At 34.9% G+C, this 144,179-nt stretch overlaps 1 protein-coding gene across 4 annotated transcripts; it reads right to left on the minus strand.

Moving 5' to 3' along the window:
- Positions 1 to 11,174: 11,174 nt before the first annotated feature.
- Positions 11,175 to 107,633, minus strand: LRRIQ1 (leucine rich repeats and IQ motif containing 1). 4 transcript variants are annotated; one of them, XM_014072234.2, is made up of 28 exons: positions 107,579 to 107,633; positions 107,297 to 107,483; positions 106,583 to 106,722; positions 103,748 to 103,826; positions 102,479 to 102,573; positions 100,262 to 100,379; positions 99,598 to 99,827; positions 96,700 to 96,774; positions 93,857 to 95,263; positions 93,149 to 93,301; positions 91,068 to 91,218; positions 85,989 to 86,182; positions 84,808 to 84,935; positions 75,473 to 75,546; positions 74,025 to 74,118; positions 70,055 to 70,225; positions 65,941 to 66,393; positions 60,185 to 60,383; positions 58,777 to 58,896; positions 55,819 to 55,908; positions 53,803 to 53,918; positions 53,139 to 53,234; positions 51,514 to 51,599; positions 38,591 to 38,692; positions 22,183 to 22,312; positions 19,915 to 19,975; positions 16,266 to 16,386; positions 11,175 to 12,040 (listed from the first exon to the last, which is right to left on the minus strand). In XM_014072234.2, the coding sequence occupies exons 3-28, from the start codon at positions 106,715 to 106,717 to the stop codon at positions 11,907 to 11,909; spliced, it is 4,812 nt and encodes a 1,603-aa protein (XP_013927709.2). In that variant the 5' UTR covers positions 106,718 to 106,722; positions 107,297 to 107,483; positions 107,579 to 107,633; the 3' UTR covers positions 11,175 to 11,906. The 4 variants fall into 4 exon arrangements, with proteins under 4 accessions (XP_013927709.2, XP_087579514.1, XP_013927702.2 ...); XM_087723388.1 differs by having other exon boundaries at positions 103,748 to 103,859; XM_014072227.2 differs by lacking the exon at positions 107,297 to 107,483 and having other exon boundaries at positions 103,748 to 103,859; positions 107,579 to 107,619.
- Between the last annotated feature and the right edge of the window lie 36,546 nt (positions 107,634 to 144,179).

Here is a 144,179-nt window from a genome sequence, read left to right on the forward strand (position 1 = left end):
TAATTTCAAAAGTGACACGGTTCCAAAAAAGTTTTTGTGCAAAGAATTAGACTTGTGCAATGAATGAGTTCTTGCACATGAGTTTTGAGGATCAGATGAAACTAGTTTTTCAAGAGGAAGATCTGTAATTAGTTTTAAGTAGAAATATGATTTTAAAAAATACTTAGCAAACTATAGTTCTCTGTTCATGCAAAATTCTTAAAATGTATCATTTTAAGACAAGACTTGTAAAGCAAGTCTTGGACTCCCTACCCCTCTGGCTTTCCTGGTTTTTTGTTTTACATTACTATATTCATTGCTAGCAGTATGCTGTCTGTGATGTACAGGAGGTAATTACATTTTGCACAACACTTTTGCTTCTATATCTGAATTCTATCTTCACAATATTTAATCCCATTATTTATTTTAAAATTGAGATCCAGCTTGTTCTAGACTTTAAAATCCCACTATTACCAATAGAAGAAAAAGGAAAAAAAAAAAAACACCACAGCCTCACTTTCTAGATGAACCAATCCAATACCTGTGAAGGGATAAATCCCAAGACCAATAATATGAAGATTAAATGCAAATATTTTCCTTTCTTATATAGACCAAGGAATATGTTCTTGTTTAAAGTCTCAGATTTTTTTTCCGTTGTTGTTCCTGGAAAGGAAAGGAAAAATTGATTGCTGTGCAATCTTAATTCCACAAATGTATTAAAATGTTACATAATAACCTGTGGGCTAGCCAAAAGTAATTGGGATTCAGATTAGTTGATATTAAGTGTTTAGCTGCAGAATATATGAGGTTGTTCATATCCTACCAAGAAGAATGTACAATATGCATCTCGGCTGCTTTTTCGATCCATTTACTACTCAAAGGGGGACACGGATCAGTGAAGTCGACTTACAGGCAGGAGAGCAAGAATTTGACTTTTTCTAGGGGCAGCGCTGGCTAAATGATACGATTTGTAATTGACAATCCGCTCCATAAGAGCTCCGCTGTCCAAGGCTAGAAATGAATGGCATGGATGCAGCCAACATGACCCGGAGGCGACACGCAGTTAATCCTGAGTAAACTTCCCTGAATTCAGCAAAGGCCGCTTGAATGGCGCCATTTCTGCTGCTAAATAAAACTAAATCCTTTAAAATAAAATTAAAAAAAAAAGGCCGGAGCGATTGCATCCTGTGGGTTTAAGGCAGAAATCTGCTTCTGAGCCGGAGGCGTTTAACCTTTAAGAAATAGAATCAGCACCTACTAGACGCCCCGGTTCAAGGTCGAGCAATATAATTGGATTGCTCAGCGGATCGCTCAGATGGTTTTTAACCATTTGCGAGGTCCCCCCCCCCCCCCGCTTTTCAGTGTCATATTCCGGAGGGCAAAGGGAACCGGCAAAGGGAATCCGGACTCGCGTTCTGCCCTGCCGTCCGGCTGTCCAGCTTTTTTTATATAAGCCTTACAGGCCTCGGGCGAATCACCTCGAGAGAATCGGGTGGCTAAAAGGCCTCGGCGAATGCTCCACAATCAGCCCAAAGCCTTTTCGCCTCTAGGCGAAGAAGAGAAGCGGCCGTCCTATCCTGGTTGGATCTAAGGCCTCCAGGTTTCAAAGCCCAGGTTCCCGAGCAGTTTGGAAACAAAGTGATCTGAGAACTCGACCCTTTCTGGACAGAAACAGAAACGAGGGCCCTCGGCAAACAACACAGGTAGTCCTCGACTTACAACAGTTTGTTTAGTGACCGTTCAAAGTTACAAGGGCACTCAAAAAGGTGGCTTATGGAACGTTTTCCCACACTTATGACCTTGGCAGCATCCCCCATAGTCATGCAATCAACATTCAGATGCTTGGTAAGGGGTTCTGTAGCTGTGTCCCAAGTCACCCTCTTTGGTGACCTTCTGACAAGCCAAGTCAAGGTTATTAACTTATCAACTGCAGTGATTCATTTAACAACTGTGGCAAGAAAGGTGGTAAAACTGGAGCAAAATCTACTTAACAAATGTTTGGTTTAGCAACAGGAATGTAGGGCTCAATTGTGTTCATAGGTTGAGGGCTACCGGTACAGTGTTCCTTGGCAGGTACCTTGAAGCCTGGGTCTGCAGACCCTTCGGCTTCAGGGGTGTGGCGGGTGGGCATCTGGGTTCGAGCGAAGCCCTGATTACAGAGGGTGCCAGACTGAGAGCAGGGGCATTCTTGTTTGGAACGGGTAAGAAAGCTGGGTCTAGGAGTCGGGTTCAGCCCATTCCAAAGCTGCGCAGGGAAAAGGGCTCCAGATCGTCTCTTCCTACTTCTGAGCATTTTAGCTCCTCCGTTCAAGCAGAGAAAGGACTCGAGAAATCTTGGTCGTCTGAAGGGGTATGGTAGCTGGCGACCTCGGGGCCCGCCGGCATTCTGAATTTTAAAACGTCGAGCATTAAAAGTCATATCGAATCAACGTATCTTCTAGGAAGCAGAGCTCAGCGCCCACCAGCTATTTGCGGTACCCAGAGCCTTTACCTTTGGGTCTGCCGGCTGCGGCTGGTGGGATCTGGCAGGCATCCCGTTTCCTGTCTGTGATTTTAGAATCCAGAGGCAAAGCGAGCTTCGGCATCATCCTCACCCACACGCCAGTATCAAGAGTTGCGAGAGTTCACCTCGGGGGACACAGTTGTTTGTCTGAAAGAGAGAGCTTTCCTTTTTCTGGGTTCAAACTTTTAAGGAGTTTATAATAATGCAGTTTGCTAGCTCGGTTCTAGGGCTTCGTGTAGTGTAAGGCAGGGAGAGGTCGCCTCTGCACCCCAAACGGGATGCCTGTATGAGGAGGGAGCAGCTAGCCGGGTTGCCTTCTGCGAATTATACCGTAATTCGGATCCGACTTGCCCAGAAACTCGAGCGAGTGCACCTTTCCCGCGTTGGCTTCCTTTGACTTTTCCACCCGGAACCCGGTGTCGCAGAACTGGGGGGAGGAGCGCGCGCGGAGGGGAAACTGGGTTCTACTTCCCAACAAGCAGAGCAAGGATGATCTGAATTCACAGTGGGCCCTGGGAGTGTCAGATAAATTCGGCGGGGAAATTGCAGCCGCTCGCTCCAGTAGAACCGTCGAGGGGCAGTGGGCGCTTGGTTTGGCAGCTCCCCCACCTGGCCGAGAAGCAGTCGGACAGGGCGGACTTGATTCGCCCTCCTGAACCTCAGACAAAGGTCTGAGTATTTTTCCGGGAAGGGGAGAATCTCTTCAGAAATAGGTCTGCATTTGTCCTTAAAGAAAAATGTCCCGGATCAGAATGTTAATAAAATGAAAGGAAATCAGCTCGAACTCGGAGTTTGCGACAAGAATATGGTGTTAATGAGAAAGAAATAAGAGCTCCTACACATTTCTTTCCAGAGATTGAGACAGGCATACAAATTGTGCACAACATAATAATCATTTCTCATAAAGCATTTCTTTCGCTAAATTATCTTTTCCTCAAATTGTATCTTTTCTTTTGATTCAGCTTTATGAGCTGATGTTTTATCAGGATGACACATTGTAGGTTTGTAATAAGCTTTATAAACGTTAATTATAACAAACCCTTTTGATTTTATTTTCTAGGTAATACTTTCCAGCTGGGTATCTGAGTATTTTACCAGCAACAAGCAAACGACCAGCACAAAAATGATGGCTCAGAATTAATTCAATCATCTTGGTGTATGTATGTAAACACACACACACACACAATTATTCTAAAAATACGAGTTCCAGGTGTTGTTATAAAAGGAAAAACCAGTCATTGCTACCCCAGAACTTAAAATATATTGCCCACTTAGCTTTCGTTAGCCTCTGCTAACATCATCAGTGTAAAAACTACCATTAAAGAGATATCTGCTTTTATACATCATTAATCAATTTGGCCACTGCTCATGTGATAGGCTCATCACACATACATATATGTATGTATATATGTATATACATACTGTATATAAATATATATGTATGAATATTATATATATGCACACACACATACATACACACAAACCAAGATAAATTTCCACATGTGTATTCTAATCTTTAATTTGCCACAAAATGCTGAGGCTGGTGTGTTCACCTCCAGTAAGCATTCTAAAATAGCAGCAATACAGCCCATCCTGTGTAGCTTGCTCATGGGTTAATGAGCGTAATATTGTAATTTTAGACTTGCAGATGTCACTACTCTTTCTCCAGAGAGTTTTGGTTTGGAATTAAATCTCTTTGTGGAATAATACTTTCCCTGACACTTTCAAATATGCATTGCATAGGAAGCAGTACGTCTGATAGCATCAAGATTTATGACCGAATCCAGCTATAAATAACTAAATGTGGTGAGGCTGGTGTTTCAGAAATTAGCTGCTGTTTCTTCCTCCTCCTCCTCTTTGTTTTTATTCTGTTAGAATAACAAATGATTTATATACTGAGTAGAATTAAAATAAGCAAGAGATGCTCGTTGGACATACTTCCGAACAAACAGGCAAAGGATTGGATTGTGCAGCTCTGGCAAATCTTTTCCAGTTGTTACTGACCTGAAAACTAAACATAAAGAAAGGGATGAAGCCAAGTTTTCTTTGTCAGACACGACTATCTTCCTTTCAGTTGTGTAATGCTACCTATGCAAAAGATGAAGGTGAGTGGGGGCAGTCTTCTTGCCTGCACTCTTATCCATGACTGGTCAAAAACCAAGTTCTTTCATTCTGTGCAGGAATCCACAAATTCAAATTGGAATCTTCTTCCTTGGAATCCAGTTTTCTTGAAGCTCATGTTCATGTGTAAATTGTCCAAGAACAGAAAACTGATGGATTGTATCCCCATCCTGGTTTCGGAGCTCTCCTCAGGGTACAGTTATCTTGGCTTGTTCATGTTCAGGCACAAGTCCAAGGCTCCGTAACCCGTTGGAAAGATTCTGGATTAAGAGCATCTTTTTCTTTCCCACCCCACTTGCTCTGGGGCTGGACCTCTACTATTGCTCCCTCTATTGTATGTCTGGAGCTTCTGAAGGACATCTTGTTTAGCCACTCTGCCAATACTATACCTCAGCTAACCTTATGCCTAAGGCTTTGCTGGTTTAGCCTCCTGGGGTTTTGTGGTAGTAATTTTCCTACTTCCAGAGTTGTGACCTTCCTTTTCTGTCTTTTTCCACGTGGCAGCCCAAGCCTGGAGGTTTCTAAGTGCAAAACAGAAAGGAGGGGAGGAAAAGCCATTTTAGGACAGCTAAAAATGGTAATTCTGGAAATTAAGCTAGATAACCTCTCTCTGGCCCCACAAATAAGCCCTCATCTTTGGCCAAGACCTTTAAACAGTGAAGCATGAATTATTTTATTGGTCCAGGTCAGGATTGAAACAAGGGTCCAAGTTTTATTGTAACCCGCCCAGAGCCGTTGAGATAATTTCTAAGAAAGAAAGAAAGAGAGAGAGAGAGAGAGAGAGAGAGAGAGAGAGAGAGAGAGAGAGAGAGAGAGAGAGAGAGAGAGAGAGAGAGAGAGAGAGAGAGAGAGAGAGAGAGAGGGAAGGAGGGAGGGAGGGAGGGAGGGAAGACAGACAGACAGACAGACAGACAGACAGACAGACATACAGACATACAGACATACAGACAGACAGACAGTTATTTAAATTTCTGTAGGGGAGAAAATGACACCGTTTTGCCCCGAAGGTCCAGGAGATACCCTCCTATTCATCCGCATTCATCCGATAGCCGACCATGACCACATTGGCTTTTCTGAAGAATAAAGATATTCGGGATTGTACTGCGTGGATGAACTCCTGGGATGAACAAAGTCGGTCGGATGTCAACTTCGTCCCCGACTGGCATTTTAGGAAAATGACTTCCGACTACCGGACTACTCGTCCACCCGTTCTATCGGCCCCCACTTCCCATCATTCCCGGGGTCGGTTGATTAAGAATGATTGAGAATCTCTGCAGACATTCTCTCATGGTTGGGGCCAATAGAAGTTGCTCCTTCAAGAAGCAGCTCCTGGGATAGACAAGTGTTGGAACTAGGTCCCTGAACCCCATCTCCCCTTAAAGATGTCTTAAAACCCTTGCTCGAACTGGGGCGAGTGGGAACCAGAACGAGGTTTCTGTGGGCAAACCGGCCTGGCTTCTTCGAATCTACAGGACCCACTTCTTTCGAGACATCTTGAAGAAAGAAGTAACGACTACCGGAGATCTCGCTTTTCCATGCCCATTTGGGTTTGGCCAGCAGAGATTTAATTTGGCCGATTCTGGGAAGGCTGGACGTGGCCCTGCGTGGTGTTTTGGTGCCGGGAAGATTGGACCCTGCGGTTGTGACCAGCCTTGGTCTGAGCCCAAAAAGTGCGGTGGGGGGGGGGCATTTCTTGAAAGAAAACCGAGACATTGGAGTGGATGTTGAGAGCTTTTCTGAAGGACTCGTATTCTTCGTGATTTTCTCTGAAAATTATGAGGAACAAAAACAGAAGTCGAGATTGTAACAACTTCTAGGGTGCCTCATGGGGACCAAAAGAAGAATCGCCTTCTCTCGTGTTTGTTTCGCTGGATCGACGAAGAGTTCCGTCCCAACCCGTGGACGAAGATTTCGTCGCTTTCCACGATGGGATTTTCTCCTTAGCTTCAGATTGAAAGACCAGCGTGGCTCGTTTAGCCTCTGCTGATCTCAGCACTTTGGATCGTTCTGATTTTGTTTCATTGGGATTCCTCATAGAGAAACCTAGATTGGTTCAAGGTTCCAATTGATGTCATTCATGTTGCTATATGACGTTTTAACGCACACACACACACACACAGAGAGAGAGAGAGAGAGAGAGAGAGAGAGAGAGAGAGAGAGAGGGAGGGAGGGAGAGAGGGAGGGAGGGAGGGAGGGAGGGAGGGAGAATATAGTTTGTTTATATTCTATTTTTATTATTTTTACGAATAATTGGGCAAAACAAATCGACATACAATCCTCTTATTTTCCCCACAACAACCCTGTGAAGTGGGTTGGGCTGAGTAAAAAATGTTTGGCTCAAAGTAACCCAATTAGTAACCAAGAACAATTCCTCCCCCCCCCCCCGTTTTTTGGGCTTCATTCACTTAATTCCTCACCCCAGCCATATTGGTTTGCTCCTCTAGCAACTTAGATTAAAGTCCTATAGAATTGTCAAATCTTTTTCCATGGATGGGACAGTTTTGGTTTGATAGGAAAGTTACACTCACAAACACAGAGTGAAAATAGAACTGCTGAGACTTTTTGGTTAACCAATCACCTTCCTTTTAACTTGCTTACATAAAGGCTTGTAGAAAATTGGCATAATATCAAAATCTTATGACTAAATGGTTTCTTTTCCTGGAGACTTTTTTCTTTCTTTCTCAGAGATATGAAGTGACACAGCTGAATTAGCCAGCTACTGCCTACTGTTCCTATTTAAAACCCAATTTTAATATTTGTTCTTTCATGCTCTCTTAGATAAGAATAAAAACCTCCTCCCGACATGAAGGGAAGTCTCTGAAATTCACTCTAACAAAATAAAATGTGTTCCAGTGGAATTAAATGGGCCTCCATACAACAATCAAAGAACACTCGCAATGCACTGATCAGACAGATTGCCTGCAGATTAGTGAGAAAGAAACTCTGCTTTGGCACATATGATCAAACCTACGTACAGTTTAGCTGCTTTTGAGTTTGAGTACCTAAATGTGATTTCTTTAGGAGCAGCTACTAGAGATACAAGAAACAATGTCCCTGGATTACCTAATTTTCATGGGGACCACGTGTGCAGACTTGGTGTCTGCAGAAGAAATGTGACGCCAGGCATTTCATGACATCATGGTGCAAATAATGCAGACCACATGATTCTTGACATTTGCCAGATGACAGCATGGCACATGTGACATCACCTTCACTTCTACTAAAGAGCTATGGCAGCTCACAGCTGGTGGAGAAAATGCGTTAGCTTTGCTGTTCCAGGGTTTGATTCAAGCCACCCAATTTGGACTTTCAACCTGAATTAAGCCAGATTCCCCCCAGGCTAAGAAACTAATAGGGGATATATTTAGAAAAGAATCTCCATTCTTTGCTTTAAACCAGCTTAGCATCCTGTTTTTGTTATTTCATTATAAATCACCAAGAAATCTAGATAATCCACGATATATGAAGTCTAATTCCTATCCAAAATAATAGAAAATACTGAAGAGTTCTAATCCGACAGGTACTTTGCAACAAATAGGATTCTTGTACTTCTATTGGCTAAAGATAAATCTGAAAGAATCACAGAGTTTTAGGAATCCCACATTCTGCAATGTGGGATATGAGGAAGGTACTCTAGAAGTGCTAATATTTCATCAGTGATTTTCCTGTTAGTGACATAGAATCACCCAATAGTTGAACCCAGCTTTACATTGCATCTGTTATAACTGGGGGAAGCTAGAAGCTGGAGCGATTCAATAGGGGGGAAATACGTTAAGTTAATGTTACAGACTTGGGCTTGGTAGGATGTGAAAGAAAGTAAAAGTTCTTTAGGTCTGTTTTGGAGTGGAAGGATGGAAAAATAGTATTTCAGTGAGTTTGCAGGAGATGCTGACTTGTCCTGCAATAGGAACTTTTCCATTCCTCAGCAACTACTCCTGACTTCATTGAGATACAAATTTTGATGAAACTAATAGGAACTTCCTCTCATTAATACTAAAGTAGATATTTGACAATGTTTAGCCTTAATGCTCCAGCCCTTTTTAATAGTATACACATTGGGATATTTTTAAAACTCAAGCAGGTAGCTTGAGTTGTATGTAGCAAATCTGTAGCAAATCCTACTAATTTATTTGTGGATTTTATATTCTAAGAAATTAATTAAAAAAAGAGTGAAAAGAATAAAAAAAAAATCTAGAAGAGTGAGAGTTGCCATGCCAGATATCTTTATGCTACAATAAAGGTTCAAAAAGATAAGAAAAAAATGCTATGACTGTACATGTAATTCTGTAGCTCAGCTGTCACTTTTAATTAACTGTGTTTTTTGGAGTTGCAGAGGAAACTGGAATAATACCAGGCATACATACATGTTCATATTCACATTCCATAATTACTATAATTAAATTTCAAACAATTATATTCATAACTGTATTTTTGTTTCTTGAGTATACTTCATTTAATTTAAATTAATATCACAAAAAGCTGCATTAGTAAACAGTAGAAACAGGTGATCAAACAATGACAAAAAAAATAGAGAAAGGGAAGATAACCAATTTTGTCTATTTCAAATATCATTGTGGCATTCAGTTTTCAAACTACAAATCAAACATAGATATGAATCATATTATCTGATCTTGTATGAGAGTTGACAGGCTTAATTGAATTATACTTAAAATCTGATATTTACAAATCTTTTTAAGAGTGATCTCAAATAATTTTTTGTACTACCATTGATGTATAATATATTCAGAGCCTTCATACAGGTTCTAAAGTGTACAAATATAATTTATGTTTAATTTGTATTAAAGCATTAATTTACTTGCAAGAAACTGTTCTACCATTAATATTTATTGTCTAGCCAAGAAGAAACTACCAGTGGATATATCCAAAACATACATACTAATGTTCCCTCAAAATTGTTCCATCTGTAATAAAAAGATAACAAACATTCTTTTTCAAACATCTATTATAATGTCAAAATATATCACCATCACATCATGTTTTTAAACAAGAAATATACTTATGTTGTTAAACCCTAAATTATAATTGCAATAACAGATACTATATAGTATAAATTTTAAATCCATCTTTATAGCATTTTGTAGTTTTTGTAATAATGAATTCTAGGTTTAGCTCCTATAAAAACTTTCACCAACAGAGGTAAGACACCTGGACTTTTAGAGGCTGGTAAGAAGGTCATAGCCAAACATAATAGGTATTTTAACTGAATACATTGCCATTTGGCTGTTTTTAAAAAGTGATATTCTTTTTGTAGCTTTTCAAATGTTTTAAAAATACCTTTATGTATTAATTAATTTACAATAATTATATCATTTTAAATTGATTATTTCCAACCATTCTCCCTTGTCTTAACATTCTAAAAATAAAAATAATCCCAAAGCATCTGAAATTTCAATTTTTTTAGATCTAAAACCACTTTTAGTTTCCAACAAGACCCAGATATGTAAAACAATAATGTATTTGCAAGATACATTTATTGGTATCAATGATATTATAATTCTCAAATTAGATTGCAATTTTCAAGTTAGTGAGCTTAGGGTGACAACTTTGAGTTGAGACCACAACATGATAATCGTGTTCTCATTCCCATATTCACAGTATTCATTAAGTAAAATTGACTCATATTGATGACAAAAGACAATTGGTTCTTAACCCACCATAATGCTAAGAAGCAGTACCTCCCTTTTTTATGATTTCATTCAGATTGTATTCTGGGACACAAGTACATATTTTTATTATAATGCACTACAAATGAAGCTGAAACTTCATAGTTAAACTTTAATACTATTACATTAAGTCAAAAGTGAAAAATGAAAATTAATCTAGAATTGTATTCCATAAATCAAGAACAGGAAATATCTAAATTTGAACTTGAAACCAACCATTTTACACTCCACTTTTTGCACAACTAGCTTTCAATTGACTTGCATTCACAATTCTGAAATTGAAGAAGTTAAAAAGTAAATTGAGGAAGCTAAAATTATTTAGGCTGCAGTCCCATTAAAAAAATATACAGTGATATGATAAATTAAAATATAGAACTTAATTTTGTAAATGCTAAGTTGTTGGGAAGTGATTGTGTATTTTTAATAGCTTACCCATAACATCTCTGATACCCTTTATTACCTCTATTGTTGTGGTTTTCTTCTAAAAATATATTCAATTCATATTAATTTGAAGATACTAATATAAACAGAAAATATGGGAGTTTTAGTATGTCAAGGAAGATACAATAGGTTTTACATACAGCCATACTATTGTGTATGGATATCATACTTATTTTATTGATTAGAATCTTTGTTCATCCTTATTTTTCCATTTTGATAGTAATTTTGAATGTGGAATGCAATTATATATAAGCAAATATAGATGATGATGATGATGATGATTCATTGTAATTACCCCCACCTCAGTTTTTATCACTAATATCTGCTGCATTAACCAACATATTTAGTTAGAGTGATATCATTTCATGGAAATGGGAAAAGTTATTATGACATTGAAAAACAAGATTTTAACAATTACAAATAACCATTAAGGTAGACCAAAATAATTGTGTAGTTTTTGATAACAGTTTATTTCTGGAGAATAAAAAGACTGCCAGAACACCATAGAATGAACATAATTTAGCAATATGAAATAAAACTTAACATTGCTGAATTTAAATGGACTGTAAGTATGCACTTTTTCAATCTTATCTAGATATGTTATACTATGAATACTTTCTGAAAAGGTCTGTACACAAAATGTATTTATAGTATTCATATGTATGGAGAGATATGACACTTAATATTTTATTCTTTATAAATACATATTCCTAACAGTTATATATTCCAATTTACACATTAGCCAAGCAAAATATCTAGACTTGGGGACCATTTTAAACTATTTTTTAAATATATAATCTGAACAAATCTGTCTTAATACACATATTTTATGCAAGCCATTTCAACTGTACACTACAATAAAATCATATACCCATTATTGTATATTTTCTTCCAAATTTATTCTTCCATTTATGTATTACTTGTTTATAATTGCAGATGGTTTTGAAGTTTAAATTGCATTGCAAAAATAAATTTCAGTAACATTTATTTATTTATTTAACATTTACAAAACTTCTTTGCCAAAAAATGAGAAGTTGGAAAATCATAGAGAGTAAAATTAAATACAGCACATACAATATTTAAGTTTTTTTTTGCATCTAGGACATTAAAACATGATGATAATTTGTATGCCAACTGAGAAGAAATTGCATTTAGATTTAAATGCTGTAGGTCAATTACTATTTCAATAATTTGGTTTTCTTTTTGCCACTTCCCCATCCAGTGCTGAGTTGAACTGGATGGTCTCGAAATGATATCCGTTCTTTTTGGGCAGGGCTCAGTTGTGATTTCTCAGGTGAAGGTGTATCCTTTTCTAGAGAAACAGAAAATGTTATTCAAATGATAATATTTGTATCCAGTCATCTTCTATTAAGCTTACTGGGAAAACAACAACTTTCCATAATTCTTTCAGTAAGGTTTCATTGGGACACTGCATCCAAACTACATTTAAATCATTTATTGATTATAAAACTTTGATCACAAATGTTGATTTGTAAATATTCAGTACAGTTGCAACACAATGCATCTATTCAGCATACTGAAACAGGAAAAAAATGTTGGAAACAATAATGTACTTAATACTGAACAATCTTTCATGTAAGAGCATAAATATATTTACTTTAAACAAGTATTTAATTATATATAAATTGTCTTGATATTTTTAATCCTTTACCTGCTACTTCCTAAAACCTAATGATTTTTTGATAGTTTTAGTGGAACCTGAAATGTTCAGAATTAGCTGAATATAAAGAAGCTGAAAAATTAAGCAAATATATACTTTGTGATCTTTAAAAATATTTTATCCATTTATTTTTTTGTAATTTCCTTACAATTATTTCTTGCACATCAGTTTCACAGATTTGGACATTTTTTAACTCATCAAGAAAAATCAAGGTAATATAAGTAAGAAATAGTGCATAAAACAGAGTAGATAGATATCAAATTGAGATTTTCTACATTTGGGGTCACAGCTTTAAAGTAAATGATGCTTTTCTCTTCAATGGAAAACACCCCAAGTGTCAATAGAGATGTGGCTCAAGAGACTGGTGAAGAAAGCATTATTGTGGTCTGTTGCTGCTGTAAGCATTATCCCACTGATATAATATTGCTTTGCAGTTAAAGCTATGGAATTTGGGCTTCTATATGCATCTATGTATCTAGATATCATTGAATGCACTCCAAGTTTACTAAAGCTTTGTTTCTGGTAAGGTTGGCATATTCCAATTCTATGGCACACATTCAATATGATTTATTGATGATAGATTATGAACAGGAATTCAGCTTAAAAACCATGATCAATTAATATACATTAGACTTCAAGTAAAATACTGTATTTCCAGATGGTATTCCAAAGCTCCAGTTTAAAAGGTAAAGATCTTAATGTGCAAGCAACAATAACATTAGCAAAAGTATTTCCTTTCTTATGATACTAAATAATTTCCTCTTAACAAACAATTGTTTATTGTAATTTCCCTTCCTCAGACCAACAAGCTAGCCAGGCAACCAGCCAGCCTACACTTACCCTTTCAGGCAGAATATCCATTAAATATGGGTAATTATAGAAAGCTGCAGCAGAGGATATTGGGAAAAATTGGAAAATAAACTAAGAAGTCATCCTATGTAGTTTGATGAGTATTGTATTTTTTAGGCCATTCTAACTGAAGTATTCTATAGTCAGGTCTCCAAAACTGGCATAGACATCTGTTTGTCTGTCTTTCAGTATCTACTGATCTCCCCATAGTAATTACTGCTTCTTCTTCTCCATGCTTTTCAGTATGTCTGTTTGAGAAAACTGTTTGCTGGAAGAGAACAATTTGCAGAATAGAGAGACAACAGGCAGTGGTAGAATGGACAGACTTAGTGAATCATCCAGAAGCATTATTATAAACAAAGATAGAGTTAGAGATTGCAGCATGTCACCTTCTGATTCAATTTATTTTAATTGAAAAAACTACTATCAGATGGGAAATGAACTTGCCATGTGAAGAGGCAGCTTTCCAGAGATACCATGTGCTGTATTTGGTTTCTAAACTACATCCCTATGAATATCATCTTCCCATGTTGAATTTAAAAGAAACTTGATATGCAATAGCTGCAAGCAACAACACTCAATACCTGGTTTTCATCTCTATAAGTAGCTGAATTACATGTTTGTAAATGCCGTAAGTCTACTTATGGAATAAATTTTCCAAGCAACTAAGCCCCAAACAGATTCTATTTTCCAGAATTTTTAACATTGCTGCTATTTCTTGGTGGGTTTTAGCCATTGTCTGTTGGTCAATTACAGATCTACTAATACAAAGAAGCATTCATATTACTTCTAAAGCACTGAAAATGTTTATAATGCACTAGAATATCATTAGGAACAACTCTGGATATGCAGTGAACTCTTCACTGAAATTATAAGAACCACACAGGAAACTATATATAAAGAGCTGATCAGTAATGTAAAATGTTGATATTGAGTAATGTTTTTGATAAGGTTTCTAATTTTGCCAAGTGAGAAAATATAATTGAGTTAAATTCTATATCTTAAGGCATAATTTTAAATTTGGCAAAATTTCAAATATGTTGAAAAAAAGGGAGGAATTTCATTGGAGATTTTGAAAATGATATTTTCTTATGAAAGAGTTTATTCTTAAAACCCCTTCAAGGCTATTGTTTCTGCATAAGATGTGAATTCCGTATTTATCACTACATGTTGCTAACAAATATTATATAGTTATAAATTGTTTCTTTGTCCATCTCTTATGCTAATTACTTCCTATCCTCTGGAGAAAGTTAGAACTGTTTTCATTCACAAAAGAAAAGAAAAAACAAACACTAACATCTGGTTTCAAGAGCTATAAGATAACCATGTAAATCTAAAACCACAAGATGTAGCTCATGAAGACATCTTTTAAAAAGATACTGAAATGAAAGATAATTGTGGAAGAGCACAGCTATGTTCCCAACAGTTCCTATTTAGTCTAGTATTACATTGAAAGGAGAAAATCCTGTTGGATTTCATTCAAAAATTTATATATAAGTATGGGTATGGATTCTGATTAGACAACAAGATAAAAAATAGCTTTCTTTGGGTTGAAAGCATGAAATGTTTAGTTCTTCTATTCAATTCCATTATATCTATATATTTAAAGCACCCACTATCTACAATTTCAATTTTATATTATGCATCTACTCTATTTTCTCTACTTCCAAAATACAGTACCAGTTTAAATTACAACAGGGAAGTAAAAGATTTTACTCTTTACATAAGTTACTCAGGTATTGGAATTGCTTTTAATGCTTCATAAGAAAACAGAAGATATTGACAGGTGATTGTTTCTTCTGCAAATAAGCATACCTTTGATGATACTAGATTTATTTTTAAAAAAGAGAAGAATTTGAACACCCCAAACTTCAGTATGTCTCATTTAATATAATGCATATGATTTTCTATTGATCCAAGTAAAATGAATACTATCTGTATTGATAATAATTGTAATTATCTAACAGTGGCAGGAGCAAAACAAAATACTATAGTTTTATATTATTATGAAAATATTATTATGTAAGTATTTTGGAAAGTACTATTCCATATAGTGTAATCCTTGCCATAATTTCTCAGAAGTAAATCCATTCTGGTTCTCAAGACTTACCAGCAATGTACTTAGGATGCAGTATTAAACATTTGAGATAGCTCCAAATAAAGGAGCTAAAATTGTATCCATTAGCAATTATCTCCACAAGATTTTTTTTAAAGTAACAGGCTAATTATTTATTGTGTGTGTATGCATGTATATGCATGTGTGCAAGCATACACACATGTATTAAATTTGAAACAAAATCACAAGGATTATGCATGCTCTCCAGTGCTCCTAATATAATTGTTTGGGCGGGCCCTTACTTGCAATTCAACATTATAAGAAGTTTAGAAAAAAGAATATAAATTTGTTGCAGCTGCCACTTCATTACATTCTGTAGAAATTAAAATTATAAAAAGTAGTCTTCTCATTTATTCATAAATAATGATTATTTAAATCATTGAAAGCAAAGCACATTAGCCATTTATTTAAGTGAAAGCTGCCAAAAAGCAAATGGTTTTAGGACTGTGGCTTAAAAATGAGATAAGTACCTGCCTTAGGAAATTAAATATTAAGGGTTTGGTAAGGCCTACAGGAATAAGTAATTAAATTACAGTTTTCAAGTTAAACAAAACCATTGACAACTCTAATTTTTCACATAATTGAATTTATAAGGCAATATATATGCACCTATAAACTTAAATATACAAAGATTTCCCTTTTTTTCTAGATACATTTAATTAGTTAACACACACAGAAATAAAACTTTTTCAAGTCCATACATTTTAAATGTGCCCATATATAGTTTTATATACCCTATATATACATAACAGAAACAGAATAACATTTCAAAGGACAGAATCCAAAGCAAAAACTTGACCACGCTACTAAAAACATTTGTAATGTGGAAACGAATCAGGTGATCTGAATTTTATCTACTATTATTAAAAAGAAAAAAAAAAACCAGCTTACTTGAAGATTCTGCAGAGTGTCTGTGTGGCTGATTATTTTTTTCTCTGTTCTGAGTCAAAGTACTTCCACTGGTCAGGGAAACAAGCTCTAAATCCGTATCTTCTCTCCTTACAGGGCTTGTCTGGAATCAGTGAGAGAGAATGTACACAATCAAGAAACAAAATATGACATTTTCTGAATGCAGCTCACATTACTCTCAAATAAACAAGCCAGCTCTGTCAAACAATCTTCTTCAGAATGATCCCACAATCCTTTATTGCTGCCCATTCTGAACAAATGCACTATGTCAAAGCATTTTGGTAAATGGGAGGCGATCTTAAAATTGTGGTTTGTGATCAGAATCAGCGCAGCAACAAAAGACAACATTTTAGTACTGTAATTTTGAAGAAAATAAAACTTGCAGACAACTGATGAAACCTTAAACAGCTTAAGATCATTTACTGGGCAGTCTGTAATTTAAAGTTGGAACTGAATGCCAGAAATGTTATATCTGATTCTTGTTGTCATATGTCCACTTAATCCTATGCAAGTATCTGTTTTATCAATTCTACAGTGGTTTAAGTTATTTCACCTTCATTATATAACTAAATTATAAACGACTGATATAGATGTATGTAGATATAGATGATATATAGATATTTAGATCATAGAATTATTGGTATAAATATATAAGCAAATTTCTAAGTAAAAGAAGAATTACTTTCACATAAGGATCATATTTTCTGAAGCTAAAATCTTTATTAATTTGGTTTCTACGAAGAGCCCTATATAACTTATAAATGTAATACAGGTAGTCCTCAATTTATGACCACAATTGAGCCCAATACTACGGTTGCTAAGTGAAACATTTGTTAAGTGAGTTTGCCCCATTTTATGATCTTTCTTGCCACAGTTGTTAAGTGAATCACTGTAGTTGTTAAATTAGCCAAACTGTTGTTAAGTGAATCTTGCTTCTCCATTGACTTTGCTTGGTGGAAGGTCCCAAAAGATGATGACATGACCCCGGGACACTGCAACTGTCATAAATATGAGTTAGTTGCTAAGCATCCTAATTATGAACATGTGACCACAGGGATGCTGCAATGGTCGTAGGTGTAAAAATTGATCATAAGTCACTTTTTTCAGTACCACTGCACTTTGAACGGTCACTAAATGAATTGTTGTAAATCGAGGACTATCTGTATTTATGAAATCTCTATGTGTGTATATACATATATAAATATCAGTTTGTGTATAGATTAATATTTATGGCAAAATCAGTGCTACCATAAAATGTACATGTGGGTGGTATTAATATATTCCTAAAATGAGCTCAGGCTATCAATATGTTTGCAGACAACATTTCTGATGGCCACCAACTTTCCTACCTAATTTGATATGTATATTTTTTTTAGAAATATAAAGTAAAAGAAGTGGGAAGCTGACATACTTTAAAACAAAGACCCACCTTACCTTGACTCCAGGATCAAAGTGAGCAAGTAAATAAAATATTTCTGCACTTTTCCCTTCAAATAAAAACAAAAAACAAAAAAACCCCAACCTTTCATCTACAATTTGTGTAACAAAATGGAGGATGTTGTGTCTTTGCACACTTTACCTATCCTTCTGACTCCCTGTAGAACCTAGTAAGGACTTAAAGGCAGACAGCTAAAGCTTGCAAAGACCCAGAGTCTTCCGTTTTGTTGCACAACTTTTAAGAGATGATTTTTTTTCTTTAGGGGAAAAAACTGCAGAAAGATTTTATTTCCTTCCTTGCTTTGTTCCTCTACTCTTCAGCCTGGAGTCAAGGTAAGGTTTTAAAAAAGGGATACATATCAGAGACCAAAGAGAGAGAGTTTAGTTTTAGTACCTAATTTTGGGCGGCAGGAGGGGGGGACATGGGGGGGGAAAGATTGTTTTTGTTTTTTCATTGAAGAAATATAGCTGAAGGAAGGGGTGGGAAGGGGTGGGATGGGGGAATTAAGGAAGGGGGAGGTTTTGGAAAGGTTTTCCTGAAGCTGCATTTTATGCAAGGGCTGGCTTCTCAAAGCCAGAGAAGGGGCAGGAGAATTTTGCAGCCTCCCACTGCCTAGCCGAAACTCTGAAAGCGATAGCCATTTCTGCAAGCCCCTGAAAATGGAGGCATGGGGAACCAGCCCAAGCATTGCAGGTGGGATGGGGGGGGGGAGAGAGGCAGGGGTTGGCATCACAGCTGTCGTAACTTTGAAATAAGGTTGCATATAGTTTTGAGGTGTTGGTCATAAATTTGACTCATCATTAAGTGGCCTATTGTTTCTGGAGAACTACCTGTATAGCATTAACACAACAAAAAAGTATTATGTTGCCATGAAAAAGATACAAGTGCCCAGGAAGTCAAGAAGTCAAGACTCCCTCTTTGAATCTAAAGCAGGGCTATCAAACTCCCAGCCTGTGGATCGGAAGTGTCACCCACTGGCCAAGCCCAGTTTAGCAAAGGGGAAAAAAAAATCCCAATATGTCACGTGATGCTGCCGTGATGATGAAAGTTTGACAGATCTGATCTAAAGTGTTTGTGCAAACATGAATATGAATATACACACATATACAAATTTCCAATTCAGTGTAGGTACTTAGACTAATTTTATTGTCACTTTAAATGTACACTAATTGGCATACTTTAAAATGAAATTTGGTTGCATACAGCTCAAAGGGTCACTACCTCCAATATGCACTACATAAACAATAAACAAACAAATAAATATGCATATATCCATATACCCACATATATTATATGAGACAGAGAAACAACATAGTCTAGTTCGGATACATGCATGTACATGGCAAGAAAAACAAATCTTGCGAGTTTACCAGACAGATGGCGTAGGGAACAAAATTCTTCCTTAATGACCAGTTGCTTAAAGACCATTCAACATGATGATGAACCCCATCTAAAGATACTTATGATCTGGTTTCTAAGTTCTAATAGCTGCACCCCCCTTGCAATGACATGAATGAATTTTGCATGCCTGGCAACTGGCTTACATTTACACCATTTGCAGCATCCTACACTCACTTTATCACCATTTTTGACATTTTTTGCTGGTTTTCAATGTTTACTTACAATTTCCAGCAAAAAATCTTTCCTTTCCCCTGCTCATTTTCATGTTCTTATTTTGTACTTCTTGAGGATTGTTACAATGTTCTATCCTAGGACTCCATAGATAATAAATAAAACATGAAACTCAAATTATGCAAATAGCTCCCAAATGTATGTATTTTTTTTATTAAGTGTCTCCTTTCAGAAGCCAGTAAATTGCATTTTTTTTGAAAGAGCTTTAAAGAGTATAAGCATAAATGGATAAACAAACTGAAAAAAAATATACTAGGTTACTGCTTATCCATTTCTGACAGCTATGATAGGAATGTTAATGCATGTCTCCCTGAAATAAGAAACTAAACTTTATATAAATTTAAAATTTAACAAATGGTGACAAAGTGGTTAGAGCCTTAAACATTGTAAAGAGTTATAAAATTACAGAAATTAGAACCTAAGCATTTAATACATATTTTGGAACTATTACAATATACATCTTTATTTAGAAGTAATTATTGTTACTAGTGCTGATAAGCATGCACAGGATTACAGCCTCCATCATTTATTGCAAACTTTTATCATGGAAAAGTATCTTACCACAAGCTGAACTCTTCCTCCCTTGAGAACTTCTGGATCTATCTCAGGTAAGAAATGCTTACTATAATAGTGATTAGAAAATATGTACAAAATCAGTGACAGTCCAACATGCATCCAAGTTAATTAAAGTGGGATATACTTTTCTCCCTAGTAAAACAACTTCAGAGACTTAGGAATGTGTGCCTATGATTTTTAGCGACCACCTATAACTTATTCTACATTATATTTATATTTCAAAAGTAGGTAGCTTTATATAAAGACTGTATGATAAATCTAAATTCTACTTGATCACACACAAAAATAATTGTACAAGTGTTGGTTCCTGACTTAAGAGTGCATTTGTTTACTTATTAGTAAGTTTAACAATAATCAGTAGAATTTACACCGAGGGAAAGACATTTAGAAGTAGACTGTAAAACTCCTTATATTGGTTGTTAAAATGTTATCATTTTAATCTGCTATCATTAACATATTTGGCTCCCGTTTTAAACATATATTTTTAACAATTTTTAACATATATTTTTAACAATTTAACAATTTAACCAGAATAAGTACAGGTAGTTCATTTAGTGACCATTCAAAGTTACAACAGCACAGAAAAAAGTGACTTATGACCATTTTTCACACTTACAACCATTGCAGCATTCCCATGGTCACATGATTAAAATCCAGATGTTTGGCAAGTGGTTCATATTTATGACAGTTGTAGTATCCTGGGGTCAAGTGAGTTACTTTTGCAACCTTATGTTAAGCAAAGTCACCTAACAACCAGGTTACTAGCTTAACAATTGTGGCAGGAAAAGTTGTAAAATGAGACCAACTCACTTAACAAATGTTTCACTTAGCAACATAAATTTTGGACTCGGTTGTGGTTGTAACTCGAGGACTACCTGTAATTTGGTACTTCTAGTAAGCAGTAAGAAAAATCTTAAAACGTAAGTTATTGAGTAAATACAAATTTATCAAATTTACTAGTGAATTGAAAGTGTACCTCTGGTGCAATAATCTTGGATTTTGTCAGATGTTTAACAGCTGTTGAACACGTGTTTCTATAAAGTGCTTTACCATAATATTCAGAGTAATAGAATCAATTATAACATTTATATTATCTTAATACATAACCTATAGTTATTTGTGTGCCATATAGGTGTACAGAAATAACTCATTACAATTTAGAAACCATTCAAATTGCATAAGGGAATAACATTTTTTAAAATAATATTTTTCTAGATTTTTAAAAAAAAGATTAACAAGTATTAAAATGCAATTATATGCAAAGATAATTTAATTTAAATTTAATTATTGGAAAATTAATTCTCTTTCAATAATTAAATGCTAAGATGAAAAAAGTATGAAGTTTTAATTTAGTATTTTTTCATCTAAAATATACATTCAGGCAAGAAAACACAAGAAATCAGAATATTTGATTTAAAAAATAGTATATAACCATAACAATCATTTTTCAAAGTTAATGCTTCATTAATTGATGTTTTTAATTGTAATTATTTAAAATACAGTTGAAAAGATTATAAACTGATTTTCTATATTTTTACGGAACACAGCAGAAATATCTATATCTCATTTTAAGGCATACATACCATGCAAGATATGATACTTGAAGCCAAGAAGCCATATTTTGCTTCAAGTATTTTTTTTTCCAATTTAAAACAAGAGTTAAAAAAGAGCAATGGAAATCAAAAGAAAAAAAATGTTTTCTCAGCTATTGAAAATGAATACTTATATATGTGATTTTTAAAGAATAAAAATATTTCTATTTTTGACCTAATTACATTTCTTCATCTTTCCCTCAAATTTAGTCCTTCACTTTGCTGCTGACTCTCCTGCTTAGTCCATGTTTAGTTCAAAAATTTCACCTGCCACATTTTAGCATATTACAGCATCCTTTATTGTAGCTGGTTGGCTGTTAAGTTATATTATTTAAATTCATTCCACAATTTAAAAACTATCCAAAAATATTTTTATTCTGTTCATAAAAAATATTCTACTTTCTAACAAAAAATATGTTCATGGTTATATTAAAGAGATACTCCATGCTGGTGTGTCATAACAATAGCTTAAAAACTGGCAGAATGAAATGAAATTGTTATTAAATTAATTCTTAACAGGAGCACGTTTCAAACTTAGTAATAGCACCCTTGTGGAGGTGGGGGGGAGAACTGTATTTCCTTTAGAATAATTAAGATGGGTTTTGTATTACATGCAATATTAGAAAAATCCAAACATTTAACTTAAAAGCAATGATCTCACCATTTTTCAGTTATGGGACTAGCTTCTTCATAATCCCAAACTTGTGTATAAAGCCATTGGCATGTACGTTCTTTACTTCTTTGTATCCTCTCTGTTGCAAAATCTAAGTTAGAAAATTCTTCTCCTTTACCTGCGGAGGGGAGATATATTGAATACTGATCTTCTGTATAAACTATTTGTGGAAGACACCAAATAAGGTGGGCATTCTGGATAATAGTTATGGTATAGTAAGCCATCTTGAATTAATGCATAATTAATATTACATTTAAAAATATTAAATCAATGGACAACCCAGACTAAAATGTTTGAATAACAAAATCCACAAAATAAAACAGGGTCCATTAAATAAATAATAAATATTAATCCCAGGCCTCAGACCAATAGCAATAGCTTTTAGCCTTATATACCACTACACAGTGCTTTACAGCTCTCTCTAAGCAGTTTACAGGGTCAGCATATTACCCCCAACAATTTGGATCCTTGTTTTACCAACCTTGGAAGGATGGGAGGTTGAGTCAACCTTGAGCCTGATGAGATTTGAACTGCTAAATTGCAGGCAACCAGCAGTCAGCAGAAGTAGCCTGCAGTACTACACTCTAACCACTGTACCACCAAAACCAGATTTTCAAAGCTTTTGAGAACCCTAGAAAAGAGAGCACTGTCCTTATCTCTGGTGAACAGGGTTACTATTCCAGAGCATGAGGGCCATAACCGAGAAAGTATAGTTTCTCAGTCCCACAAGATGGCAACTTTTAATGGAGGGAACCAGGAGCACACCCATCCTGCTGGAATGACTGATTAAGTAGAAACAATTGGAGACAAGTGGTCTCTCATGTATACAGGCCCTATGCCATACAAAGCTTGATACGTAAGAACCAACACCTTGAATTGCATTGGAAAGCCAAGTAGCATCCAATGCAGCATGGCATACTGAGTGGCATTCATTACTAGTTGTGCCACTACATTTCAAACAAGTTGTAGCTTCATGAACAACCTCAAGTAGAGCGCATTGCAATGGCTCATGTAAATTCTTTGTTATCTGCAATGTCCATTTACAGAATGATCCTCCATACAGAAACATCTATATCTGTATCTGTGCATGTATTAAGTTATATAAGAACTCTTATTATTTCTTATTCTTTCATTTAAGAAATAATAAAAGACAAAAATAATAGAAAACCTAAAAGAAATCCATAAGTAAGTCAGCTTCCATACATTACTTCTATAATTCCATATATATTACAGATGCACAGAGATTTTTCCTCAGATCATAAAAGAATGCAGCTCCCCCCTAATAGTTGTATTAACCAGCTGAGATTTAACTTCTGCTCCAAGGCGAAAGACCTATGAAAATATTAATGGTGCCATTTATTCTTCTTCTACACTCTCTTCTATTCTCACTGAGCCCCAAAATATTCGTCTATCTTCCTGTTTTCTCCTCAATTTGCCTAGAATCATATCACTTCTACCTTATTCATAGCCAAATCAAAATAAAGAAAGAATATGTGGTGGGCAAGAATGTAGGAGATAAGTAATGGGCTGCAGTAACAGTACAACTTTAAAAGCTATACTTTTCTTTACAGACATACAAAATAAGGAGGGAGAAAACTAGGTATAACACATATCAGAACCTAGCCAAATTTGATACTTCTATCCAACAGATGAATCTGTAAAACAGAAGGATGGGAGAAAAGAAACCATCATACCTAAACATGTGTGAACCAAATACAGTACCAGACAGAAGTGAGGTAATCTCCTGTGCAGCCTTTGCTTCACAAATGTAGGAGATATTGAAAAGTTACTTACCACCAGCTGGTAAAATTCCATTTATGAATGAAGATATTCACATCAGAATATGTGGTATTATATCCTACATATGTATATATGGAGCTGTCTTTTATTTCTTGTTTTGTCAGTACAGGAAGCTTGAATCCTCTGGCTGATTGTATAATGTGTAAAAGCACGTAGTGAAAGGTGTTGGAATGAACATCCTAATTAATTCCTGATTTTTTTATAGTGTGAACTTGGATCACTGATCAAAATCAAGTGACATGCCTAGCACTTGTTTCCTGAAACCGATTCAGGGCAGTCTGTGGAATATTTAATCTCTTCACATGATTATACGCTAGTTTAGCATCCTTTATTAAAAGTTGAAGTCTCAAGAGAAATAAAGACATTTTATATTTTAGCTATTTTTAATTGCTTTTTTCCTTGTCATCAGCAACAGTTATTTTATGCAAAGTTTATATGTGAAGTTGTTGGGTTTCTTTTTTTTTACAATTAAGGAAACATAGTATTATTTTTGAGAAAGTCTGGAAAATTGATAAAGACACAAATAATTGGAGGGGAATAAATCCTATCTATTTTGTCACCTTGAAAAAGGGGACAAAAGAAGACCCAGTGAACTGTAAATCACCCCCCCCCAACAACAATTCTGGAAAGATCTAGACCAGGGGTGTCAAACTTGATTTCATGTAGGGTTGCATTAGGGTTGTATTTGACGTTGGGGAGGGAGAGATGGGAGTGGGTGGGGTGGCCAACTTGATGCCACCTGTGTTGGAGGCACCTCTGGTGGTTTCTCTACCAGAGAAAATGGGCACCTGAGCTCCATTTTCGACTGTGACGGCCTCCTGCAACCCTCTGCCAATGAAAAGTTCGGGAGGGCCATATGCTGCTCTCCTGAGCTCTGTTTTCACTGGCAAATGCACCATGGGCCAGTCCTTTGCTGTTTCCAGAGCAACCCTGCGGGCCAAATCTAAGCACCCCACAGACCGGATCTGGCCCCTGGGCCTTGAGTTTCACACCCCTGATCTAGACAAATAATGAAGAAACATTATGAAAGTACACTTAGCATATAATTACCATGGGTATGCAAAGCATTCTGAAATAATTATTTACAGTTTGAAACTGGCTGTACTGATTTGACAATTTCACAATGCTATGAACTTGAAATGAGGCCATATTGAATTTGGAACAGATTATTAAGAGCAGCCCATTTCAAACTTGGGGGGGGGGAGTTGCTCTTTTAAACAGGTATTTTGAACTCAAATTATTTCAAATTCAGGAATTCAGCTTATTCCTAGTGATAGTTTGCCAAAAGCAAGTTTTATTGGAATATCTTATTTTTCGGAGCATAAGACGCACCTTTTTCCCTCAAAAAAGAAGGTGAAAATCTGGGTGTGTCTTATACACTGAATACAGCATATTTTTGCCTCCCTAAACCTCCCCCTTCACCAAAATGGCCATGCATAGCCTTTAGGAAGCTTTCAGAGTGTTCCTGGGGGCTGGGGAGGGCAGAAATTAGTGAAACATGGGCCGCTTTTTGATCATTTTTGCCCTCCCAGCTCCCAGGAGCACTCTACAAGCCTCCTAATTCATGCCCTTTTTTGACAAAAAATGGGCCCTTTTTCTCAAAAAAACGGGCCATTTTTAGGAGGCCTGCAGAGTGCAAAAACTTTTTTTTTGCCTCTTCAAAATTTTGGTGCATCTTATACTCCGGTGTGTCTCATACTCTGAAAAATACAGTACTCTTATTCCATTCTTAATGTGTTACTCGCTTTAGTTGACTATGGAATAGCAATAAGGGTAGTATATCTATTTAAAAAGAAGATTTGACTAAATACTCTATAGCAAATTTTTATTGTGACTATGGTGCATTAACCAAAATATACCGAAACTGATTACAGGGAATCCTGTATATGGCATGGGTATAGCTGAGGCTGGAGTGTAATTTTTGTGAATTAAAAAAGAACCTTCTGTGAAAGCTTCAATAGACCAAAGCCATGATGTGTCTCAGGGATCAATATCTATGGTACCCATCTGGAAGAACCAGAGGAAAATTAGGGGAAACTGTAACAGTCTGAATTAATGCAATTCAGAGAGGGTTGGAAATGTTTTGATAGGTGATATGATGCATGATAATGGGATTGAATGAGTAGAATAAAAGTGATGGGCCTTATGGAAATTTAAGAATGAATGAGAATGGTGATTGATGAGTTTCTTCTGACTTTTTGAAGTCAATAGATACCGGTACTTTAACAGGTCTTTTTATGCTTTGGAAGGCAAGTGAGAAGCAGATAACTCCCCTGTTTCCCCAAAAATAAGACCTCCCCAGATAATAAGCCCAATTGGACTTTTGAGCGCATGCGCTAAAATAAGCCTTCCCCTGAAAATAAACCCTCCCTGAAAATATTGTAACACAGCAGCAGCCATGAGGTGACCATGCTCGCTGCCTTCTGCACCTCAAAAATAATAAGACCTCCCTGAAAATAAGGCCAAGTGCTTATTTCAGGGGTCAAAAGAAAATAAGACCCTGTCTTATTTTTAGGGAAACATGGTAGGAACTGCCACTGAATTCAGGCAAGAAACCACCACACTGTGGGTTCTGATCAATAATCAAAATCTCAGGGAATGGTAGATGCATACTGCAAGCTACCTACCTCTGGCTTAGATAAATTAAAAAAAAAGTTTAGATACTTACATTTTCAGTTGTAATAAGATCCCACATAAAATCCTACATCTTGGAAATTTCAAAAGAAATAACCAAAATTAGGATCCAACAATAGATTAAAGCTATGAGTCCTCCTACTATAATACTTTTTTTGTTCTTTCAGGCATAGCAATTATTTCTCAAAGTGCAAAAACATGTACTGGTGCAAATTTATTTGCCCGAATCATTTGATAACACTCTGTAGCTCTACCTCTATACTATATTTTAAGTATAATTCTTCCATACTTGCAATTCCATTTACTGTACTTTTTGGAGTATAAATTTTTTTTATGGTTGGATAGAGCAGAATGTTTGTAAAGAGTTATTTAAAAGAAGCAGTGCAGAAAGATTACAGTAACCTACTCTGGGAATTTGGTCTATAGACATAAAATATTTCTTTATACTCTGTGCTGGTTTTCTTTTGGCCAGCTGCTCAGGATGCCAATCCACATTTACAAACATTCTGCTCCATCCAACCATAAAAAAATCTTTTCTAACACACTCAATATAGGTGCATTACAAATTAGAAACGTGATTAAATAAACAAAATACCAGAGTTACTCATATGGATTGATTTGGGAATAATTCCCAATGAATTCAACTCTGAGTAAATATTTATAGGAATGTACCACCAATCTGCAGTTCTAGATTTCTGATAATAATATCAACAGAATCAGAATTCAAACTTTTCTTTTTATAAATACATTAATTTTAACTCAATATATATTATAAGTATAATCTTTATTGTCATTGTACTTAAATATAACAAAATTGGTTAGATAGGATCTGTATCAAACAAGGTAATGAATATTTTCCAATATTGATTAACACAACTATCTAAGATGAATGTTTCAGTATAACAATCTTCCTGAAACTAAACTAGTCAAAAAACCAAAATAGATCTTTGTACAAAGGAGGGGCAGAGGGAAAGGCTGAATAAAAATGTGCATATATGGTAACCATATACATGATAACATTTAAAGAGCTATTTAAATTTTCTGATTTTTAGGAATAATTTACAGCCCACACAAACATCAATGCTACTGCTGCCAGGATAAGATTAATAAAGAAAGTAGTTATTTAATTTCTACATCCTGGATGAATTTCATAGCTTTGTACTACTGTGCCAACATCTAGATCTATATTTAATTTAACAGCAGCAGCAACAACAAAAAAATCAGCTTGCTTGAGGTTGCATTAAAAAAGAAGATAGGTATCAAAAGAATCTTATTTGTGGTCTGAAAGCAAAGCATAGTAATTGAGATTTTTTACTTATAAAAGTGGTTTATACTTTGTTCATAGTGACTGCAGATTTTGAAAACAAAGTTTACATTAAGGAAAGTGTTCATATATCTAAAAATTAAATAAGAAAATAACATCTATCCAATATCCTTTTTATTGTACCATTACATTATAAAACAATGATTTAAAGTCAATGCTGTAAACTGGGAAATGAGTACACTTAGAATAAAGCTATCTACACATCTATGTCTAACATATACACAATATAAACAGGATATGTGTATTGCAGATATCAAATGATTCAGGCAAATAAATTTGCACCAGTACATGTTTTTGCACTTTGAGAAATAATTGCTATGCCTGAAAGAACAAAAAAAGTATTATAGTAGGAGGACTCATAGCTTTAATCTATTGTTGAATCCTAATTTTGGTTATTTCTTTTGAAATTTCCAAGATGTGGGATCTTATTACAACTGAAAATGGCATTTTGCCTACAGTATTGTCAACAATGTAGTATAATCTATCCCAAGGGATCAGAAAAGCTTTGACATCTGTAAGAAACTGAATAGAAAGGTAAGTCTGATTACAACTGAATGGCTTTATTAAACAGCATAAGTGTCAGAGTGATATGGCCCAGTTCAACTGCATATTCCTGGCCTTACTATGTTTTAGCAAATTGGGAATGAATAACACAGCTATGAATTCACATTTTGCTGCTTCTCTTCACTGATTCTTGATGATGTAAGGGTAGATACTCCCTAATCTGATTTATAGGTATGTATTTATTTAGATATCTGTTTATCTAGATTTTAAAACCATGCATTGAGATCCTACTAAAAACAAATAATTGAACTATACTTCTTCATTTCTAATATATCTAATATAATCAGTAATCCAGAATAGGCATGAAGCCTTTTTTTTTTTAAAGTAAGAAGACTCAGTCAAGAAAGGCATAGAAGCACTGCCTTGGTCACAAAGGCAGTTGGGTGACCTTGGGCAATCACTTTCTCTCAGCCCCAGGAAGGAGGCAATGGAAAACCACTTCTGAAAATTTTTACTAAAAAACCTACAAGGACTTGTCCAATCTCTGTGAATTGGACAAAAATGAACCGAAGGGGAAAAAATCATTGCTTAGCTTTCAAACTTTAGATTTTACTCTTGAATTTGAATCTTTTGCTAATAACTGGATTAAAGAAGTTATCTATTTGATCTGTCTGTTGTTAAGTGTTGGACTATGGGGTGAAGAGTTTTATATTTGGTATTTAAAAGGAGATGAAGAGATGATGGAAATTTGTTTATTTCCTGCCTTTATTATTTTTGACAAATAATTCAAGGTGGTGAACAAATCTAATATGTCTTCCTCCTCCTCCCCCCCCCCCAACAACAACCATGTGAGGTGGATCGGTCTAAGAGGGAATGACTGGCTCATATTCACCCATCTGGTTTTCATGGCTAACGCAGGATTTTAACTCACAATCTCCTGGTTTTTAGCCTTGTGCCTTAACCACTAGACCAGAGTGGCTCTATATTATTACTATACTATATTGCTATATTATCTATATTACTTTATTATCTATATTATATCTGCCATATTGAGGGTGGGAAGTTGTTTTCTAAGGGAGGGAAGTGGGAGTGTGTGTGTGTGTGTGTGTGTGTGTGTAATTTTCTCTTCTCCCCTCTCTCTTTTATCTCTTCTAGTTTGTATTACTTTATTGTTCTATTCAAAATATTTAATAAAATTATTTTTTCAAAAATGAAGAGTTGAATTATCTGCTAAGTTGCTGTTATATTTTTGCAATGTATAGGGTTTCAGACAGTATAGGAATGTTAAAAAAATAACTCACAACCAAAACATAAATTCAAACTAAACCAAGAGAAGCAAACTATCTGTTTACATGTGAAGAGCTGGGTTATTAAAGGTTTCCCTATCTGAAATTAAGAGGGGAGATATTTTTTCATCAAAATGATTCTATCCTTTCGGAATTTCTTAGCTCTAAACATTCATGTGGTGCCCTCTCTTTATCATTTAGGAAGGTGAAGCCCTTTCATTTATAGACTGTTACTAATAATATGCACAAAGGGGTTTTGAGGAGGTTTTATTTACTTTTCTTTATAAATTGGTTTTATTGTTTGAATAAAATGATGAAAAATTGTAAATAGCTAGGAGTTTAAGCATTCTCAGCTTATAGCTGTGGTAAAATAAATCTCTATTATGTCTGTTTTTCATACCCACGCACACACTAAGAAAGTGATTTATATAGTACATAACTGTATGATATTATCCTTTTACAAAACACATGTCTTTAAAACAATAACAACAGCCCCCCCCCAAAAAAAAATTCAAAGAGTGCACTAAATGCACAGAGCACTTTGACAACTCAAGTAAATTTCAACATAGTTTGTCTTACTAGAAAACTCTGACAAAAATCTACCAAGGCGGACCTGGCTAAGAGTCAGGAGTCATGCTTATTATACAGAAGTCCCAGGAGTTCCTTTCAATCAGAGGTCACAATCGAGGCAACAGAAGCAGTGTCACAATATCAGAGAAAGGGCCAATTCAGGCCTGCTCCCTAACAGTCAGTAGGTCAGGGCTTGCGGCAAATCATTGTATTACAAGGGAATATTCCGTGTACACTTTTAGAGCTGTCATCTGAACAAACAGTACCAGGTCATCTATAGGTTAAATCAGATTTTTTTTTGCTAACATTCACTTTATTCCTTATTTAATTATACAGTTTTGTTTCCTCCAAGATCCATTTTTATTAACATTCTTTGCTTTAGTTTTGACCTAAGAGTGGTACAGAATAATTTTTAATAAAATTAATTTTATTCATTTCAGTAAAACCTCTGAATTATAATGGCATTTATCATCTCGTACTACTCTAATGCATTATATAAATAAAAATGAATAGTTACAGGTCCCTGCATTATAAAAAGAAACTATTTTTTTGATATCTTTTTTTATTAGATGAGAATTTTATTAACAGTTTACTGTATTCACTAAGTTCTGCTCACACGTAAAAGAAAAAGTCTACACCAAAATTACATTTCTGGAAATAGGTACCCCAACAATACTGTCCAAAAGCTATTGGATGGATTAATTCTCCTTATGCAAAATGAATCACATTGATTCAAAGCAACACATGGTTATTTCATTATATGCTAGCAATATGCACTAGCTCTTGGAGAATGAAAACATTCAGTACTGGCCTTCCTTCTCTTCTCCTGCCTTTGAACAACCTGTCAGAGGCTGACCTTAATAGGTGATTTTGTGGAGCTAAGTTAAAACCCAAAATACATCTTCCTGGGGGGAAAAAAGAAAGCACAGATTCAGCTATAGAGTTTCAAACTGAGCATCTCTTTGTTCAAAATCTCATTGTCTTTGTATTTACCTCATAATTACTTCTTACTGATCTTACGGACTTCACTAGGCACATCAATTGAAACTTATTTGCTGTTTCCATATATATATTTATGGAATAAAATATCACAGTATTAATGACTCTTTGCCTCTATGGTTATCAGTAAACCAACATATGTTCTGATATAATGAATCCAGGCCTCCAGTTCAAATGTACCCCTAAATATTGTGCTGGAATAGTCCCCTGTTTTGGGGTCATATATATACAGAATGCAATTAAGTATAAATGGTTGACAAAAATTGCTGATATACCATTTGACTTATTTCTTTGGCATAAAAGTGATTACTTTGTATTGCTTAAGAATGTGACTGAAGAATGGCAAAAAATTGTAAAGCTTTTTTGCAAGGTGATACATAAATTGATATATAATATTTCCTTTTAAAAATGATTTTTAAATGGCAACTGATTTCATTTCTAGACTTAAAATAACATAAAATAGATAAACAACAGAAAATAACCATGCTGGGAATAAAAACGGAGACAATTAATGAACTGATAAAAATAAAGTATAGCATTTTATGTGTTGTTTAGAAGATGTTTTATAATGTATAAATATTATTGTAATATTTCTTCAAACATTCTTACTTGTTTACCTGTCCCTTTCCTTCTCCTGTTAGTTAAATCTATTTGAATTTTAAGTTGTTACTAAAATTATCTGTCTTTTGCACTCTAAGACCTGGGTCACAACCTTACTTAGAGGGAGGAAATAGTCATCAGGTCACTGGCTGGTCAGATGAAAAGAATTTGAAATGCTTCAGCACTCAGGATTTATTCTTCCAAATATCTGCCTTATGCTATAAAATATGTCAAGATTCATCTTTCTCTTCTATTTATTTATGCGGGCTACAGAAAATTTAGCAAAGTTTCAGGTGATGGAGGCACAACATTAAAACCTTAAATAACTGATGTACCACATTTATGTGATTTGATAAGGACTACCTTTTTTATAGGCAAAAAAATAATAATTTAATATTAATTAAATAGGTATTTATTCTTTAAAAATGTCTAATAGTGAATCCAAAAAGTAAGTGATCTGAATTTCTACCTCAGTTCTTGTAGAGCCCCATTGGATTAAATGTAAATATGTTCAGGTTTATGAAAATATGCTAGATAATAGACAAAGATAATTGTTTAGGCTAAAATTTAGAGGAATCTATAAATACGAGTACAGAATAGTCAGTTGTCCAAACTTAAATCAATCTTTTCTGAATATACATACTTCAATTTTGTAATCAGCTAAAAAAAACTATTAGCAATAAAGAATAATAAAAGAAAAAGACACATTCTTCTCAGCTGTCATTGGCTGGTCAGTTTAAGGTATAGGAGTGAGGGAGAGTCATTTAGGCTCATGTTTATGTATTGAGAACTATACTGATTTACTCTTTCATTAAAAGACACAATTGAAAATCATAGTCAACTATGAAGATTGAGTTTCATTGCTGAGTCAAGTGTACCTACGCAGGCAGTCTTCCTCTCATTCTCTACAGTTAATAATACAGTGTGCTTTTAATTGCTTAGTTAAGTACTTAAGACTGGTTAAATATATAGCAGAGTGATGGAGGCAAAGATATTTTCTTACCTGACATTGCTAGTTTACATCTCCCACTTTTCTGCCGAAAGGTTCCCCACATTCCATTTTCTTGTTTATTTGAAGATAATTTACTTGCTGGGAACATGCATTTAGTGTGCACAAATGGAGGCTGACTCACAATTAGCAACTTCTGTCACAACCACCCACTAATAATCCAACCTGAAATCCATAGCTAATGTAGAAGTTGCTGGATCTAGTTACTGCCTTGTTTGGGTGAAATGAGATGCATGGGTCTGAAGCCACATGGTGCTGAAATGTAAGTGACCCCAGAAATCTTATCAGTTGGACATAAGAAAAAGCATTCTGCCTGCCAGATAAATAATTATATTGTAGTTTTTAAATTCTTAATGATGTGGAAATTAAAGATTAATGGACTTAAACCTAATGTTATGTGAAATGTATATTGTTTGTGTGTGTGTTTTTTGGAGAAAATGTCAAATGTAAATGCTTGTACTATCTGTCATAGATAATTCCATTAAAAGATTGAGCTATGAATTTGTCAAATACCAAAATTATATTGATGAATTTATTGAGCTTTGTAAGTAGTTTCTTTTTTAAAAACTGGGTTGGGCCCCGATAACAACTGGGAATCAGAAAGTTGGTTCTGTATGAGAAATAATGAAGGGTTTTAAGGATGCTTCAGTAACTGTTCATGCAGCCACATACTAGGCCAGTTGAATTTCTTGTCATTCAAGAGCATTCCCACCTCAGATCATTACAGTAGTCCAGTTCAGAAAGTTATCTAACTTTCAGAGCTGGACTACTCTCTTCCCCCAAGTAGACTGCGTTATCAACTGAAACTGACTGCTTTGGCACTATATCTAAAAAGATCTGGATAATGTGTATCTGCTTCTTAAGTGAGAATGGAACCCATTCCAAAGCTTATGTATCTGAACCTTGAAGTTCAACTCCTGGTATAAATACAAACTTTATCTTGCCTGAATTTAGATTTAGCTTACTCTTCCATTCCAGTCCCATACAACCTGAAGACAAGAGGAGGGGGGCATTTGAAGGTATCATCTCTTAGCTTGAAGAAAGGAAAGTAATAGCAGAATTTTGATGACACTACAAAAGTAATAGCAGAATTTTGATGACACTACAAATGTTCCTTTGTATTAATCCTTCTGCTGCAATGGCAGCATTACAATCCTTCCACCCTTCAATACTTTATGTAGAAAAATGACTATTGTTCCAAGTCAAGAGATTCTGCAAATATATACATATTGGAAAGTTAATTAAAATAGCTTTTACTATGCAGTCTTATTTTATCACTTCTAATGTTTCATATTAAGTTGAGTTTTTTTTCTGTAATAAAGGTTGACTGTTGATTGACTGAATATTTCATGCTTGATTAATTGTTATTTTAATCTGATACTGTGGTTTTACACTATTTCATTCCTCACCGGTATTTCTCTTTCTCTTTCAGTTTTTACTGTATTTGTTATTCATAGGAACATTAGAAATAGAGATACAGGATTTACCTTAACAACAGCCGCCCCTCCCTTTTTAAACAATGAGAAAGCAGACAATTTCAACGATGTAACTGAAACTTCAACAAATGCATGTAAGGCCCTGCTGTCTTGCAACTTTTCAGAGTAGTTCTATTGTGAACTAGGTTTGCACTTTGCCAGCAAAGCAGCTCTGACCCATGGAGAGCACTCCTTCAGATCAACACTGCCTCAGGCTTTGCTGAGTTCTCCAAGAAGTCTTACATTTCAGGCATCAAGTTGAATTTCTTCTGGAGATGATTAGCCCAAACCCATGACAGATTTTTTCCAAGATATCTAACTCTTTATGTTTATTTTATCCTGGCTCTTTTTGGATGTACTGGACACAAGTAACCTACTCATTTTACATGTTAAAGGACTGGTGGAGAGCCATTAATTCCTTAAAATATTTCAATGCACAATTCTGTGAGCTCACATTAGATAATAAGAAACAAGCTATAGGATTATGATACTTGAGTGAAAGATTCCTTTCTGTCTTGAAATCTTTTTAAAAACATTCTTAATAATCAGGAGACAGTGATCTTAGGCTTTATAGAAACCCATAAGCTGTAATAATAATTGTTGAGCTATTACACCAGCCAGTTAAATAATCCAGCATCTAAGTTTGGGATCAATCAAAAAATATATTGTGGTTTCCAAAAGCTAATATTATCCCCTAATGTTGGTGAATCATCCTTAAATAAAATTAATTTTGAAGAGTCATAAGCAGGTTCTAGTTTTAGAGGAATTATGAATGTGACAAAAGTCTATTGCTTTTTGCTATAAAAGAAATATCAGACTATGACATAATCTTTGTTTCAGATAACCTGAAAATTAGTTAGAGCTACCCTGTATATTCTCCAGACCTTTATATTTCTCTCTCTTCCCTTATTTCTCTCTTATACTCTGTCTAGGAGAAGATGCAGATCTTGAGGGCTAAGTCAATAGAATAGAGTCCTTACATTCTCACAAGCAATCCATCTCTCTCCCTCTCTCCCTCTCTCTCTCTGTCTCTCTCCCTCCCTCCCCCCTCTCTCTCCACCCCCCCTTTTAAAAACAGGTTTATTTTGTCCTTCTTCCAACAAATGTGGATACAAAGAATATATAATCTTTACTTTGGTTTCATCTTTCTAAAAATGCATAATTGGTTCAGTTAGAAGGTAATCCTAAAGAATGCTCTGGCAGTACACATATATGAGCACATACAAGCTTCATGGGCTCCTGCATGTTTTTCTTATGACATGACTGTATAGGGACTAGAAGCATGCACATCTGTTTTTAAATTAATTAGATTTCCCTGTAACAACCAAATTTAAACAATACAAGTTGGTTGTACTTATGATTTTATGAACAAGTGAAAATAACGTTTGATCCAGACCTTTTTAAATAATAGTTCAAATTAGCCAAACTTCATCCAATTAGTTTAAAACTCAAGTCTAAGACCAAAACTATCAAAGCCAAAATATTGTGATAACCATGCATCCATACAAATCAAGCACTGATGTACAGAGATAACATAAAAAACAGAGCTTGCTGACAAAATGTAGAAGAGAAATTTCAGATAGAATAGCAAGAGCACTGGTAAGAGGGTGAAACATGAGGTTTCGTTATATGAGATCATTATGTTTCTTCTATTGTATGAATGCCTGGCAAAAATATGGGATTCCTATAATTCATATGATGTGCACATTTTGCACCACACCCCATGTGGTAGTTTTACTATCTTAGTATATACACTGTAACAGTGTCAGATAAACACTCCAGAAGTATGACTTGGCATTTATCTCTAGTTATTACTGAGCCACGGGGGCATTATTTCAAGAACTCTGTGTGTGTTTGTTTGCTAAAGTAGAAGGTTTTGTCAGAGATGTGTGTGTGTGTGTGTGTGTGTGTGTGTGTGTGTGTGTAAGAGAAAGACAGAGATAGAATAGATAGTACTTCTTCTTTCTAACAAATGAAAAAAGCTGCATAATATGGTATATTATACAAATGTTCATATTCATTGACACTCATACTATCATATGTACATTATACACACATATATATTTATTTAACATTTAGGATTATGTACCAAATAATTTCTGATCCTTCCCACTCAATAAAAAAATTCCCTAAAAGGGCTATACATATATTGTAAATATAAATATATTGTATTTCCAATATGTCTTTTTATAATAATCTTTTTTCTGTATTCTTTCAATTCATTAAACTTGAACTTTTAAAAAATATGTAGTTTATCTATCGATTTGTTTTAAGAGGTACATGAAGAGCTGCCAAAGTAACTTACAGACAATATAAAACAATACAACATAAAGATACATGCACAATAATTAGATCCATAAGAGAAAAAGCCATGCTTACAGACACCCCTTTTCCAAGATTAATGGCAAAGTCAAAGTTAACAATGAGCACTTATTTAATTGGAGTTATTATAAATCTAACTCTGGATCCAACGAATTAAAAACTAAGCAGATCAGCTATAGTTAAGTAACACTAGTACTACATAATTAAGAGTTTTAAGGATTTGTAATGCCTCAAGCAATACCATGTTTTCCTGAAAATAAGACCAGGTCATATTATTTTTTGCTGCAGAAGATGCATTAGGGCTTATTTTCTGGTTAGGTCTTATTTTGGGAGAATATGGTACTAATTGCATCCATCTGGCTGAGGATATTAACTGGGGATTACTTTTGGGGTAGGGCTTATATTAAGAGCATCCTGAAAAACCATGGTAGGGTTTATTTTCTAGTTGGATCTTATTTTCGGGGAAACAGGGTAGAAGGCACTAACCAATCACAATGTGCTACAAATGGAAACTCCTCGCCTTATTTGCCACTATCTACCTCCTAACTGCTGAAAGCAAAAGAAAATGCAAAAAATATAAAAGAATAAAAAAGCTGCTTAATGTTCTTTAAAATGTTTACATAAATATATATATAGCAACTATGGACAAAGGGTTAAATTTCTACTCTAGGTAAAACTAAAAATAAGAAAAAATGAGAAAAGACAAATTAACTTTTGGAAAGAAAATAATAAAATTAGGATGTTCTAGTTATGATAACTAGGTGAGTGATGTGGGACAAACATATATCTATTTTTCCTATTCATTAAAGATGCAAGTGTAGGTACTATTTTTGGTGTAAAATATTTTCTTTATCTACTGATATAAGACATTTTACATCTTGCATTGTTCTTAGAATCTGTTCATCTTCCTGCATATATTGCATGCATCCATGTGATTGATATTTCATTTGGAGTAAACAAGGTTCTAACAATTTCCCTTGTTAAATATTTTTTGTTACCATAACATTGAGATCAGTTATATTCATATACAAATACATGGGAAAAGGTGAACCAGTGTACAGTAGTTCATTTACAGTTCAAGGATCAGGGGAACTGAAATAACTTTCCACAACAAAACAGGGATTTATTTGTTAAAATGAGAGAATATTAGTTGTTCAGTGATATTTTAATAGTATATGAATAATTTTATTTTTTCCTATGATATACATTATCAGATGCAGAATATTTAAATCCAGAAAATATGCAATATAAAAAAATGTTTTTTTTTAAAAAAAAAATTAGTCATATATTCTTACCACAGCATCAAAATCACTTTTACATATGATTGGCAATTAGAAGTCCCTTTTTCTCTTCTAGATTATGCTATGATCAGTTTTAATACTGATAAACGTTGTATCAGTTAGAGACTAAAAGAATTTCTCAGGAAACACCATATATTCAGATGTCTTATGATTTTTCATGATGGTGATATATTCCAGTTTAACAAACCTTTAAAAAAATCTAATTGTTTCACTTCCTAGGGCATACCCTTCCTAAACTAGCAATCCTTTTAACAACTAACATATGTGTACTTGCTCATTGTGTTAAATTCCACTCTGTATTTCTAACTTTCAAGAAATAAAGGAAATATATTTTGAATGAAGCTATCTCTTCAGTGGGTCTCCTGAGGCATTACAATTTAAAATTTTCACCTGAACATTTTACGTACACGTATACCTGCATCATTAGCAGATTTCAATTGCATGCATTAAAGCTTTTCTTCCTGTTAACCAAAGTAAAGTATTTTAAGAAAATTGATCAAAATATTGGTACAAGTTTTATAATTTTGGAAGATTTGACCAAAATATAAATAGAATGAAATTTCTTTGCCTACCTTCAAAGTAACCAGTTTTTGTAATCTGTGGCTTCTTTGGTGGTTTGATGGGGGGATGTTTATTTTCATTGTTTTTGAACAACGCCAGTCGCACAGCTGGGTCTAGACGACAAGAACAAGTTAAAATCAAAAGGTCAGATCTTGCTCATTCGTTCCTTGAAAGAAGTATTCGCCTTTTAGCCATTTATTAAGAGAAACAGAATATCCTTGTAGGTTTTACATTAGGAAGGAAAATATACCATTTCTAACATTAAAGAGTTAAAGTTAAAGCACCTCAATTTCAATCATATAACTTAAAACAACTATTGTTTTAATTTGGCTACTATATACAAAATTGCTGTCATAACTACAATAAAAAGTATACTTCAGTTAATAGTTGAATGTTCTGATTTGAACATGTATTTTCTACTAAGTTAAAAAAAATGCAAAATATATCTTTAGCTATAGTGCATATGTTCTTACCTTCATTTACTAATAAAATAAAACAAAATAAATGAGTTCAATGGAAGTTTTTCTCATGTAAGTAAGAACAGTATTATAACCTAAGGGAATTCAGTAACTAAGGTTTCTACTAAATTGAATCAAGAATCTAATTTGAGATTTAAAAATTTAAATATCTTATGATCTGATGCTAAAGATAAAAGAAACAATCTAACGCGAGAGGCTGCTTTGCACTGTCTCTCTATTTGTCTTCATGCATATGTTAGTTGGGGTTATCCAGCTAGCTGAGTTTCTGAAAATAGGAGAATTACATGAGGAGTAGCCAATAATCTATGGTAATCTATACATCCAAGATCCCTCTCACAGTTACTACTATTGACCATATATTTTGTACCTGTGCATTTTGTTTTTCTTGCCTAAATGTAGAACCTTACTTTTTTCACCATTGAATTTTATTTTGTTACATAGCGCCCTATGTTGAAGTATGTCAAGATTCTTCTTAAGCCTATCGTCCTGAAGTGTTGGCTATTCCTTCCAGCTTGGTGTCATCTGCAAATTTGATGACTTCTCCATCTATCCCCTCGTTCAAGTCATTCATGAAGATGTTGAAGAGTGTTGGACCTAAAACAGAGCCTTGGGGTACTCCACTGCATACTTCCCTCCATGTTGAGTGCAGTTGGTCATCCAGTTATGAATCCATCTGGTGATGATGCTGTCTAACTCACATTTTTCTATTTTATCAAGTAGTAGATTATGGTCTACTTTATCAAATGCCTAACTGAAGTCTAAGTAAATTATAGACAGTATTCCTCTGGTCCACTAATGTTGTCACTTTGTCAAAGAATGCAATAAGATTCGTCTGGCATGATCTGTTTTTGATAACACATGCTGGCTTTTGGTTATTACTTTGTTTGCTTCTAGGTGTTTGCTATTTCGTTGCTTGATTATCTTTTCCAGAATCTTCCCTGGTCAGGCTGATAGGTCCATAGTTTCCTGGATCTATTTTTCCCCTTTTTTGAAGATGGGAGCTATATAAGTTCTGTTCCAGTCCCCTGACAGTTCCCCAGTGCTCCAGAATCTTTGAAATATATAGTTCAGTGGTTCCGAGATCTCGTCTGTCAGTTCCTGGTGATTTCAACTGATCTAGGGTAAACAAGTGTTCACTTACCATTTTCTTCCCTGTTTTAGGTTATGTTCCTAATCTGGTTTTTGTGGTGAGGTTTTTGATAGGTTGGACTGTTTTTTTCCCCTTTGGTTAAAGACAGATGCAAAAAATGAGTTAAGTAGTTCTGCTTTCTCCCTGTTGCTTGTCACCTTCTTGCCACTTTCTCCCAGCAATGGACCAATTGTTTCCTTGACTTTTTTTCTTGTTTTTAACATGTTGGAAGAAGCTTTTTTTTGTTATTTTTTACTTTTGTTGCAAGCCTTTGTTCATTGTGCGCCTTAGCTTTCCTCACTTCATCTTTACAGGCTTGACCTATTTAATATTCTGCCTTAGTTATTTTCCCCTCTTTCCATTTTTTATACTTGCCCTTTTTCTCTTTCAATTTGTGATATGTTTGCTATCTTTTTTTCAGGAAACCCCCACCCCAGGATTTGGAGGTCTTCTAGTCTAACCCCCTGCAAAAATGGGAGACAATGTAACATTTCAGACAAGTGGTTGTCCAATCTTTTCTTAAAAATCTCCAGTGAGGGAACACCCATAACTTCTGAAAGCTGTTCCACTGATTAACTGTTCTAACTGTTAGGAAAGTTCTCCTCATTTCTAACTTATATCTAAGCCAAAACCTGTTCAGACCTGAACCTGATACATATGATTAAGATTTCATTTTGAGCCATTTATACAAAAATATAATAATAAAGACTACATTACCACTCTTTTTTGTTGGTTTTTTTTTAAAAAACAAAACAAATCAAGCTTATTTATTCACAGTTTTTTACAAGTACTTAAAGTACCTTATGTATTACTCAGTAATCACTTTAACATGCTTTCCATGACAGTGACGTGCGGTGAGGTTTATGGCTGGTGGGGCAATCCTCTTCCCCGACACCCCACTGACTAAAGCACTTTCTTTCGCTTGGCTGTGCTAGTGGCAGAGCTCAGGTGGGCTGCTGCGAGCTGAGGCGGGTGAAAGAAAGTGCTTTAGTCAGTGGGGTGTCGCGGGAGAGAAGAGAATGCCTGAGTATTGCATTTATTAAAGAAAAAAGAAAAAAAGGAAATTTGAAGGAAAAGAGGGAGCGTGGGGTGGGGGTGGGGGGCATCAGAAACGGAGAAAGAGAGGAGGAAGAGTGAGCACGACGCTGCAGCTTTAAACAGAATGACAGAGTTGAAGCCTCTAAAAATGCGCCCTCTACTATGAGGCAGGAGAACTGCGTGCCTCAACTACCTCGGGATTTTTTAGGCTTTTAACCCTCGCTTAACTCTGCTCAAGTGCCTAAAAAGTCAGACTAGATGAGGCATGCAGTTCTCCTGCCTCATAGTAGAGGGCACTTTTTTAGAGGCTTTTTTAAACAGGCAGTCATTCAAGGTGTGGCAGCAGCTAGCTAGCCTAACCTCAGCACTTGCCTTTTCCCGTTTACATTTTTTTTCCTTTTCATGATTGACAGTGGTGAGGCTGTGCCTCCCCTGTCTCCCCTGACTGCACATCACTGTTGCATGATTAGTTCTGTATTATGGGTGAGACTACCACTCAGTAAATAGTTATTTGATATCCATTTAAACATTAACCCATAATTTCTAGACAACTTGTGTCTGATGCTCTTTCACTGTTCTGCTACAGCTGGTCTCTATTTTTCTATTAATTACATTCTCATCTACTTGTGAATTCGTTTTAGTAAGCAAACAATAAGAAAAGTATTTTCAGTATTGTTAATATTAAGCCCCTTAATATTAGAAGCCCCAGAAGCGCCCTCCTAGATGACAAAAATAAAATAGCTGTCTTTGATATTCTTTAAGAAAAAAATATTTATGGCTGGATTAGTCACTTGTTACATAAAACAGATCACATGTGGAGAAAAGATGATACATTCCAATGATATGTGGGCCACCAAGTTGAACATATGTGGAAGATTCAACTGGACTCCTTCTTTCTCTTCTTTTCTAAATAGTGTGATAGAACAAGGCAGAAGGCCATGAGAATCGCTATTTTTTAATGCAGCTTTTTGGTGCCAGATAATTTTCTTTTGTCACATGGTCAAGATTTAAATAACATTTCTGAAAGGCATAAAACCTGACCAGTAGTAATGAATTAAGTATTTAATACCAAAGAGTTAAATGAGTATCTTCAGCTTTGATGCATGGTATGTCAGTTACAAAAGGTATAAAAATTGTCATTCTGGCATTGTTTGAATCCAGGTAAATTCATTCTCAACATAGACAGATTTATTTCAGTCTACTCTAAGTAATCATGTAGAAAGCCTACTCTAGATTATTACTATTATGGAGAAAACCTATCCATGTCATTGCTATGGAGTTAAGAGTTAAGAACGACTTGATGTCAATAATCCATCAATCAATCACTCTAAATAAACATTCATAGAGCATAACTATTTGATACAAGGCCTCATTAAATGACTTTGAAGCCAGTGGGAGTGAGAGCTCCTAATGTGTTACACTAAGTTTGGAAAGGAAGCAATGAAGCTAAGCTATAACCTATAACAGGGGCATGGGTAGTCAAGACAAGTCTCTATAGCAGTTAATAGAAAGTAATCCTCCCAGAGAAAGTCCTTCAAAATCAAACTTGGAAGATGGATAAGCCAATCAGTTCTTCACAATTGCCAAGGAAACTATGTCTATGACTATAACATTCAGGGGAGTTTGGGTTTCAGATGGAAAGATCTCCAGTTGGGAAGACATTTCTTTGGTTATTGGGAAGAGTAAACAATATAGCCAGATAAAAGCAGAAAGGAAATCTAGTCACCAATGGGATCACCAATGAAACATGAATTCTTTCATTTATGAGGATACAAACAACTGGACTATAGAATATGAAAGGCATTAAACAAGAATGACTTGAAAATATCAAAATGGAAATGAAGTGGATGTTTTAGGAACATATGTTCAAGTGAACTGGAATGGGCAATTTTAAATATTACATGATTAAAAAAAGTGGTAGTGATATTTTGCTATAATCCAATAAATGACAAGATTAGTAGATATCCAAGGGATATTAATATTGATAATTAATATTGACAATATTGACAACAAATGGTGAAGGACCCTGATGATTCTATAGTAAAGTGTATGAGAAGAGTATTACAAAAACTGGAAAAAATGTACAACTAAAAATTAGCTAAATAGAAGAACCTGGAATTATGAATAGATTTGGATTAGAAAAAAATAATAATGCTGGAAATAATTTTACTAAGCGTTTTGTGGTTGTTCATCCGATTCAGGTAACATAAATGAATGTTCTAAACTTGTTCATCATTGGATGAACAACACTGGAATCAAATTAAGTAACTATATAAGATGTGCAATTCAATCAGCCAAGACATTTCTGGGTACAATTTGTGGAGCTGAACATGATTTAGTAGTGTTAAATACACAGTTTAATTAGAAAATTAAAGTGAGTGGGTATTATCAGAATACCTAAATGAATGGTGTGGAAGAAATTTGGTTAGAATATAAAATTAGTGAATGAAAAGTTTTGGTAAAGTTATTTATACAAAGGAGATCTTGAGAAATTATGGGAAGACAAGCAATACTAGACAACAACGCTGTCTAAAAAATCCAAATGGTTTTCAGGACACATCTGGAATATGATTATAAATCACTCCCTGTGATTTATAAATCATTCCCTGATTTCTATCCAGACAACTGATGTACCACACACCCCAAAAACCTCAAGAGCTTTTTATGGTCTAGAAGAAGAAAGAAACAAAACAATTTGCAGAAACATATAACTGTCAGAAAATACCAAGCAGAGGTCAAGATGATGAGTTTTTATCTGTATAGTCACTTGGGGGTGGGCCAGTCTAATGAGCCCAAGATTTTAAACACTTGAAATTAGAATGTTAGAGTTCTAAAATTTTCTAAAATACCAATATTTTCCAATTATGGTATAAATAAATAATATAGTATAAAAAGCAGAATTATTTAAAGAAATGCTTTTATAGGCACTTACTTTATAGGAACAAAAATTAGAACACATTTTTATTTTAATGCATATGGTCAGGAGATTGATATGAAAATTATTAATATGAAACACTTCCCTAAGCCTAGTAAAGCAATAACAGATAACACATAAAGAAATTTGATTATCTGGCATAAGAATTGTTTATTTTTTAAAAAGTATTCATTATGGAAAGGTTACTATTGTATTTCTTTCTTTCTTTCATCCATTCATTCAATTAATAAGACTATTTGATCTCCTTATGACTTTGGAGATGTACAATAGTAAAACAATTTACAAATGTAAACAAAATAATGACAGGTTTCCAGAACAAAACAACAACAAAACAAAAAGAGCCACAAAAATCTCTAACAACAGCCACATAGTACACAACAGGTTTATTATCCACTATAGCCCAAGTCATGGATGAAAGCCAGGTTTTAAGGGCTCTTTTAAAGAAGGACACACTGGGAGGCCAAATGAATTTCTAGGAATATTGTTAACGATGATAAGTTCAGTTGTCCAAAAATCATACATACATGCATACATAGATACATATAAACACACACACACACTGAAACAGAAAAGATAAGCTTTCTTAAATTGAAAGACAAAAAAGATAAGTATAAAAAGTGGAAGGGGGGGGGGGACATAAATAAGGCAGAATATCAGCAAATAGCCCGAGCATGTAAAGATGAAGTGAGGAAACCTAAGGCTCACAATGAGGAAAGGCTTGCCACAAAAGTAAAAAATAACAAAAAAAGCTTCTTCCAACATGTTAAAAACAAGAAAAAAGTTAAGGAAACAATTGGTCCATTGCTGGGAGAAAGTGGCAGGAAGGTGACAAGCAACAGGGAGAAAGCAGAACTATTTAACTCATGTTTTGCATCTATCTTTACACAAAGGGATAAAACAGTCCAACCTGTCAAAAACAGCACCACAAAAATCAGATTAGGAACACAAGTTGAAATAGGGAAGAAAATGGTAAGTGAGCATCTGTCTACCCTAGACGAGTTCAAATCACCAGGACCGGATGGATTACACCTCAGGGTTCTGAAGGAACTGGCAGACGAGATCTCAGAATCACTGAACTATATCTTTCAGAGATCCTGGAGCACCGAGGAACTACCAGAGGACTGGAAAAGAGCTGATATGGTTCCCATCTTCAAAAAAGGAGAGAAAAAAACAGATCCAGGAAACTACAGACCTATCAGCATGACCTCAATACCAGGAAAGATTCTGGAAAAGATAATCAAGTAACTAATTAGCAAACACCTAGAAGCAAACAAAGTAATAGCCAAAAGCCAACATGGATTTGTCAAAAACAGATCATGCCAGACTAATCTTATTGCATTCTTTGATAATATGACAAAATTAGTGGACCAGAGGAATGACGTTGATATAGTTTACTTGGACTTCAGTAAGGCATTTGATAAGGTAGACCATAACCTACTACTAGATAAAGTAGAAGAATGTGGGTTAGACAGTATCACCACCAGATGGATTTGTAACTGGCTGACCAACCACACTCAACGTGTAGTCCTCAATGGAACTGCATCTTCATGGAGGGAAGTATGCAGTGGAGTACCCCAAGGCTCTGTTTTGGGCCCAGTACTCTTCAACATCTTCATCAATGATTAGGATGAGGGAATAAATGGGGAACTCATCAAATTTGCAGATGACGTCAAACTGGCAGGAATAGCCCACACACCAGAAGATAGGCTAAAGATACAGAAGGATCTTGACAAACTTGAACATTGGGCACTATCTAATAAAATGAAATTCAATGGTGAAAAGAGTAAGGTTCTACATTTAGGCAAGAAAAACAAAATGCACAGGTACAGTATAGGTAGCACCTTGCTCAACAGTAGTAACTGTGAAAGGGATCTTGGAGTCCTAGTGAACAACCATTTAAATGTGAGACAGCAGTGTGCGGCAGTTGCCAAAAAAGCCAACACAGTTCTAGGCTGCATCAACAGGGGGATAGAATCAAGATCATGTGAAGTGTTAATACCACTTTATAATGCCTTGGTAAGGCCACACTTGGAATACTGCATTCAGTTTTGGTCACCACGATATAGAAAAGATGTGGAGACTCTAGAAAGAGTGCAGAGAAGAGCAACAAAGATGATTAGGGGACTGGAGACTAAAACATATGAAGAACGGTTGTAGGAACTGGGTATGTCTAGTTTAATAGAAAGAAGGACTAGAGGAGACATGATAGCAGTGTTCCAATATCTCAGGGGCTGCCACAAAGAAGTCAAATTATTCTCCAAGGCACCTGAGGGTAGAACAAGAAGCAATGGGTGGAAACTAATCAAGGATAGAAGCAACTAAGAACTGAGGAGAAATTTCCTGACAGTTAGAACAATTAATCAGTGGAACAGCTTGCCTCCAGAAGTTGTGAATGCCCCAATACTGGAAGACTTTAAGAAGATGTTGGATAGCCATTTGTCTGAAATGGTAGAGGGTTTCCTGGCTAGGCAGGGGGTTGGACTAGAAGACCTCCAAGGTCCCTTCCAACTCTGCTATTGTATTATATTGTATTGAGTCCTAATGTTTAATAATGTTTAATGAATGGGATTTGGAGCAGGCCATCTCTGCCTGCTTGTACAAAACAGGGAGAACTATGAAACAGTCAGTCCTTCTGCTACCATGCACCATAAAGGATATTAAAGATAACAACCAATACCTGGAAATCTGCAAAGCTCAGAAAGCATAGATGTTACATGAGCATGCCGGTAACTGCCCATACGTCTCTATTCTGGACCAGCTGCAGCTTTTTTTTATAAAGTTTTTTATTGAACACAAATTAAAACATTGGGCACAGCGTAACCATCCTGACAATGTCTTACTAAGGATATATCTATACTATACAATATCTATACTAAGATATAAAGTTATACATTATGACCATCACATTTATTTACATTTGGTCTATTCAGTATTTGCAAACATAAAAATATCCTATTTCCATCCATATTGCTTTGTTTTTAATCGTATAGACATTTTCACTGTTACAGTTTCATGCATAATTCTAATTTCCGTTCTATAAATCTTTTTTTTTTATTAATTTTTTTTGTTACTTAAACAACACATGCCCACACCAGTGGGAAAAGAAAAAATCAAAACACAGAGAAGACAAAAAGAACAAAAAACAAGGCAGGGAAAAAAAGGGAAAAACAAAAGAAGAAAAAAGAGGAAAAAACAAAAAAAAACCAGGTATATATTATAAAAAAGTATATCAGCTGGTTACAACATGTTTTGGTGCATCTCTTCCATTAATTCATATTGATTCAAATATCTTAACTCAAATGTTTACCATATTGACATCATTATACCTCCACTTTTAGTTGACTACAGTTATTTAAACATCCTTCATCCTTAACTATGCTAGAAATTTAATCCATAACCACATGCTAGCATTTCATTTACTTGTTTGTAAAATCCTCTATTAACATCAAATCCTCATATCCTGTTTTAGCTGAACATCCATAATATTTCATACCAAAAATTCCATCTTCCATGCATATAGTTTATTATCATTTTCCCTTCTTTATGTAATTATATCATATATCGTAACATTTACCCATATTAGTTAACATTTAACTGTATATAGTTTTATTTTATTTTTTAATAGTGATAATTATTGTGATTAATAACCTTTGTATATGGTCCAAAAATATTTCCAACCTTCCCTTCTCATATCCAATTATTATTTATCATATCAACTCCACATTATATACATTACTATCAATATCAATTATTATTCAGCTATGTCTATTACAAATAAGAGTAATTAGGTTTAGCTAATTTTGAATTGTATTCTTCCATCTATCAGCCTGTGTCTCTCCAATAACAAAACCTCCTTAATCCTATTGCCATTCGTGGAACAAGTTCACCAAACGTCTTTATAAGCAAGTCCAAACAGGAATATCTTTGCACCTTTTTGCTTAAGGTGCCTCTGATATAATATCGTTGTCCTACGCTTGTTGCACTTTTCAGCTTGTCTTTAATTCTCAGTAGTGGTATCGGAAATTCTGCAAATGATGTTTCATAAAGTATAAATTCTTTAATGCTTCTCATTCCTCCTGCGCTCTGTCTTTTGAAATAAATCTTCTGTATGGCTGCCCCCCTTTCAAACGTTGCATCTCTTTCTCCCTCCGAGGTAAACCAGATGCCCAGCGTGTCAGCAAATTGAGAATCTTTAAACCAGATGCCCGGAGTGTCAGCAAATTGAGAAACTTCATTTCTGACATTCTTCATTTGTATTTCAGGAACATTCAAACATTCAACGTTCTCACTTTTTTCTTCATATTTTGATGTTAAAAACAACAAATAGTCCAGCTTTTTTTCAAATCTATCATACGTGTCAGACAACTTTTGAAACGCGGAGAAAATCATTTGAAATGAATCATTTGAAACTTGTATAGACACCATGTTTATGACGCAGCAAAAATTTCTCCCTTTAGAGGCTTTAAGGTATTTGCAAGTAAAAACAAGCTGGGAGCTGTGCAATCTTATCTGATCTTAGACCAACATAGCCAAGAATAAAAGTGTCAAATTGTAAGGAGCCAAATTATAGTAAATTGGTTTACAGCCCACTTAAAGAGAGTCAGAGGAGATGTTGAAGTAATCTTTCCTTTATCCATGTAAGTAGCATTTAAAACATTTAAGAAATAGGGTAACCACTGGCTATAAACCCATTTAAAAAAAACCAATTCGCCGCTAGATTCTTCTGATCTTTGGTTTCAATTAGCTTAAATTTTTATGCGAACTGTATCTCTTTGAGTAATAAAATCAGCTTACCAGTTGAAAACACTCACACCATTCTTAGGGGCAACCTGCAGTTTCGGTTAGCTTACAGCTAATCCAGAAGGAACTGGCAAAGGAGGTTAAATTCCAAGCCCCCAGAGACTTTGCGAATGTCTCTGGGGGTCACTGGATCTCCTCCAAACTTTCACTGTCTCTCCGGGACAGCTTGGGTCCGAAACGGACCGTCCAATTTCCTTCGGAATAGGGGAATTTCAGGAATAGCCTGAAACTCCGTCTTCTCACTGCTAAGCGCCACCTTCTTCCCAGCTGCAGCTTTTGAAAGGTTTTCAGAAGCAGCTCCCATATAAAGCACATTTCAATAATCTACACACAAGCTGATCAAAGGACTGGCCAAAGGACTTGTCAGGCTAGATAAAGACCCAACTGGTAAACAACATATATTTATACAAAAGCCTGTTTATAGTAATCACTTTCCAATTGAACAGGAGCTCTGCCAAATTGTACACTAGTTCTGAAGGAAGAAGCATAGGTTTGTTCAGGAATATCACTGGTCCTGGGAGATCCAAATGATCACAGGATTTGTCAGGGGTCTTCTTGAGTCTATTCTTCCCATCTAGGCCTCCCCAAAGCCTCCAGACATTGGAAGAAGACCTTGACACAATCACTCAGTTAGCCTGGGTCTGTGGGTACAATTGGATATTATCAATGTACTGATGGTACCCAATGTCAAATGAACAGATGACCTTAACAATGTAGGTGCCATGAAGGTGTCAAACAGGCGAGGCAAGAGTATTGAGCCCTAGGCATTCTACAAATTAAACCCCTTGAACTCTACCTGTTCTCTGCTACCAACACCAATTGGGCTTGATTGCAAAGAACAGAGAGTTACTGCAACACTATAAACCCACTTTCCCAATCCCCATAAGTGATGCAGAAGACTACTATGGTCAACGGTATTGAAAACTAATGGGAGATCGTGGAGAACCAGGAGGTTGCACTATTCTCATTCTTCTACACTAGACATCATTAACAAATGGAACAAATGTTGTCTCAATACTACAGTATATACTGGTCTGAAGCCTGACTGGGAAGGCTTTATATCAGGGATGTCAAATTGGCAGCCTGTGGGCTGGATGCATCACACGCAGGCCACACCCACCCAGCTCAACAAATGGGAAAAATATCATGAAATGTCATGTGATGGCAATTTGTTGCTGTGAGTTTGACACCCATGGTCTAGATATTCAAGTTTCTTCTGAAGCACACTGAAACTGCAATCCATCCAACTTCTCAACAACCTTTAGAAACTGGACCAAATGACTGTCTGTGGGATATAATAAGAGTGGGAAAATACCTATGTAACATCTAGTCTGATATGTTATTGTGTTGGAGTCATATCTAATTCTTCTCTATTTGCACTCTAGGAGTCTTTTCTGGCATTTCATTTTCTGAAGTTGCTCAGAAAACCAAGAAGCACTCCAGGATCAACCCACAGAGAGAACCTGTAGGAACCATCTAATCCAAAGCCCTTCCAGCCAGGCACCAAGGCTTCTTCTGAACTGACTATTAGATCCTTGGAAAAGCCCAGCTAGTTATGTAAGTACTAAACCTTCAGCACTCACATGGGAGGTCTAGATATACATCCAACTCTGAGAAGGGACTCAAGAATCAGCAGGGCTAAATGAAGCCACTAGAAGAGCCACCTCAAGATCCTATTGTTGTTAGCCATAAGATCAAACCCCATTAACCTCCATTTTGGCTCCCATTTGTAATTTGCTTCTCTTGAAGCTGACCAGCACTGTTATCAGGACCACTTTCAGGTGACAGAAATATAAGATCTTTAAACATATTTGGTGTCTGATCACTGTTCCTTAGAACACCATTAAATAAATAAAAAATCAATCAATCACATCATATAAATTCCAACTTAACTCCAGACCTCCATAAATATAGTGATTCTTCCATGTCCTATTTTGGGTTATTACATCATGGCTGATTTGTATTGTAAATATTTAAGGATTTGATGACAATCCTTAAATACTTTACCATCAACCAATATTTATTAATTGGCATTTCTAAAAATAGTAAAACATAAATGTACTATTTTGAGTACAAAAATGGTAAAAATGATTTGAAAATAGATAACTTCAGTAGGGCTGTAACCACCTCTACAAATTCAGATAGCGATGAAGAACATTCAGCTCCATAATTCTGGGTAGATTAAAAGTATACATTTGGATTACTTAAGAGTCTCTAGAGCACATTCTACTGAGAATTAATTATTGCCTACAGAATTATATATTCAAAGTCAACAAATAATCCTACTGACTATCACTAAATCGAGGGGGGAAAAGATTAGTATGAGGTCATCATATATGCTGTTCTTTCTGTTCAGTTTTGTGAACTGAACTTTCTATTGCAACTAGCTGCAATACTAAGGTTTAGTTATATAAAGTTTATTTAAAATCAATTGAGCTTTCTTTATTATTAAAAATCTTAGTATATGCCATCATACTAAAGGCTGATTTTAAATATGATTTTTAGAAAAAGTAATAAGCATAATTTAAATAATTAAATTTAAAGGGTACTCACCAACTTTTTTAGCATTATATTTTTTTGCTTTCATCTTATGTGCTCTTTTTAGCATCAGCTGTGCAGTAGAAATGTCTTTAAAACCCCTAGAGAAGAAACAGTTATTCTCCACATGCAAACATAGGTGTTTGTTTAATAAGCATGCAGGCTAGTAACTTCTGGATGCTAGCAGCAGCCCTTTTGCAATACTGAATTTGCTCTGGGAGGTCTTTCGATCTTCAGGAGTGTCTTTTCGAGGAGTCGTAAGGCCAAGAAACATGCAGAGAAAATGTTAAATATGCAGAAAAAAGTTCATGTGACTTTTTGGGTTCCATATATTTCTCTCATCCAATTCTAAAACAAAATACATGATTTTGCTGCATATATTACAGTGCAAACTATAGAACATAATTTTGATTTTATGGGTATTCAAAACATATTTTATAATCATACAGATCAGAACTATACACATCTGTCCTAACAATATGGTTACCATTAAGAATGCTGATGAAAGAATACCTAATATTCTGGCCATCATTAATGACATATACAATATTGCTGAGTAGAATAGCAGAATTATTTTATATCATAATGTGAACATATGCAAAACTGTCATCTAAACGTTCTGTATAATTTCACCCCACCATTTATGATTAAAAACTAGTCATGATATAGGTTGGGCATGCTATAGGCACTGTCAGTCAAGGAATGTTGGCTAGTGGGAATCAGGAAATGCGTCTTCTCTGCTATAGCTCCGCTCCTCTGGCATATTCTCTCTTCTGGAATGGGACAACTTGCCTTAGCCAACTCCCTGCAGCCAAACCTGCTAGAAGACAACTTGCCACAGGTCAATTTAACAAATATAATAATTAAATTTATTTTGATGGAATCATGGCCAATAATAAAATAAAAAAGTCAATCCAAAAATATAAGAATTACAATAATTTTGACAAAAATATGGTCAACAATAATAAAAGTACTGAATTAAATTATTAATACAGTGTTGAATTGTACTGAGGTGAGTTGGCCTGTGGTGAATTGGCTGTGGCAAGTTGGCTGCAGCGATTGGTCCTAGATCTGTGATGGTGAACCTATGGTACGTGTGCCAGAGGTGGCACACAGAAGCCTCTCTATATGCCCGCCCACTGTGTGCAAGCCCACTGTTGCCAGTTGCTCTTCTGGTTTCCGGCATGCCAGTTGGTCGTCGTGCACGCTGAAGCATCAGAAATCTAAAGAACAGCTGACCAGTGCACGCATGCGCACTGGCCAGCTGGTCTTCGGGTTTCCAGCATTCTGGCATACACGTTCCTGTTGGGTACTCAGTGCTGAAAAGGTTCGCCATCACTGTCCTAGACCCTCTCCCTTCAGGTATCTGGATGACCCTGAGCCCATTGGCCTTTTGCATTGTGTGACTGTGACCCCAATGTCTTAAGGATCCCATTTCCTGGCTGTATTAATATTCAGGGTAACAGTTTTACTTGGTGCCATGTATATTTATTTGTACTATTTTAATTATTTTAAATGTTTCAAAATTATTTTTGTTTTATGATGTATGCCACCCAGAATCATTTTGTTGAGATGAACAGCTATAAAAATAAAACAAATAAAATAAATAAATTTAAAAGAAAATAATAACCCAAACATACCATTCTTCTGAAATTTTTTCCTCCTTTTCAGATCGTAATGATAACTTTTGGCAGGACTTTGGCTCAGAAAGCTGTGAGGCAGTGCTTCTTCCTGACCTACGGAGAGCAAGAGCAAGATGCTAAGAAGCTAATCCAACAAGATTTAAATCTCTACAGCTTTTGCTGTGCTATAAATTCCCATTATTTTCTGAAGTTAAAAAATAAAATCTAAGCTCCAGGAAAGGTTTATGCTGGAGAGTAATAGAAGTTAGAGATTTATATAAAATATTTATATTTGTACTTCAAACATATCTCAAGATGTTTTTTACAAAGAAATATAGGGTATAGTAAAGCTTTCTTTATCTTAGATATTTTTCTTTTAAACTCTATATAATTTTTATTGAGTTAAAATTTTAGGATTTGAGAGTTTAGTACTGCTATGCTTTTCTTTAAATGAGTAAAGGATGGCTTTAAAAGTAAACTGCTTAGCTTGAAAAGTTAACATTCTGAATTTGGTGTGTGCCATTTAGTTATGAACACATGTGCTTTAAATTTAATTATCTGCAGGAATTAGAATAGCAAAGCATCTAGATGTTTTCAATTATTCATCCAGTGCTCATCCTGGGTGTTGTCAGTATGCAAATAACCACAAACAGCAACAGATAAAGCAATTTATTTGACTTACCAGTTGCTAATATCGCTGTTTTCTGATAATGTTGTCATTTTCCTAAGCTGCCACATTTTATGGGGAGGTGATTTTAAATGAAATGCGTTGTCCTCACTTTCTGTTGATTTGTTGTACTTGTAAAGAGAGATTTTTTTAAAATCAATAATCTCACTTTTGTCTGAACATGAAATATGAAAGAAGGGCTGACTTATGTACCACTTTCATTTATTGAAATTTTTATAAGCTGCTTCTTTAGGCTAAGATAGTCTACAAATAAATTAATGCTGCAACTAAAGAAAATACTAATATCAAAAAACCCACAATAGAGGGGGAAAATGAAGCTTCAACTATTTCTAAGAATGAAACCGTGCCAACACAGTCAATTTCAAGTCAATCAAAAGGTAAGTGAATCAGTCACTTGAAACAGAGTTGTGACATTGTGTGAATGGGGGCAATCACTTGCCTTGGGGCAATTCCTATCTAAGGTCTGCTTCTCAAAATTGAGCTTACACTGGTGGAATAGATAGTAAGTCTAATGGGAAATATAATTAAGAGGAGGCCTCCAAAATATGCAGTCTCATAGAGAAAAAAGATTCTCAACAGCAATCTAGAATCTTTAATTTGGTACAGAAATGCACAGCCAGCCAGCTCAAATTATGTAATAGTCAAAATACTTAGATATCAGTTGTTACATTTTTTTCATTAGCTGAAACTTCCAGGTTACAAAGTAACCTCACACTGTAACTTATTTCCATAACACATTGTTCTTCTGTGGTGGGGTTTCTTTATCTGGGTTTAATAATTAATTCTGTCTGCTATATAATTTTTTGGTTCATATGGAATATTTCTTCACATATAAATTATGCTTTTAGGAATATGCAGCACTGTTGAATAAACTTTTTGCAAGATTTGCAAGGCATTGCACAATGTACATGGAAAATAAGGCAAATAAGTACATTAAAGTGCATGGAATAAGAATAGGATGTTTTTACATCCTAGGATGTTTACTAGTCTCTTAGGATCTGACATAAAGTAAGTTATGTGTAGAGAGACCCCTGTGAAGTCAGAGGCTTGAGGTTTTTATAACAGCTGCATCTTGCAAAGACAGGATGCATTTTAAATTTTTAATGAAACAATGGCCTCTGTAGCAGTAGAAGCAGCCCAACTGAAAACTTCAAAGAAACATCCGGCATTGTGGAACATTCTCCTATACCATAGTCTCTTTTGTTGGATCACAGCCACAGACTTTAACAGGATCCAGTCATTTTACCATAAGCTGGAATTCACTAAATTTTCCCAATATACCTATGGTGTGAGCAGATTTAAGCTGCACAGTTTACACTGCTTCTAGATCATGAATTTAATGTTTAAACATATTTGCAGTATTTTTTTCATTCCAGTTTATGGTACATTTACTGGGATAAGGGTCCCACTTAAAATCAATGAATTCACCCAAGGGCATGGGTTTAGAAAAGGATGCAAATCTTAACTATTTTCATAAGTGGAAAAATAATGGATATGAAGCACTACTTTCTGCAGCTTATTATCATTCTCTTACTACTGGAGGGAATACACTATATATATAGTTAGGATACACTTTAGAAAATATAATGAAAGTTTACATTTCAGTTTATCAAGTAACTAACAAATAATACAGTTCAACAATTTTTAGATGTTCTGAAAACCTTCAGCTGTTACTATATAATGTATACTTCAGTCTTTTTTTTAAAGCACTTTGTCAACTAGCCATTTTTAATCCACTGCCAAATGTGCAGCTGAGACATATCATTTTTTGTTTTGCTACTGTGAAGTAAAGTGTTGAAAGAAATCCAAAATAAAAGGGGAAAAAATTAAGCAAATCAAAGAAAAGCTACATGAAAAATTATATCTGGGGATGAGGAGGAAGTTACAGACTTCTAAAAGTAATTATGTTTCTTCAGTCAATAAATTGTGGTATTAATCATACCAAGTATAGCACGTTTCTAAAGGAATGAACAAAGGCCAAAGATGAATAAAGTTTCTGTGACATGTTACCTTTGGCGAGGGCAACTGGTCTGAGCAAAGCACTGTTTGTGAAAGGAAGCAGTTGGAATCCAAGGTTGGCCATTCTTTCTCAATGACAGCCTGGTTAAAAAAAAAAGGCAGTGAAGTTAATAGTGCAAGGACAATATAAAGTCATTTTGATAACTTTAATAAAGTAGCATTTTATCTATGTTGCATGAGTTTTCCAGTATCCCTGGATCATATATTAGAATTGTCACCCATCATGCAGCCAAAACAATATGAAGTGATAAGGATTAGCATTGCATTAATGATATACTTAAAAACTTACTGTCGATTAATAGTAACACTAATGGAGAAAATCTAGGTTCTAAATTATTTTTCATTCAGGTTTAGCTTCAGACATTGTCACAAACTGGATTTAACTCAGACAATTATCTCCTGCATATTAAAGGTGTTTTTTTTGTAAAATTGTACAACGGAATGTTGTGAAATTACACAGAATTATACAGGAGAAGCGAAAGTACGGGATTCTTATGGAAGTATTATCTGGAGAATTAATTAATTAGTTTGTCTCAAGAATATACACAGCTGCCAAACTTGAACATTGCAATTGTGGAAGGCATATATTAAAACAAAGAGCAAAACAAAACAAGATGCACAGTCTCAATTAATATTGAACAGACATTCCTAGCAGGGGTGGGTTCTGGGTGCTGCTACTGCTGGTTTGCTCAGGGACACACTGCATGCATGCACATGCACAGTACTAAAAAACTGGCTTCTGCACATGTGCAGAAGCAAAAAACAAGATGACGGCATCGTCGAGAGAACCAGTTCGATGGCATTTACTACCTACTCGGCTGAACTGGTCCGAACCGGTAGGAACCCACCTCTGATTCCTAGGCAAATAGAAGCCCACCTTCTTACCTTCCTCTGAACAGAAACTCAAATCATTGTGGCCCCATGGCTACAAAAAAACCAGCTTTTAGTATTTTTTCCTGATGCAACTGTTACTTTTTGAAATAAAATTTATTTTCAAAATTTATAAGTTGAAAATTACAGCTGTGAAATATCATAATGATTGACTTTTGAGAAGATTTACATTTTAAAAAATCCAAATGTGTTCCCTGAAGTACATATACTTTCTTCTTTTCTCCATTTTCAGTTAAAACCAAAAAGTACATACTGAGTTACAATTCCATGTATTTTACCTTTGCTATACCTTTGAAATTGTAATCTCAAAAGAAGGTGCACTGGAGACAAGAAATATGTTTGTAATAATGTTTGTTTACAACATAAAAGCTGAGCAACTATTATCAAAGCATAGAAGCAAACACATCCAGTCAAGCAATGCTGGATTTACAACAGCCTCCCAAATCAGTCACTCAAATCAGAAACCCATAAACCAGAATGTTTAGGGCACTTTGACAAAGTACAGCAAGACTTAAAAAAATTATTGAAAGTGGTGGTGATGAAACAGCATAGTATAGTAACTTAAGTTTTTCCATCTGCCCAGGATTTCCTATAGATATTCACTGTATGGAAAGGGCTCCTGGCAATTTCAGAAAAGAATAAATTTTCCCACAGTTTAGGTGAAAAGATCCTCTAGATAGGAATATTCTTTAGCAGTAGCCTAATTAATAATAAAAGTATAAAAGATGCAGAACTAAATTAACATCACCACATTGCTAACATCAGATGGGAGTGCTAGTAGTGATTGAGTTCATAAATTAAGCAGATTTGGGTGTATTTGATATTGAATGGACTATTATCAGAGAATTCTAGGACTCTTGACTGGTCGGGGAAGTTGAAAAATATTCTGACAAGCCACTTTTGCATTATTGCTAATCACATGAAAGTGTCTGTAAAGTAATCAGAGGTCAGCCTCAGAGAATGTCATTTTGCTAACCTAGCTTACTGGTTAGTTCTAATGACAAGGTAACCCTTGAAAAAATATTCTGGCCACTCTGAGCAAAGTCTTTTCCCTAAATGTACTTTCTTACCTCCAAATGAATTTGGGTCAGGTTTATAATGCTTTCTCGTGCTGGGAGAAAGGCTTACATGTTCTTACTGTGTCAGAAAGAAAGATTTTCCCCTTTTTCCTAATTTTTTCCTAATTTACTTTTTTTTCCTAATGAAGACAGCCAGAAGATCAAAATAATAATCAGAACAACCATAACAAAACCCAAGAACAACACCAACTCAACTTCTTGTTTGGTTTTATCAACTTTTAAGTTATTTTCTTGGCACAGAAAATGCATCTCTGTTTTGCTTTATTTAGTTAAAAGATTTATATGGCTGCCCATTTTACATAAGCCTGGGCAGCTTATGACACCGATAAAACCAATAAATGAAAATAATGAACTCAATAAAAAGAATAAAACAATAAACCAAAACTGTGTACCCTAATTGTCCCCCTAGGCATTCCCCACAGCATACTCAGATACCCTCCTTCTATACTTCAGTATCTAAAACTTAAGTATTATAACATGGTTCTATATAACTTTCATAAAAATGAAATAATACTGTTATAAATTTAGAATATTCATAATTGGAGCAATCCAAATAGAGTAGTACATTTTCAATTCAAATAGTCCAATTTTTCAATATTTTAAGCTGCACTGATGATATAATTTACCATATAAAATGAAATTATTGATGACATGATACTAAAATTTGTGTTCAAAAGACAAGGTTGTTTTTTCCATGAGCCTATTTATGAAAAAAGCTAAGGTAAACTATACTATGGGACGAGTAACGATATTACTTCGGTAGATACAGTTTAGAGAAAATAAATAAAATGAATCAGGTTTTTAATAAAGGATATAGCAAGGAGCATATATGAAATATGGAAATATATGACATGTAATTTCTCTAGCTATTGAAACAATATGACTTAAATATGTCACATGTTTTTGTACTTGAAACATTTTTAAACATTTACTAACTAAAGGACTTAAAATCAAAAGTTGTATCCCATTACCTACTTACTTCATTAAACACAAATTCATCCACATTAATTTCTTTATAGTCATCCTCAACTTCGTCAGTTTTAACAGCTGCCAAAGCGCTGGCTAGTTTCTTTCTCAAATGAAACCCTTTCCAAAGTGCCTAAACAAAAATGTAAAGCATGCTGTATGAGGCCATAGATCAAGTCCGCATTCAGATTCTCTATGTTATCCCATTAGAAAGTTAAAACATTTTAGACTCTCTCTCTCTCTTGCCTAGCAATAGCTCAATGACCTGTTTTTTGAACTTTATGTGACATTTAAAACTAGAAGACAAATTAAATATCAGCATATGCCTAGAGCTCAGAACACTCTGGAGGTTTGACTCAAGCAAGCAGAATGGAATCCTAAACTCCTTCAACTACAAACCAAGGTCAACTAATTAATTATTTGACAATTCCTTCAGGACCTACTATGAATGTAGAAAAATGTGTGTGTGTGTGTGTGTGTGTGTGTGCATGTATATGTGTGTGTGTATATATGTATGTATGTATGCATGCATGTATGTATGCATGCATGCATGTATGTATGTATGTATATGTGTATTCATTCCATTGAAAAATAAAATACAAAGCCAAAGTGGAGGTGAAATATGGAATACTGACTTACAGTAAACATCCCATAGATGTATGCATTACTTTTATTACTTTTTAAAATACATTTAAATAATTTCTGCTACTAGTATACTTTTCAAATAAGGTTCCCAATATTTCTTTTAAAAAATCTCCAATACATTTAAACATTTTTGCAAATATTTATTTTTAATAACACCCCCAGAGAGATATACACACCATTTAATCATGTGCTTTCTAGCATAAAGCTCTTAGGGGCTCCATTTGAGAATATTTCAAATACAATTATATTGGGAAATTAAATTAAATTAAAAATGAAACACTGAATTTGTAATTCTACTGTTCTTGTCACTGACAGAACTGCTTTGCCAGTTAGAATTGCTCCTTCAAATAACCAATAAGGTTTGGTTATATATAATAATGGATTTATATTTGTATGATTAGGTAAGATAATTTGCGGTCTGTTGCAACAATGATAAAAGAAGAGTTTGTACACTTTAAGGATGAACGTTAGCAAAATGACTCAAGATTCTGGTTTGTGCATATCTCTGTGAGTGATGCTTGCTTTTATGCTCAACTAACCCATAAGAAATCACTTAAAAGAGACTTGAGTTATACAAGCCAATTACTTGTATTACTGAAAGACCACAGGAGGACTTTTCAGAATGACTTACCATAAATGCAACTTTATACTTCAGTTTGCATAAATTCAACAGCTAATTACTATTTCTTTGAATAAGTACCTTTAAATCCATTTAGCTATCTGAATTCTCAAAAAGGAGAGGAGAGGGCACATTTTACCAACCTTAGCTCACTAACCTGAAGTATAGTAGCAGCTTTATGCCTATCCAAAAAATGATTATTATTTTTTTCACAGCTGACAATCTTTCTTCTGAGGTAGTAGCTCCGCCAAGCAGACTGGATTACGGTTGCTGCTAGATGTAGCCTTGTATAAAAATTGATCTCTTTACGAATTCTATAACCTCGCCAAGATGACTGGATAATTATGGCTGCTGAGCTATAAATAAAAAACAACAACAACACATTACTTTAAACATATAGGCTGGGCCAATAATTGTACTGCATATTGCTGTTTTTTAAAAAAAATGTGGGATACTATTTGTGGAACAAATAAAAAAGATTAGATCTAACAAATATAAATGTGCTTTTACTGGAAACCAAGGACATAGCAAAGAGCCAAATTTAGTCCTTTTCTCTATGTATACTTTGTTGTGAAAAAATCTTCCCTATCATGAGAGAGAAGACTACTGAATGCAAGGAAGCTTTAATATTAGATAATTAATTCATGCAGAATTGAAGAAAGAAGTAGGGAGGATAAAGAAGACTGATGGACTATTTTCCAGGCGTTTTACAATAATGCTATTTTGCTTGATACCAAATAACTGTCAATGCTGACATTGAAGGTTAATGCATGTTACACAAGCAAACTAATTGTTAATTAAAAATAAAATGGCACTGCAAATTTTAAATCCATACATGCTAAATGCATTTTAAGGAGATAACTACTTTTTCCATATACAATATAATAATCATACGGATGCTAAGTTTGGCAGTTCCTGGTAGGATCATTCTTGCCGAAATGTTTGGAAGGCGAATTCAAACAGAGTGAGGAAAGGATACATATTATCTTCATATCTGTTAAATTTATTTAACAGCAAAAAAATGAAATGTCAGAATTGGAAGATAGGAAACTTAGAATCAGAATTCAAATCAGGATCAGAAATTATTAGTATTTGAACAATCATTTCTGATTCTGTCATTAGAACTGGAATTGATAGTTTTAGTGTTAATAATTTTAGATAACACTATTTATATGAAAGTAATGACTTTACATTATAAAGTAAAAATGAAAATATGAACTGAAAATATTAAAAACAAGGTAATGGTAACCAGCATGCTTAATGATCTCACAGCTGACATCAAAGTAATGAAGGTTAGTTTTGCATTACTTGGCTCAAGAACAAATAAAAATGAAAGTATACCAGTGAGATAATCAGGAAAACAATTATATGGAGAATAGCAATAGCATTTAGACTTATATATACCACTTCACAGTGCTTTACAGCCCATTCTAAGCAGAGAGAAGAACAGATGTAGATAATTTCTATGAAAATAACAATCAATTCAAACCATTCCCCCCCCCCAATGGAAATGTCCAACTATGAAAGAATCAGAGAGGTAAGACAGATGACTCTGAATTATGTATATGGAGATGGTTGTTATGGATACTATGAACTGCAAGAAGAATTAATCAATTGATCTTGAAAGACCAACTGCTCCCTGGAGGCAACAAGGAAAAATTCATCTGATGTAAATGAATGACAAGACTAGAAATACTATTCTAATAGAAAAGAAGTGAAGATAACAAACAAGATAAATGGGCGGGATGAAGAAAATATTGCAATATCTGTGGAAGAATGACAGATTATTATTTGGGAAAGATTCAAATGGTAGCATTTACCAAGGCAGCCTCCAGGAATCAACCTGAGTTGATGGGACATTTTTTTTGCAGCTTATTCAGTCATAGAAATCCAGAAAAAAAAACCATCTAGGATGATTTGTTTTTAATACTAGTATCAGAAAAAAAGTACATTCCTCTCATTATTGGCCTGAAGCTCATCTCTGTTCCAAATGCAGAAACTGAGTGTATACTTTTGCATCACCCAGTAAATAGCATTTGTAATAACCTGCTGCCTCAATATCAGAAAGAATATGCATAGAATGTACTCAACTGAAGCTGAAAAATCCTGAAAAAGCCAATCATTACATTTCACAGTTTACAGCAGCATAAAATGCAACAAGGTATTCAAATGCAACTCAGGGTCTCTGATCTGATCATTTTTTTCTGTGCCTTCAAGTCAATGTTAACTATATCCTGCAGTTTACATGACATTTTTTGGAAATGTTTTCCTCTCACCATCCTCCCAGGGATGAGAGAAATGACACAAACTCACCTAGCTGACTTTGTATCTTATATGAGACTAAAAATTATGCTTTCTAATCTGATGCCTTAACCACGACACCAAAGGATTTCTTCATCAGTAAACTATAAGGCAAGAAGGAAAGTTAAAGTAGTTCATAAGGTTTAAAGTTTAGGACATCTCTGACTGCAGATCTGTGTCTTATCCATCCCAGATGAGTTGAGTAGCCAACTAGAAAATATTTTGAAGAATTCCTGTTAAGAATGTATCAGAATATTTTGTATGTTACCTATAAAGTAGAATCTAGGGGTGATCTATATGCTTAGACCAGGAGACAGCAAAATACTGTCTTTTCACCGATCAGGAGGATTTGTTTGATCTGAATTAAATAATAGTTTGTCTCCTTTATGGCTGATAACAGATTGCTTTTTAAGATTTAAACATCTTCTTTGATTTTTAGCCCTAGAGTGTTTTAACTATTGCAGAAATTGGTTTATGTACTAGGGGGAAAATAACTAGATTAGTGTATATTTTTCTCAAAATTAGTTCACCCTATTTTGGTAGAGCTGCTTTGTATGCAATGTTCACTCACAAGGACTAACAGAAAGCCTTAGATGTTATCACCATCAGATTAGTTTCTAATGTGCAGCTAGGTTCAAATATTTAATTATGGAATTGAACCTTACATTCCAGGAGCACCTGTGCAATATTGAATTCAAATATAAAAAAGTTACATTATCTGATTGGAAGTCATGCCTGAAACATGCCTGAACAACTAAGTAAGTGAGCTCCAAATCTTGGCTAAGTGCATCCATTTCTTCCTATCCTAATTTGAAAAGATCTATTCATCTACAGAATGTTCAATTAAAATAAATTAATAAAGAGGTGAAAGATTATTGGTGATGTTTTATGCATGCTGTTTCCCATTAAAACCTAGATGGATGAGAAAAAAATTCATTAGAAAAATTCGGAGTGTTGCTCTTAATCAGTACAGATAATACTAAGTGGACCTAAATTCAGATTTAGGATTTAGGATTTATTTCCTTTTCCCCAAAGGGGACTCAGGGTGGCTCACAATTCGGTCAGGGAAGGGGTACAAACAGGGGATAAAAAAGACGAACATAACAATACACAATTTAAAACACACAACAACCATACCATTCGAGGAGGGGGGCAAAGGCTCTTTAGCCCCAGGCCTGTCGGAAGAGCCAGGTTTTAAGGGCTTTGCGGAAGGCCTGGAGGGTGGTGAGGGTTCGAAGCTCCACGGGGAGCTCGTTCCAGAGGGTCAGAGCAGCCACAGAGAAGGCTCTCCTCTGGGTAGTTGCCAGTCGGCATTGGCCGGTGGATGGAATTCGGAGGAGGCCTAATCTGTGGGATCTGATCGGTCTATTGGAGGCAATTGGCAGCAGGCGGTCTCTCAAGTACCCAGGTCCAATACCATGAAGGGCTTTATAAGTGATGACTAGCGCCTTGAAGCGTATCTGAAGACCAATAGGCAGCCAGTGCAGCTCGCGGAGGACAGGTGTTACGTGGGTGAACCGAGGTACACCCACGATCGCTCGCGCGGCTGCATTCTGGACAAGCTGAAGTCTCCGAATGCTCTTCAAGGGCTGCCCCATGTAGAGCACGTTGCAGTAGTCCAGTCTAGAGGTCACAAGGGCACGAGTGACTGTTGTGAGGGCCTCCCGGTTCAGGTAGGGACGCAACTGGTGCACCAGGCGAACCTGGGCAAATGCCCCCCTGGTCAAAGCCGACAGGTGGTGTTCGAAAGTCAGCTGTGGGTCCAGGAGGACTCCCAAATTGCGAACCCTGTCTGAGGGGCGTACTGTTTGACCCCCCAGCCTGAGAGATGGAAAACTTGGCCAATTAGTAGGAGGGAAACACACCAGCCACTCGGTCTTATCCGGATTGAGTACAAAGCAACTTGCATACGTCACCAATAATAAATTGGACTCTTTTCTTACTAAATCCTGAGAAATTGTCACATAATTTAAAAGGTGTTGTCAAAATATATCCAAAACATTTTACAATTGCTGTACAATTTTTCTGTCATGAACTACCATACAGAGCAAGAGAACATACAAAAATATATTAATATCAGTTTTTTGACAGCTATCAGATTATAGATTGTAGCCTCGCCAGCCCATCCCACACTATCCTGAAAACTTCCAAATTAATACCCATGAATTATCTTTGTCAGAAATGTTATTTCACCAACTAGATTAATTTCTATAGTTTTATATCACCAGTAACCTTAGGAAGATAACAGATACAGTTAAACCACACAGCTCACCATTTTGGTATAGGTGTTACCAGGAATGCAACAAAAAGAACAGTCATAGAGTCAGGGAAAGCCCTTCAGGCTAAGTAGCAGAAGAATGACTAATAGCAGCATGCAACAGTACTCATATTATGTTACTTAAATCTTCTTCAAAAGTGTTTTATGAAAATTTATAAGATGCATGACATCAGCAGAAATTCACCATAAATAGCTCACCTAAGGAGGATATGTATATATTTGTGAAAATGTTTTAAATAAAATATTAAAAAACCCAAGAGACAATACACTATAGAAAAATACTGAGAAACAGAAAATAATAGAAAATACTGAGAAAAACTTTTGTTTTTCTTCTTCCACTAATAGGTAAACCAGAATTCTTGAAATGATTTAATACATATAAGTTTCATTCCATCCACAGTATAGAAGACAGTCCTTTAAAATTGATAAATTCATTTTATGGCAGTTATATGAAAATAGGTTACTGAATAATTATAAATCTACTGTCCAATAAGACAGTATATTTTGGAGGTTTGAGATTGGAATTTGTTGTGCAAGTAAAATTCCTAAATATTGCTCATTTTCATTAATTATATTTATTTCATATTTCACTTCTTTAGAAAATGTCTCAACAATTCAAAATAATCTTTCCACCACTTATAAAATTAATTTCATTCAAATGTCAAATTTATAGGACTCTAAGACAAAATGAATTAAAAAGCAGTTGATTAAAGACTATTCTGTTTGTTAGAATACTTTGGGACAGAAGGAAGTAGTACTGAGATTGAAGAAGGAAACAGAAGAAAAACCCAGAGAAACATGATCTTAAAGACTCTCTAGGTTTTTGTGTATGCATGTATAAATTTCTCTTCTATTGGAAGCACCAAAAAAGCTTAGTGGTTATGCTAGGAATAGCCTTTGGAACAGTCCTATACATCATTGTTTCTCAACCTTGGCAAGTTTAAAACATGTGGACTTCAACTCCCAGAATTCCCCAGCCTGCTATACTTCAAGAGATTCAGCTTCCTAAATGTTTCAAGGGCAGGTGATGTTTATGCCAATAAGCTTTTTGAAGGAATGATTTGCAATGCACTGAATAGCCTAATGTTTATAGATATATTCTTAGTACAATTAGTATAATTATGTTTATACAGAATAAAGAAAGAGTAGAAATAGAAGACAACATGGTAGTTGCTTTTTTCTTGCTTATGGTGTGCTACTCACGTTTCTATTATTACTGATGTGCTGTCAAAGTAGGTGTACAATATATGTACTTAGTGATGATGCTGTCTGTTTTAAGATTACACAGAGATACAGTTATATTTCCATAAAAAAGCTTGACCCTTTGATCTTACTTTTGTGAATTGTCAAAATGTTGAAGGTAATTTCCTCTTTCAATGGCTGTAATTTGCCTGTTGAATTTGTTTCTCTTAGGGCTGATTAATGCATTGCTTTCCTCACTGTCATTTGTAGAATATTGAGTATTCTTTTGTCTGTATACTTGATTTTCATCTGTTTCTGGAACTGTCATGAAGGAGTTAATAGGCTCAGTGTGAGTATGGCCAGAAGTAATCCATCTTTCAGGCATATTCAGCAAGTCCTGCTTATTTTCTTTTACACTCGAGGTAAAGAAGTTATTTTTCTCTGTGAAGTCTTGTGTCAAATGATCTGCCTGTTTTTTTGGTTCTTCTGTCTTTGTAATGTTTAGAACTCCATACTCATGTGCATAGCGATGTTCAATACTAAGTTTCATCAGTTTTTTTAGATACCAACACTGGAGCTGTACAGAGTCTTCAGAAAATTTATCTCTGGAAAAGGAATAGTTAAAACATATCTATTATTATTTATTTCAGGTATGCTGCTCTCCCAAAATGGTTTATAAGATTAATAACATATAAATGCATTACATACATATTAGCTAACAGTTTTTCTAAATATATCTTAAAATAATCTTATATCTTAAAATAATAATAATAAAAAATCAATATATCTTAAAATACAACCTTGGTGAAATATATATCACATCACCTTAGAGAGCTTTACTGATAGAGTCTTATATCCTGTACAAGCCAGATTAGTTGCTGGTTTTGGTGGGTCAGCAAGTAAGTCTTTGACAATATCTAGAAAAGAACTTGCTTTTGGGATCAATCTGTTAAGATGGCGTTGTAACTCTTCATTGAAAATGCTGCCAACTTTGAGGCATCTATGGGATATCACAACACATATAGGAAAAAATGCTGCTGATGTCTGACATTCTTTTTCTTACACCTCTCCTCGGTGCCACTGATGTCCATTCAAGATTAACGTGATCTGATATAAAATTCAGCACTAAATATTATTTAATTAGAGCATTAAATATTATATTATATAATATTTAAATGCTATATATTTATTGTTATGAATTAGATAATTGTTTTATTTCAAACAAATCAACGCATCTTCATTTATCAGGAAAGCATGAACAACTTAAATACTATCTATTATATTATGTTCCCCAATTTAAGAGAGAACAAATGATTGTCTTCTGAGCAGAATGCTTTGCAGAGAACAAAATTCAGTTGAAAGTGAGAGAGAGACACACACACAGAGGGAGCATATGTGTGTTATATCTCTACCAAGAATAAATGCCATGACAACAATACAGTAATATTATGTAATTCTATATAACTGGGTGTATCTCCTAATATTCTTATTGCTCCTTTTTTCTTGTAAAAAGCCTTTAAACTTCATAAAGAGTTTTAATGTTTATATTTTTTCAGTTTCAATTCCTTTTATAAGCTTTTTATGTCATTTTCACCTGTTTAAACTGTAACCTTTTAAAAGGGTTTCAGCTTCCATTAGGGTCTTTTATTTCCAATCCTCTGTACAAGGCCTGTTGAAAGCCAAAACACTGAAACAGAAGTACATTTTTGCATAGCTGTTTTCAAGTAGGTGTTGGAAGATTAACTGACAGACCTTTATTAGATCTGAATAATTTGTAAAAGCATATAATTCTTAAACAAGAGCAAGCTTACTTTGTGTGAAATCAGGATGGAACATCCTAATTTAGCTATACACCTCTGTTATAAAAAATGACTTAATGGCTATGATTATATGTGGCAACTTACATACTTCAGGTTGTATCTACATGGCCTCATTTACTTACAAACAGCCAAAATGTTTATGGGGCTTCATATTGTTCTTTAGGAATATAATATTAAGGCTACAATCTTATATACTCTTTTTAGGGGGGAAAAATCCCATTGCACCCTATGGAAGGTAATTATTAATATTGTTGTTTCATAATCAGCGAGATGTTTATACTGGATTTGACATTTTTATCCACCTATTGAATCTTTCTCAAAGACCTTGGATAGGCAGATGTTGTTTGGTGATGTTAAAAGTATTGTAAGAGCTGTTTCAGGTAAAGCTCATTTTGCAATTGACTGGTGGTGATTTTGTCAATGCCAATGGTGCTCAGGACTGCTCCAAATATTTTGGGATTGTATCCAACGATTTATTACTATCAGTATCATTGCTTTCTTTTACCATAGTCATTCTACTTCTATTTGTAGATTTTTGTATTTTGTGTTTTTCTCCAGGTACTGAACGTCCATCAACCATTTTTTTCTTTCTTATCAATAATAGTTAAGTCTGGGATATTATGTGGCAAGTGCATGTCTGTTTGAACTCTAAAAACTAGATTACAATTGTTATGGTTCATTGCATAGTCAGACAGATGATTAAACTGAATTTGACATTTTATTCACCTATCTAGTCCTTTCTAAGGACCTGGGATAAGTGGATATTATTATATTTATATCCTGCCTTTTACATATACTCTATAAGTCAAGGCAGTGAGCACATTTCATTAAAATATACACACCCATATTGTGCTTTTATTTTATTTAGGATCACAGCCTTAATCTTTGCTAAATTCATTAAGAGCAAATTTGAGTACAGTTTTGAAAAAACATAGAAGCAAATAATCTTGGTCACATTTTTGAATGTGCTTCTTTTAATTTCCAAATACAATATATTTATAACAATGATTTGCAATTAACACACATATTCTACTATAAAACTCAGATTATTTTTTAAAAAATCCTAGGAGTTCTTGTACGACATATCACAGACATGATCTCAAGAAAAATACTAAAATTAAACAACCTAAATAGCTTCTTATTACCAAACTGCCACATAAAACAACATCTCCTTTATTGAAATTCAAATCTACTACTGTCAGCTCTTCAAGATAGAGCAGATTAGGAAACCAATGCCAAGTAAGTCAGTACTGTTTTCATTGTAAACTTTAGTAATGGAATAAGCTTCTCCTCCTCCTCCATTTATCTTTTTGTGAATTAAGGAGGGGCTTGTCTGAGATGCTTATTCATATTACATTCTTTCCTGAGGCTCAGGCTCACTTTATCTAACTGTTGTCTTGCTAGCAGTTCTTCCTCCTGACACTCACAGCCATTGCGTCTGCCATTTATAATTATGAGTATTATGCAGAATGATATTACAAGAAGTCTGAAATGTTTTAAGTAAGCACTTTATGGGTATCTTTATGGATTTTTCAACAATTATCTGGTAGTCATCTGGATTTTTTGGATCTAGTAACTCTACTTAAGTGGTGCAGTGTTTAAGAGTGCAGTACTGCAGGCTACTTCATCTAACTGCTAGCTGCAGTTCGGCATTTCAAATCTCACAGGCTCAAGATTGACTCAGCCTTCCATCTTTCCGAGGTGGGTAAAATGAGGACCCAGATTGTTGGAGGCAAGAGGCTGACTCTGTAAACCACTTAGAGAGGACTGTAAAAGCATGGTGAAGTGGTATATAAGTCTAAGTGCTATTGCTATTATTCAGCTTCGGCTTTCATTCAATTTGTACATTTGCTCTTGCGTGGTCTATATAGACACAGTACATTTACACATATAATTGAACACATAGGTATTTCATACCTATAATATGCAACATATAGTAGTTGCACGTATTTCAATATTCTTGAAATGTAATATAAAATCATACTATTTTGCATCATTTCATATATTACTTTTGTCCTATATACAGATTTAGCACTAATTAAACTCCTTAAGTAGGGTTACTAGATTCAAAAAATCAGATGACTACCAGATATTAGCAAAAAAAAAAAAAAAAAAGCAATCCATCTATTTTCTAATATCTAGGAGTTTTCTGGATTTGTGTAGTTAAGATTGCACAAGCCTTCATTAGGAATCTTTAATTCAGTATCCATGTAATTAATTCTAATGGATTAGTGAACATAAACAGTAGAAATCAAGAAAGATTACTTCATTTCATATAAACTCGTGAAGGGTATTTCCATATGATCAGATTTCTACATTTAAAATAGACTTTCATCACTTTTCTACCATACTGTTATTCCAATGTATATATTGTTAAATCAATAATAAGTATCAAGGAACAAAACATTTGAAAATTAATTTCTTGAAATTAATTGTAAATACTTACAATCTAGTTGTGGCTTTTTTGTGGAGTGATATAATTTCTTGAATTTGAGCTTGACAAAATGCTGCAAACGTTTCTGACCTCCAGGTTTTTTCATAAACCTTTTCTGCACCACAACTTACATTTTCATCATTAAGTATTTTCAAAGTGGGCAAATATTTGAGTAAGGAGCATCTTTAAAATGACATAGAAACCATAACTTTAGCACAAGTTAGCTTTTTGAAACATGTTACATAGAAAATCTCTGACTGCAACCTCAAAACACAAAGGCAGCAATGTCTTAACTATATAGAATTTGGCATTTTAAGAGGAGAAGCACAATGGGGTTAAACACTGCTGTGAATGCTTGCTTCTCCAGCTGAAACTGGCACCTTGATGTTGGAGCTAGTCCAATTATTAAATAAACCCTTGTTTATTTATGAGATTTTTGTATATCAGGTAACTGAAGGGATGTCACACAGAAGAAAGATACAATATGTTCTCTATCATCTCAGATTGCAGGAAATGGGATAATGTCTAAAGTTAAAGGAAAACAGTTGAAGATTTTCCTTATAGCAAAAACTCATAATGGAACCAATTAACTAAGGAGATGGTGGACTCCCCTTCATAGATATGTTCCAACAGATGTTAGTTAGACATTTGTTCAGGATATTTTACATAGGGTTCCTACAGATGATACAAAGTGAGTTGCATTTGATGGTCTAAAGAACTATTTCCAATGATGATTCTGTAAGGATTAAGTAAAAACAACCTTCCTCACAGTCAATAGCAGAATGCCATCCAGAAAAAGGAAATGGAAAAAACTATAATCCAGTCCAATATATTTCATGGAAAGGATTTACAGATTATGGAATATTTTCTTGAACTAAACCCATTTTACCTCCAGGCTAGCTTGAATAGACTCTTATGCCAAGTTTTACAATCAATTATCAAAGAAAATTTAGAAAAAATCTGGCCAAGAATTCCAGATACTTGAATAGAAAAACAAGCAAATATTTAAGCCTCACAAAGTTAACATACTGAATTCAAATTTTGGCTGACTCATATACCTTGTTTCAATGTATATCATTAGAATCATAACTCCAATTTATATCACAAAAAAAAATATAAAATCTGCATTTCCTTTTCACAAGTGCATACATGTCAGATGGTAATGTTAAATGAATAACTGTGAATATGCTGTCTGGAGATATTGGAGACAATGTTGAATAATGAGATATTCAAAAGGTGCCATATCAAGTTGATTAATGTTGGAAACCATGGTTTCTTAGAGCCATGGGATCTTAGATCTAGTTTTTCCAGCTGGGTTTCTGCTAGTGAGGGTTGAATCAATATTTCATTTAGTGAAAACTTCCTGGTGAATATTCTGTCACTTAAGAGGTTCTATTAATCATTACTGCAATGAAACATATTCCCCCTAGGAATGCTCAAACAGATCTTAGGGTTTAATTTCCAAAAAGTGATTTCTCAGTACTTCAGCTTCTTCAGTGTTATCACTGGCTGGACATGAAAGTAAGAAACCAATTGGGAACTTTTATAAGTAATTCCTTTGTTGGTATCAGGGGGTTATGTAAAGTTCATTGAAACATATTGCTTGCAGTTATTGTCAATGCTGAATTCAACAAATCCATACTTTATAGTATCCCATTAGATAAATTAATCTTTCTCTGACCATGAAAGCTCAAATGGCCAAGCAATGTGGGAGGATCTTGATGACCCTGGAATTTCAAGAGTTATTTTAAACTGAACTTAGGTGGAATAGCAATTATACCCCAAATTAAGACTACATCAAATTAAGAACAATACACCAATTTAAAAACAAAACCAACTATTTCTCTTTTGTTACTTGCGAGAAATTAACAGTATTTAATGGAGAAGGATTTTTGATCCCATGGTATAAAGGCTTTCAAGCTTTATTTAATATTTTCTAACTTTGCAATCAATAATGAAATTCCTAAGCACATATGCACAGCTAAAATTACTAAGTTTAGAAAAATAGATTTAGAAAAATAAAAAAACTATGTTAGCCAAGCTCAATGGGGAAAAGAGATAATGGAAAAACAATCCAAAAGTTTGGAAGCATAAGTATAAACAAACTGTAAAGCTAAATGAGGAAAATGGCAGAAGACCAATCCAGCTGCAAAAAAAAAAAAAGAAAGAACTTTGGATTATTTGAGAAATGAAAATGAAAATAAACAGGAACTGAATACAGGGCAAATTATTAAGAGTAGATTCTATCTATGATTACTAATGCTTCCATTTAAATACAATTTGTAGAGAACTTAAGGCTGCTAATCATCTGACAAGTTATATTTCAATCTTACTAGTTAATACTGAACTAGACAGAAAATACAAAAGAAGGCACGGTTGTAGCAAAACATAAATGCATATTCTAAGCATTTTAAAACTCAAAATGAGTTGATTTCTAATTCCAACTTTCTACCTTCTGCAATTAGCATAGCATCCTCCCCCTGCCTACTCCCCCTAAAGAAAAACACAAAGGAAGAAAATAAATATGAGATGTTGAAAAAGACAAATGTATGATTATTCCAATCCAAGATTATGTTGAACAGCTATCAGATCAGACTGAGCTAAAGTAAATATAGGAGAGTGAAACTATTATGAGTGCATTAACAAACCTTGGATGCATATTAAGTTTAATTGAGAAGAAAATTAACACCCAACTATGAACAAATCAATGAATAGAATATGGAAAATATGATTAAAATGGTATAATTTTAAAATCTTAGGAAACAAAACAAAATAAATGTATAGAAATCCAATAGAAATTAAAATTTATTATACATACAATTTGCACTTAATTTATTTAAAATATCCACCCAATCAAAGCACAGATCAAACATACGGTAAGTTGTTCCAACCTTCTTATTAACAGAGAAGAATAAAATATAATTAGTATGGAAGCAAAACAACATAAATATGAATTCTGATGATAATATGCAGATGTAGTTTCTAAAGAGGGAAATGTAAATAATTCCATGCAATCTACCATTAAGTATTTAATATAGTCAGCTAACAAATAAAAGAAATGTAAAACAAACCCCTTGCCTTTTCTGTAGTTTGCACATGTTGGTAATTCTAAACTATCTCCAGTAATTGTAAATTATAGTTATAACAATAATGTGAATTAATCTGCTCTCATTAACACTTCAGAACTATTATATGCTGCCAGTGATAGAGTGCTGAAACAGGATGAACTCATTCCCACTGAAATAATAAGAAAACATGGTCACTAAACATTGATGATGTGTCATTAAGGAATGCTCATTTCAGTTAAAAGTAAATGGAACTGATATTTCTTCTATCTTACAGGACTAGCTTGGTTTGTGATAATTACTGTAACCAATCATAGCTGGTAACAGATTGTTATATTTTACCTTCAATTCATGTTTTATCCTAAACCTCTTCAGAAAAAGGCTATTGCTACATCAGATCATCATGCTTTTACTCTTATCTTCTTTTCACCATTTCCCTTTTATTTTAACTGCTTTGTGGCATCTTAAAATTCCAGGAGAATTTGATGGGAATTTATGAATGACCCAAAAAATTTACTCAAACGCAGTAATGCCCCTCCAGAGCAATTTTTCTAAGGTATTGGGGAAAAGGCAGGGGTTATTATCATGTGTTAAAGAATCATTGGCTGCCATTTTGGGGATCAAGATTCCAAGAGTTATTATCTTTTCCAGGACTTGAAAAAGTTTGAAAATCCTGATCAAACCTACTTCTATAAAACATCCAACAAGTGAAAATATTGAGGAAGATGAAAAGCCTTTCTCAATGTTTGTCGTATAATGTAATCCATTATTGGAATATTAATAGAAATTAAATAATACCAACATTGTTCTATTAATAAGTATAATAAGTTTAATGATATTATTAAATGTTATATAACAAAGCTATCCATATGTTTATAAACATATATCTCATATCCCAGTTTCTCTTATCTATTTACCTCCAGCTGTCTTCTTGAAGAAGAGGATTTCCAAGTAGGGATAGTTCCATTAGGCTATCACAGCTGTCAAGGCATTGAATGAGAGTCTTCATGTCTGCATTTGTTAAGAACAAAACAAATATCAATAATTATAAATATATTAACAGTGATCACACAAATAACTATCAAATACTGAATACAATTAAATCTTTATGTCTAGGAACACTCTTTTAAGCGTCTTTAAAGGATAATGAAATGAAATCCCTAAATTTTAATTTAGTGTACTGTATTCCATTCTAATAACACTGCAATCATTGGAATCGTTTTGGTCAAAATTCAAAATGTAATAAATGACACTGGAGGATTCTAGATCCTAACATTCCATTATATAGTCTTCTTTTAAAAATCTGTTGGAATCCTAATTGTACATAAATGCTTTGAATACACCATTTATCTTTGAAATACTGAATGTTGCCCCTTCACACTCTTTCTTCAACTGACACATGTCATTCATCAAGTTTGAATTTTATATAATAAAAAAAAACATTATTTAATCTACATCAGAATGGATAATTAAACTTAGAAATAGGAATGGTCTTCTAAACTGAACAATAACATATATTTTAAGATGATTATGGGGTGAAGAATGAATTGTGGAATAATCAGAATAATTTCTTCCACTTTTAAAATATTCTTAAACAGTATTAAATTTTAACCTACATAATTATAGTTCACAATATACAAGGATTATTAGCAAATATGGAGTTAAAAAGGATTAAAAACCTTTGGCTCAAATCCTCTTAACTGTAAATATTAGACATTATAGAATACCAGTAGTCCTTGACTTAAAACCACAACTGGACCCAGACTTTTGGCTTTAAGTCATTGTGGTCAAAGGTTGAAGCACCCACATGACCAGACCTGACTTTTTCCAATTTGTTGACTTTTTTTATGGCGGTGGTTAAGAAATCATATAGCTATAAGTCATTAAACAAATCCATTATCTTGAATGGGTGTCTTTTGTCAGAACCATTAAAAAAAATCACAAATCATGATCACATGACTGCAGAATGCTGCAGCTCGTCATAAATGCAAGTCGGTTGTCAAATGCTCAAGAAGTGGTAATGTAGGAACACCACAATGTTTTATGATGGTTTGAAGTGTTTTACAGGCCATAAAGCACTCTTTCCAAGGCCTTAACTTCAAATGACCATTAAACAACTGATCATAAGTTAAGGACTACCAGTAAACATTGCCTTGGTTAAAGCTAACAGGAATGCTCACTGTTAAAAGATGAACAACATATGAATCTGGCTGCAAAACTGAACTTTATATATAACAGAAAGAGAAAAATTAGCTTTTAGTCTTTTTTTGATATACAGTATATCTTAGTATTCAAACTCACATATGGTTTATAATATGACATTGGAAACTGACATTATTTTTTCCCATTTATCTTGCAAACTTACCTAGTAAGCAGTTGTTGCTTATATTTAGTTTTTCCAATGACACATACGAACAAAGAGATACAAGTTGTGTCAAACTAGAAGAAAAAGAAGAAATAAACCAAGAGTTTTATAGACATTTGTGCTAAGCCTACCTTCTAGGAGCTGGCATATAACAGGCCAAATGTATCTAGAAGTTAGGTAAAGATTCATCATCTGTTACCAACTTATAAATTGCTTATTAACTGCCTTAAATTGTGGATATTTCCTTTAAGTAGCAAGGTAAAATTTTTCAAGGTGCCAGCAATTGGTAAGAGCTGCAGCTTTCAAATTAAGAAATGAATGATTTTCCTACAAATGAATAAAGGTGTTCCATAGACTAGAGGAAAATGTTCTTAACTAAAAAAAATAATAATGGCAAAGATTGAAATAATTTATTTACTTGAATAATTAGAACTAGTTTGAATGGCAAAATATGACAAAGTATCTTGTCTAGGTTTCTACACAGCGTCTTTCCTTATGTTGCCTTTTTAAAAATTCCACCAGGCAAAAAATAGAAATAGAAATAGGAAAGGAATGGAATGGAATAGAATAGAAATACAAAGATAGACAGATAAAGAGTTAGGGATAGATGTAGATCAATGGTTTACACACACACACACACACACACACACACACACAGGCACACACACAAACACTGCAATAATGTACTTTTTCTTCAAGGGATTTTTTAAAAACAATATAACATCCCATCCCCTTGTGTATTCTTAGTCTAAAAGATGAAAGAATTCATCTTTCCACCATCAAATACTATTGATTGGTTTCCTGATACTAAATGAGTAAATGGCTTCCCTGACATACTAGCATTTTTTAGGAAGACTCACAAAGTATAACTGATTCTTATGAAATAAAACTCCAATATACATTAATTTGATTAAATCTACCTTATGTCAGACAATTCCATTTGCCCATTTGCCTATTACTGGCAATAGTTCTTCAAAAAGTTTTAAATAAGCAAGTTAAAAACTAATCGTGTACTATTCATATTTGTCATATTAATACCACATATTTTACTTACCACTCAACTTTGAAAGCCATCTTATTCATCAATTCTATTTGATCTTGTATTTTTATATTTTTATCATCATCTTTCTTTTGTTTGTTCCTCTTAAAACCTGCTGATGTATCAAATTTTTAGTTTTCTTGATACATCAATTCCCTGTAAAAGATCTTCTAAAACCTTCACTAAGTCATTTGCAAAGTTTCTCAATTTGTAAGGTTTTTTTTAAAAAAATAATCTTTATGTTCATAATCCTTTCATCTTGTCTTATGTTTCAATTCAATATTTAAAGAAAAGAAGAGAGTATAATGGACAACCTTCTCTTGTTGAACTACTTAAGATCACTAGGGATTTTTTATTTCTATTGTGAAGTATAAATTTATTTTATCCATTTTATAAATTCTCTACAAAATTCATTTCTTCCAAAAGTTTGAATAGAAAGTCCAATTCAAATTGTCCAACTGGATACAATTAAGATGTTCAAAATATTCTAAAATATCTAGCACAATTCCAAATCATCTTTTAATTATTTTAGATAAAAACCCATATTATCTTCATGAATACATTCTTGTAACGTTATTTACAGTCTATCATCTAGGATCATTGTGAATAATTAAAAATAATTCAATAGCTATACTGGCCAAATCCTGTCACTTATTAATGTATTAATATTAATGCTAAATTTGCATCTTTCTAAATCATCTAAGTGTTGAGCATCTTTCCACCATTAAAATAAGATTAATCATATTTTGCAAAAGTTGCATAAATTTATCCTCAAAACATTTATCATAACAGAATATCATGCTGTTTATTCGAATCTCATCACATTTACTTTGATGGGAAATGCTTATCTTCACTGGACATTTCTTTATTTTTTTTTTCTTTTTAATCTCATCTAAAATAGTCTGTGTTTTCTCCGGGCTGTTCTTTTTAAAACTTTAAAATGAAGAATTAATGTAGTTATTACTAATAGCTATACAATATACGTTTAGTAAAAGTAATAATCAGTCAACAAAAGGCCTCAAACACACACACACACACACACACACACACACACACACACGTCCTTTTCTACTAGCCTACATATAGATTTCCAAGATATTTAATACAATATTGGTGAAGTAAATACGCATGTTTTTAATCTGTTCAACAACAAATATCTCCATATCTAGGTACCATAAGGCTTGAGCTCAGGATCACCTGAAGGGATGATGACAAGACTGAATAACTAAATTTAATTAAAGAGACACCTCCACACAACTAAATATAGAGTAGAATTGAATTAGCTTGGACAGGTACATAGTTTTGTTATGGCAGTTAATGCTATCCCTTTTAAGTGCACACCTAACTGAAAACGAATTATCAATAAGATAAAAACACTTTTAAAATGTTTAACCTGAGTACAAGATTTATAAATCTGGAGCACAGAAATCATGAATAAATGTAAAATCCAATTTATAGGAAAAAAGATAACAAAGAAAGCATCATAACAGATGGCAGTATCTATCTGACATTGACTAGTCTCCAAAAAACCAAATAGGGTTCAACATGGTTAGTATTTGGGTCGGCGAACACCAGGGCATTTCAGGGCTGAAGACAAAAATGTGTAGTTGAAAACTTACAAAGAACAAAATGTCAAATTGCTTCTATATTTTGCTAAGAAAACATTGTGGATAAAAGCATGATTAACACAGATGTATCTGTGTAATCTACATGGGCCAAGTTCAATTTAAAATAGCTGTAAAAATATAATACTACATAGCCGTAAAAATATATAATACGATATAAGAAAATTATATACCATTTATTTTCATTTGGCAAATCTATGGAAGAGAACTGCAACTAAAGAAAAACGCAAACTTCTCCAAAGAATAGTTATTCCAACAGGTTGCAAAGCAGATAAAGAAAAAGAGAGGAGACATTATATTGCTTCTTCAGCCACATTTGCCAGTCCCTCATTTGAAGTTTTCCATTCTGACACCTCCACAGGTTACTTGATTGTTTCTCACAGCAAATCATAATATGAATTATATTCATATTATGTGTTTGCTTTTGTTCATCCCACCCTCATCTTTTTCTTGTATATCAAGTCTTTTAATTTTAAGCCCAAATCTAGGCATTGTTATTATTCTAAGTAAGTTTTGTTAAAAATGGTACAACTTTTTCTTACCTCCAATTTGCAGAATACACATAAAGTTTAAAATCACTTTCTTTTGATTTTCTGCTAACCCTTCACTGATTTTCTCAGCAAAAATAACTCAGTAATGAATTATCTGCTTAAAATATATTTAAAATTCATTCTTATGGGTAATTGTGAATTCTGAAAAGTAGATTCTGGGAGGTGAGGCAAAATACTTTGCATATGATTTGCTATTTTAAACTAATATTTAGTTTTTATAAATGTTACTACATTCCCCAAATTTGTAAAGAGAGAAACTAATATAAATGGAAAACTATAATTATGGAAGATAGAAGCTTTTTGTAGAGGATAGATTGCAAGGCAATATTTGTGAGATGTTTCGATACAGGTCAATTTATTCTTTCTTTCCAAATGCTATATTTATTTTGCCAGAGTTAAAAATTGCAGTTTGACAGTTTATAATTTTGAACAGAACAATTAATGGTAATACTCAGCAATGTATTTAATGAAGGACATTCATTACTAAAAATTCAAATGATGGCTATAATGAATTATAGAGACTTAACTACTTGGAGCAGTTTGGCAGCGGACAACTCAAATTTTGATTTGACGCTGTTCCTAATCACTATTCAAACATATTTTATGGGGAGTGTACTACTTATTTGTAAAATAAGTATTGTCTATACAGTAAAATTATAGACCAAGATAAAATAGAAGAACTTAATTTGAATAACTATCTGCTTGGTAATTTCACATCATATATTACATTTTAGTAATGGCATTTAGAGTAGTATGATGTAGAAAACTCAATGGTTAACCTGTTTTTTAATATAAAATTCATATTGTGTGCTCTACCTTAAATAATAAGATCCTTTTCAGTTTGTCATTCTATAGTTTCCTTTTCACTGGCGGTCTTTGTCCTTTTCTTTTTTCTTTTAAAGGAAAATTCAAACCAGAAAAACAAAAGGCATTACAGAAAACTTAATACCACTTGACCTTGTCCCACTAGCCCTGGGCTTTAAAAGGATATAAATTACAAAGATGACACAAAACCAAAAAGATATTTTTAAAGAATCCAATAGCTTCCTTTTTCTGGTATCATTTAAACTCAAAGCACTCACAAAAACTGGACAGTTAGCAACACAAGTATAAAAAAAAGTAAAATTGAAATATACTTGAAATTACACATATGCAGAAGAGAAAAAAGAATGTTTCTTAAAGTCTACAATAAACATATTAAACATGCCCTGGATCCAAAATGCAATTACTGTTTGCCTGCTTGATACCAGCAGGTTTTCCATGATACCAACAGATTTTTCTTCCAAAGAGTGAAGTTAAAACATTAGATCTTTGAGATGAATAGAATTCTTTATTGGCCAAGTGTGGCCATGACTTGTTAGATTATTTATAATGATAGTATATTCATTTTAACAATGAATTAAAGATATATGAATAGAATAATTTATAAAATTTAAAAGGCAACAAACCTTTATTTTACAAAAAGGAATAAACTAAAATGTATTTTATTTTTTCTTTCACTTAACATATTTTTCAAAATATTCAGTAGGTAATATAACAATTCAAAAGAATATTTTAGTTCAAATTCTAAGAGATGCACATATGGTTAAGGGTTCAATGTTAGACCATTTTCAAAGTTGAAGATAAATCTCGCTGAACTTAATTTTAGTGAGATGCAGAATTATAGAATTGTAAGAGGCAATATTGCCCTTTGCCTCTATCCTCATAGAAACAAACAGCATTCCCAATAGAAGGCCATTGTTTCCTGAATGGTTCTCTCTGGTTAAGTGGTTTATGCTGAAATGAAGACTCTTCTTCCCAAATACTCAATCAAAATGAACATTCCTGCAACTTAAATATATATTTTATATAGAATACAGAATAAAGGAGAACAGATTGTGACCTTCTTTTGATAACTTTTCAGGTGTTGCATAGTATCAGAAAAGGGACCTTGGAGCTTGTACTGAATAGGTAATCCCACATTCACTGAGGAGAGCATGGCAAACCTTTCTCTTCTTCATTCAACCAGGCAACCAAACATAGCTGTGAAAGCCACATCTCTTTTGCAAGCTGGTGAGGAGGCTTGGTCAAAGCATTTCCTTTCTCCAGGAAGATAGGCAGTGCCAGTGGAAAAGTTGCCACAATTAGAAACTGCAACATGCACCTGAGCAGGAAATAGGCATGGCCAAGGTCATAGCCAGGAGGATCACCTACAAGTATTGTACTTTTCCTCCGGGCATCTCCCTGCTCAGCACAGGATCCACTAAAACAGCCCTATTTTACCCTGAGCGTACCTTGAAATAATTGCGTAAGAGTTGAAAAAAAAATGAAAACTTCACAACACAATTCACTTCTCACCTACACAATCATATTTTACAACATTTACAACAAAATGGCATGATAGCAACTGATAGCAATATTGTGCAGTAACTAAAGTTCAAAAAGCATTTTTACCTCAATGACAAAGAGAAAAGATACTCTGAAGCATTTTTAATAAATGGCCATTCACTTTGTGTTTGCAAACCTGGTTAAAGAGAATTCACAACTTCAAGTGGCAGCATGTTCTACTTACCAACAGCCAGAAATTTCCTCTCACATTCTAGCCTGTACCTTGTCCTTTGCACTTTTTACTAAAAGGTTTTGCTTCTATTCTTTTCTTCTTATATAATCACTCCCACTGTATTACAACATTTCATAATATTTAAAGAATGCTATCATATTCCACATCAGTCTTATCTGACTGACTCTACTGAATGCCTTTGATTTTATTTCATAAGAATTTATTTCTGAATAAAACTACTATTATTAGTATTAGTATCCTACTATTAGGGTTAAGGATGAGATTTTTCCATCTACTGGTGTCGTTGGAAAACCCGACAAATTCTCAATAGAAACATACACTGTATAACGGATCTACTCTTGCCCGACAAATGCTGACTTCTAAGAACTGCAGGCCACAAAGCACCAGATATATGGTAAGCTGTTAATGATCAGAATATATTCTGGTTCAGCCAAGGGGTAGCAGCAGTTATGCACATACTGTTTCAGTAACTGATAACAAGGCTAATTTAAAATGTTTATATATTACTTTCTCTAAGAAATAGTAATTTAAGTAATAGAATCTAATTTAAAAAATCTATGGGAATGCCAATCATTAAATATAGCGAGCACTATGAAAAATTGGTAACTAGTAATCAGGTGTCTGCAGAGGCAAGGGAGGGAAATGATCAGTATGGTGCCATTGTGATGCAAATCATGCCTCCTTTATATATCTATCACGGCATTATTTACATATATAAAGAGGTTAAACCTACATTAAGATGGTGTGAAACTATTTTTATCATATTGCCAAAAGTAATGGAGCTTGCAAATATAAATATAAACAATACAAAATTGTAAATCTATTTAATATGTATTATTCTAGTATGTTATTCATAAGAATTCTGAGGATCCATTGATTTTTTTAGCCCCAAGCTAGTTTAGCACAATTGTACAAAAAATTGAAAAGCATGGCATGCTGAAAGATAAGAATTAGGTTCTTCAATTAATTATCTGCACAGACAATCCTCAATGACTGAGAAACTCCAATGAAAAGATTCTGGTTTTTATTGACAAAAATTGATATATACAATTCTTATTTATGTATTGTTAACATATATTACCATTTAAGTAGAATCCTAGTTATTTCAGTCTTGCAAATTTAGAATGAACTGGAACCAACTGTAGCATTCAAAAGGATCATTTATTTGCTGGTTTGTACAGTATTTGGGGCCAGCAAGTAAACAAATAGATCACAGTTTAATATAATATGTAAATAGAACCATACACTTTTGAAACTATTTCCTATTTGGGAAAAAACCCTCTTGTATTGAGTTGTACAAGTAATTCTCAATTTTCTAACAATGATAGTGAGTCTAATGGGTGTATTGTCCAGTTGTTTGCATTTAAAATATATTTGGAATGTCAGCAATATTTAGGCATTACCAGTTGGATTATGATTATTAAACTTTCTTTGGCATATTAACTTTTAAAATGCATTTTTCCTAAACTAAAGATGAAGACTTGTTTTTATTTATCACTTGCAAATTTGATTTTTCCATTTGGATCTTTAATCTTAAGAAATATATGGATTCACAATCCTAACATTAATAAGGATTTCCTGCAATCAACAAAAGAGGAAAAGACAGTCAATGCACACTCTTGAGAAAAAAATCCCACAACTGTAGGATAAAAGCAAAGGAACAGCTTTTCTTTCAACAGCTTATTTCATTACATTTAATCCTTTCTGTAGAGAACATCCAATCACTTATGCCATAGACAAGCATATGGAGCTGCTTAGAACATAGTCATATTGATAAAGCAAGTACAAATATCAGCTACTGATATTATGTTTTTACTGCTTTAATCAGCATTTTGCTGATTCTGTCATCCATTCTAGCTATATCTACAGTCATGGCTATTCATTTTGTCCTCATTCTCACTTTTGCCTAAATGATTTATGTTAAAGATGTTGACACATAGAGCAGACTTAGGGGAAGTTTTTGCTACTAGAAATGTCAGCCAGATATCTGCTGAATGGTTATGACAAAGTGCTTCCTTCCACACAACAGGAAGTACTTCACCAGCTGTCAACTGTAACAAAGAGCATCAAAAAGAATGGTAAAGGGGGGGGGGGTATGAGAGAATTTCATGGACTGAAAAATATGTCAGCCTATAGTTTGGTAGTACAGCATATAATTTATATCCAGAAGATCCTAGGCTCAAGCTTTTATTTTTCCAACTTTAAAAGAAAGTCTGAAAAAGAAGATCTGGGAAATATCCTTGTCAGAAAAATGCATCCAGATCTGCTTCTTTTCTTCGAAGGATGTTTTGTTCAGGTCAGAAAAAAAATAAAATAGATAAAGTAAAGTTCAATAAAGTTCAATACAAAAAGCAATTTTTTTTAAAAAAATACCACTATATAAAACCCACCTCTTTCAAAGATTTTTGAAACTCAAACTGCAATCATATTCTGTTTGAGAATAAACCCTTTTGAATTCAATTTGATTTAATCCTATGCACATTTATCTGAAAGTAAGATACATTTTTCACAATTGCACCTCTGTCTGAATAGACAACTTAGATTTGTTCTGTGAATTTTCACAGAATGACAAAAGTTGTACTCCATCATCCATCATAGGTTTTTAGTAACAAAAATCAATTGAATGTAGAGTAGGTACAGTATCATTAATTTGTTTTAAAATGCAGTACATGAGAACATGTATTTTGAATACTACAGTGTTAAGGATTCTAAGTCTATAATAAAAGATTTGGGTGGACCCCATAACCCAACACAATTTTGGTTATGACATATTTATTAATTTAAATTATGGAAACCTGTTACAGTGATAAAGATGTAAATAAATGAAAAAGTAACACGAAACATGATTTATTTACCATAATAAAGATTTAATTTCTATAGGACTCCCTATTTAATCAAAACAGAATAGAATTTTTATTTTTTCAAATAAAAATTCAAGTGCTAAAATGTATTGTAGCTAAGTTATATTTCCAATGAAACCAGGACCAACTTCATATTTCTATTTTTATCAACAATATCTAGTTAATAAAAATCCAATTTTGCAATTTATTTCATTTTATAACAGGCAATTATATAGTGGCAGCTCAGATGTGGATTAAAGAAATCACTTAGTAATGGATATACCACATTGCTTTACTGTAGATGAGTTCCTTTACCACATTTCTTACTACTCAATTAGCTTTTATGATAGTTTAATATCTTGGTTAAACAGCTTTACATTTAACTTATCCAGTTGCCATTAGCAAAAAAAATAATTCTATACAAATGAAAAAGCAGACTACTCAGATCCTTTTGGTTTATATCAAAATCTGATATATCAGAGTTACAGTACACAAAGCTCCAAAAATAATTCAAAGCTAAGCATGATCTTCAGCCTACAATAAGTTGTATTTTCGTGCCTTATATACTAATAACTGAAATCCAGTGAAAGCTTATAACTTCATTCAAAGTAGGCTGCTAAGATGTCAATAACTTGCATTCCCATGCTGGCAGTTAGTGGAAAAATGTAGGGTACCAGACTCTTTTTTGGTAACTGCTTTCTGCCAAAAAATTAATTTTACCTGTTTTGTGAGATGAAAAGTATCTGTAGCAAAGGCAGCCAGTAGTCAGTAAGTTTTCCCAATCTGGATATGTTATTGTCTTCCAAGTATAATTCTCTTAGCAAAACATGATTTTCCAACTTGGGGAACTAAATATAAATTAGTAATTAATAAAACAATGCAAGAGTAGCTGAATATTTTTCCTCCATAAATAATCTTTATGTACTAATAGTTACTAGGGCAGTAATCCTAAATACTATTACAGCAAAAAGCTATCAAATTCATAATTTTGATTAAGTCTCTAATATAACGATGTGAGGAAATGGGAATGTATTCCATTATAATACCATTGTACTACTTACATCAAATTCCAGAGAACAGTTACGTTGATAATCAGAAGCATAATTTAGAGACATTTTAAAGTTTAAGCATGATGCAAGAACTAAATTTACTGAATCACTTCTATACAAAAGCTGAAATTCCTTCTCTCCAAGATACAAATTTCCAGCTACTACACATAGGAGAATATTCCTTATCTTCAAATATTTGCCACATTCATAACTTTTTCAGTAATCTGATATGCTTTTGACACTTAATCGAAAACAGAAATTGTATTTTAATTATACTGAAGAGCATGTAAGAACATTATCATATTGGCAATTTGTTATTTAGGCTTCTTTTTGCTTGCTGTGAAATACTCAAAACATGTATTTTAAAAAGTCAGTAAGTACTTCTGGCAACAGTAGCTAGTGAAAGGATAATTCACATACTGTGCACCTATTTGTGTTTCTCTTTATAGATTTATGTCACTGTGTCTGTAATATATATCTGTCCTCAATTCTTTTTACTCACATGTCTGCTTACATCATTACATCAACAAATACATATATTCACTCATACTTTTAACAGTGCTGCTGTAATATAAATCACAAGATAAAATGGAATTCTAAACTATAGATTCCTTTTGAAGTAAAATATGAAATGTTACTTGAAAAATGAAATTGTACAAATCCTTTCCCAGACAATAAAATACCCTCAATTTTTTTTAAAAAAATGTGTCCTCTTTTCTGAACAAGGGGTTTATCTAAAATGAAATTTATTATCCAAAAATAAAGAGTGCTTTTTGACAGTGTATTATTGGATTTACTCCTATACCCATTTTTTTAATTATTTAGTTTTACCGTATAACATCAAGTGTTTACCTCATTGAGATTATTTCCTTGTAACTTCAGAATCTGGAGAAGACCACAGTTTTCAATGCCTTCAATATGAGTGAGATGATTAAAGGAGCAATCTAGGTATAGCAGAGTTGGAGTAGCAGAGAGCCCTTTTGTACTGATCAATTGATTGTGATCCACAGCCAGTCGCTGGAGTTTTTTCAACGTCTCCAAGCCTCCTAAAAACAAAAAATCATATTGTATAACATATGGAAATTAATTGTATTTGATTAATTTATTCATAATGGTATACTATTTGGTTTTAATATTTTTTATAAAATATGCTTATAAAATAAAATACTGTCTTTCATACTATGATTATTATTCAGATTGTCTTGAAACCAGAAATATTAGCTTAGTACCTGCACACAATATATTTCATTTTCTATTTTTGAAATTATGTACCATTATATTATTCATGAAAAACAAATGCATTTCTTTAGAATTTATGTTTTGTCGCTCAACGAATTCTTATTCCACATTTCATGATTAAAACTTACCCAAACTGACAACAGTAAAGAATATCAGTTTGATTTTTGTTATCTGTACTTTGTCTGCATAAACCCTCCAGACAGGTACATCCTAATCACATTAGACTTGATGACTGAGCCTGACTACATGGGAAGAAATCTACCACACAGTCATTATATCACAAAACAATATAATGTATAGAACAAAAGGCATTTTATAATGGATGCTGAATGCTGAACAAAGAAAGAAGAAAAAACATTAAATGTTAATACAATAATAGTTAATATGTATTATTATCTAAGCATGTGCTGTAAAAATTACAAGGACTTTTCTTAATAGAGGAAAATATTTAAGCAAAAACTAAAATATTAACTTTCATATATTTTAATCTTGACCACTTTACTTATGAGGAAATAATTTTAGATGTGCTTCTGATTTTATCCCCCAAAATTGCACTTATCTTGTTGAATTGTCTGAAATGAAAATAGCTTTAGAAGCTAACCAACACCACCTAGTGGATTCATAAAATACAACAATAAAACAAAAATAATCATTTAGATTCGGTTTAATGATTTCATCTGAACTTCCAGTTTGAAACAAAAATGGAAATACAAATGCACATACACATACTTCCTGAGATGATATCACAACAAATACCTTCTTTCTATTCTAACATATTGGTTTGGATTTCTACACAAAATAGATACTCCTCAAAATACTCATTATGAAGATCAAACTATTATACATTATTGCAAATAATTAATAAAAGACATGGGAAACAAACTTTTCATTTTCCCCCAACACAAAATAAATTTGCCTTTCAAAATCATTAAACGGGGCTATTCTGCTATGTTACATTTGTTTTCTGTAACAAACAGCACAGAGAGCCTTTTGGGTGGATCTTCAGAAGGAAAATCTTGATCATCTTTGGTACTGATGAAAATCAGCTGATAAAATGTTATTTTGAAGATATTCAGTACTCTCACATCTATGGTATTTTTAAAAAATAATTCATTTGAAGTGCAGTTGATAGATTCATCACATTTCTTTAGAAATCTTTCAGAACAAATATGTTTTCTTAACAAACACATTTTTATCACTTTTCTAATGTCCTCTCATTAGTTTCACAGGATTTAGAAATAAAAGAAACACTAAAATTAGTTAGGGAATAAGATATTATTAAGCATTCAGAATTTCCAGTACTGTATAACTTTGGGAAATTCTATTGGATTTAGACATGAAAGAAGTGGATGTGATTCCATGTTTTCAAAAGAATCAATATATTTATGTGTAACATGAAATGTAAGTCACACAGCCTACCAATCAGACCTCTTCAAAGCAGCTGATGATGAAGGCAGAAAAGCAGAAACAAATTGGTTTTCTTCAAAATCTACTTTCTTAGTCAGACTCTTCTCATGTATAAGCATAGTGTTTTCATTATATATACAGACAGGACAAGAGGCTTTTACACTGTTGGCTGTGCAGGCTTCATAGCCAAGACACATTAATTTGTATTATGCCATTTTTGTATTAACCTTTCAGATACTCTACCTAAGGAAACCTATCCAAAACAAGAAATCCCTTAGAGCAGAACTGGCACTGAAGACAGATTGAATGTAGATTCCATCATTTCTCTTGGTCCATGTTGTTCATTTACGTTGGATTTCTGATTTTTGACATTTAATGAACACCAACATTCATTAGAAACTTGTGGCTACTAAAATGATGCCATTTTAACATGAATTGACCGTTTAAAATTTTTAAATGTAAAGCATCTGTCAAGATTAATATACTCACTAAAGTCTAGATTTTTTAATAACCATTGAACTCTATAGTCTTTCATATACTACAAAAATTTTTCTCATATAAAAAGGTTTTTTTATATGAGATACATTCAGATCTCATATTTGTCTAGCTTATTGCTTGTATTCTTTATAATCAGAATGTATTTGTGTTAAATATTCTTATGGTTGTATAATGTTGGGAAATCAGAGTTATAGCTATGAGGTGGGTGGCCATATAAATAATTTAAATAAATAATTAAACACATTGTTATAAATTTTCAACCTGAATTGTGTGAGCATTCCTGTGCAAGGTAAAAAGTTCCTTTACTGCTTATGAGACATTACACCCTTTATTATTGTTGTTCGAGTTGAATTTAACTTAAAAATAGTGCAATTAAAGATTAATGCAAAGATTAGCATGTATAAAGCAAAACAAAAACTGTTTGTTGATTGTTTGAGACACAAAATCATACTTTAAAATAAAAGATAGATACTGGGGCATAATGTCCATTTTGAAACATAGCTAAGTATCTCAAAAGATTAAACCAAAATAAGATGGCACGCATCAAGAAAAAAAGTTACACTTATGCATGTTAGGTTTGTTCTATTTGGTGTTTGACATGAGATGTGAATGCTTTTCCTGAATTTTATATCTGTTGCATATCTGTTCAATTTATCTGTGGAGTTTTTATTTTATTTTTGTGGGATGATACAGATAGTATCCCAATTGTGACTGATTATACAGTATCTACATTGACAGATTTATACTAACAATTCAGATATAGAGGTTGTTGTCGATTTACAACCATTCACTTAGTGATCATGCAAAGTTACAATGGTGCTGAAAAAGCGACTTATGAACGGTTTTCAGACTAACATACTGCAGAATCCCCATGGTCACATGTTCAAAATTTGGGCAGTTTACAATTGGCATATATTTATTTACAACAGTTCCACTGTCCCAGGGTCATGTGATCACAATTTGCAACCTTCCATCAAGCAAAGTCAAGTGGGGGGGAGGAAGCCTGACGATTTATTTAACGATTGCAATGATTTGCTTAACAACTATGGCAAAATGATCGCAAAATGGGGCACAATTCACTTAACAATTCTCTTGTTTAGCAATGGAAATTTTGGGCTCCATTGTGGTCATAAGCCAAGGACTTTTTAGATTTAGTATTCTATATGATCAAAAAGGACTCAAAGCTGGAATCAGATATTTTCAATAGTTGTCATTAAAGTCCCAAACATGCAGATTGTATGAGACCCTACATTACCTAGTGGTAGGGAACAAAAACATTACAGAAAGACAGGAATGGGTAGGACAGGAATTACTTTCAGTCAATGCCACAGTCATTAGAGGTCAGGCAGCATATAAGTTTAAATAATAATATTTATCTATCAGAGGTCCTCGGGGAGGACTCAGTAGATAAATAAAAATGCCAAATCCAGTCTACATATCTGGATACCTATGCAATCAACCATAATAATAAAGTAATTCCTTCTTCCTCCTCTTTCTCTTCCTCCTCCTCGTCCTCCTCCTCGTCCTCCTCCTCCTCCACCACCACCACCACCACCACCACCATCACCACTTCCTCCTTCTCCTTGAATATTTAAGACAGTTGATGTGAATATGTGAATGGACTAGTTATGTCAAGGGTGTCAAACTGGTGACCTATGGGCTGGATGTTTAACACACAGGCCACACCCACCCCAGCTCTGTGAAGGGGAAAACATCGCAATACGTCATGTGACAGCAATGTGACATGGCAAGTTTGACACCCATGAGTTATGTGACCACACTGAAAACTATTGTTTCTTTAACTATATCGTCTCTGGATCTTTTCCATATTGTATTGATGAATAGCACACAATAATTGAAGAAGATATTTGCTAGTTAATTCTTTAAAAAAAACTTATTGCAATATAAGTGTGCAACTGCTTGGCTTCAAATGCTGATGATTTCAGCTAGTATATTTCCTGATCATTAGTCAAGCTGGATGGGAATATTGTAAGAAGAATTCTACCATCTGAAGGATCATAAGATGCCCAGTAGATAATACATTCAGTCCCATTTAAAATCTAAATTGGTCCATAGGTATATACTCTAAAGAAAGAACAGAACAGAACAGAATAACAGGGTTGGAAGGGACCTTGGAGGTCTTCTAGTTCAACTCCCTGCTCAGGCAGGAAACCCTATACCATCTTAGACAAATGGTTGTCCAATGTCTTCTTAAAAACTTCCAATATTGGAGCACCCATAACTTCTGGAGGAAATTTTTCCTCTGATTAATTGTTCTAACTGTCAGGAAATTTTTCCTTAGTTCTAGGATGCTTCCCTCCTTGTTTAAATAGATATTAGATAATATATTAAATAGTAATAATAGTCTGTAGCTATGAACAAACTAATTTCCATATTCTGTTTTCCTTTAACAGATCTTATAAACAAAATCTACTATGTTTATTAAGCTACCAAACATATGGACTACATCCAAAATCTATGTGGCAGAATAGAGATCCTCTACCAAAACTACTTAGATTTCCTGTAATATTACATGCAAACCTTTCTTCCTTCATCATAATAAATTATTAATTTGGAGAAATTCATGACCAAACTTGAGAACTCAGTATCATTAAATCAACCCTACCTATTCAATGTATATGTCTTTTAAAAAAAGATATACTACAGAATATACAGATTTCAGGAAATAGGAGGAATTAATTTTTCCTAAAACAGAAAATATTTTATTATTTACATGAATTAATATGCTAAAGGTTGCAGCTGTATTATTTATAATTAGTATCTTACCAATGCGAGTTATTTTATTATAGGAAAGTTCAAGATTCAAGAGATTACTGCAGCCATATAAACCATGAAGTGATGAAATATTATTTTTGTTCAGAATTAGAATGCAGAGATTTTCTAGATTCTCACAATTAATCATCTGAATGTTGTTCTCCTATTGGGGGAGGGGGGAACAAAGCAAAACAAAGACATAAAAACAGACTGATTTTTTCCTTTGAATTTCAAGATTAAAAAAAACGCATTCTGTTTTAATCCCATGTGCATATGCTCAGAATTAAATCTCATTAAGTATAATTTATTTATATATTATAAATATATACTTAATTTCCATATCATATTTTGTCAGCTGGTTTGATACTTGGAATTGACTCCCACTTGAATAACATTTAGAATTAGGATGAGAGTTTCTAATTTATAATGAAAAAAATGAAATGCCATTAAAATCAGGCTGATTATAGTAATAGTCTTAAAGTAATATTTAGGTACAGTAGTATGTCATTCAGAACTGCATTACTTTCTTGTTAAACATTCATCTCAAATTAGAACACTCATGCAAACTTATCTAAGTTTCCAGCCATAATGTTCACATTTCAAATGTATTTAAATATATTCAAATATTGATTGCTGCAGGCTTTAATGTATCAAAATATCTGGACAAGTACTATTGTTTTATTGTGCAACTGTGAGTCCTTTCTCAAATATTTATGGGGAAAATGCTATGAATTATAGGACGATTACATTTTAAATGCTTCATAAAATTCTTCTCACATCTGATCATTTTAAGCTATAAAAATTACACTATTTCCATTACCCCAACATTTAATATGTATCTGTAGTTTTCAAACAATAAGTAATAAAACATAAAATCAAAGTAGCATATAGAGCATGGCTTTTAGCATGCTTTCTATCCTCTTAGTAATATCTTTGCTCTATGTCATGTCACTGGGAGGAAGTGACATGACACAGAAATTGCTACATTTTGAGTCACTGTCCGATTGTTTTTTTTCATAGGAATGAAGGAATAGAGGAATCATCTGGATTATTTCTTTCTCCGCTGCCTACAATTTAATCCATTCTTTTTCCATCTGAAAAAGAAACCTCATCCAAGATGTAATTCACTAGACACTCTGACAGCATTCTCTAGAGCCATAGACTGATTCAATTCAGCATCCAGTGCATTTGAAAACTTCAAACTGGTAGAAGAAATCATAGTCACATTCCACTTTTGTTCCCAGCAGCCAGTATTTTAAGGCATGTTGCAATAAACATTACTGATTTGTTTCAGTTCAGACAACAAGAATAATTTAATGATAGGAGGCAGGATGTAAAGTCATGTTTACATAAATCCCCCTTTTGGGCTGAAGTATTAATGTTTTAATTAAAGATTCTCACAGTAAGCTTGGGAACATTTCTGGTTTGTTATCACCAAAATTACATAGAACATTATTCTCCAGTTCAGGGGAAATGATTTGGATAGAGGAAGAGAAAGCATGATGTCACAGCTAATTCTCGGTTTCTAAGTTTAATAGAAAAGTGAGCCTTGTAATCTTTTCAAACATTGAGAAAAATGGGAGATCTGCACACTAGATAGCATTACAGCTTCTCAAATTATGCATATTTGAAAGCATGCTTTAAAATATAATTGCTGGGAATATTAGTAGTTATATTCATAAATACTACCAAATTTCATTTTACCTGGAAACCATTTAGAGATGATAATTCTCTACATGGATTTAAAGTACCCCAAAGTTGTTCATGGCTGCCTTTTCTAATTTTTATTTGATACTGAGGAATGTATTAAATTGCTAAATTGATACAATCTTTGAACATTATTATTCATCTTTATGCAGCTTATAAAACTCTTTTATTTCTTTTCACCCCTTTCTTGCTCTTCTTTTCTGATTTTTCTTCTTTTTCTTGGATGCACTTTTAAATATATATCAAAATGAAACAAAAATATAAAAAATTAATTCTAATTCAGTTACAGTCTGCAAACATCACATTTACCTCTCAATCACTATAGTTGGAAGAGATGGTTACAACTTAAAATAGTTCACTTCTACATACGGTAAAATACACGGTACCTCTACATCTATGTATTTCAAATCCTTGCAGTTGCTGAGTCCTTCCAAGGCAAGTAATCCACAGCGTTTAAGGCTCAAGAACTGAAGCCTTGCACATTGTGATAAAGTGGACAGGCTGCAACCAGGCAAATCTTGAAAGTTAACCGTGGTCACCTATATGTATCCAATAAGAAATAAATACATTTTGATAACATTTGAATTGGACAGCAATAAAAATGGCAATTCTACATAGCTGAACATTTTTTTTTAACAAACAGCTAGGAAAAATTCAAAACCGTACTTGTGGAAAAATTATTTCTAATCTTGATCAAGCAGACAATACTATTCAAAACACATGAAATTACATTTATACCAAGCCAGTTGCCTGCCTAACTGAATATTACCCACTCCTGAGTTGTGAAATCTATCTTTAATCACTAATTCAAGCACTCATTTCTACACGGTTAATGATATATTCCTATGAAAGCATGCTGCTTGCCAGCTTAGGATATTCAGCAATCAAATAGGATTCTGATCCCACTTACTGAAAACTGTTTTTTACTGAGTGCAAGAATTTCTCCTGGACATTAAATGGGGGATTGTGGGCCTTCCTGCAGATTAAAATGTGCATAACTTTCAGGTAACAACTAGAACAACTTTTAAAAGTCACTATACATAAATACTAACAGTATTTACAGGGCATTGGATAGATTTCTAGCATTGATTTACCTGTTGTAGAGAACTCCAAGGGCCTGCCTGAATTATCATAGTAGCACTCAATGGAGGCATCTGGTCAAATGAGCATTTCCGTGGTTTGCTTCTTTCAACCATTTTCTTTGCCTGGTGTTCCTGATAAACTCTGGACCAAGATTTATATGTTTTCATCCAAGCTAGTCTTTTAGCTTCAACAAAATCAGATACAAGTGGTTGTTCAAATAAATTCTTCGAGTTATCACCTTTGGCCCATTGATTATTAACCTCCTCATGAATTTCTTTTGGAGCAAAATCTATTTTACTATTTTCCGAAGCAGAAGATCTGGCTATTTTTCCAGTGTCCCCAGAATCTAACTGAACATGAAGGTAGTGAATGATACTTTCTTGATTACCGGTAACTATTGCACTGGTTTCAAAACTAAGAACATTTGTATTGCTATCTTGCTGACATTCTGCAGTTTCTAAAGATTTTTTTACATTATTCTCCATTGATTCTTCATTATTTATCTCAATATGTTCTTGTCTTCCTGATTTTAACTCTTCATCTTTACTTCTCTCAATATCATTCCATAATTTATCATTCTTTAGTTCATGCATTTCTTGTTCATTTTGTTCTTTGTTTTGGTCTGGTGTTTGTTTTAAATATTTCTTTTCCATAATTAGAATTTTTGGGTCACTATTATCTTCTTGTTCTTTTAACTTTTTAGTTTCTTTTTCTTTATTTGTTATGTCTAAAGCTTTATTTATACTTGAGGGTTCTAGTATTATTGCAGCTCTCCTTTCCTTTTTGACATTTACATTTTCAAAAGTTTTACTTTCCTCTTCTGGTTCTATTTTGTTAGCTGCATTTTCAAGTTCATCTCCTTTCTGGATTCTTTCACTTGTGTTCTCAACTTCCTTTTCTATTTCTTGCTCTTTCTTAGTTGTTTGTTCTGTATCTTCAGTTATATCTAGAGATTCAGTATTCTTTGTTGTCGTAAATTCTACTTTGTTTTTTTCTTCATTTTTCAATTCTCCAATAATTAAATCTCGCTGAAGTCGCACAATTTCTTTCTTTTTTTCATATTCTTCATGTCTTCTCATCTTCTCCTCATTTTCTTTCTTCTCTTTCTCCTCTCTCCTCTTTTTTTCTTCCTTCTTTTCTTTCATTTTTTCTAAAGCCCTCCTTTTCCATCTTTCCTCCTTTTCTTTCATTTCCTTTTCCATTATTTCTTTCATTTCTCTTTTCTTTTCTCGTTCTTCTCTCTTTTTTTTCAAGACAGGACCAAATCTTTTGTTCACCACGAAAGCTCTAAATGTTGTCTGAATTTTTATAGCTGCATTATTCTGCTGTTCCACCAATTGTTGTCTTTCTTTTGCTTTCTGTTCTTCAAAGGCTTTTTTTTCTTCTTCTATTTGTGTGTGTAATTTCATAATGAATTCCTGTATTCCAACAAGACAAGACGCTTTTATAAGAAATATCACAGCTATAAACTGGATTTCTACACATCAACACTATTTCTATGATGAATTTACATATCTGCAAATCTCATTTGATTCTTGAAGATAAAATTTTTTAGAGTTTTCTATGTATTTCATATGGACACATTACTTTCTGTTTATATTCCAAGTTTGCCATTTATATTCTAATATTATATTGCATTCTTGACTTTCCACTCGACATTCCTCTGGAATGGTGCTCCTCCCAAGATCAAACAGCCCCCAACTTGGTGGTGTTTCAAAGAGGCCTGAAGTCCTGGCTCCTTACCCAAGCCATTGGTGATTGAAGCCTACTTTTAACTTGGGTTGTTTTCTCATTTCTACCCAGTTTGTTATTCTGCTATTTCTCTCCCACCTTTGGTTTCTTGTAATTTTCATGATGAGATTTGTAAACCACCTAGAGTCAATAGGAGTTGGGCAGCATATAAACTTAATTAATGATAAAAAATAGTCAAAATGTATAACTGGGCCAATACTATTTCTAAAAAAACAAATCATTCTTGATATTAGGTGGATTTTATCAGCTTCTTAGTTATTTTATGGTATAAAGGAAACTGTGGCAAATGATCAGCATTTATTTTAACTTTATGTTCTTGCCTCTTCCCTATTCTGTACTGATTATTTGGATTTGAACTCTTCTCTGGTTTTTGATTTAATGGAATTACTAAAAGAAATTCTATTTAGCCTTGACCTTACCTTTTTAAATTCAGCCAAATTTTTCATGGAGAAGGGGAGAGTAGCAGCATGATTTTTTAAAAAAATTACATTCAGGCTAACCAAACAGTCACTGATACAGCTTCTCCAAGACTATCATGCCACATGTTGAAAATGCATAAAATTGTAACATTAAGAATAATTGGTATGGTATAGAGGTTTATTTTCAGGTGAAAAAAGAAGCAGCTCCATATTTTTATAAAAGTGAAAATGGCACATCTTTTTTCAAATACTGAAATATTATTTAAATATTTTAGGCTTTCACATTATAACCAAAAAGATTTGGAGAAAAGGATACTGATGTGGACACTCTTTTTCTAATATGTTCTGATTCATACCCTTGAATTTTCAGTTCATCATCAAACCATCATACCTACAAATCAGATTCTACATTGAATTTGAAATTCTTATTGCCATTTACCCTATGATTTGCAGAAACCAGTTTACTATATTCTTATAATAGTAAACCACAATTTGCTGAGAATCATACAAATAGCAAAGAAAGGAAGTGTGCAAGGAAGGTGGAGTCTATACGTTCATCATATGATTTAATTTACCAAATCATTCAAAGTTTGATTTTAGCACAACCTATAAGCTAAACCATAAAGATTGTAGGGATGCATGTCCCATATAAGTAGTTGGGAACATTCCTGAATCTACATTACCTCATGTTCTTTCAGTTGTTCTTTCCAAGTCTGCTCTTCCTTCAGCACTTCCTCTTCCATCACAGTCTGTTGTTTCTGTACAGAGTATAGACTTTTGTTGTCATTATTTAAATTAATATTGGATTTTAATTATTCTTTGGAATAATACATTATGCGGTCCCACTACAGTGGAATATTTTTATTTCCATTGATTTCAAGAGAAGAAAAATAACATTTCCTCTTTTCCATACCAAAATCATATTGAAATATCAGAATTATATTTAGTGTATGTATGTATGTATGTATGTATGTGTGTGTGTGTGTATATATATATATATGTAGGTCGGTCTTTGGTTATTCGGGTTTTCTTCCGCATAAAATTGGAAGTGTCTTTGCAACGTTTCAATGAAGTCTTATTCATCATCTTCAGGCTGGTTTACTCGGTATCGTGCTTCCAGAAAGCACATGAAGCAGACTGACACCACCCATGAAGACCTGGCACGACCACAAACACAAAGCCAAACCACAGCAATGCAGCTCACCAGCTCAAGTCCCCTGGCAACTCAGACTAAGCTGAACATAAAACCCCCAACCAATCAGAACACACCTCCACCCAATCAGAACACAGCCAGGCTCCTAACCAATCAGCTCACACCCCCACTAGAAGTTAAAAGGAAGAAACAGCTACAATCTCACATTGCTCCTGGAAGCACGATACCGAGTAAACCAGCCTGAAGATGACGAATGAGACTTCGTCGAAACGTCGCAAAGACACTTCCAATTTTACGAGGGAGAAAACCCAAATAACCAAAGACCTACATACAAACATCCGCAAAACCTCAGAAAACATATATATGGGTGTAGGTATGCTAGTCTTGTTGTATTTGGGTCTTTTCCCGTGTAAGATTGAGATTGTCTTGGCATCGTTTTGGCGAGGTCTCACTTGCCATCTTCAGGCTGGTGTTTTGGGGCAGCTGTGATCACACTTCAAGCCCAAAACACCAGCCTCAAGATGGCGAGTGGAACCTCACCGAAATGTTGCCAAGACAATCTCAATCTTACACGGGAAGAGACCCGAATACAACAAGACCAGCATATTTATGTTCAAAGGCATTTACAGATAGCAAATGGTACTTCAAATGGAGAAACTGCAATTTCCAGAATATTTAAATGCATATCCATCAGTTCTTTGTTATTCAGTCACCAAGTCATGTCCAACTCTTTGTGACCCCATCGATCAGATCAGATCTCTACAAATATATTTATGCCATTATACAAAATGAGATGGAAAAGAATCGAAAGTGACAGAAAATAAAGTTTGTATAATCTAATATCCTTCCAGAAAATCTTTTTATGCCATCCAAAGTCACTATTGTGAGATAGGCAAATAAATAAATCTAGTTCCTGGCTGTTAATATTTCAAGTAACATTTCTGAAAACTATGTTCTGATTGGTGAAGTTACCAAAGATAAATAAGATTCTTTTTGTACTTATCAAAAAGGTGGTTGCTTTTAAAAATCATTTGAGAGTAAAATTGCACTATATAGGTTAAGTATTGGACTATGAGCAGGGAGACCCAAGATTTATATCACTCTCAGACACTGAAGTTTATTGGGTGACTGTGGGCCAGTCATTTTCACTCAACCCAAAGTTGTAGGGAAAATAGGAGGAGCTCAATATCTTGAATTTATGAGGTCAGTATTATAAAAGGTAGTTCAGTATTAAAATAAATAAATAAAGTTAATGTTGACAAATAATATTTAATCAGTGATTAACACATTAGAAAGAATCAAAACCCACATATGTTACATGCAGGACTTGCTACTAAGAGTATCCTCAATGTATTGTGTTGATCCTTATGAAGCTAAATTGGTAATACAGATAGTCCTTGACTTACAATCATTTGTTTAGTACTGTTCAAAGTTACAACGACACTGAAAACAGTGACTTATGACTGTTTTTCACACTTACAAATGTTGCAGCATCCCTACAATGATGTAATCAAAATACAGCTGCTTTGCAATTGGCATGTATTTATGATAGTTGCAGTGTCCCTGGTCATGTGTCCTGGGTCATGAGGACCCAGATTGTTGGGGGCAATATGCTAACTCTGTAAAAACCGCTTTGAGAGGGCTGTAAAAGCACTATGAAGTGGTACATATCTAACTGCTATGCTTTTGCTATGTGATCCCCTTTTGAGACCTTCTGACAGGCTAAGTCAATGGGGAAGCCGGACTCACTTAAAAACAATGTTACTAACTTAACAACTCCAGTCATTCACTGTGGCAATAAAGGTTGTAAATTGAGGCAAAACTCACTTAACAACTGCCTTACTTAGCAATGGAAATTTGGGACTCAATTGTGGTCGTAAGTCAAGGACTACCTATATCTACATATATGTGGTAGAATGTGGGCCAGAGTCCCAGTAGTGAGAGGCTCTTCCCCCCACAAGCAAAGAGACAAACAGGCCTGGAATTTTTGATATGCCTAAAGAGAGAAGTTCTATTCCCCTCAGCAGTTTGCAGGGTATATCTAGTAGTTATTCAGATAGCTGCTTTAGTCTGCAAGATATCTGTCTACAGGCAAGTAACAATAAAGAAACTACTTTGAAGCAACTGTTTGTGTTGTTCTTGGTTCCTTGGGTCTGACAATACGGGAACAAGTTGTTGTCAGGCTCAAGAAATAAAAAAAAAACTTGCAAGAATAAAAACCTAAAGGGATAAATATCTTCAAAATTCCAAAGAGGACTGAACATGCTCAGCTGGTAGAGAATCTGACTGTTCAATAACATAACAGGAAATAAAAGAGATATATTCTGAAAGGAGCACTTCCCATGGTAATAGTTCATTGCAAAATCCAGTTGCTGTAGTTTGTATAATATGACCTGTAAGTATTGTTACTTTATCCTAAATATATTACCGCATTAAACATTTCTAAGTTCAGCCGTTCATTTTCAAGTTCTTCTTGACGTAGTTGTCGTCTTTTCTCCTCTTCTTTATTTTGAGAGATTTCCATGTCCTTCTTAGCTTTCAATTGATTCATTTTTTCTTTCAATAGTACTTTTTGCTCTTCCAACCAATACTGATACTCCTGCTTGCACCTTTCTTCAACTTCTTGGAAACTAAAGTTGATAGGTATGTCATTGGCATCTAAAAGAATACATATATACATAAATGTATGATTTTCAGTAAAATTATATCATTAATTCATGATGATTTTAAGGGATTTGCATGCATTAAAATAAAGAGACATTTTTATCTGTGTTAATACATTTTAATACTCCCCTAAAGGCTCCATTAGAGTTGCCTTAGACCACAAGATGAGTGGCAAATAAATTTGACAATATAATAATCATTTGCAATACTAAATAGATTTAAATTTAATAAAGAAATAAACTTAAAAATAAATTAGGATAGTGAACTTGGGGTCCACTATTTCATCAAAGTGCTTGGGGGTAAAAGTAGCCTTTGGAGACCTGAAAGAAAGAAAGGAAGGAAGGAACGAAGGAGGAAAGGAAGGAGTTCCTTAATTCTGATTTAAGACAAATTTAATGCAATTAAAACTTGATTGCATGTTTGGTTACCTGTTAAAGAATAGCCATCAGCTATATTTTTAGAAGAAATATCCTGATCAGTTTTTAACTCAATAGTACTTTCTGATAACTCACTCATCTGCTCCTCATCTTCTATTTCAGACAATACCTAAAAACCAGCAAATATTTTGAACCTTAAAATTATGAAACCTCAGTACTACATAAAATTATTTTTATTGTTTAGAAAATAAAAAACCGGGGCATTTTTTATTATGAAAGAAAACTTCTATAGCATTTGTATCAACCACAATCCAAATATGTTTGTACAAAGAGCTGTTAGAAAAGTTGTCTGGTAGAAAAAACAGCAGGATTCAGCTTCCTTATTCTTCTTTGTGAATTGCTGGCCAGAGATACCATTAATTTTCTCACAGGGACTTTTGTGTGCAACCTCAACAGTTGGATCTGCATAGGCAGTGAGGCATAGGTTTGCATTTAAGACTTCTTAGTCAGTTAGTGTCATCTGATTAATGAAGATTTATTCAAACATATAAATGTAAAAATGCCACCAAAACATTTATGGTCTGACACGATACATTATACTGCCAAAATTTATCTTTTCTCTTTCTTTTTTTCTGAATAGAAAAAATATAATCTGTCATGTTTATTAACCAAAAGTAATGCAATTACATTTTTTAAAATAAATATTGCTGAAACAAAATAATTATAAGGCGCTGATGTAAATGTATACATATTTTCTCTCACAGAAAAAAATATAAATGAATGTGGAATCCTATACATCTGATTCGGAAGTAAGCCACATTAAACATGTAGCTAATCCAGGCTAAAAAAATCACAACAGGGCTTGTTGGTGGTTGGTAGACATTTGGTTGCTAAGTGTCACATCAGAATTTTGGGAGAGGCTGAAGCATCTATGAAACATGTTGGTAGGACTGGGTTTTAGATTGGAGTGTTAGGGCATCATTAGCTTTTTAACTCTTTTACATGTATTTTACCCCTTGTAAAATTATTTTCTCCTGCATTTCATACTAAAAATGACAGGAAATTATAACTTTCAGCAGCCATGAACAAAGAGGTTCTGGGGACTACTAAAAAGGACACAGAGGTCACAGATTACCAAAGTCTGGCAGTGTTATGAGAAAGTCATACAGTGATAAAAAGTGGGAATATTTAAAGTAAAAAAAAATATGTAGAAGTTTTTAAAAAATCTATACAACCTTTAATAATTGGAATACATTTTACATTTTGATTTTTTTCCTACATCTGCACCCTAATTTCCAACTAAAAATTATTATAGTATACACTATTTAAATAAAAAATAATTTAAGATATAAATCTTATTACTTACACATTTTATTCAATGATCTTAGACTGATACTTGTCAGTTCAAATAATTTCACTTAATTGTGTGAAGAAAAAACTAATTTATACAATTCTATTTTGGGTACAGATAATAACTTAATGGCTGACTATATACTCAGAATCTAGAAAATCCAAATCTGTGATTCAATTGTTCCCATCTCTCCCTAAAATGAAATATCACTGCAATCATGATCACCCAATGGATCATTATGCGGAGAAAGAATCTCATGGATATAGCAGTCTTTTCCATCTTAAATGCTCTCAAATATGTGCACCTGAACTCCCAGAATTCTTGCTAATGGTCATTCCGGTTGATGAATAAAATTGAAGACCACAAGAAAAGGAGACAATTATCTATTCTATACTCAATTCCTAATTAAAATCATGTTTATGATTGTCTGAATAAAACATTTCTTCTGAAGAATGAAGTGTCCTTTAGATGATCTAGCCCCAAATGTTTAAAAAACAAAAGATTAAAGAAGCTTATCTGGTAGTTAATTCCCACTGAACTAAGTTAGGCTCTTTTTAGCAAACAAAAAGAAACCAGCTATTTATTGATAGATATTAATTTTAAGTAAAAACAAAAAACATCTGAGCACAAGATGTACTGTGCAGAGATTATTAGCCCTTATAACATCTGTTCAATACTCAAAAGCATCAGATTCAAGTTTCATGCACTGTTTCAAGCAATAAGAGTTTGCTTGTTCAGATTTAGCTGAATGATTCCTTTTCACCAACATAATTTGATTACAGGATAGCATAAATTGGTCTTGCTGAATTTATTGTAATTTCACACAGTAGAAAATATTAAAGTGCTATAAAATGGGGCAGTGGGATAAAATGGTGCAATCAAGTAGGGGTGTGTGTGTGTTTGTGTGTATACAATACCCTTTTTTTCAGTTCTTCTGGATCTTCATTATATTGAGAAGCTAATTCAGCTAAATATTCCGAACCGTTGTTAGGAACAATATAATAGACATCACCTGCAAATGAAGAAACTGTTACTCATACTTTGAGTACACTCATTTTAATTCCTGAATATTCAGATGAAACATTTCTTGCAAGTTAGTTGAAATTCTGAGTAACATAATTATATATCTCAACGATAACAAAATTAAACAAAAATGAAATCCTTCAGATAGTTTCAGGCAATCTACTTAGCACTTTCTTCCAAGTAGACATGCTTACTATTAGGGTGTTGGTAAAATTAGAAGTGTAATCTTGAAATAACTACACTTCTAATTTTATATCACTTGATTAATCATGAACTTACCAAAAGACAAACAATCAAAAGCATCACTTCAAACTGCAGGATTGCCAAAAATCTTCCAGGACTTTCATTGTCTAACAAACAACAAAATGAGAGAATACAACCCTATTCTCCCTATTTTGCTGTAATAGTCAGTCTATCTGAAATTATTATTCATTTTTCTACCCCATCAAGTCAAAGATTATAAATATCTCATACCAAATCAGTTTCTCTTCTTTAAAACACATTTAAAAATAATACAAATACTGCAGACAGAGATACTAAGGAGTAGAAAATTTACAGTCAACTTCAATTTACAAAATCAGAAGCACTAAGATATTTTCAGTGTTCTCCTTCAATTTTTTCCTCTAGCGTTTTTGTGCAAGTACATGATTTGCTTTTCTCTCTCTAATAAACTGAGTTTTGATCCATTGATTGTGAAAGAAATTGACTGACTGACTTGTTATCCAAGCCTGATGTGAACTAGCTGAAAGTTATCCAGTGTGTTTTCATGCCTAAGGTGAGACTAAAACTCAAAGATAGCTGGTTTTTAGCCTGGTGCCTTAACCACTAAAACAGACTGGATATTATTCTCCCTTAATAGGACAAATTGGTTAAATATTATTCTTCCTCACTGTCCTCAAACACTCACCAGTAGTTTTCTCCTTGGAACCCAGTTATTGAGAAAATAGGTCTGCCCTATCACTAGACAGTTCAGCAGAAATTATGCAGTAATATGTTATTTTGTCCCATAATATTCTGCTTCAGAATAAAAATAGTGGTCTATTATTTGTAGAAATATATATTACAATAGTTGAATGTAGATAGAAAGTAGTATTACTTGAAGAACTTTTACAGAATAAATGCCATATGCATATGAAAAAATAGTTTGCTAAATCACTACTTACTTGAGAATTCATCATTTTCCAAATCTTGCAATAGAAGCTTTTCTGCATTTTGACTTCTGCTTCTCACAAAATCTAAATACTGGAGAACAGATTCTGGTAATTCTTCTGGAATCTAGATGTAGATTTTACATTATTTAAAATTGACAGTTACTACTATTAATTATGCTTAAGTTAGATTTGTCTTCAACCTGTCCCTACATGTGCAAGATAGAACTAGAACTTTTACAACCAACATTTAGTAGCTCTGTTAGATAGAACAGCAATTTTAGAAAGAGGAAGGAGAAAAGTTTAATTAGCCCAATCTATTCTGATCGTTCAAAGAAAAGTTTGACACTCTCTTTTTAAGATAAAATAAATTTCTAAAGGGAGTACAACTAAACTTTTTAATAGTGCATTTTAGGCAAAGTCAACCATTTCATCTACAAAGTCCCAAATATGTGATCTATGTATATTGACTCAGAATTCTGTCTTTAATTCATATATAGATAGCCCAAGCACACGGAAGGCCTCTGAACAGCCCACCATGATGCCCCAGCCTTTCCTATCAATTTATATTCCCCAGCTCTACCCTTCACCTCTTTGGTGACTGATGGAATGCAAGTCTATTAGTCATCTCTGTATGTAGAATACCAATCATATTTCTGAAAGCAGTATTAGATTCTTCTGGGAAAGAAAATGAGACAGGGAATAAGTATGAGAACATTCTCACATACCCTGCCCCCCCCAATTGCTGTAAATTCTAAATAGCTTCCCAGACATCACTGAGATTCTCTCTATCTTAAAAAGATTATCTACTCTGAGTTTAAAAAAACCCCACAAGGATATTCTCCGCTTCCAGAGGGAAACAAACAATAAATTTAAATAAAATGTAAAATGGTCTTTACCGCTGTCAAGAGAAATAAGCATAAATGTATTTATTTATTAAATTCATTTGCCACCTATCTTGCTATGGGGCTACTCTAGGTGGCTTACAAAAAAAAGGCAAACGAAAAGAAGTGTAAGTATAACAATAGTAAATTAATGGAACAATAGAATAAATAATGAAAAAGAAAATAACGATACAGTGATATGAAAATAAAAGATGGATAGGTAGGGAAGTAGGGAGCAAGGGTTGATATCAATCCAGTAGCCACCTCTAGTCTGGTACTCCCCCTTTGAGTCTCCAGGCCAACTGGCAGAGCCAGGTATTCAGGCTCTTATTGAAGGCTAGGAGGTTGGAGGCAGATCTTACTTGGAGAGTAGGATGTTCCAAAGGGTAGGTGCTGTGGCAGAGAAGGCTATTCTTCTGGATCCGAATAGTCAGAGTTCTTTGACCAATGGGATCTAAAGTAGGCCCTCTGCCAGCATGAATGCTTGTCCTAGAGGAACAAGTCAATTTAACAAGTATCCTGGATCTATTCCATTAAGAGCTTTGAACCATACCTGGAAGCAGACTTGTAGCTGTGCAGTTTGTGAAGCAGTGGTGTAATATGGGTCATTCTAGGACCCTCAAAGCCTTCTCTTGCTACTGCACTTCAAATTAGCTGAAGCTTCTAAATGGATTTCAGGGGTAGCCCCATGTACAGTGAATTCAGTAATCCACATGAGAGATTACTTGAGCTTCAGTCACTGAGTGCAGGGAGTCAAGTTCCAGGTAGGGTCACAGTTGGTGGGAAAGGCTCTCCTAGTCATGTCTACCACCTGTTCTTTGAACAGGAATCGTGAATCTAGGAGAACTGGATCTGAATGAGGTAGTGCAATCTGTCCAGAACTAAGGATGATAGAACTCAGATTTTGAGGCTCCATGCACCCAAAGCCAGTTGGACTTGCTAGGATTCAGATGAAGCCTGTTGTCTCCCATTCAGGTCCCTACAGCTCCAGGGACCATCACCTGGTGCCAGATGATCTCCCTCAGCTGCTTCATATAGATGTTAAATAGGAGAAGAGAAAGTACTGAGTCCTGAGGAATGTTGCAAGTGAGCAGTCAGGGAGAGGATCCATCAACACTGTTTGGGACCGGCCCTGGAGAAAGCAACCGAACCAGCACAAAACTGTACCTCTCAACTCCAGCAACAGTAGCTAGCTCAAAAGGATACCATGGTTGATGATATTGAAGGCCGCTGAAAGGTCAAACAGAGCGAAATGGGTTGTATTGTTCCCATTTTGCTCTTGCCAGAGATCATCCATAAGTGTAACCAAAACTGTCTCTGTCCCATAGCTCTGTCTGAATCCTGACAGAAAGGGGTTCAGAAAATCCATTTCATCCAGGACCCCCTAAAGGTGCTAAGCAACAACTTTTTCAATCATCTTCCATAAGATGGGAAATTGGATTAAAGTTGTTGAGGCAGGTGAAGCTGACAGTTTTTAAAGAAGAGGGATAACCAGGGCCCCCTCAAAAGGTCCTGGGAATACCTCATTTTGCAGTGAGGAATTTACCACTGTATGAACCCACCCACTGTTGGTCACTGTTGGTCACTGTCCTGGAGGTTTGCACCAGCCAGGAGGGACAAGGATCTAATTCCTAGATTGGAGTTAGAAATAAATAAATAAAAAGGAAACCAAATTTGAAAACAAAAAGCATTCTATGCATAGAATGCTGCAACTTACATATTTGTGTCCTTATGTCTGACACAAATATGTAATAGATGCATTTGCATTATGATGAATGTGTCTCACCATTTAAGTGTCATTATAGTTTGTTGTACATGTTTCAATACACAGACACAAAATGCTCTGCAAACTTTTATTTTATCAGTCAATCTGGGAATGATATTCACATATAGAACATGACATATTATTTTATAATATTAACATAGTAAAATCTTTTTATTGCTCCTATTATTCTGGAATACTTACTGTTTCACTATCACTTGAACTTTCTGCTGATAAATCAGTATCACAATCATCTGCTTCAGATGAAGAATAGTTAGTTTTCCCCAACTCAAGTTCTATTTCTTCTTCAATTCCTACATCATCATACACTTCTTCCATCCTTTCTAATGTAAAAACATACATATAAATAAACAAATATCTATGTATGCATATATCTGCATATATCTACATATATATACAAATTATTCAATTTTCTATTTACTGTTATCTTTAAGCCTTTAATTACAAAAACCGTATTAAAATAAAAAGAACATGTCTCAAAAATAGTAAATGTAGTGGTAGGTTAAATAATTAAAATGGGCAAAATCTTAAAGTTGAGAGGTAATCCTTCTTAAGTGAATATTTAACTAGCCAGATATTAATTGGATAACTTGTAAAATGCTCATTAGTTCATCTCCTCTCATATTATGTGTGTTTATGTCTCTGTGGCGCAAATGGAGTTGCAACTGCCATCTATTAATAAAATAGAAGCGTTCAAGTTTTATTTTAAAATAACATGAATCTATTCAATTTCAGGCTATCCAGATTTGAGATGACATGTGCATAATTCAGTTAAATACATATGAACGAAGAGAAAGCAATTATTCTTTCTCACGGTAACTATTACATTGGCATAGAAAGATAGATGGAATTATCTATCTCAGCTTTATCTCAGATTTTAAATTAACCGGTGCCTACCCTGCCTATAGAACTCCGCTTTCTTCTAAGTGGGTGAGGACTACCAGTTCCATGGTGCCTTTGAAAAGCAATCCTTAAAAACTTATTTGAAAGTATCCTGTTGAATGCTGGGAGTCGTAGTTTTGAGTTTTGTTTTCAGGTAAAGACTGCCCGTATCATCACGACGCTTTAAAAAATGTTCCATGGCCTTTTTTTAAAAAAATTGAAGATTAGAATAATCCCATTTCTCGTTATTCAGAAACCCTTGGTCTTTACTTGTTTCTGACCTCGCTAATCACCAACCTGATTGAGAACGCAAGACTTCAGAGCAGCGAGCTTCACTGTTGCAGGAAGTGTAACCATAGTGACAGGAGACGTGGGCGGTTACGCCTTTGCTATGGAAGCCCAAAGTGACCGTAATAGAGAGAAAGCGAAGAGACGAGTGGTGGAGGGAACAGTGGCTTCTTTGTTGGGATTGAACGGCTCTGGGTTTTTGGAGATATTTCTACCCCCTTTTGTTAATCAAAACACACATTAGTTTTGCAATTCCGTGTCCTTTCACGAAAAGAGACTTTACCTCGATTTTCGACTCCCCTTTCCCTTCCCTGTTGAAAAGCAGCTAGTTGAAAAGCAGCTAGCCATATTTAGACTATTAGGAAACAATATCAGAACAACAGTTGATGATCTTAATGCTTTTATGTCACTTCGATTATTGGGATTTAAAAAATAATGTATTGGTAAAGAATGTTTATCGTTACATTAGCAAGAGTTGGATGGAATGGATGGAACTATCAACCATAGCAGGAGCATGTAAGACCACCCCTCCAAATATCTTTAAAATTAATCAGGCCTTCCCATAAAATTGTATTTGAATTTGTAGCATAATTAAGAAAGGCAAATGAAAAACAGAATCCAGCTTCTACTGCAGCTTCTACATGAAATAAGATACTTCTGCTTACTTTTAGCTTTGATTAAGACACTGATATATTTTACTGAAAAGATGTTTTAATTTTGTTTGAAAAATATGATACATTAAACCATTAAAATATCAGTTTTTCAAAATTACCCTGATATGCGGCACAATTCTGTTTTGTTGAATTGGTTCAATTCATAAGATGTTAACTCCTATATTCAGATGCCAATGGGGAAAAATAAAGTGAAAAGAAGAGAAACTTCATAATAAAATATTTTTTAAATATCTTCATTGGAGTTTTCCTGGTGAGAAGCAGTTATATAATTGTATAATAAAATGTGATGATCATACCTTCTACCTGTAGCATCAGTCAGACTATCAAGTATTAAGTCTTATATTTCTAGTATTCAAAATCTTTAGATTTCATTTGATAGAAACAAGGCTTTTACTCTTGTGTGAGTACAAATGCTTATATGTGTACTTTATAATTAAAATTTAAAAAGGCAAAATTACTGTATGCTCCATTTTCCATCAACCATCCCAGTACTGACCTCCCACAAGGTGGCAGCATTGTGTTATAATCACATTAAAAATAAAACTAATTCAGTTACTGGCTTTTTTGTCACTGCATGATGCCCTTCACCATGTAAAGATGTGTTCAGAACCAATGAAAGAAAGAAGAAGCCAGCTTTAATGGAAAAACAGCATTGTTAGATTTTTTAAAAAGTAGGAACTCTCTAGACTTTATTTTAAATAAGTTTAAACTGCAGCTATTTATATCCATTGGTTTGTCATAAATTGTGGGCAATTTTCTTGTGCTGTAGCAGCTGTTGGGGGAAGGCGTAATTTATGGTGCAGCAATCTTATGTTGCACACTGACTCTTATAGTAGGTCTCAAAGAAGAAAATCAATATTACCTGAACAGCTAGAATGCAGTTTCATGATGGGCTATAATGAATATTAGCAACATTCGATAACCATTCAGGAGATGTCCAACATTCATGTCAGTATTTCTTTTTCCTTTAAAGCAGGAGTAAGGTGACCAGATTTTCAGATTGGTAAAGAGGGACACCTTTGACCGGGGGGAGAGGGGGGGCTTGATTAAAAATTTTATACGGGGCAACAAAAATTTTCATACAACGCAAAAATAGTATTGTAATATTTTTTTTATTTCAACATAACTACAATTTACAAATATAATACGTTTATTTACATTTATATTTATTAAATATATTGACAAAAATTATGTACAGTATAATTTTACTCTTTGGCATATTTCTCACTTGAGTGAATTTTTTTTAGTAGATTGCTGTCATTGTTTAAAAGGTCATGAAATTTTTCACACAAATTTGTTAAATTATATTTCACACATAAAATGGCTTTCAAAGTCTCAACACTTAATTGTGATTTTTCTGATGTCCACACTTTATTTACCGTAGAAAAAACATGTTCAGTCGCAGCATTAGTTCCTGGTAAGGACAGCGCATATTCCACAATTTTTAGTGCATTATTGTATGGAACATAGTTTGTTTCAAAATGATGAAATATTTCTAACCATTTGTTCACTATTGTGATTTTTGCTGATGCCCAAGATTCAACCTTTTCCTTATTAATATATTTTTTAAATATGATACCTCACTAAAAAGATTATTTTCAGAAATATCACTATTTGGGAAATTTTGATTAATATGATAGAATGATTTTTGCACATCATGCCAATCAAGTTCTTGTTTTAATGCAACCCAATGAAAATGTTCAATATCATTGTAATGTACTGTCTACTCTTCTAAATAATCTACGCAGTTACTATAGAACTTTTTAACGCGATTCATGGTGTCTGCATGATTTATTGCACCTTGTTCTTCTAGCTGGCTTATACTATTACAGATACTTATGGGAATAAAAATATTTTCTAACTACTCTTGATACTGAAATTTTAAATTATTAAGTTCATTTGCTACTTCGGTTACCAAAATTTTGTCACCTTCAATAAGTTTTATAGTATTTTGAAAAACAGCTGCTTGATTGTGTACAAACTCTAGCCAAATTTTTGAAGATTCTTTTTCAAAAAACTCTTCTAAAATTCTAGGACATTTATCCTGTGATAGAAAGTAGGACTTCAAAGGATCGTATATTTCAAAATTCTTTCGACAGCTGGCAAAAGAGCTAACCAGCGAGTTTTACTGTATCCAAGTATTTTGTGATATTCGACTTCCGCATTTTCACAAAATTCTTTAAGCATTTCAACGCGCACAGTGTATATATAGAAATAAGAATATATTTTAACAATAATATTTTCCACATCTATGGCAACAAGTCAGCAGCTGTTTGAATGGCGTTATGTATTATGTGTGCGGCACAACCAACACCAATAATGTTTTGATTAAGGTTTTTGTTTAATTTATAAAAAATATTATTTGTACCTCTTCTCGCTTTTCCTCCAAAATTTGCATTTGTATTGTCTCCACAATATGCAATCATTTTATGTTTTAAATTGTTTTGTTCCAAAATATTAATAATGGAACTGAAAATTATTTCAGAAGTTTCGCCAGGCAAAGAAACAAAATCTAAAATTCTAATTTGTATTCCAGTTCCCGAATCAAAAAATCTAATAATGGTTGGAAATAATTTGATATCCTTATGATTAGATGCATCAGAATATATGGATACAAAATTAATTTTCTCTAGATTTTTGTTTAATTCTGAAAATGCATATGAGGAAAGCACATTACGCACAATTGCCTCGGATTTTGTTCTAGCACAGGTAAATTTTTTGTTGAATAACTTTTTGACAACTTGTGATGTACAGTCCATAGATCTGAAGGAATGATTGTGATTAATAGCATGAAAAGACATAAGTCCTTCTGCTAATGCTAATTTCTTTTCTTCATCTGCATACGTTGGTTTACGAACCATATTCCTGCATTCTGGAGGAAGATGCAGCAGCATCTAAATATCTTTTATGTTTCTGCGTCTCCAAGTGCTTTGTAATATCATGCCTCCCACCGTGCGAAATAGAAAATTCACCATTACATTTCTCACATCTTACTATGTGATCGCTTTTGGTTTTTTTAAGAAAAGGAAATTCACTTCTTAGATCATCGTTGAATTTGCATCCTCTTTTCTTACTCATTATGTTAATAATCTAAAAAAAATTAAAATTATATGATTTTATATGATATAAAATTCAACGAGGGTGAAACACACTAAATCTGGCAAAGCTGCCTTGCACCAACCTGGCCTGCCCATAGAATAGCAGCCACTTTGAGACACATAAACCTGGTCTGAACATATTGCATCACAAAGAAAACATTTGCAAAAAGGAACATTTCTTGAAGTAAATATATTTTATAAACAATTTAAAAATAAAAATCCCCCCAAAATAATTAAAAAGGTGTTCTATAAATAAAAGAAATCCTTAAAAACCATTGTTAAGTATTACACCAGCAATAATTTATACAGTAACCATTTCAAACTATTCCACACAGAATAAATTGAAGTAAAATCATTTTTAAAAATTCTATACTCAATACTTTGAAATGGACTCAGGAGTCATGATTGACACTGAGTGAATTTGCACTTTTAATAATCAGGAAGATACAATGGCATTGAAAAAAGTGACTGATGACCATTTTTCACACTTAGCGAACGTTGTGGCATCCTCACAGTCACGCGATCAAAATGTTGATGATTCGTATTTCTGATGGTCGCTAAGTGTGAAAAATGGTCATCTGGAAGAGGCAGAGGGAAAGAAGGTGGTGGTGGCGGTGGGGGGACCCACAGCTCGGTGGGCATCTCCTCGCGGGACGGAACCCTCTCTCTCTCTCTCTCTCTCTCTCTCTCTCTCTCTCTCTCTCTCCACCACCCCATCCATCCTGTGACTGCCACCATGGACGGGGAGGAGGAGGAGGTGGAGGAAGAAGAAGAGAGGAGGAAGCGGTGGCCGAGCCGAATCCTTTTGAGAGGGGACGGGCGCGACCTGGGAGACATAGGGAAACTCCGCAAAGGGGGAGAAGGAGAGGAGGGCCGTCTCCTCCCCCCAGCGCCTCCCGATTCCCACCGGTACAGTTACTCACCAGTTAAGGAGCAAGCAAAAGACGAAATGAAATGGAGACTCGCGCGGCATGCTAAGCTAAGCGGACTCCAGCCAATCAGTGAGCTGGCTGGGATGGAAAACTTTAAGCACGCTGCGTGCTTAAAGTTTTCCATCCCAGCCAGCTCACTGTTTGGCTGGAGTCCAGGCCAATCAGTGAGTGGCAGGCTGGGCTGGCTTAGATTTTTAATGTAGAATGGAATGAGCAAGCAGCTGATGGGCGGGGGGAGCGAGCGAGCTCCGAGTGCCAAAATAAAGCGGGGTTTTTGGAGAACAACCTGGGACGCGGGAAAAATTATGGAAAGGTGTGTCTGTCCCACCAGATGCGGGACGTCTGGTCACCTTAAGCAGGAGTAATTCCTCCTTGAACTGATACACTCTTCCACTCTCTGCATCCAATTTAAAGGAAAAAGGAGATGTGCTAAGTCAGCTTTTCCCAATTTGGATCTCTTCATTTATATTGGGATTGCAATGCCCAGACTTTCTTGAACCATATTTTATTTATTTATTTTATTTATTTGTATCTAGTCTTTGTTATTTGTACAAATAATTCAAGGTGCTAGACATATCCAAGACACTTTTCTCTTTGTATTTTCCCTACAAATAAACAACCCTGTGAGATGGTTGGGATGAGAGAGAGTGACTGGCCCAAGGGGATCCAACTGGCTTTCATGGCTAACACAAAATGCTTGCTTTCTAGCCTGGTGCTTTAACTGCTACACCAAACTGGCTCTCTTCAATATTTCATTTTAAATACTGATGGGAAATTCTTTGTGTTTCAGACCCCCAAAATGTAGAGAACTCCAAAGTCTGTGGTAACTTAATAGTAGCAATATGTGCTTTATTGTTTTGCCTTATAAAGATAAGGCTTATGACCCTGAAGATGGTTCAGTGAATAATTTGAATATGCAGTGAGGTTGCACAAGCTAACAATTTGGTATATTCTAATTCCTCAAGTCTGATATTCCTTGACTGAAATTTCCATGAAGAAGTTATGAAATAATTAACTTTCCTTACCTCAATGATGGAAATACTCAGTATGGATAATATTTAGATTTCCATATCCTTTTTCTTTCCCCTTTCCTCATAATTGACAGGAAATAATGGACAGCATAAAGCTACCTCGAAATCAATCTATAATGCCATCTCAGCCTTTAGTTCTAGCCCTGAAAATGTATGTATGCATGTATTTAAACAATTTATAAAGCAGTCCATATCATGAGATGACAGTGTACAGAGATTAAAACTCCTTCCCCAAAACAATAGCAGTGAATATAAAATAAATCTCGAAACCTCATGCTACAATGCAGTGTCTTTTAAACTTTTTTTCTCTTAAGACTCCTCCTGACTTTAAAAATTATGGAGAATCCCAAGAGGCTTTTTATGTGGGCTATATTTGTCCATAGTTACATATTAAAAATTAATATTGGTACATTCATTAATGCAACTGCTTCTCACAGTTATTTGATGAGATTTTAATATGTATTATTTTTCAACATAGGCTGACAAATAATTTTGATTTTCAAGGATCCCTGAGAGTCTTGAGGGATTTCCCTGAGAACCTAAGACTACACTTTAAGAAAGACTGCTATAATGTATACCTGGGACTGAGGAGCACTTCCCTTCCTAAGACAACAAAAAATATACACTTAACCTCCTGGTTCAAAGCCTGTGTGACCACTAAGGTATTTAATGCCTTGTGAATGGGCAGTAGAGTCATTGACTCCAAAAAGATACTATTGTGCAAGGCAAGCACAACAATAGAGAAGGCAATTTTGCAATTCACAATTTAATGAGTTTATATGCCGCCCAATCCCGAAGGACTCCGGGCAGCTTACAAATACGAAATGAAATAGCAATAGCAGTAGACTTATATACCGCTTCATAGGCCTTTCAGGCCTCTCTAAGCGGTTTACAGAGAGTCAGCATATTGCCCCCAACAATCTGGGTCCTCATTTTACCCACCTCGGAAGGATGGAAGGCTGAGTCAACCCTGAGCCGGTGAGATTTGAACCGCTGACCTGCTGATCTAGCAGTAGCCTGCAGTGCTGCATTTAACCACTGCGCCACCGTGGCGCAAATAAAATAACACATAGGGGGAAAGAACAAAAACAGTTTAAAAAACACAACATACATTTGGCTTATCTGGGGGTTTGGACCTGATTTAAAATCAGCAACCCCAGGCCTGTCGGAACAGCCAGGTTTTGGTGGCTTTTTGGAAGGCACAACTCCTGGGGTCCCCCAGGTAACATTGTTTCATAGATAGAACTCAGAGTATGGCTAGATAACAGCAGCAGGGCTCACAGACATTAAATGTTTTTTCTAAAGACCAGAAATACATACAAGTGGAAGAAATACTTAAGAAAAACTTACCAATTATTAAATAAAAATTTTTCAGGCGAGTATGTTTTTTGTATATTATGTTGCATATTGAAACAAATATCTTCTATTAGCATCTTAAATGATGGACCAATAATAAATTGCAAGAAATCTTATTTATATTTGTCTTGGCTCAGTGAGGTCAGGGCAGTGTGAGAATGACTAATCCAACTGATTCTCAGTCTCTATAATCCAAATCTGGCATCTTGACCACTACACTGAACTGCCTTTTGGTGATTAAAGAGTTTTAAATCTCCCTTTTCTCCTTTTCTTTTAGAGTGAGGGAGCAAAGTAAAATTATGCAGAATAACTTCATTACAACTTCACAGTTTTCATCAATGCTTTTTGTGTGCTTTTTTTTGGGAGGGAAATGTCATCGATGTCCCTAATTTTTGATTAAAAGGATTGTGTAAGGACATTTTTACTTGGTTATGAAGATTATGAGACATTTTTAAATACTTCTTTGACTGGAGCAAGTTTCTATTTTGACAGAACATGAATTGGGCCTGTATTGCATGGCATGTTATGATGGACATATTTATACTATTAGTTGGTTACCTTAGGAAATTAGACTTGAATTATCCTACCTTTCATTTGTTTACAACTTCAAAGAATGAATCAGATACTGGGTGTTTACTAGTCCAGACAGGATCACATACCCTTGCTCAATTTTTCTTTCATCCCAAGAGAAGTGATTGTTTAAGCAAGAACAGGGTGGAGCTCACAGTTCCACTGAGAACAAGTTGCCTCTGGATGACCCATACGTAATAAAACCAGGAGATTCATGTTGCAATCATAAAATGTTAAATTTAAAAACTAAGTAATAGTTCCCATTTGTAGAATGATTCTTAACTCTTAATAAATATGGAATGTATATGCTGTGAAATACATGCATGTTTGTACATGCAGATAAAGAGCAATTCTAACATTGTCTCCATGGTTGCTCCCAGCTATTTCTTGAGCAAATCTCAGAAATTCCAATCCAAATTGCAATGGATTAGCAACGGGGCTGGGGCTCAGTCTCCCAGCGCCAAACCTGCTGTCCTGCAGTCTCCTTTCAAAAGAGTAGTTGTTGGAAGCCAATATGTCTATGTATTGATTCTTCGGTCTTTGCCACAGTCATCAGGCCCAACTCTAGTTCATCCACATGAACAATGGTTTTATGAAGTTATTACCACTATTCAGTGGTGGGATTCAGCCAGTTCACACCACTTCGGGAGAACCGGTTGTTAACTTTTTGAGCAGATTGGTGAACTGGTTGTTGGAAGAAATCATTAGGGCAGAGAACTGGTTGTTAAATTATTTGAATCCCACCACTGCCACTATCAATGTAGGACTAGATACCCCAGCTTGTATTTGACCTCTGCCACACATATATTCCTATCAGAACAAATTCATATACAGTAGTTCAGATCTCTCTTTGTCCTACACAGCTGTTGCAGTTTTTACACTGTATGTTGTAGATGACTTCTGTTTTATCCTTCTGGGGCTGCTGGGTGTTTTGGTTTATTTAGGATGTTTTAGAGGGTTTTAGTTGGTTTGTGTGCTATGCTGATGCTATGTGGTTACAATAGTTTGTTGGTGGTTTCTGAATAGTTTTTGATGTATGACAGTACCCAAGGACTAATCAATAAAATAAAGTAAAGTATGGCAGTGTTATTTCATGGTTTGTGTTGGTTGTGCTATATTTGATTGAATGGTCAAGTAGTTTTGGATGAATTTGGATAGATATCCATTTTGTTGCAAGATGTTAAACAGGTCATCCATACAACATATTCCAACAAAATGGATATCCATGCAACTTCAAAGTTCTAATGTATGAAAAGAGCTCAATGGGAGTTCTTAATTGGAATATAGTTTTGCTTGTCTAATTAGAACTGTGCCACAGGTGCAAATGTAATTATATCCTATATAACATTTTTAATTCTAGATTTTTCTTGCCCAAATCAATGTTCTGTCTTTATAGTTTTATTTCATTCTTATTTCATTCTCATTTTGTCTTCTATAATCTCATGATTAGTCAAATCTATAATCTTATGCACAGCTTTAAGATTTTTAACTATAGTATTTTTGTACTTTTACCTGAAAATGGGGAGAAACATACGTGCTACTAATATTTACAGCTGTAAGGATACAAGAATTGGTTATATCCTGTATTGAACTAAAGAGATTCTTGGGTATTTAAATTGTTTTATGTTTCATAAAATCTTGATTGTCAAAAACGGAAAGGGGATTCAACTTTTGCCTTCATCTGCAGAGACAAATCAAGGAAACCAAAGACACAATTATATACCATACAGTAGTTATTTCCATGCTGTTTGTTATTGAAATCAATATGATTTAGGCTTTTAAATTCCATTTTATTTTTCTTTCTTCTTGTTTGGAACCACAGAATAAGACACTTGTTTTAAAGTCAACTTGGCAGTCATGGAAAAATGGATTGATAACCATCCAATAACAGCACAAAAAAGAGCTGGATTTTTAAAACATAATTCATTCAGTAGTAAAAAATACAAAAAAGAGTGCAAGCAACCTTGCAAAAATAAAAACATTATAAACAGGATTTGAAAACAATGAATAAGTCTCAGGACTGAATTTTCTTAGTAATATACTTTCCAACCTGCATGTAAAGACAGGATTCGGTTTTAACTAAAGAAACAGATAACTAGCTTTGTGTCATCCCACTTTCAGGTCCAAAGCGGCAAACCAACACTGCAGCAGCAGGGAGTTTCCTTTCATTGCAGACACAACTTTCTAGTCTAGTTCGGTGCTTTGATCACAAATGTTATGGAAATGATGTCTTCTGACAATAAGGTGATTAAAAAAGTCTGGGTAGGAAGTGTCATTTGAAGGACAAAGCCTGCATGTTTGATTTCCCACCACTAATTTTGGCTTGGTTTAAATAACATGATTATATCTCAGTTTTCCTTTAGTGCCATTGGAATTTCACATTTTGAAAATGAAACTCATGTAGACACACGATCAAAGTTTTGCTCTGGGGAGAAAAAATAATCTGGTATTAGCATCTTTAAAACAGTCAAAGAAACAGAATTTTATTTATAAAACATAGAACTGGAAAAATCAGATGAACTTTAAAAATCCCCCTTGTTATTTATACTAGAGCAACTGTACATCCTTTGTTATAAAGGACAGTTCTTTATTTCAGATAGTTGTCCTTTGGATTAATTTAATTTAATTACTTATTTTTCTTGGTTTCCTTTGTAAAGCAAAGTTATAAACAATTAATTCTTATATTCTTATGAACCGCTTTCAGATTTGCCCATTTTTTAGGTTTTTCCTTTATTTTTCCAAGAAAATAATGGTCAATGTAATATAGACATAACCTTATGTATTTGATTATGTTTGTCTGTGTATTTGATACATTTGATATATATCAAATGAAAACAAGTATTTTTTTCATCAACATCAATAATGTGCTTATACCTTTGTATGCTTCCTTGTTATTAGTGCAATTCCTGAGTTGAACTAATTCTGAAGAACGGTAGGAACTACATCTTTTTTTGCTAATCTAACATTTGTTCAAATCTATCACTCATGGTTTCATGTATTGTACAATGGGATTGCTCCTTACCAGGGAGTTAGCCTCTACTCTGGACTTACCCAAACTTTCTACTATGACAAGTAGAAAGTTTCTTTAAATTTGATTTCTCTCCAATGAAACTGAAGGAAACAAATAATATACGTTTTTGAATAAAAGGAAGCAGTGATGAGTTTTGGCTGTCATAGAGAACTTAAATTGACCTTTATTCTTTTCTTCCTTAAGGAGTCATATTATCAACTGGGAATATGTACGTATCTGGTTAAGTCATAGAAGAAGCAGTGGCACAAAGATATCTATGTTCACAACATTTTACAAATTAGATGAAATGGGTTTCTGTTCAAAGGGGCTTATAACCTTAACATTTTGTGGGTGGGGGAAATCGAGGTTACATCTCACAAAACCAGAACGTACCCCCTGGTGAGGTTATTTTTCCTCTTCCTTATAAGCTTCTCACAAAGTTCTTGATCATCCCAAGTTACCTTTGCCTTTTTCCACGCATGCCTCCAAGGAAAGCTGCAGCTACTTAGCAGTTTTATTTGTGAAATATGATTTGAGGGCAGCGATGTTCTGGGAAATAGAGCTGATATGACGTATGTCATTTTTTAAAATTAACTATGCATATCTTAAAAAAATAAAATAGAAAGCAAGCAGGCTAATGAGCATCAAGTTACTACCTTTATCGTGGGATATGTCAACCAGATTCTTGTGATATAGATTACTGTGTCTGATTGCCATATTTTGTGAACAATTGTTTACTTACTGAAATATGTATGCAATGTTTTTTTAAGTATAGAAATTATAATCCAAAAACATTTTAGAGTAATTAAATACATTTCAGAGTTTTATTTCATATATATATATATGTATATATATACATGTATATATGTATACATATACATATGTATGTATGTATGTATGTATGTATGTATGTATGTATGTATGTATGTATGTACACACACACACACACACACACTGTCAGCCTCTGTTTTGCTGCTTGTTTTTGGCTGCCATTGAAACAGGGAGGGGGGCATTGTATTTGGGTGGGGAAGTGTCAGCACAGGAGTGACTGTATAAAGGGAGTTGTTATCACCATCTACTGCGCATGTTGCAGATAAAGGATTTGCTGCCAAGGCCAACTGTCTGGCATACCAGCCTGATGATGCTTTTTGAAGATGTCTCCCACATGACACCTGTGGGGTGCACTGATTGGACTAAGGGCTGAGGTTACCAGGGGGAAGGGGTTGGGTCACATATTGATATCTATGATTACGCACCCTTTTGTCTCAGATTTTGCTTTGCCTAGCTACTATCTATTCATAACCAGTAAAAGTACTCTTAATTGTGCAAAATGGAGTTGAGTGGTTTCTTTCTTGGTTACTGAGTGAAGCAGTTCTCTCTCTCTCTCCCTCTCTCCCCCCCCTCTCTCTCTCTCTCTCACACACACACACACAAGATGGCACCTGATAGGACCAAATTTAATAGGACATATATGTAGCCCAGTACTGAATAGGTATACAAAGTAAACAATATAATCCAAAATTTCTGGGGTTTCTTTAAACAATGAAGTATATTTAAGACCTGTATTTTTCCCTCATGTGACTTCTCAACAAATTATTTTCCCACCTCAGGCAACTAACAACGGATATTTATTTCTAACAATACAACATTAAAGAAGCACTGACAGAAAATACATTGGCAATGTACATAGAGATGCTATCCAAACCTGGGGATTTCTAAGTAGGCTTTACTATTGAGGGTCTAATCACTGTGTAGATCTGCTGGCTGAAGCTGTCTGGGTTTTGTTTGGATGTAGGCAATTTCAACAAAAGATCCATATATAAACTCCTTTCTCTCTGGTTGAAGGCAGAAACGTTGTCATTAATTGAAGTGGACGTAGCATGCTGATGGCTGGATTTTAAGCTGTTGAACTTTAATTGCATTTCATGGGAGTATTATAGCAATCATGATATGTGAACTGTAATATTTAGTATTTAAAGAGCTAAGTGTGGTTTTTACTGCTTGCTTTTGTATAATATCTGAATCAGGTTTGTTGTTCAGTTCTTCCTATCATGAAGAATGAATGGTGTTGTAAGGGTTGCAGAATTACTTAAGAGGGGCAACTATAAAATAAAAATAAGTTCTTGTCTATTTATTCAGTAGAAGAAGCCAACAAATATAGTCTTTATCTTAGAACAGAAGAGTGATGGTAATAATTTGATTAATTTGCTTTTCCCCATTTAAATGTGTCTATGTTTGATCCGCCAGATAACTTAATATTTCTATATACAAAACATCACCTCAGATCAGTGCTAAAAACAATAACGTAAGGGCTTAAAAGTGAAATTTAATATATGGCTACCTTAGTTTTGAGCAGTGGTGGGATTCAGCCAGTTCGCCCTACTTTGGGAGAATTGGTTGTTAATTCTCTAAACAGTTTGGTGAACTGGTTGTTGGAAGAAATCATTAAGGCAAAGAACTGGTTGTTAAATTATTTGAATCCCACTACTGGTTTTGAGAAATACAATTATTCTACCTCTCCTCCCTGGAGCAGATGCTAAGCACTGTCAAATATAGCTGATAGATAAAGGCATATGACAAAATTAATTAATTAAATCACTTAATTGATTGGATGGATTTGAAGGTGCAGCACTGGTACGCAGGAGGGTAAGAGATATCAGAAATTTAATTTATGAACCAGAGGAAAGAGGAAGACAATAAAAATGCTGGAAAATCCAAGTAATCTTTGAAATTCCTTTAAGTCTACAGTGAAATTGTAAAAAGTTCTGGAAGAAGTTCTTATATAACCAGGCTGCCTTTTTTTGCTTTACAAACTATTGAGCGAGTTCATGTGGTTCATTTCACTTTCACCTAGCAACTGATCATTAGTAAGTAGAATAACTCTATTAATCCTAAACACTGTATTAGTACTTCAGTTTTAATACTCTTGGCAGAGTTGAGAGCCAAAATGCACACTACTATATGAAAAAATGTGATCCTGTTCTAAACATACCCAAGGGCCAATATATTTTTTCTTTTTTAAAAAATAATTTTATTTTGCTTACCAAAGAATAAAATACAAATTAAAATGAAAATAACAGGAAAATGGGGAAGGGAAAGGGAGAGAAAAAGAATGTAAGGTAAAGAGGAAAAAAGAAAGGAAAGCATTGCCTTCTGACTCTTTTTAGTGCAGCAGAATAAAATAATAACACTACAGCCTTAACTTTTTACTTTAACATATTTAATATGTACTATGTACTCCAAACAGATCAGAAGACAGCACCAGACTGCTGTAAAGAAAAGCTTACTGTCAACATAATACAGATTTACAAAATAGATACAATGTTGTATTTAAAGTCATAATGCTGTCTGTCTGTCTGTCTGTCTGTCTGTCTGTCTATGAAAAACCTGATATGAAAAACATACCGCTGTGCTCCTTATAATACCAGAGGATTGGCCAGTAGAATTGCGAGTATATAGCCCCATAATAAAATATGTTAACAGCTTGTGATTTGGGTAGCTTTAAAATGTTTTTAGGTTTTTATACATAGGTTTTTATAAATATTGGATATAAAATAGGAATGGAATCTCTAGTTGAGGAAGCAATCTTTTTTGAATACACGATGCTGGAAACAACCACAAGACTATAGGACTCCTCCATCAGCTCCCCACCACAGTACCTCCAAAGTATCAAAGATCTAACCATAGGCAAAGATGACATCATTGTCTCATTTGATGTCACAACATACTCTTCACTTCTATAGACCCAGAGCTTGTGAAAGCATCCATGACAGCATTACTACACAGCACATCTGAACTAATTACACACCAGGAATGAAATAACCAGAATCATGCACTTTTTCAACTTTTGCCTGACCAAATATTCAGGTTAATAGACAAATATATCAAAAAAATTAAAGGGACACCCATGGGATCGCCACTTTCAGGAGTCATAGGTGAGATTATAGTACAACACCTGGAATCTAGAGCACGCCCACACATATAGCCCAAAGTTTGGATCCAGTATGTAGATGACACTTTTGTCATAATTTAAAAAAGACCAACTAGAGAAAACACACAAAACTATCCACATCATCTTCAAGGAATAAAATTCACAAAGGAACAAGAAAACAATAACACATCCCCCTTCCTAGATAGCCTCATTTTGGAGAGGTAGTAATGGCATATTAGAAACACAAATCTACAATAAAACTACCCACACCAACCAAAAGTCATTACCAAAGTGACAACCCAACCACCTGCAAAAGAAGCTGTACAAGAACACGGTTTAGACAAAAACACAGCAGCCTGAACAGCAAAAAAGTAAACAGAGACCATCTATACAATGTATTCCCACAAAATGGATGTCTATATAGCTATCAAAATGTGCCTGACAATTCAACATACCATAATGCAATCAACACAAACTATGAAAAGGATAACACTGACTTATGACAAGAACACCTCAGAAGTCATCACAGACTATTACAACCACATTGCATCACCATAGTGCACAAACCAGCTAAAGGCCTCCAAAACATCCTAAGTAAACAAAAAGGCCCAGCAGCCCAGATGAAAATGGAGGAGTCATCTACAACATACAGTGCAAGGACTGTGACAACTACTATGTAGGACAAACAGGCAGAAGACTGGCAGAGCACATCAGCAAATAGCAATGAAAAGACATGATGAAAACTCTTGTTTCACAACACATGGACAGACTGCACATAACTTCAACTGGGAAGTTGTGAACATTCTAGATCAAACCATGTGCAAAAATGCCAGAGAATTCCTGGAAGCCTGTCACTCTGACAAATTTGTCAGCAACAGGAACATAAACAATATCTACAAATCACTCAAGAGAAACAACCAAAAAGCCCTAAAGGAAATAAAAAGACCAAAACACTCTTCACTTGCAACCAATGTCCATATGAGCAGAGATTAACACCAAGATTAACATTAAACCAGCAATCAAGTGATTTAATAATCCATTCAAGGAATTACCAACACAAGTGAACAAGCTAACAGTAAACAGCAACCTAATCAAGGAACCATCAAGAACATTCTGACCAACAGGGACAGGGCAAGCCACTAGTATATAAAAAAAGAGCAAATCCCACTTCCCTCTAGACCTGAGGATTGGTAATGAAATGTCTGCAAGAAAACTACCAAGTGCAGAGACTACCAAGGACCCTATAGGACCATGATGGTGAACCTATGGCATGCTTGCCCAAAGTGGCACGCAGCAGAGCCATGTCACATGGCATGCATGGCATCGCTTGTTCCTCTTCAGGGTTTCTGGTGCACATGGGCATGGAACGATTAGCTGGCCTTCATGTGTGTGAGAGTGTTGGAAACTGGAAGAGCTAGTCTTCCATTTTCTGGCAAGAGCATGCGTGCCAGGCAGATGATTGTCATGCACGCAAGCACACCAGAAACTGGAAGGCTAGCTGGTCAGCACACATGCGCGCATCAGAAACCGAAAGTTCATTTTCTGACATGCGCATGCCCCCTGGCCAGCTCCTCTTCCGGGTTGTAGCCCAGACAAGTGTGTGCACAAAGCACTTCCAAAGGTTCTCTATCACTGCTACAGGACTACCGTATTGCAAGGAGTGGTTATCCAATTGACAGTCTGGTTATAAACCTCTGAAGGAACTATTCTTAAAGATTTTAGGTAGAATATAGAATTGTTAGAGGTTTCAGATTTCCATGAATTTATTATCTCTAGAAAGAAGATGGGAATGAAATAAAGCTATTTGTAAGGGGGGGAAGCTTTTACCTAGCTCTTATCTTATAGAAGGATTTAGTTTGTGACAATTTATCTGCTTAGCTAATCTTTTTTCCACTATCAGTTATGATTGCATGTCTAATAACCTGTAATCATGAAAGGCAGCAACACAGATTGTCATAAGCCACAGGTTGCCATTGACTATTTTAGGAAATTGATAGGAATTAAAACCAAAATATCAGCATGCGTGACAGATCATTTATTTCCTAACTATTGCCTTACTAAATGATCCATTAGTTTGATCCAGCTAAGTTTATTTTGTGATGTCCTTATACCTTATTTTCCCGTAGCAATAAATTTCCTAGTAACTCTTTCACAAAATAGTAGTGTTGGAAAAAAGATCAACTAAGCAAGAAGATGTTGGCCTTTCCTTTTCATTAGCTCTCTGAAAGATTGTTGAACCTAAGTTATAAAGAGAACTATTGCCATTTTTTTTTCTAAATATGATGAAACTAACATGATGGCATATGATTTCAGACTTCAGAATGCAAGCTTTGCCCTTTTGTATTTGCATCACAATGTCACATGCAAGAAAGTAAGGGACAAAGTTTAGATATTAATGCCACCACAAATAATTTATCCCTCATTCCCATTTCTCAAGATACCTATAAAGACAGCTTTTGTAGCAAACATATTATATGCCCTTTTGTGGAAAGGCTGTCTGATCCCTTCAGTAGAAGAATGGCTAACTTACTTGGGAGAACAACTAGAAGAGCTAGACTATACTAGTATAATTTCATAAAACAAATCAGAATTGAATTCAAATTGGAAACCATTCCTAGACTACAGTTTAATGAAAGTATTTATACCAGTGGTGGGTTCCTACCAGTTCGGACCTGTTTGGGCAAACTGGTAGTGGTTTGATGGGTCGCTGGAATCAGCAGTGACCCAGACCTGCCACGCCCCTGAACTGTTTCCCTGGCCGCCATGTTGTTTTCAGTTCTGCATGCACAGAACAATTTTAATTGCACTGCACACGTGCGCGAAGTGCGTACACAAGCGAACCAGCAGTAGTGCCTGCCAGAACCCACCACTGATTTATACCTTACCAAAATGAAAGTTTTTGTATGTGTAGTGTCTATATTTCAGTTTCATAGGATATACAAATATTTAAAAAAATGATCAGTAACATTAATTGAATTTAGTTGTTTTGAAACTTATGTGGTGATTTATACTATATTGACTCTGAACTTAATTAAGTTTTAATTCTTAGAGCAACATTCAGTCAAAATAATGTTTAATTGTCATAATAATACTCTAGAAAACTATGTTTATATTTTTAATTCCTTATTTATTCATTTGCATTTTATTCTGTTATCTCTCTCCCCTCTCTTTCTCTCCCTTTCTCTCTCTCTCTCTCTCTCTTCCCTTCTTGTTTATGTCTTTTACTATTTTTCCTGCGAAAGCTATTTTTCTGAAATAAAAGATGAGGCACATTTTAAGTGAACATGTGTAAATTAATTCTGTTTGAATATGTGAGAATAAAGACTTCTCACCTTCTCTATTTCTGCACAAGTCATTAGTATGGTTAGAAGAAGGACATCTGATTGGAAGTATTGTGGTTCATGAAGAAACAAAAGAAGCAAATTTCTGTAATGGCTGGTAAGCAGAAGCTATAATTTAGAGGTAACACTATGTAGAAAGTTATAAGTTCAGTGCATGCTGGCTCTCATAAGAAACGAATAGTGAGATAAAGTGATTATTAGTCAAAGAAAATAATTGTAGAATTTCAGAATTTTAATAGGAATCAGTTTCATGCAGTTAATCAATGACTGGCAATGAATGAATGTTGCATTCATGACAACCAAGAGCTTCTGCATTGCAAAAGCATTTTAAAAAAGAGTAAGGTTTAAACAAGGAATCATATGGCATCCATCTCTGTTTGGTAAGTTTAATTGTAGAGTTTTATATCTCTCTTCCTGGCCCAGAGGTTTTCTTGGAGGACACAATTTGGGAATTAAAAGAATGGTCTATATTTCAGCAATCTGGTATGCAATGTATAACATATACTGGGCAAAGAAACACTCCTGTGCTTTATAATCATTTTTCATTCAATTTGATGAAAGAGAATTTCCTTGAAAAAGTATTTCAAAGTAAATCTTTTTACCCTTATTTGGTTATGAAGTGACCTATAGATAGAGGCATATGAAAACTTCCTGCCTCTCATTGTACGGCCCTTTCCTCAGCAGTTTATAGACAGACTGGTTTCCTACGATTGCATTTAGTCTAAAAAAAAATGGTATCAGTGAGGAAGATCTCCCACTGGGCATTTTCAGTCTACTTGAGTTATTTTTACTGATAGGAGACAATCTTGTCTTCAAGACTGTGGTTGAAAAAAAATCCTTGTACTAGAGACATTTGAAGAAATTGACCAATGACTTTGGAGAGTTCCTAACTCTAGACTGCTGACCAGTTGTCATTTTTTTTACTGCTGTCCTTATGATCCATTTTCTGTCAGTTATTACTCTTAAATATAATTAATTTCTAGATGTTGTATTTTTATTGTTGTTGTTTGTCTTGAGGTGTTTAGAAGTTCAGAATGTAGTATTTCAAATAAAACACTAATGCAGAGACTCTTTGATTAAATGAAGATAAGGGAGGAAATAGAAGGTAAGGAGCCAATCTTGTCAGAACAACAACTCTGTAGATGAGTTTATGTCTACACAAAAAAAATCTCATCTGCATCTCACCTACACATGAAGGGAGTTATAGACAATCCATATTATCAGGCTGATTGAAATCAAATGGCAATTTTTTAAAATAAAACAATTAAAATATCAGTTACCTTTTAATATAAATTTTCCCTATTCCGAAAGCCTGTACTTTGCTGCCTTATTGCTATTCTTCCTATAATAAAGTCTGTTAATTGGGACCTGTTTTCTCTATGCATGACCTCATATTGACAGTGTCTCCTTTGCTGAAAAAAGTAGCATCATTCTATTGCTGAAATATTCTATTTTGCTGAGTGTCACTTTGTTATTTTTCAATGAGATATTATTTCTACTGTGCCTTCCAGAACAACGGACTATTTATTGAAGACAGCTGTTATTCTCAGATCTTTGTAAAGTTCACTGAGAAATTCCTATAACTCAAAACAGTATTCCCATGTACTTAATTTGGTTTACAGATTTACATTCCCAATTACAGGACCACTGTACTGCATAAGAACCATCACATGCTTTTCTGTTGCCAGTGGTTACAGGGAAAAGGGTGAGAACTGGCTGCCACCAGTCACATGACAGACTGAAAAATCTAATACATTCAGACAGCTTGCTCTTAGTTGGCTTATGTCTTGTTATTATCAAATGATTGCATCTCTTGACTTGATGACTATATGACTGCCAGTTAGAAAGAGTGATTATTCCATATTACTGGAACAGAATGGACTGATGATGCCTACAGAAAACTATTAAACAGAATAGCCATGTCAAACATCTCTCTCCAGAAGATACAATCCTAAGTGCTTTATTTGTACTAAAAAATTTTTTTAGCAGATTAGGTTTGTAGATAAGATCCAGAGTCTTTTTCATATTTAGCTAAGTCTGCAAATTTCTACAGCTTTCTGTTCAGTTTCTTTCTTCAATTTACAATGAATGGAAATGAGATTGTTACAATTGTCCTTGTTCATATGTATTCAACCAAATCTGTCTGTCATTTATTATGTCTATATTGCTGGACCTTTCAGTCCCTCTTGTATGGCTTAAGACTAATATACAGAGCCCCGCATTTGCTTATCAAAACTAGTATATTTTAAATTGCAACACAAAGGATTCTCTCTACCAAAATTCACACTAACTGAATGATAGGTCACTAGACAAAGATATTTCAGTGATATACAGGGTGGAAAGGAGGGCTTAACTTCTTTATATAATAAACATTTTCATTTTTAGTCAAAATGAAATGTTTACTATATAGAGGTTAGGTGTTATGTGGGCACCAGTGAAATGAAATGAAATGAAACGAAATGAAACAAAGCTAAACTAAGCTAAGCTAAACTAAACTAAACTACTTCTGCAATATAAATTTTCACACTGGATCCATAAGTATTTTGAACTTTATAAAAAGTTGATGCAGTTGATGTCCTTCTTATCCTAAAAAAAAGTATTACAGAAAGCTGAGAATGGTTGGAAGCACCCATCTGTTTTCATTTTTATAGCCAGGTATCCCTGTAACAGCCATTTTGTAAGCACCTTCCAAAAGCGTTTATATCTAAAATTGTTCCTTTCTGTGAGATATTTAGATACATTGCTAAGACCTCCTGCAGCTGAAAGTATCCAGGGGTGGGATTCTACTGGTTTGGACCAGTTCAGGCAAACCAGTAGCTCCAACAATCAGCTGGAGTGAACTGGTTTACCCTGACGATCAGATGGGCCCACCCCAGGGGTGGGTTTCAAAATTTGTTCGAACCTATTCGGTGGGCGTGGCCTCCTTTGTGGGCGTGGCTTGCCACCCATGTGACTGGATGGGAGTGGCTTGCTAATGCCGCCGCCACCGCTACCACCGCCACCGCTAACGCTGTCCCCCCACCCGCCTTCGGCCCCATAGTGCACACGAGCCCGCAGCTTTTGCAAGGGAAGGCCTGGAGGCCTTCCCTCACGAAAGCTAGGCCGCCCCCCCCACTTCAGCCGCTACCGCCGCTACCGCCGCTACTGCTGCCGCCACTACCGCCGCTAACGCTGCCGCTAACGCTGCCGCTAACGCTGCCTCTAACGCTGCCGCTAACGCTGCCCCCCCATCCAGCTTCGGCCGCGTAGTGTACACGAGCCTACCTCATGAAAGCTAGGCTGCCGCCCCCCACTTCAGCTGCTGCTGCCGCCGCCACTAACGCTGCCACCGCTACCGCCACCCCCTCACCCAGCTTCAGCCACGTAGTGCACGCGAGCCCGCAGCTTTAGTGAGCGAAGGCCTGGAGGCCTTCCCTCACGAAAGCTGGGCCACCGCCACCCACCCGAAGCCTCCCGAGTCCCGCTGCTGGGGCTTTGTTGCTTACCTGAGGGGGAAGCAGCAAGCGAAGGCCGAAGGGAATTTTCAAATGGAGGTCAAGCGTGAAAAAAGCTTCGCTTCGCCTCCAGCCCTCTCACTGATTGGCTGGACTCCAGCCAATCAGTGAGCGGCAGGCTGGGCTTAGTGCGGATGGGCAGGGGAGCGAGGGAGCGAGCTGCAGATGGGCGGGGGAATGAGCAAGTGAGCTGCGACGCGCCGGCGAAAGGGCGCTTTGCAGCGACAGGGGCCAGGACCGGTACCGGCATTCCCAGAAGTTAATTACTTCCGGGTTCACCGATGAACCGGTTCGTGCAAACCGGCGCAAACCAGGAGGAACCCACCCCCGGCCCACCCCCCACCTCACTATTTTCCTATTTTTATCTTCTTAGCTGATTCATATGACAGAGTGGATTGTTGCACGAATCAACTGCATTATTCCTCTGAAGAAACCCAGAAGTGAAGATTCTTCAAACTGCACAAATTGTGTGATTATCAAACCAGTTGTTAAACCAGGAGGATTTCACCACTGAAGTATACCTTTTTTTTTGTCTAAATCAAAGAAGAATCTTTGTTAAGAGAATAGTGAGGATATCTTATTGGGACTACTGTATAATCAAGTTTACAATTTTTTCTTGCTGGACATAAAAACATGTATAAAATTTTTCTATAGATTTTTCTATGGCAAAATCTCTTAAAAGAAATAAGCTTAATAAATGCATAAGAATAGAAAAGGTGACCAAGGCCAGTTGGTAGGCACTTTTGCTGCAGGCTTGGCCATGGCTCTGACTCAGAAGAAATCTGCAGTGTTGCCTGTTGCTGGATTTAGGTTCATGGTTTACAAATATAAACAAATTGAGAGTTTCTGTTTATATTTATTATTCATTTTAATTATATTCTTGATCATTGTTAATAATGGTAAAATTTGGGATAGAAGAATCAACCCAGGGTAGATTATTCAGTTACTAGAAATCTATTTAAAATATGGTTATTGATAACAAATATAATCTCTAGACATGTAGAGGAAGGACTGGAAACAATTAATCCAAAAATAGATCTTTCTCTATTATGATTAGCAACATTTATAATAAATAGGTTTTGAGCTACAACCAAGAACAGAGATTTTGTAGCCTGCAAATTTATTTCAACTGATATCAGAACTGATTCACTTTTGTGACAGAATGGCTCTTCTGCCTCAGCTGGGACATTGAGGAGGACAATAGAGAAGGCAAGATCTGCCATTGCCTTTCCAAGTACTGTGTGGCTCTGTCACAAACATTCATCCACCTGCTTCATTTTCCTAGGCACAGTTGAGTGACAGAGCAATACCCGTACAAATATATGTATTTCCACTGGGCTTGGAAACCGATTAATCAGTACTGAATGAGCCTTATTGGACATTGGCCAGCTCAAGGAAATATGGTGTGTTGACAATTTTTGTCATGTGAACTCTAGTTAGTGAGATTAAATAATCCCATAGGCAATTAAAGATTAACATTTGGGTTTCATAGAAAATGGGGATAAAGCAGCTGCAAATCATATACAAGGATGAATGGATGATCAGAATAAAAGCAATTAACACAGCTTTATTGACTAATTCGAGAGAATTTCTTTATCAGCTGTGAAGGGTATGAGGCAAAGATGGAGAAACATGCCATGGTCAAACCACCCACAAAGGGTTGTCTTCATTGGGCAAGTTTTAGAACCTTTCAACTCTCTCCCCACCCTCCTCCCTTCTGGGATTGCCTAAATTCCTTCGGGGAAAATAAGTCAGGAAATAGTTGCATCTTTAGGCAACAGCAAGGAAAGGTTACATATTACCAAGGATTAGTTTCATTGTTAAATGAAAGTAAAAAATTGCATGCCTAGTTAAGACAAAAGCAGGAAGGTAAGGAAAGACTAGCTTGTCCAAACAAGTCTTTGGATACCAATTTAAGATACAGTTCAATCACAGGTCAGGGTATCACAATTCACTCTTGGCTCTGGTTCTACCCATTGTTAGGTCATGCCATTTGTCTTGAAGGTCTCAACATCTGCTCCCAGGCAAAAAAGGCTTCTCCAATACTGTGAAGCACAGTACTTAGTTATCACTATAACTTATTAATTAATGTTTAACTAGATTTGCTGCCAATTTGACATGAATCTGCTACACCTATGCTATCCTTCTGGCTGATGTGGGGCAGTTAGCAGGAGCCTTGTCCACCTCTAATGTTGTTTATTTGTGTGATCATGTACCTTTTGCATCTTGGCATGATTAAACTCCTAAAGATCACATAAGACTAAGAGAATAGCCACATATAGTGGCATGCCTGCATATTCAATTCTGTTGAGCATTTCTATGGAAAAATGAATTGCTCTGAAACAGGAAAATGGTACATGTAATTACCAAGGTCATAGTTTTTTTATTATAGTGATTTTACTGACAGCTGCTCCATTTAGGCATATAAGCACTTGCTGAGAAAGTGCGGGAAGGGTGGAGGATGGTGGGGAGTTTAACTTCTTAGGAACACCAGCAAGCTGCCATATATGTTTCAAAAGAAAGTATAAAAGAATCCAGAACAGGTAGAGAAAAGGGAAGGATTTTCTTCCAAGTTTGGTAGAAGGTGTTGCTGAAGTGAGGGGTGGCTGGACAAGGCATGGAGTAGAGGAAGCAACATCTGGAAGAACCAGAAGACAGGATCCATGGCCAGGGAGAAAATCCAGGAAGGTAGCTGGAAGAAAGAAGAAGCTGTAGAAAAGAGCCAGCAGAAAGAAAACACAGTTCAACACAGTGACAGGATGAACTCCATATGGGTCAAGTGCTAGAGAACTACACAAAAGATTATAAAGGGAAGAAGCTGTTAACATTCCTAAGCCTGAATGTAAGTAAGCATGGAAGGTCTTGTATTGCAGGTAGCGTCTTGTATTGCAGGTAGTCCTTGACTTATGACCACAATTGAGCTCAAAATTTATGTTGTCAAGTGAGTCATTTATTGAGTTTTGCTCCATTTTACGACCTTTCTTGTTGTTGTTTTGTGAATCACCGCAGTTGTGAAATTAATAACAAAGTTGTTAAGTGAATCTAGCTACCCCATTGAATTTGTTTGTCGGAATGTCACAAAAGGTAATCACATGATCCTGGAATATTGCAACGGTCATAAATATAAACCAGTTGCCAAGCACCAGAATTTGGTCATGTGACCATGGGGATTCTGCAATTGTTGTAAGTATGAAAAACAGTCATAAGTCATTTTTTCCAGTGCTGTTTTAACTTTGAACGGTCATTAAATGAAATGTTATAAGTCGAGGACTACCTGTACTAGGAAACTGGTAAAATTTAAGTCATTTAGCTAAATTCTTATTAAGTTAAATTTGATAGTAGAATACCCAGAGATAGAGATGATAATAGATATTAGGAAACATATGCATAAACTTACACAAAGTCTTTTAAACACACTTTGCACTATGTTTGTATACTAATTAATAGTGCTATCTTTAATCACTATTTGTATTTGTGTGTCTAGGTTTTTTTCCTATCTATTCCCACATTCCAACAAAGTCAAGTATGGAATGTGCTTAGAAAAATGGAAATCCCACTGTCTGGATTGAACATGGCAGAATAAATTTGCAAAGGAGTCATATTTGTTCCTTTACTTATTCAACCTTTTAATCAACCTATATTCAACCCCTTTACTGTATATTTAGGAAAAACCAGGTTAGAAGAAGATAAATGTGGCTATAAAATTGGAGGAAGAAATATCAAGAACCTGCTATTCTGATGCGTTTACTATGACTGTTTAAATCTAGAGATTAAATATACAATGATAACAGATAAAGCAACAAGCCTTAGAATGGACAATGAAGATTAACAGTAAAGGAACCAGCAGTCAAAATATATTTAAAGGATTAGGGCTAGCACTTGGCAAAGCAGACATGAAGATCTTGGAAAAGATATCCAGATGCCATGATGTGTCTATACTTACAAAAAATCAGAATTATGCAGGAGATATTTTCCCTTATGACACTCTATGAAAGCAAAAATTGGATTTTGAAGAAACAGTACAGAAAGAGGGTTGGCTCTTTTGAACCCACCCAGAATTCTCATTCAAGATACAAATGACAAGAGTCAAATTATCATACTTTGAACACAGTATGTGAAGACCTACCCCTCTTTAGAAATCAATAATGTTGGGAAATGTGGAAGGGAAAAGAAGAAGAAGGCAGATGGACTATATTTGTAATGGGTACAATTTCAGAAGATTTAAATGATTGGGTTGGGGACAGATCCTCCTGGAGAAAATCTATATGGTCACTAAGAATCAGCCCTGACTTGATGGCACATAATCAAACAATGGCTTGAGAATATTCCTAAACCACTTGAGAAATATTGACTGTTGTGATTTCAAAAATACCAAGAAAGCTGTCTGTCTGTCTGTCTTTCTCTCTTCTATCCAAATATTGCTAACTGAAAATGAAATCTGAACATCTTATCATTTTAGATCAGGCTGTTAAAGACTGATAGAATCTTAAAACAGCAATGATGCTTCGAATGGTCACTCATGCCCTCGTCACCTCAAGGCTTGATTACTGCAATGCACTCTACATGAGGCTGCCCATGAAGAGTGTTCAGAGAATGCAGCCGCGTGAGCGATATCGGGTGTACCTTGGTATACCCATGTTACACCTATCCTCCGTGAGCTGCACTGGCTGCCTATTGGTCTCTGGACACGCTAGAAGGTGCTGGTGATTACCTTTAAAGCCCTACATGGCCTTGGACCTGGATATCTGAGAGACCGCCTCCTGCTACATACCTCCCAACGGCCGATAAGAACTCACAGGCTAAGCCTCCTCCGAGTGCCGTCGACCGGCCAATGCCGGCTGGTGACCCCTCGGGGGAGAGCCTTTTCTGTAGCTGCTCCGGCTCTGTGGAACGATCTCCCCGCAGAGATCCGGACCCTTCCCACTCTCGCGGCCTTTCAAAAAGCCACCAAAACCTAACTGTTCTGGCAGGCCTGGGGCTGTTGATCTATGAATTAGGTCCAGCCCCTAGCTAAGCCGAATGTATGTTGTGTTTTTTAAACTGTTTTCATTTCTCCCCTAGTTGTTATTTTATTTTATCTCGTATTTGTAAGCCGCCCAGAGTCCTACAGGATTGGGCGGCATATAAGCTTATTAAAAGAGCTGAGGTGGCGCAGTGGTTAAATGCAGCACTGCAGGCTACTTCAGTTCTGCAGTTCGGCTGTTCAAATCTCACCAGCTCAGGGTTGACTCAGCCTTCCATCCTTCTGAGGTGGGTAAAATGAGAACCCAGATTGTTGTTGGGGGCAATACACTGACTCTGTAAACCGCTTAGAGAAGGCTGAAAGCCCTATGAAGCGGTATATAAGTCTAACTGCTATTGCTAATTGCGAATTAATTATTAATTATGATAGTTTTGCCCTGTCGTGCAATGAGGATAGTTCATCTTTTTTGAATAAGTAATATTAATTATGTAATTTCAGCTATATTAACTAGCATTCTTGCGCACTTTCTAGGCTTAGTATTGATACTGGTGAAGAATTTGACAGTGTGCTGGAACAACGGGTATTTGAAAGTTCCTTCACACTTTACTGGCATTATTGGATTTGATTAGTTTATCTGATTCAAGCAGAATGTCTGCCTGACTATTTTAGCAAGACCCAAGGATAGGGGCTGTCTGACAAAAATGTAAAGCAGCCCTTTGTTCAGACATTTCTTTTGAATGTTTCACTGTGTATTTCTTTGTTTACAGCTTTATGCAGTTGTAAACATTTATCCGGCAGGCCAATTATGCACTGTAAGAAAAAAGAAACCCACTGTGTTTAAATTCCTAAGCTCAGACCAAATTTAATTAAAACTTAATAAATGTAAATTATGTACTATGAGAAAAAACTGCCTATCACTAGTCTTCCAGGCTTCTCAATTTCTTTTCAAATTATGATTTTTTTTTAAAAAAAACTTTAAATACTTTAACTAATTCCACATTTATTCTAAGTAAGGCATGATCAACCTTTGCATTCAGAAACATGATGATGATGATGATGATGATGATGATGATGATGATGATGATGATTTCATCCTTTGAAGACTGCAATAGGATGTGTAACAAGGCTGGATTTTTTTTTTTACTCTTTTGCTTTATTGTTTTATTAGTAAGTATTTTTAAGTTGTATCAATATGTTAAACCTATTGGCAGATTGGCACAACTATTTTATTCATTTTCTAATGACAATCAGTGGAAAATGCCTTTTATAATTTTAATTGTTGCTGAATTTCAGTGGTATAAACTTTTTTAAAAATATGCTTTATCATTGTTTTAATTACTAAAGTACAAAGAGAACAATTAAAAAGAAATCAAAACAACAATAAAGCACACTTCACAATGGTATCCTTTCAGGACGTCTCCAAGAGTTAGGATTTGAAGCAGTGTGAAATTCAAATTTTTTTACTACCGGTTCTGTGGACGTGGCTTGGTGGGAATGATGTGGCTTGGTGGGCATGGTTTGGTGGGCATGGCAGAGGAAGGATACGGCAAACTTTCCATTCCCACCCCACTCTGGGCCCAGCCAGAGTTGGCATTTTCTGATTTTCCAAACTACTCAAAATTTCTGCTACCGGTTCTCTGAACTACTCAAAATTTCTGCTGCTAGTTCTCCAGAACCTGCCAGAACCTGCTGACTTCACCCCTGATTTGGAGGTCCTATCTCCTTACCACTCAATTAGCCGTATTAGGGAAAAGAGGTCAAACTCAACACTGGGCATTCCAGTATGGGATACCCCAAAACCTGACCATTTCCCCTTTTTCATTTAATATCTGTGAAACTACTGAGGAAGTCTCAGTAGTTTGTATTATCAATATACTGATTTATATTTTCCAAATCAGTGGGAAAATCAAGGAGGAGTTGCAGATGAGTTCCTTGGATGTTGTGAGGATTGGATGGTGAGAAACAGATAGAGGCTGAACTCTAGGCAGAGTTATACTTGGTACAGAACTTCTCTGGCTTTATGGGTGTTTCATCTCTTACTTTAGATGGTTTGCACTTCCCTGGAGGAGCTGATGTGCTGATTTTGGAATCCTTCTGGACCAGTGATGGGTTCCTACTGCTTCGGTCCGCTTCAGCCGAACCGGTAGTGCAGGGACGTGTAGTCACTAGAGGCAGAGTAGGCGGGGCCTCACCAGTCTCCTCAGTAAAAGGAAAGAATTTTAAAGAATTTTTTAAAAATAATTAAAGCCAAGGTAGTTGCTACCAGACTCCAAGTCACAGTGACTTGGAGTCTGCTTAGTGTTAACTATAGGAGGAGACGAGAGAATTATGGGCCTCCTTTGCATAAGGAATTTTTCACCTTTTAAAAGTTAAGCAAGGATTAAAATGCGAAAAATTTCGTATGCAAAGGAGGCACTGAGTCTCCCGCCTCCTGATCTGGGAGCAGCGAATCATGCCTTGTTGAAGTTGAGCATGCTTACGTTGGGCGGGTTATTTCGGAAGGCGCGCTTCAGAAGAGAGAGGAGTGGGGGAGAAGGAGGAGGCTTGCTCTTGTCAGAAGAGACCGCACCAGAGCCGAGTCCCCCTAATATGGAAGCCCCCCCTCCCCAACCTTCGCAGGGTCCAGATTCCCTTCGCTGCAAGCCTTGCTGTCTCTTTATTCCCAAAGGTGGGTGGGTGTGGGAGCTTTGGTGGCCCCAATTCTTCTCCGGGGGGGGTGTCTCCTGGGGCTGCTGGCTAGATAGACTCCCGAGGAGTGACCCCTTCCCTCCTAATCCTCCTCCCATCTCCATTTTACCCGGAGAAGAGAGGGAAGGGGCAGAGGCAGGGAGGGCAGCCTTGTTTGAGAAGAGAGGGGCAGCCCTCTCCCCCCACCGGGAGCCCCATCCTGCTCCCCTCTCCCCTTTCTTCGCAGGCTGCCACCTTGCCTCCCCACCTCCTCCGTCCCCGCTGCTGTGTCTGACAGGCATCTCATGTTTATGTCTGCCATAAACGTGAGATGCCTGTCGGACACAGCAGCGGGGACGGAGGAGGCAGGGTGGCGAGGCGGTAGAGGCGGCAGAGCCAGCGGTGAGAGAAGCAACCCCCGCCGCTGTGTCACAGGCATCTTGCGGCAGGCATGGAGGAGGCGGGGGGCGAGGCAGCAGAGCCAGCAGCGAGAGAAGCAGCACCCCTGCCGCTGTGTCACAGGTGTCTCATGGCGGGGACAGAGGAGGCAGGGGGGCAAGGCGGCAGAGCCAGTGGCAAGAGAAGAAACCCCCGCTGCTGTGTCACAGGCATCTTGCAACGGGGACGAAGAAGGCAGGGGGGTGAGGTGGCAGAGCCAGCGGCGAGATAAGCAGCACCCCCGCCGCTGTGTCCAACAGGCATCTTGCATTTATGTCCGCCATAAACGTGAGACACCTTTCGGACACAGCGGCGGGGACGTTGCTTCTCGCCGCTGCTCCGCTCTTGCCTCACCAATCGTAATCCTCACCGCACATCACTGCGGTAGTGGTATGGTGGCCTGGGTTGCCCTGAACTGGTTCCCTCGTCACCATCACTGCTGCAGCCATATTGTTTTTTACTTCTGTGCATGCGCAGAACAACTTTAATTGAACTGTGCATGTGTGTGCGCAAAGTGTGCGAGAGAGAGTGAACCAGCAGTAAAGCTGGGCAGAACCCACCCCTGTTCTGGACTCATGATTCCTGCAGGTGATATCAGTAGAAAATGGGTTTGCCAGTTGCACCCTCTCTTGAACTAGTAGGCTCTGAAAACAACTCATTTTTCTGCTGATCTTTCAGCTAGACTACTGCCGAACACTACACTAATGTAACATTTTTTATTTGGGTGCCCCTTGAAGATAATTCAGAAGCTGAAGCTGGCTACCTACTTGCAGACAGATAATATCCACTTTAGCAGAATAATATCTAATTGGGAAAAGTTGTTCTGGTTGCCAGCAGACTTCCATTGCCAAATTCAAATTGCTGATAATTACCTATAAAGACATATTAGTGAGAGACCATGAGAAGCTCCCTGCTTAAATTCACTTGATTTCTGGAAAGACCTTTACTGCCAGTAAAATAACATAATCCTGAAAGCCTATCAAAGCAGTTATCTTGTTTATCTTATATCTAGCCTAACTAAGGTGGAGTTTCTCTATTTCATCCTTGTTGTAGGAAAAATGCCCATTCAAATAGGAACCAAAGCAATTGGAGATACCAGCAGCTACAACAAAGTATATATCAGTGACCTGTAGAAATACAGTGATTAATGGGCTTCTCATTAAAGAACCATAGCATCTCCACGTCCTTCATTCATCTTTCACAATGGCCCTAATTCCTCCTTTGCTTTCACTGGCTCTGTTAGATATTCCATCACCTATTATATAGTTTAGGCCTTTTTACCTCCACCACCTCTGGGTAGAATTACACCATCTTACAAGGAAGAGGATGCCCACCTTTGAGGAGATTAAGGTGGCTGAGACTCAGAGAATTCCATTTTTGAATGATAGTCCCATCTTTTCAGAAAAGCATGCCCTCTGAATTCAGTTTGTCCCCTATCTTTTAGTCTTCCAGGAAAATGGTGAAGACAGTTCTCTACCATATGATTTTTGAAAATGTAATATTTTAATTAGAACAGCAACTTATTTCATTTACATGCTGCATTATAAATGTTTTGACTCTGTATATTGGAAGCTGTCCAGATTCATATGAATAAGCAGACTTCAAATGCTGGTAATAAAAAATGTATACATAAGATAAGCTTTCATTAGAAGATGGCTCACTTTTTAAACAACAATTGAATCCTGGCCATCCTGGCCAGTCAAGGCATAATCAGTGGCATAGTCCTTTGGAGAAACAAAATGGGGACATAAAGATTACCCATATTTGTGTGTTCTGGAGGAAAGGGTTTTGGGTTGACAGCTTCTGCTCTACTGTGTCTATGAAATAAATACAATATAATTGTACTACCTAGTTCTCTCCTGGATCTAAAACAGTCTGATAAGAATGTTCATTTAATGTGTTCCCAAACATTTCTAAGAAAGCTTATGAATAAGATCAAAAATGTTTCTTGGAGAAAAAAGTCTCAGTTTTCATAAAGTTTTTTGGCCGGCCTTGACAAGAATTCTTAAAATCTATGAGGAAAGCTAAGGAATATAAACATATTTTATTATATTATTAGAAGACAATGCATCAGTTCACAAGAACTAAAGAATCGTGGTGGAAAGGTTGCAGTTGAAAATCAAAGCTGCTTAAAGTCATGAAAATGAGATTATACTAACTGTATTATAAACCCTTTGAGGTTTTCTGTACTAGTAAAGGAACAACTTAGAATCTCATGGACATTTGCACCATGGGTGTTCTCTGAAATGGTTGGGTTTCATAATTTATATGAAGCTTCCTATTTAGAGTTGACAAATGAAATTCCATATTCTTTGAAGTAGAAAGAATATAGTAAGCTCAGATAAACAGGAACATGCACAGACTTCAATATTATACAAAAAAGTATCAAATTCAATGGCTTCTCTTAAATGTTTCAAAACAATATGGGATGTAGACACAACAAGTCTACTTGTTGACTCATCTTGAAACACTTTATAGTATAAAATTATTTTTAAATCTATTTGGCAAGCTATCTATGGTTGATTATAATTGATGGCTAAATAATGAAAGGCAGATTGAGTAAAAATTGACTTCAGGAACATATGTATCTTTCTTAACAATATAGAATTTCCCCCCACTATTTCCATTAAAAATTGCATCATATTAACTAAGTTTTTTTCTAAATTGTGCTGTAAGTATTGCAATCAAGTCTATGACAGATTGCTGTCTGTGATGACAATGCACTTTTACTCAGTTCAGCTGATACTTCAAAAAAGTGGAAAATGTTCGTAATACTCTTTAATAATTAATATTTGTATTTTTATTGCACATTTCCCTTCTAATATCTGCTGAGTGCAACATAAGAAATTAATTCAAGTTATGTTGTTGTCTGACAAAACTATTGTAAAATATTGAAAAACTATACTATAGGTAGTACGCAACTTACGACCAATATTGGGACTGGACTTATGGTCATAAGCTGATAAAGTCATAATTCAAGGCACTCATCTGACGGAACCCAGTTTTACAACATTTTTTGCAGGTTAAGCAAATCACTGATCATTAAGCACATTCCATGGTTCCAAGTTTAAACATTCATCCAATGGCCCAAATGTGCTTTTTCAAGAGGCAATTGGACTTTCTTTGTTTTTCCTTGAAGACATTTAGCTTCTCGTCCAAGAAGTTCTTCAGTTCTCTTGAAAAAGCACTTTTGGGACAACCATGACCTGGATGACTGAGAATCTCCATAGTTGCCATTCATCCAATGGACATGCTTTGCCAGAAACTGACAAAAAACTGGTAAAAAACACATCAGAAGCCATGATCATATGGCTATGGAATAGTGCAACTGGTTGTAAAGGTGATCTGGTTACCATATGTCTGAAATGCAGTCACATGGCCTCATGGGTTGGCATGATACCTTATGACAACTAGAATTGCTGTATGGCCTGTAAAGCATTCCTTTCAGGCACATTGTATTTCAAATAGTTGAAAATGACTGGTTGTAAATTAAGGACTACCTGTATTACATTTATAATCTCATTTAAAAATGAAAACTATAGTATTAGTTGAAAAATTAACACAGCAACTAAACTAAAAAACTAAAAATGCAGATCCTATATCAATGAACAATCTTTAATTAAAAGATTGATTAAAGTTTATTCATTGATATACGATCTCTATTTTAAGTTCTGCAAATAAAATTATTTCTAATAAATTGTTTCCATTTTCAAATTGTTTCCATTTATATTTTGGAATAGAAATGAAAATATAAATGATAAACAAATGTGTCTTTTTTTAGGATGTTCCATAAAATTATTTTTAAAAATATTTCATTATATTCTGATATCTCACTTGATATCTATACGGGAAGAATATGACATAACTGGTATTACAATTTCAGTCAAAACTCTAGAACGTATATCTTTATCTGACAATTCCCCCCCCACTTTACAGACACTATGGATATATCTTCAAAATAAATATTTTATTAATCAGCTGGAGTAGAAAATTGTATTTTTTTTTCATTTTAATACTTTGTAACTTTCTCATCTTTGCCATAGAAAAAGATTTCCAACTAAATTATCATGTATTTTTCTTACATAAAAAGCAGCTACTAAGTCAAGTTAAATGATGATAGGAACAAGTTAAATAATTGTTAATATTTCATGCACTTTATCCATCTATTTAATGATATAGATCTTTGGCATCTGTTCAGCATGAATCTAACAAGATTAAATCTTTCAAACTAGAATTTGTGTAGTTTACTTTACTTTATGGTCATTGCACATTGTACTACGAAAATAAATGCCATCTTCAGTGTACATTATAACTATAAAAATAAAAACACAAATACACATCCTTCACATGCTATATAATTGAAATTGAAAACCTGATATTGCATTAATATCAGGATGTTTTTATTATCCTGTACCGTCTGTACTGTAATAGTTCAAAAAAAAGAGTGCCCAGTATGAGATGGATCTTTAAGAATGTTTTGAACTTTCTTAAGGCAACGGGAGCTATAAAACTCTTCCAAAGAGGGGAAATCACAACCAATGTCCTCTGGGCAATGACGTTAACCCTCTGGAGTGCTGTCCTATTAGCCACTGTCCAATTGGCAAACCATACACAGGTGCAGTAAGTTAAAATATTCTGTATGGTGCAGCAGTAGAAAGTCAGCAGCAGTTTTTCATTCAGTTGTTTCTTGAGAAGTCTCAGGTAGTATAATCTCTGCTGGGCCCTTTTGACCAGTGCTGCAATGTGAACGCCCCATGTCAGGTCCTCTTTTATGACAACACCCAGAAACTTAAAAATGGCCACTTGCTCCACTCGGTCTCCATTGATAAGGAAATGTCTGATCTATTCCTTCTATAATCCACTATAAGCTCCTTGGTCTTATTGGTGTTAAGGTCCAAGTTATTGTCTCCACACCATGAACCAGACAATGATCTTGGGAAAAGAGAGACAATCTAGAATAAACTTTCTTCAGCCATCACTTCCTTGATCCTCCTCTTGTTCTTGTTTCTCTCGCACCATTTGTTCACTTTATATGATCAAACATAGATTCATTTCTTGCAATAACATATATTCTACCTACTATCTTTCTAAAAGCATTTGCACATCAAAAATTTCTCCCATCAATTTTACCAACGTTAGTAAATATTTTAGCAAAGTATGCAAATTATGTAATATGTTCACATTTTTCACTATTTATATTTAACTTGGAATTGTTCACTCTGTTCTGCCTGTTAAACAGAAAAACAGACATTTTCCTGACTGGATGTTCATCAAATATCAATAACTTTGCTTTTCTGAAGTCTTTTATCTCATTTATACCCATCTATTTATATCACCTAATATAATATTTTCCCCTCAACACATTCATTCAAAATATTGCACAATGTTGCCCCAAGCCCATTCTTCTATTATCACTTTTCACTACTTTTATATTCATAGACAACAACTAGATGATGCCAGTTCATATCTAACATATATATTTACTCCTTCATTGATAATTAAATTATACTCTCAATTTCTAGCAGCCATCAATCAACTCCCATTACATAAGATCTGACTGTTGTCACCACCGTTGTCAGCCATTCAGTTGTGTCTGACCCTTGGCCATTCTATGAATCATCACTCTCCATGCCCCTCAATCAAGAAGGGCATGAAGCAGAGGAATGACCAATCAAGACATGTAGTAGCCAGCTGAGTGCCAGCCTGGCCTTGTTGCCAATGGAATTTGATCTGGACTGGAATTACTGAAATTGGCTTGAGAAACAGATGGAGCAGCGTAGGAGATAATCAGCTTAGGCTGTAGTACAGAATTATCCTGAGCAACTGAGAAACAGCAGCAGCAGGTAGAATGCTGTGCTCGCTACTGTTGATTTCCTCTAGTTCCCCAGATCTAGTTTTGGTCTGTGGCACTATCAGAATTAAAATAGTGAATGGCCCCACAGATACTCAAACTGCCACCAGATAAATGTATATGTCGGGAAACAAACAAGAAAGGTATTTTAATACTCATTTTCAGCTAGAATTGGTTTTGGTGCCCTCTCTCAATAGATAACAGCTTGGCATAAAGGTTTATTTTTTCCACTTATTGCACTGACTTACTGGCATAGTATTCTCTATGTACCTTGTATTTCAGCTTGTACGTAGAGTAGTAGCCAGATGTAATCTAGGCTGAAATTTTCATATCAGATCTGGATTTTAACATCCTGATCTTTTTCCAAAACAAATATTTCACATTTCAAATGCTGAGAGATCAAATCCATAAGCCAGTTTTCAAATAAATTTAGTTATTATAAAGGATTGCCCAAATTGTTTACAGGCTCAAAAATATTTATTTACTATTGGTTACCATGTATGAGAAACAATAAATAATAAAATATTCCAAATATAATTGTTCATTTGATTTTTTTAAAAAAACATATTGGTCATCACTTGCTTTTGCTAATTTACCATTTCAACATACACTCTTATTAAGTACTTACAGTTGTATGATGGATATTCACCATGTACACATAGACTGTTGCATTTGAGAGATAAGACACCACAAAATCAACAGATGTTCATGCTAATTGAACAGCCTTCCTGCTGATATTCTTGGTTGAATTCCATACTAATTATCTCTTTATACATATTCTAAAAGAGTTCCATTCTTCATGTGCTAAATGGTTCCTAAACACAATAGGAATTTCTGGTAGAGTGGTGCCCAGTTTCCCATGGTTTTCTTCTGTGAATGAAGAACTGATTAGTGAGAAAAAGGACGGAAGAGAATCAGCCTGTTATCTTTCATAAATCAACCTGCAGATATTATTGAATGCACCCATCAAACCAATATCACTATAACTAACATCATTTCCTGATGGCTGTGGAGATTTTCCTGTTAGGTTATCAGGCAAATTTAAAGTAATTGGCTCAAATGTGATATAGCATTCTTTGAAGTCATATTTTGCGATGGTAGAAGGGCCTACCTATTGTTCACTACTGCAAATTCACGTGCACAGAATCCTAGACCAAGGGGAAAATTTAGATTGCTCAATATTCTGTTATAACCAATTATAACCAATTTTTATAATGATCCAGATTTTGGTGATAGTTAGGAACAACAATATTT

The sequence above is a fragment of the Thamnophis sirtalis genome, unplaced genomic scaffold, assembly GCF_051295495.1.
Source record: "Thamnophis sirtalis isolate CommonGarterSnake01/CBP01778 unplaced genomic scaffold, rThaSir2_p1.2 scaffold_9, whole genome shotgun sequence".
NCBI lineage: Eukaryota > Metazoa > Chordata > Lepidosauria > Squamata > Natricidae > Thamnophis > Thamnophis sirtalis.

What these genes read in the sequence shown, in the direction of transcription:
- LRRIQ1 (XM_087723388.1), bottom strand. Translation starts at nt 106,717, where the DNA reads ATGGAAGAAGTGTATGATGATGTAGGAATTGAAGAAGAAATAGAACTT. An exon ending in GGAAAATGATGAATTCTCAA is followed by an intron (nt 102,574 to 103,747) that starts GTAAGTAGTGAT and finishes CTTCATTTGCAG; the next exon opens with GTGATGTCTATTATATTGTT. An exon ending in GAGGAAGAGTTCAGCTTGTG is followed by an intron (nt 16,387 to 19,914) that starts GTAAGATACTTT and finishes CACTGATTCCAG; the next exon opens with ACAAGCCCTGTAAGGAGAGA.